This window comes from Hermetia illucens, chromosome 4, assembly GCF_905115235.1.
Source record: "Hermetia illucens chromosome 4, iHerIll2.2.curated.20191125, whole genome shotgun sequence".
Taxonomy (NCBI): domain Eukaryota; kingdom Metazoa; phylum Arthropoda; class Insecta; order Diptera; family Stratiomyidae; genus Hermetia; species Hermetia illucens.
Genome location: NC_051852.1, coordinates 169,150,464 through 169,294,642, shown reverse-complemented (window position 1 = coordinate 169,294,642; position 144,179 = coordinate 169,150,464). Strand labels below are relative to the sequence as shown.

Here is a 144,179-nt window from a genome sequence, read left to right as displayed (position 1 = left end):
ATACGCGATGACACATAGATGTGGTTGACGCGCTCTACCGCACCGAGGGGTGAAAGGCAACCATATAAGGAGGAAGTATGGCACTGATCTTGCGAAAAGCCAAGAGCTTGCATCATTTCGAAACGTAATTTAAAATATATATGTCTTTCAGAGTTCCAGACCGAAGGCCGACTGTCCAAGTCTCACTAGAAGCAGAATGCCAGATAGCTTTTTTTTTTTTGTGCGTACACGGAGGTGGAAAATCTTAGAAAGACGCGCCCGCTGTAGTTCCGCCGTTCGGGCGGCGTGTGGGATTCACACCCACTAAAAACCACCCCCGGTCTCTCCAGCCCCAGCCCCGCGGGACCACCATTGAGGTATTACTTCGCGGGGTAGGTTTGCTCTTAGGCACTCATCCTTCTCTTATTTGCGGCTTTCCTCCTTTGTTCTTTCAGCAACTCCTCCTGCATTTGGATGATTGCAAAGCTAACCGCAAGCCACTTCTCCTCGGACTCCAGCATCTCAGTAACCAAGCTCTCCGGGGTCCCGCTCCTGCCCAGCACTTGGTTTAAGCTCCTGCTCTCCATCGCAAATCGTGGGCAGTGAAACATCACATGCTCTGGATCCTCCGGTATGCCATCGCATCTGGGACAGTTCGGAAAATCATCCAACCCAAAGCGGTGCAGATACTGCCTGTAGCAACCACCGTGTCCCGTGAGGAACTGGGTAATGTGGTAGTTGGTATCCCCATGTTTTCGCTCAAGCCACACCCTAATGTTGGGAATGAGCCTGTGCGTCCACCGACCTTTCGCAGACTCGTCCCATCTGCGTTGCCAGAGATCAAGCGACTCTGACCTTGCCGCATTTCTACGCTGTGCATGCCCCTCCATATGTCTTGCATTGTACAGGACACTCATTTCTTTGGCCAGAATGTCAACCGGGATCATGCCTGCCACCACCAATACTGCCTCATCTGATGTGGTTCTAAAAGCACTGCAAACCCTCAAAGCTATCCGCCGGTAAACCGAGTTCACCTGCTTCCGTCTCTGAGAGTTTGCAAGCGCCTCTGCCCACACAGGCGACGAGTAGAGCAGGATGGAGCGCATCACTCCGGCTAGCACCAACCTCCGGCAATGTTTCGGCCCACCAATATTTGGCAACATTTTTGCAAGTGCCGTGGTGGCACTGGCTGCCTTTTGGCATGCATACTCTAGGTGCTCCCTAAAACTCAATTTGGTATCAATTATTACCCCCAGGTATTTGATAGCCGGCTTTGATACGACCGTATGTCCACCGACCTCCACTTTTACAGTATTATATTTCCTGCGTTTCGTTATCAAAACCGCTTCCGTTTTCGCGTCCGCCAAGGTCAGCCCGGCCTTTTCTAGCCAGGACTTTACCGCTCTCACTGTTTCCGTTGCGTAAACCTCTACATCTTCTGGGTGTTTTGCTGCAACAACCACAGCTAGGTCATCAGCAAAGCCGACAATCGTAGTCCCCTCTGGTACGGGAAGAGCAAGCACGCCATTATACATGATATTCCACAACAGGGGACCAAGTACCGATCCCTGTGGTACCCCGGCTGTGACAATGTACTCTTTGGGGCCCTCATCCGTCCCGTACCAGAGAGTCCTCTCTGAGAGGTAGTTTTCCACCAAATTCGCTAAGTATCCGGGGACACCTATGTCAGCCAACGCCCGTTTAATTCTATTCCAGTTGGCCGAGTTGAATGCGTTTTTGACATCCAACGCCACCACGGCACAGCAGCCGCCAGAAATCAGTGCACCTTTTGCCAGGTTTACCACCATGCCAATTGCGTCCACCGTAGATTGGGCGCGTCGGAAACCAAACTGGCGTTCCGACAAACCATTGCTGGCTTCGACGATGGGCAGGAGTCTGTTGTAGATGACTCTCTCCATCATCTTCTCCATTGTATCCAACAGGCAGATAGGACGATACGACGCTGGGTTTCCAGGTTGCTTGCCAGGCTTCGGAAGCAACACCAACTTTTGCTTTTTCCACTGGGCAGGGAATATTCCTTCTTTTAGGCACGCCTCGAAGGTGTTAGCGAAAAGGTCGGGCCTAGTCTTCACTGCCAGTTTCAAAGCTCGGTTGGGGATGCCATCCAAACCTGGGGCCTTGTTATCACCGAACCTACCACATATCTCCCGCAGCTCCTCCACAGTTACAGGCGGTATTATGACGTCATTTGGCTGGACAAAAACTTGCCTTCCCCTATTTTCGTGGTGAGGGAACAGAGTGGTAACAATCTGTTTCAGGAGGCGCGGACAGGTCACCTGGGGTGATTTCCGCAGCCTTTTCATCACCACTCTGTAAGCCTCACCCCAAGGGTTTATGTCGGCATGGTCGCACAGCTGTTTGAAGCAGTTCTTTTTGCTCCTCCGAATGGCTTCCTTTAGGCGGCCACGCAATTGCTTGTGTGCCTCCTCTCGACCGTCGCCACCGGGTTTTCCCCTGAGCCTCTGGCAAAGCCTCCTTGCCCGAAAACATGCGGCTCGCAAACTTGCGATTTCATTGTTCCACCAGTAGTTGGGTTGCCTACTGGGGAGCAATCGCCTTCTGGGCATAGTAGCATCGCATGCTTCCGTCACCCATCGAGTGATCTGGGTGGCTTTCTCTCCAGCCGTACCATTCAGGGATATGTCGGATTTGAGCACCGCGGAAAACGTGTCCCCCTCGAAAGCTTTCACTGTCCAGCCAAGCATACCACCCGGCATTTTGCGAAAACTCTTTTTCGAGCTCGATCCGCCCTTGATCTCTATGCAGATTGCCTGGTGGTCGCTGTGAGTATAGTCCTCACTGACATGCCAAGCGATTCTACTGGCTAAAGTGGCACTCACGTATGTCAGGTCCACTATAGACCCCAGGTCCCTTCCCCGGAAAGTGTACGAAGACCCAACATTCGCCAGTACCACGTCTAGCTCCGCGAATGCTTCGAGGAGAACACGTCCCCTCACATTAGTTATCCGGCTGCCCCATTCAAGAGCCCACGCATTGAAATCGCCTCCTATTATGATCGGCCAACATCCTCTCGCATCCAAAACAAGAGCAGCAAGCATCCGCTCATACTCGACGAGTGTAGCGCTGGGTGGAGCATAGCAGCTGTAGATGTGGATGCCCTTCACCTTCGCTCTGATGAAGCCCTCCTTCGGGTGCTCCATTATTTCCTGGAAGGCTTGTTCTCCACAAGTCCACAGCGCTGCTTGGCCCGTTTGGTCTTTGACCCAAACGCTACCACCGCGATTTCGGTATGGTTCACTTAGTATGGCCACATCGTCGTTTTTCTCGCGGATGGTTTGCGCGAGTTGATCCTGCGCCGCCTCGCAGTGGTTGAGGTTGATTTGTATTAACCTCATCTGCGATTTGTGCTAAGGGCTCTCCTGTATTCCGGGCACTTGCTGCTGCCTGCAATGTGCCGATGGTCCACACCCTCCTTTCCTTTGCACAGTAGACAATTTGAGTCAGCTCCGCAGTCCTTGCTGATGTGGCCTTCCACTCCGCATCTCCTGCATTGCTTTGACCTATCATTTGGGTTAGTGCATGACTTCGCAATGCGGCGATGTGATAGGAAGACGAAATTGGCAGTGTATAGATCACACATTCAGGAAGGACGACAATTGCATTGCGGGCTATGCCATGCAGTGGAATCCATTCTCCCAAAATGGCCGAAGAGTGAGTCGCCCCAAAGGCACTTGGCGCAAAACAGTAGATGGCGACTGCGAGCATCTTGGGAAGTCGTAGAGGGAGCGGAAGCGCATTTCAGGTAATCATACGCGATGGCACGTAGATGTGGTTGACGCGCTCTACCGCACCGAGGGGTGAAAGGCAACCATATAAGGAGGAAGTATGGCACTGATCTTGCGAAAAGCCAAGAGCTTGCATCATTTCTAAACGTAATTTAAAATATATATGTCTTTCAGAGTTCTAGACCGGAGACCGACTGACCAAGTCTGACTAGCAGCAGAATGCCAGAGAGCTACGAAGGCTCTAATGACTTGTAGGTCCGTAGCAGGAAAAAAAATGTGGTTGCACCCTAAAAATGCTGCAATGGACATACACTGCAACGGCGGATAGAACTGAACTCAGCACAAACGCAAGGAAATTGCAAATTTCAAAGACTGCCTTGCGTGTGTATCAGTGAAGTAATGAGGACATGCCTAACGGAGTGCCTGGAGATCCTTCTAGGGTTAACCCCTCTCAACCTGCACATACGAATACGGAAGGGTGAACTTCAGAATGGCCTGGAGTATCAGTGAGGCAGGGAGCTGCCTACATCGAAGGAAAATTGATGATGATTACTGCTAACAAGGAATATTATGACAGCAAGGTTTCATTTCGATAAGAAGTTCCTCCACATTGGAGTAGCAGCGCAAAGTGGGAGAGCGAGGCTGATACCGAGAGATAGCATGGCAACGAAGGTGGTCAAAGGGTAGTATAGGTCCCAGGGCGAAACGTGGATTGGTACCCACGATGGAGCATAAAACCTGGGAAATGCCTGCTGAACCAACACCAACAGCTCTACTACCAAAGCCTATCTCCACCTCCATGTGGTGACCGCTGGGAGCTCTTTCTTGACGAAAAGCTGCAGACGGAGAAGACGGATGAAGGCGAGTCTCCCGCGCCTAAAAACGGGACAAATTGTACCAACTGGTCCTCCAGGCTGGGGGTTGGGTAGGGCTGACAACCCTACACGGAAAACAATATGTTACGAAGCCGCAACAGGAGCCTCGGATAGGACGGATTTTAAAACGACGGACCCGGCAACGACAAAGGAACAACGATTTGCGCATTTTCTCATGGAACGTGCGCTCCCTGTACAGAGATGAAGCTGATAAGCAGCTAGCCGATACCCTGCCCCAATATAGGGCTGATGTAACAGCGTTGCAAGAGATGCGATGGACTGGGACCGGTTTCCTGGAGAAGAGCCACTACACCATATATTATAGCGGTCATCCAGTAAACCATGTGCTCGGAGTAGGTTTCTTAGTCAGCCAAAAAATGAAACCTGCTGTTATCGGCTTTGAAAGCATAAGCGAACGGCTATGCACTCTGCACTTGTGAGGCAAGTTTAGAAATATAAGCCTCATAAACGTTCACGCCCCTACAGAGGAGACTGCAGAGTCGGAGAAGGATACCTTCTACGAGGCAGTAGAAAGAACCCTCGAAGCCTGTCCCAGATATGATATCAAAATCATACTTGGGGATTTTAACAGCCAAGTAGGGAAGGAGCCCGTATTCAGGCGATACGTTGGCTCCCATAGCTTACACGAAAAAACAAATGATAACGGACTGCGGACTATTCAATTAGCAGGGTCACACGAAATGGTTGTTGGAAGTACCTGGTTTGCGCGGAAAGCGGTCGACAAACATACGTGGGCCTCTCCAGACGGACCACTTTCAACCAAATTGACCACGTGTTGATCGAACGCCGCCACCTCTCAGCCTTGATGAATGTCAGAACATATAGGGGGCCAATATAGACTCGGATCACTATCTCGTTGGCATGGTGCTCCGAGCTCGAATAACAATACCACCTAGAATCCCCTCTGACAATCAGATGAGAGTGAACACTGAAGCCATCCACAACACAACCCTCCGCGACACCTATAAGAGGGAAATGGATGCCGCAATAACCGCAGTCAACAGAGGACCTGGAGATGAAGCATCAACTAATGATCTTCACAACCACCTGAAGAACGTTATCATGGATATGGCCACAAATATACTTGGCCCCAGCCGCAAAAGGAGTCGGAACAGCTGGTTTGATGATGAATGTAAACTAGCAACGGAACGGAAAAATGCCGCATACCGAGTAATGTTGCATTCCCAAAGAACGCGGGCACGCGCAGAGAGTTATCACGAACTCCGTCGAGCGGAGAAGCGACGTCACAGACGGAAAAATGAAGCCTGTGAGAACCTACAAGTCTGTGAACTAGAAAAGTACAGGGAGCAACCGCACCAGGCGCGGAAGTTTTACCAACAAGTCAGCAGGATGAAGCCTTATACACCTCGATGCTCATCCTGCCGAGACAAAGAGGGAAATTTGATTTCCGACAGAATGGGCATATTAGAGCGATGGGTTGAGTACTTTGATGAGCTACTGAACAACCAGAACATCGGCGAGTTGGAGGTCCCGCCAACTGAAGACGACGGACAAATACTGCCACCACTAAGTTTAGGAGAAACAGTCCGTGCAATTCATCGACTAAAAAATCATAAGTCGCCAGGAGCCGATGGAATTACAGCCGAATTGGTTAAATATGGAGGCGACCAGTTACACCAAGTGGTTCATCAACTTGTGCTCAAGGTATGGGACAGCGAATCAATGCCTGACGATTGGCAACGAGGCATAATCTGTCTCATACATAAAAAGGGAGATATCACACAGTGCAGCAATTATAGAGGTATCACGTTGCTGAGTACCATCTATAAGATCAGAGTGAAATTAGAAGGTTAGAACGTAGTAATCTTACTACACTCTATAGCCAACAATCAACCTCAACTGCTCAGAAAAGATCAAGTGTCACCTTCTCAAACTTGTCCAAACACATACAAAGGACATTGAAAAGGTTTGACATACAGCTGGTAGGATCAAGCCGTATCTACCAGCTAAAAACCCAGCTGGCGGGGGAAAAAGATCCGAAAACGGTGGAAGAGATGAGCGGCATCTATAAAATCGCCTGCTCGGATTGCCCGAAGGTATATATCGGGCAGACAAAAAGATTAGCAACCACTAGATTTAGGGAGCACATGAAGGAGGCAGAGCTGGCTGTAAAGCACTCCCGAAAACCCACTAAATCTATGGTGGCAAAACATATGGTCGAATGCGGCCATAAAGTAAGCGCTGATGACTTGAAAGTCCTAAAGCAAGTAAGAAAGACTAACCAACTGGATGCTTACGAAAGCTGGTTCATCAACAAACAACCGATTGACACTAGGTTGAACTCAGATTTGGGTAACTGCTATTCCCCTTTGTTTAGAAAACTCTTAAAGTAAAATAATCTCGTCTTGTTTTAGGATTGATAAATTAGCTATTAGGAAGTGAATTAAATATTCTTTTTCAGGACCTAGATATAAGTTTTAAGATACATTAGCTATTAGGTAGTTAAATTAAATATTTATTTTCTTTTTCAGGACCTAGATATAAGTTTTTAGTCGTAATTATAATATCATAGTATAGAGTAGTATAAATAGAACATAATGTCTATAGATGAGCAAACTTGTTTGCACTGATGAAGGGAACAAGTGGTTCCCGAAATATCGGTATTTGCAAGAATAAATACCCACACCAACGAAAAAGAAACAACAAGTTTTATTATTTCAATCTATAAGATATTCTCCACTATCTTGCTAGGCCGGATAGCCCCATACGCCCAGAACATCATTGGCCCATACCAAAGAGGCTTCACTCCAGGCAAATCAGCAACAGATCAGATTTTCTCTCTGCGGCAGGCGATGGAAAAACTGTTGGAATATGGACAACAGTTGCACCACCTGTTCATCGACTTTAAAGCCGCCTATGATAGCATAGCCAGGGTAAAACTGTACACGGCCATGAGAGAATTCGGTATCCCGACGAAATTAATAAGACTGACTAGGCTGACCCTGACCAATGTGCGAGGCCAGATAAAAGCAGCAGGATCACTCTCAAGACCATTCGACATCAACAACGGTCTACGACAAGGGGATGCGCTATCATGCGTCCTCTTTAACCTGGCCCCCTCGAGAAAGTGATCCGTGATGCTGAGGTGAATGCAAGAGGTACGATCCTCTTCAAGTCCACCCAACTACTGGCCTATGCTGACGATATCGACATCATGGGAAGAACCACCCGAGGCGTACAAACTGCCTTCATCCAGATCGAGCAGGCGACAATTGGCGCGAGATCTTGGGCTGCACATCAATGAAGGCAAGACAAAATATATGGTGGCAACGTCAGCACCGAAGACGAATCAACCAACAACATCAAACCGCACTGGTCAAACACAAACACGAACAAGAATAAGGATAGGAGAATACAACTTTGAGACCGTTGACAATTTCTCCTATCTAGGGTCGAAAGTCACAATCGATAACAACTACGATGATGAAATCTGCGCACGGTTGTTGTCAGCCAACAGAGCCTATTTCAGCTTACAAAGACTGTTCCGCTCGAAACGTCTCACCATAGGGTCAAAGCTCTTACTGTACAAGAGAATGAACTTGGCAGTCCTCATGTATTCCTCGGAAACTTGGGTTCTTAGCAAGAAAAATTGCGAACTCTTGGCCGCGTTCGAGAGAAGAATCCTCCGAAGAATTTTTGGCCCCCTACATGAGGATGGACGATTCCGTAGCCTACATAACGACGGAATCTATGAGCAATACCATGACCGTCAAGCTGTGAATAAAATCCGGCTCAATAGGTTACGGTGCGCGGGTCACTTAATCCGTATGGATGATGATGATCCAGCCCGGAAAGTCTATAAGGGCAATATCTATGGTAGGAAAAGAAGACGAGGCAGACCCTGCCTAAGATGGAGCGATGGCGTGGGCCAGGACGCCAGACAGCTTTTAGGGATATCGAATTGGTGGACCTCGGCGCAACACCGGGATGTCTGTAGTTCCTTATTAAGGCAGGCCTAGACCGGATACCGGTTGTTGCGCCGTTGCTGATGATGATGATGAACGAAGTTTAATTTCGAAAAGAAATTTGAAAAACGATTGGAAAGTAGCACTGGAAGCAGACTGGAAGAGTATAGAGAGAGAGAGTATGCTTAAACCAGCAGCTGATATTTCGACGAGTCCCTCACAGTAGAGTGAGCGACTCCAGGGATCATTGGTCCAAGGAAAACTATTTTATACCAAGGGGTAATAATATTCTCTAAATAGCGTCTAGGCGCCATCGTTGCCGGTTCGCCAAAAGGTGCCTTAGCTCCCACAGGTCTTCCCGAGAAGCCTACAAACCTTCTTAACTGCTTTGCGCCATGTAGTTTTAAGGCATTCCATTTGCCCAGTGGGATAGTGGATGGATGCATGGCATAGCGTGCAATGAAGTTGCTGCCCCGGCACACCGAAGGCCTTGGAAATAGTGACAGTGGCGGTACTTTCCATGTACTGCTCCTATATAACAACGAAGAGAGAACCTTGTCGCGGAACAACCTCAACTTAATGTTGGCATATTCAGATTCTAGATAAAACGCGAGAGAAATAAAAATCAAACTCTGCTCACTGCTCTAAAATGATCCAAGCTATGTTGATATGGCCAGTGCCGGAGGATCCAGCCTACTCCTTGTCGATCAAGCTTTCGAGATATTCTTTGATGTGTTTCAGGAAAATTTTAGCTATTAGCTTTGCCACGGCAACCTTAACATTCAAAGAAACAGAGTGTGTGAGTTTGGTTTGTCCCTCCGATCTGAAAAGACTCTGAGTGGACTGATGGCTAGGACTGGGCCTATATTGCCAGCGTACTCGATAGATGAAGGACGACTCTTTGCGATTAGTAGTGAAGAGTGTGTTAGTTACTGGTTGACACCCAAATCTGAGAAGACCCCAAGAGCAGTGCCGAGCAGCAAAAGAAAACAAAAAGAATTATGAATTGTCCAGTTTCATGTATGAGTGTAGAAAGGAAACGTTACTAAGTCTTCTAAGAAGTTGAAGCCAAACGAAGAAAAAAAGAAATTAAATCGCAAGTTTTAGAGGCTTATCTTTGCTTCCGTTAGAAAATTGATTAATTCTTTATGCTGCTGTTGTCCCCCGTTTTTCAGGAGCATGTGAAGGGATGAAAAAGACTCACTTCAGCGATATTTGGCCGTGGTCATGGGCATATTTCAGGCAACGAAAGACTAAATGCTCACTGGATTCAGCAACTCTGCATTCATCACAGAGACCCAACTCTATAATTTTCATGAGCTTTAGGAAAGGTTTGTTGTACGTGTGACCAGACCTAACTAAGGGTTTTTTCTTTCAGTTTCAGAGAGGTTACCTGAAACTGTTCCAGTTCTCAAACATATATTTCTTGTAGGCATATGGAACATTCAGCGTGGTGCTTTGGACGTTTGGATTAGTGGGAAGTCGATGAACGATTTCAATGAGGGTGCCCCCACAGTGCGCAGGGCACCACAGAAGGCTTACTTGCTCAAAATTCACACATCATAAGGCTTGGTAAATATTTTGGTATATATTTTTTGGCTTGGTAGATAGGAAGTGAACCGGGGTTTTGAAGGCATGAAGAGCAACAGTGATTATAGAAAGCTTACTTTCTTCTCTTTGCTGTGCTAAGGTGATGGCTTGAAGAATGACAAATAATTCGGCTGTGATGGTGGAGACATTGTTGAGGATGAAGAAGTGCAGGCACATGAGGTTTGAAGGGAGCGGGTGCGTTGATAAATTAAATAAGCTTGACTGTGGACTCTAGGCCACATTAAGAAGGCGATAAGGCAGAAGATAAACTAGTCAGGGAAGGAGCAGAGACGCCGCTTTGGGGACCAGAATCCCTACGTGGAATCGGGAAGGGGTTAGATCATAACGCTTTGGGTGAGGAAACTGTTCTGGGTCAAACTCACCAGGAATAGAACAGTCCAAGGAGCTTACGGCAACATATGAAGGAAAGTATAGGATTATTTAGACGTCACCAAGAAGACATTTTGGCAAACATTTTGTGCTGAACTGAAAGTAATCAACCGACTATTCAGTTCGCATTGGTTGGTCGATGAAAGTTGCATAATTTCAGCTCTACTGCTGATATTCACTTTCCCTCTTAATCTCAAGAAACAATCAATTGGTTGCCTTATTATCAGGTTCTCGGGAAGAATTTTTTCCACTAAACTACTCACCTCTTGGTCTCCAAAATTCCTTTTTCCTTTGTTATTGTCTTCATTTCGCCTTCCAGGAACTTGCGTAATGGCTGTGTGAAGCAAATTCCCACTGATCCGATGAAATCTCGCTCGCAAGAACCCAGCTTTTGCTCCGTATGGCCAACCTTTATCAGGGCACTCCCGTACGGGCTGTCCTGCCCGAATTCCCCACCGGCTTCAATCATATCCAAGCCAAGGTACTCCAAGTTGCTGAGTCGCGTTGGCTTTTTCTTCTCAATTTTCTCGAAGATGTAGTCTTCCATGCGATTTCCTGGATTCGGAACCATCACGGCCTCTGCATTGCGGACGATCTTCTCGGTCCAGTTTCGGGTGCATTCTGCTCGCTCGGCGAGATGCTCGAAGTGCGAATCGAGTTCGGTTTTCTCGGCCGTTCCAAGTTTTTCCTCGGTTAACTGAAATCAACGAGGATTTTTCAATTATGAATCATGTGAATGACGAGGTGCACTGCATAACAACAGACAGGAATGCAACTAGGGCGTGGATATGAAAGGAGTGAGGTGCCAGGGCATGTGAAGGGTTTCCTTCAAGCGATTACACATTACCTGCACGACGCGCGACAGAGTGCTGCCCGCTTCCTTCACGAACTTCTTCACGTTGATGTCGGGTAGTTTCATATTCATCTTGGCGTCCGGGTTTTCTCCTGCTGCAGCTCAAAGACCCTCGCTTCAAACACTATCGCGACACTGGAATTTTTCGATGATTGTGAGTGCAACTAGGTCACCCGGGGAACAAGTGCACTTTGGTCGCACGGAACGCACTCCTTCCTTCAAAGTGACTCTTTCTGATTTTTATCAGTTCCTCAGCAATTTGTCATAGACCCCGCACTGGAAAATGTTTGCATCACACAAGACCCAATTGACAGATTCGTTGTTGAGACAAATTTTTTTATTAATCAATTTTTTCACAAAAACAACATCAATCTGTTCTCTTTCTCTCCCTTCGACTGCAGTGAGAAGTTTTACTACGGAATTGACAGCAGTGTTCGGCATTGCCAGATAATTCTGGTTTTAGGTATTGTTGTTGTGTAGTAGAGAGAAAGTTCGTTTCATACGTTCATTATTAATCAGGGATATCCTGCGCAAGTATATTTTTCTTTGGTCATCGCACAAGAGTTTTTCGAGGTTGTGGGGATAGCCGATTTTTCAGTTTCCACAGTCTTTTTCTTTTTACTTAATTTTTTTTTCCTTCTGCAAATATACATATCTCGGAAACTATTTCCCGTCTTTTCCAGGCTAGAATTCGAATGGGGAATGAAATCTAAGATCATCCTTTTTAGGTTTGTTGCCCCACAGATTCATGTGGATAATTTAATTCTCATTAAACCATAGAGGCTGAAACGACGGGATCGAACGGGCAAGTGCACCTGCTACCCACAGAAGAGGAGAAATTGTACGACCTTGCGAAAAGCCATGTCGAAGAAGGAGGACAATACTTCGACAATGGAGAAGAGCTTTAAGCACTAACTAAGATAGCCCAGGAAAAACTCCATCATGAAAAAGCTGTATTTGCATCAATTGCAACAGCAAGTTTCAAGGATAACATTGGAGTAGTGCTGGTTTGAAATCCTGGATGTACGGGGTGCAGATTTGTGAAAAACCAAAAGCTTGCATCATTTTCAAAAGAAACTTAAAGTACATTTGCCTTTGAGATTTTCTAATTGGAGACTTCGTGCTGTCCAAATCTCATTGCAATACGGGTGAAGAACTCGAGAGGCAGTCATGGCATCAGGATACTTTCCAGGAGGCTACACCTGGATCCCATCGGAATTAGTTGTTAAACTAGCGAAGTTCTGTGAGAGGCTGCCACTTCACCTCGGCTGCGATGCCAAGGAGAAGCAGCGACATTAATCGTAATTGTCGCCCCTCCTTAATGTGTGACCTGTCCATTGCCACTTCCGTCTTCCAATCACAGTGCGTACAAGCGGTTGCGCACTCCGATGACATGACGCAGACAAGCATTGACAAAAACTTGGGAGTTTTTGGGTAAAATTGGAGCTCACTTTCCTTGTGCTACTCCCATGAAGCAGCAGGCAAAGGACAAGCACAGACCACTTGACCTTGGTGGTGAGATAACTGCATTTCCAAGTTTTGGACAGGGCAGTGAAAGCGGATCAAGCACTGTTAATGCATCGGGTGACATCCAGCTCGATGCCACCGTCCGCAGAAACTACGCCTAGATATACAAATTGATTGATGCTTTCGATGCTCTGCCCATTAATACAGATAGGGAGAGGGCGTTAACCTGTCAGACTGGGAACCTTGGTTTTGTTGATGTTTATTTTCAGTCCAACTTTACTAGCCCCTCTTTCCAAATCCAGAGCCATTTGACCAAGGTCTATGACCCGGTGAGAGGGCAAGCAGACGTCATCAGCGTTGTCGAGGTGTTTGAGGAAAGATATCATTGTCCATTGACCTCCTCCACATTCTTCGAACAAGGCCGCAAGAGGTTTTACCTCGGTGTAGCACGTGACATTTTGCGTCATCATATGTCGCTGTGATAATAACTATTAGTTCCTCTGGAATGCTATGAGTTCCTCTGGAATGCCCCTCCTACGTAAATCACTCCAGAACACACCTGTTCACTCTATCGAAAGCTTTCTCGAAATCGATGAAATGCAGTAGATCTAAACTCTGTGCACTGTTTCAAAATGATCCCTAGGGTGTTGATGTGGTCAATACATGAGGATTTCGAGCGGAAACCAGCCCCTCTGTCGATCAAGCTTTCAAGATGTTCCTTGATGCGTTCCAGAATGGCGGGGAGCGCACAGATACTCCTCCAATTGTGACACTCAAAACGGGTCCCCTTCTTTGGGATTTTGACGATCATCTCCTTCCTTCATTCCCTGGGAAAGGTTTCGGATTCCCAAGATTTCTGTACGAGTGGAAGCAGCAGATCTGCAGTAATTGGAGGTGCAGCGATAATAACTCGGCGGGGAGATCGTCAATCCCAGCGGCTTCAATCCGTTAGAGTGCATTGATGGCCGAAATGATTTATCTTCTGCTTGGAAGAACAGTCCGTTTTCGTATGTTACGGTGATTGACAATTTCATCCACAAGAGGAGGAACTTCATCGGATGTGATAAGGTTAAGAGCCAGATGGGAAGAGGTAGAAATGCACGAAATTTCCATCATTACTGTTGCGGTCGCCAAGATTGGTCTTTCTCATCACATGCCCGAACAAGGTGTTGTCAGATCCCCACTTGGCATTCTGATCACCCCTCACGGTCACAATTTCACTTTTAGGAAGTTTCCCCTGAACTGCGTTTAATTGATTGTAGAAAGCACCCTTCTCCACTATATCGGAAATTTCCGTTGGTGAGTAGCATTGTACAATTGTGATGCTCTTTAACGTGGATCGGAATCTTGCAGTTAGAAGATAGGATTAAAATAAAAAGTAAAAATGTTCGATATCTCAATCCGTTTTCGAAATATTGAAGTTTGAAATTTTCGAATTGGTCTCTAGCCAAAACATGTACTTCGTCACGGTTCCGGTAGCCAGGGGTTATGATGATGGATTTTCTTAAAATAAAACAAAATGAAACGAAAATAAAATAAAATGCTTCGACTTCTCGGTTAGCTTTTTGAATATTGAAAACTTTTCAATATCTCGCTTAGTTTCTCGTCAAATTGAATTTCAGTTCTTTCACTGCCATTTTATTGTATTTAGTTATTCGATTTTAATTAAACAAACAACTTAATAACTTCTTTTGTTGAAAATATAGCTTCCAAAACTTGAAGGTAGCTTTAGATTTTGTTGAAAATCCTACTTGTTCTTATTCATTTTCGTGCGAATTAACTGTACTCCCACGACTTCATAGTATATAAGTATCACTTTTCCCCAAAACATTTAGACAAATTTGGCTATAAAAGAACATTTATTGCCATTTTATACTCGAAATGCACCACGGGAAGGTATTGTCTAACCCATTTCATCCCCACCGAAGAGGTGACCCCTTGGTTCGCCAATCCCGAAGTATTTAATGACCCCAAACCCCTCTTGGTGTGTTGTAACTCGGAAGAGTCTTATAATACTTCCGAGTTGGATTTTACCTACGGAGTCACCTTGATGATGACGCAAAGATAGCAGATGTCTATAGGCATCAGGAACCTGCATCTTGGTGACGAAACAAATTATTATTGTAACCACGTCACGTACTTCAATGCGGCAAGAAGTGCCTTCGATGAACGTGCCGATGGCTTTGTTTAGTATCTTGCGGCGGCAAACAGAACCATTCTTCTTCGATTCTTTTGATGAACATCTCCATACCCATTTAAATTTCAATAGTTGATTATTACAACTATTGTCGAGAAATAGTTGAAGTAATCCCTTCGCATAGTAACGGTACCAGGTGGCGAAGGTAAAATTGTCCAGATTGATAAGACCTCTCTCAAAGAAAATATAATAGGGGCAAATGAGTATAACCGTGCTGGGTTTATATTGTAAGGAAGATAAACTTATTTTGGTTTATTTTTAAGAGTAAACTCAAAAAGCAAGCGGGAACTGTGGCCATACATTCAGAAGTATGGGGATTCTTCAACATCGAAGATATGCACCAACATCGCAAAACAGAATGAAGGTATTGAACAAATGTTCGGCCCTAGTGCTGTTCATTTACGAACAAATTACAGCAAAGGTGAATACGTTGAAAAATCCAATTCAATCAATACTATCAATGATTTAGAGAACCAAAACCGACTTTTGAAAAATTCAGTCAAATATCGCACCAATATATGGCGCTGTTCTTTTACAGAAAGGTGTATCTTTAGAAGTACAGACATGATCTTGGTTTTCAGATCATGTAGCTTCTGCTTGATATAAGCCATCAAGGGGTGGTAAGTCCTTGAGGGTTTTACATGAGCACCTGTCTTGAGACTTAATCCCACGGTCTTCTTAAGACACGGATTGATTTTGTGACCACAATTAGAGCCCCGCTGAGACAAGCAACAACGGTACCAGTCTATACCAAGTGCATGGCTTAGCATTCATACTGGTGGATGCAAGACACACCTAAATCTCTACCGAACTAAGGAGTACGGCACCCGTGTTAAAACGCAACACCACGCCGAGGCCCGAAGGTCTCTTCTCGCTTGAGCATAACCACAACCCCCATGAAACTCCCACTAGGGGGCCTATCGCAAATAACCGAGCTGTACTCACATACAACGGGAAACTCCGCCATGCTATTAACATAGTATGCTGGTCCCAAGCCCAGGTAAAGGAGGAGGGTTTGAGGCAACGTACTCTGTAGTATCCTCGGTAAAACAAAAATAAAATGCTGAGATCTGCGACATTGAACGCGAACGCGGTAAAAATGGCTACAAACTTCTCTATTTTGGTAACCCACACACACAATATGGTGTTGGCATTGCCATCTCAGAGGGTTTCCGTGATGCCATTAAAGAAGTCGAACGATTTGATGATCGGCTGATGAAGCTCACCATTATATCAGCTGATCGCGAATTAAGCCACCGATAAAACAGCGTGAGGAACGCACTGGCCCGCCGCACATTAAATGGTGGCGATTTGTTGAGAAGAAAGAAGAAACGGTCTCACTCATACGATTGCCGACCATTACGAATGTGGAAGAATCATGGAACCAAATGAAAGACACGATCCACAAAGCGGCCTTTGCAACCCTTGGGGTCACCAAGCCGGGTAAGCGGTACATCAACCGAGATACTTGGCTTTGGAATGATGATGTTGAAATGAAGGTCCGTGAAAAGAAACGCCTCTACCACAAATTTCTCGACGATAAATCGCCTGCTAATTGGCAAATTTATAAGAATGCCAACCAGGAAGCAAAGAAAGCGGTCGCTGTCACCCGAGCGAACCATTTCAAAAATCTTTACGATAAACTGGACACTCGGGATGGCGAGAGAGATCTGTATCGACTTGCTTAAAGCCGTAATGAACACTTCTTATCAAACACTTCTGTTGCATTAATGACAAGAACGGTACTTTGCTTACCAACCGTCGAGCCGCAACGGATAGATGGCGAGAATACTTCGATCATCCTCCATTTCCACAATCATTGCCGACATTTGGAGCAGTTCCACCAGTCAGCGCAACTGAAGTCGAGGAGGCAATAAAACAAATGAAATCGGGGAAAGCAAGAGGACTTGACGACATTGCATCTGAGCTCTGGAAAGCGAAGAGCTGGGACCCAACACCGTGGCTCAGTGAATTCTTTAACTGGGTTATTCAGGAAGGAAGGACACCATTTGACTGGCAAGAAAGTACCACTGTTCCAATATGGAAAAAGAAAGGTAGTCCAGCAGAATGTTCAAATTACCGTCCGATCCGGTTACTTTCCCATACCATGAAGATTTTTGAACGCATTCTTGACAACCGTATTCGCGAAATTGTTGAAATAACCGTGAATCAAGCCAGATTTGTCAAGAACCGCGGAACTACTGACGCAATACACGCTGCGCGGTTACTTATGGAGAAACACCGTTAGAAGCATCGCCCTCTCTACATTGCCTTTCTGAATCTAGAGAAAGCGTTTGACCGTGTACCACACGAACTCATCTGGTATGCTTTACGACAACACTTCGTGCCAGAAGAACTTGTGCGCAGGGTTCAATTGCTCTACCACGATCCGAAAAGTAAAGTTCGAAGTATGGCGGGTGTATCAAAACCGCTTCGTGTCTCTGTTGGAGTTCATCAAGGAAGTGCCCTCTCACCACTCCTCTTTGTCCTTGTTATGGACACCGTCACACGGGATATCCAACGTCCAGCGCCCTACACACTGCTTTATGCAGATGATGTTTTCCTAGCATCTGATAGCAAAAATGATCTCGAGCAACTTGTCCAAAAATGGAATGATCGCCTCATGCAACAAGGTCTCAGATTGAATTTAAACAAAACTGAATTTTTGACGACCGATCCCCATGAAACAGGCACAATCACTGTCAGCGGCAGTGATCTGCCCAGAACTGAGCGATTTAAATACCTCGGGTCAACGCTATCAGCCAATGTAGAGCTGCGTTATGAAATTGCTTCACGCATTAACGCAACCTGGATGAAGTGGCGTTCCACAACTGGTGTCCTTTGTGATCGACGTATCAACGAACGTCTCAAATCTAAAATTTACCGCAATGTCGTCCGTCCAGTCGCTCTCTATGGTTCTGAGTGTTGGCCGACCATAAAAGACAATGAACGGCGTCTTGCGGTAATGGAGACGAAGATGCTACGTTGGACTAGTGGCGTCACACGTTTAGATCACATCCGAAATGAGGATATCCGCGATCGTTATGGGGTTGCACCGATCGTGGAAAAGTTGCGAGAGAGGCGTCTTCGATGGTATGGTCACGCAATTCGTGCAAATGAGCATTCACTTGCAAAGATTGGTCTGAACATCGAAGTCGATGGTAAACGACCAAAAGGCAGACCTAAGCAACGGTGGCTTGATACGCTGGATGGGGATTTAAAAGCCTCGAGGTTGCACCCAGATCAGGCATTCGATAGAGCCAAATGGCGAAGCCGATCACGACGAGCCGACCCCGCTTGTGAACGGGACAAAGGCTGAAGAAAAAGAAGAAGTGAGCTCTCTCCAGACAACATTGCCAGAAATGTGCTGAAAAGCGCTGGCAGCTGGAGTAATGTTCCGCATTATGTTCGGGCTCTTCTTATTGCGAAGAAGATTGAATTCGACCGGCCGAGGGATCGGCTGACAAGGGGTTCCCTGGATTAATAACTCCCTTCTTCAAATTCCGTTGGTGAAAGGGACTGCCTGACTTGAAGGCTCCCAAAGCCGGGAGAGCGGGAGGTCTAGCCCGATTCCAGGCTAGTTCTCTGATGACAGGGAGGACAGCGTACTACTGCGGGAGTCCACCACTGTGCGTAATCGCATTAAACTTTTCTACTCCCCCAATAATACTGAATCCCAACTGACATTATGGCAGGCTCTGTGCTCGAACAATGTGCTACCAATGACGAGGCGGTGGAAGTTACAGAAATCCAATCCGTCAAGTCCGAGCTTCCCCTTCACATGTCCAAGCAAGGTGTTGTCAGATCACCCATCACGATCACAATTTCCCTTTTAGGAAGACTCTCCTGAACTGTGTTTAATTGCTCGTAGAAAGTACCCTTCTCCACTATATCGGAAGCCTCCGTTAGTGCGTATGTAGTATTGTGATACTCCTTGCCGGTGCAGTTAGAAGTCTGTCAGAAACCGGCTCCCAGATCAAGAGAGCATGCCTTGCGGTAAAGTCAGCACCAACCCAACCTTGGATTCACCTCTTTCCAAAGTACAAAAGCACATTTCTGCTAGAGGGAGAGGAGTGCTCTTCAGAATCCCACCATCTTACTTTGCTTGGGCCCAGAATGTCAAGGTTACATTACTGGAATTCTCGCTCAACATTCTGAGGACCCTTGCTACTGTTGTCGAGGAGCGTGTGCCCATTACAGAAACCAATCATAGTCCGTTTTCGATAGGCAAAGATAGCCCACAAATTGTTATTCCTTTTACCGCCTTACGACAAGCAGGGAAGACTTTCGAGCGTAATCTTAAGCCCCAACTCACAGGGCAGGATACGAACCCAAGATTGTTTAAATCTCACCAAGAACAGCCTCCGGATCATAGTGGGAATGCTTACTGGTCACTGCATCACTTGGGGAAGCTAGGGATAGTTACGGATTGTCTGTAGATTATCTGAGTGTGATTAGAGCTCCACATATGTTCTGGGAGGGTGCCGGCATTAGTGCAAAGCAGGTTCAGGCACTTGGGAGAATACACAGTACCAGATGCCAGGTTGGAACACTTGGAAGTAGGGAACGTAATTGACATACTCCACATCACTTCAAAAAACCGGGAGAACTGACCACATAAAGCCGCAAAGGGACAATTATGACTGAATGTCCCACGTGCGTCTGGCGTAAACTGAAACTTCCGTCCATTTGGCAGGAAAGCCCTATGAAAACTGCCCCCGATCTGTTACATTAAGACCAAACTGCTTTCTTTGATCTCTAAACAACTTTGCCAGCCAACTTAGAAACACAACGGAAGGTCGGTCAGTCGGTAACGCGTTGTTTTGGGTGTTGCACAACTAAAATCACAAACCATGACCCATTTTAGGACACTTCAGTGAGACAATGTCGCAACCTCTTCTTCTGAACTTGACAAGGCGACACTTTCGAACGGAAACAACACCATTTTCACTTTTCCTCTTTATTTTATTAAAATTAATAAATCCACCAACGCGACATTGTGCTCGACAAAGGACGCATTTTACTTCTTCTTGGACACACCAACAGTGCGACCACGACGGCCGGTTGTTTTCGTGTGTTGACCACGGACACGGAGACCCCAGTAGTGGCGCATACCCCTATGGGCGCGGATCTTCTTCAATCGTTCCAAATCCTCACGGAGCTTTGAGTCCAAGTTGGATGAGGTGAGCTGTGTGTACTTGCCATCGATGATGTCCTTTTGTCTGTTCAAGAACCAGTTGGGGATCTTGTACTGACGTGGGTTCAGGATGATTGTGACGATTTTCTCGACCTGTGGGTGGGAAAAATCCAGCATTAGAGGGATCACTGCTATCTGACGTGACTTTGTGGTTACTCACCTCCTCCTCGGTGCACTCACCAGCGCGCTTGGTCAAGTCGACATCAGCCTTCTTGAGGACGATGTTGGCGTAGCGGCGACCGACACCCTTGATGGCTGTCATGGCGATTGGCACCTTGCGTTTACCATCGATATTCGTACCCATGATACGGAGAATGTGTTGAAACTTGTCTGGGATCACCAACGACTGTAAATATCAAGAAAAGATAGAACCCGATGAGAACCATTGTTGTGTTCTGGACTGCGGCGTTTATATGGTGACATTTCGCCGTAGTTGATATGTTTTCGACAAAAATTAATATGATATCGATGCAAAACTGGATAAGCGATTATTTGGGACTTTAATAACTCCATTTCCGACATCGATGCACAGAAATTTTCGCGATTATTGAACCACTCACCATTTTGACGTCTTTTTACTTCACGAAAGTAAACCGAAAAGAACTCTACACGGAAACTGGAGAACTGTCAAAGATCGGTGTCCCTCCGCCGATCAGGGCGACCCCTAGTCAATGAGGTGAAATCGAATATTTGAATATTGAAAAGTGACGATTTTGCTGTAATACAAAAAGAAGAAATATTTCACTTTCCTTGCCATCAATAAATTTGAAGTCTAAATGGTTCCTCAGCAATAAATGCAAGTAAAATGCGCAGAAACAGTGTAAAAGGATTAGTTTTATCAACCGCCACTCACCATAAATAAATCCAGCAATAGCAGCAGCCGCTGTATTTGTAATGGAAATCGTCCAATTGGAAACTTGACAAATTAACATAGAAACTTATATGTTTTGACGTTTATATGTAATTTTTCTTTCTCGTCCAGCTGTGGTTTTTTCTTTTTTCTCGAAAGTGTTGTTCTAACAGAAAAATCATTCGGAAACTACGCGTATATAATGCAACGTTCGATTGTTCAATACTACGGTGAACAAAACCGTTCACGATGTGGCTACTGCCGAAATTCCAATACAAGCAATTCCCATGGTGAGTAGAAAAACGTCCTCAATTTTATCAATGAGCCGCCTACGATTTAGAAAGAAAGAATATAATCTTGCCTGCCAGAGGGCATACTGATGGAAATTATCCCGTCTGATTTCATCATGCAGGTATGCACGCCTACACTATGACTCCCCATGACTACCAGGACCTCATAGACCGAGGGTGGAGACGTTCAGGGAATTACTGTTATAAACCAAACAACCCCGCGACTTGCTGTCCGAGCTACACGATCCGGTAGAGTCTACGTTGTTATCTTTGCTTTAGCAGTGGCACAGCACATGTAAATAATAAACAATTTTTCAGATGTGACGTTCACGACTTCAAGCTGTCGAAGTCACAGAAAAAGGTGCTGAAGCGGATCAATCGGTTCCTGCTGACAGGGATAAAGGAAAAAGGCGAGTCCCAGGAGAGTGATTATAGCAGGGAGGTCGATCAGACGACCGCTGCGGGGGAATCTGATGGATTGTCAAGGGAGGAACCTGATATTCCACAGATCGCACTGAAAGACATCGAAGTGACGAAAGCAAAGGAGGAATTCCTGGGAGTCGCGACAACCTCGAATGCGGTGAATGTAGAATCGACAGCGGCGGATCTGAACCTGGTGCGAAGCGCGCAAGGTGAAAAGCGGCGGGACGATGCCAACAGTAAGTATAGTTTGCCGATATTAGCGAAATACTTTTGACTTTTTCAACGTCTAGAGCTGCAGATTGCGGATCACGAAACCAACTCTCGAGCTCCCAAGGCTCACCCTCATATCTCATTACCAACAAAACTCAGTTGATAGCGGTATTTCCGAAAGCCGTAGGTGCTTTCTCCCCTTACACATAAAGTTCCCTCTCAACTGGGACAATTAGAATAATCTTCGTTGCATTTTCAGGTGGTTTATCTCTATCGTCTACCGCTTATCTACCCTACATTACTCTGCAGAAAAGAGTCGAAACAGGCCCCAATAGATAGGTTTATGGCTTCCAATTTCCTTATCTCGCATGGCTGATATGGAGGAAAATCTCATCAACGCCTTCTTATCTTAATCGATTTCTTTTTATTGCTTTGAATTTTTATTATTTTAGATTTGATTTGAACTAGGTCGCAATCTATCTTTTTTATTTTCGCTGATTGTAACTGTGCGAAGAAGATTTGCTGTGTCTGGGCGGGTCAAATGTTTTTCGCGGGGTTCCAAAGTAGCTTTCGATTTGGTCTGGTCAGTTTCGCTCGCACGAATTCAATTCAGGTCGGGAGATGATGTACTAGTAAACGAGGAGATGAAGGTTTTAACACATCGTTCAATAAGTCCCGGGACTAGCGTAGAGATGGCGCTAATAACGCCATTTACATACCAAGGATCAAAAGTACCAACCTTCAGATAAGATGTGTCGAAATTTGATGTAATTCGAAACATAACTAAGAAAGCTATAGTGGTTAAAGTGACGCTACCTTTGCAATCGTGAAAAAAATGGAACAAAACGAGTTTCGTGTGTTGATAAAACATTGTTTTCTAATGGGAAAAACACTGTTCAAGCTTGAAAAACGTTATCCGGACTCTACTCCGTCGAAAACAACCATTTGTCGGTGGTATGCTGACTTGAAACGCGGTCGTGCTGATACAAATGATGCGGAACGTTCGGGTCGGCCAAATGAGGTAGTAACTCCCGAAAACACCAAGCAAATATTGAAAATCGTGAGGGGTGACCGCAAAATGAAAGTGCGCGAGATAGCTAAGATGGTGAACATATCAACTGGTAGTGCATTTACTATTTTGCACCAAAAATTGGCTATGAAAAAGGTTTTTTTCCAAATGGCTGCCGGGTTTGCTCACAATGGAACAAAAGCAACAACGTATCAATGATTCGGAGAGCTGTTTGGCACTGTTTACCCGCAATAAACAGGATTTTTTGCATCGATATGTGACAGTGGACGAAACATGGATTCACCATTTCACTCCGGAGTCAAGTCGGCAGTCAGCTGAATGGCGTACGACCGGTAAAAGCCGCCCGAAGCGTGCAAAAACACAACAGTCGGCCACCAAAGTGATGGCGTCCGTATTCTGGGATGCGAATGGTATAATTTTCATTGACTACCTCGAAAAAGGAAAAACCATCAATAGCGACTACTACATAGTGTTATTGGATCGTTTGAAGGCAAATAGCGAAAAAACGCCCACACATGAAGAAGAACAAAGTCATCCTTCATCAAGGCAACGCACCGTGCCACAAGCCAATCTAAACGATGACCAAATTCAACGAATTAGGCTGCCAACTGCTTCCTCATCCTCCGTACTCGCCGGATGTGGCCCCCAGTGACTATTTACTCTTTGCGGATCTCAAAAAGATGCTCCAGGGAAAAAGATTTGTCTCAAATGAGGAGGTGATCGCTGCTACTGAGGCTCATTTTGAGTCAAAAGACAAATCGTTCTACAAACATGGCATTGAAAAGTTAGAGAAGCGTTGGAATGATTGTATTACCCTTGAAGGAGATTATGTTGATGAATAATAAAGAATTTTGCCGATAAAATGTTGTTTTCATAGTTAGTTCCGGGACTTATTGAACGATGTGTTAAGGCAACGGTGGACGGGAATGAGCGGACGGTTTAAATTAAAGCGCAGTTCTTCCTCGTTGGTGATAGTCACTTGAGAAAGGGCTACCTTTTAGTCGATTTAGGCTTGTGCAAGGACAGTGACCAAAGACGGGAGGGATGGCGAAGAGCCTAATTGTTAGAAGGAGGGACCTTAATTCAGGGGAGAAGTTAGTGGCTACATAGATCTTATATTATACAAGCTAATTGTGTGATGTTGATAGGTGATCGACACCTGCGCGAGGATTGACTGTTGGAGCATTGGCTCGGCGCGGTTAGTCTCTGTGAAAGTCCGGGCAAGAGCTTTGATAAAAGGAAGGGATAAAAGAGGGAGGGGACGGGTGAAGATTGAGATGAGAATCACTATCCGAGAGGAACCCGTGGCCGGGGGTTTGTTGCGCCGACAGGGTGCAGAATCACTGGCGCCTTTCCTTTTTGTTTGTCCGTTCCGGTGTTCCGCCTCTGCTCCGCTTTCTGCTTAATCTTTCATATCGTGGGAGGAGAAATCCGCGGAAAGCGCGATTCTCCTGTCGGCAGCTGTAGCGGTTCGGGTGCTCCCTTTTTGGAGGCGCAATCCGGCGGGGTCATAAGGGACGCCACGCGTTTTAATCATGGTCCCCTCGGTCTCTACAAGGAGGCCATCGGACTAGTTTCGGACGTGCTGGAAGACTGCTCCTACGTCCGTCTAAAGGAGCAGCTGTTACGGCGACTTTCAGTAAGTGAGGAAGCGAAGCTGATGGTAGGCAACCGTGCCCCCCACCAGTTGATTCGAGAAATAAGTTAGCTAGGTGGGGACAAGGTCGGCTCTGAGTTGCTGGAATCCCTCTGGCTGTAACAGCTCCCGGAGAGCACACCTGCTCTTTTGGCCTGTGCGGATTCGGGGTTGCTGGAGGTGTTGTCCGCCAAGGCTGACAAGGTGCACGAAGTGTAAATACGCTACGTTTCCCAAGACGCGGCTCGGAAGGTTGACGAACTCAAAGCAATGGTGACGACACATGCGGACGCAGTCATCAAGTTCACAGCAACGGTAGGTACTTTGCGTTCGGGGGTTAGATCTTGATCGCAATCACGGCCGAGATTTGCTTGCCGAAAAATGCGCTCGGGTAGTCGCACCCCGGGTATCTCACCTACCCCAACGATTTGCTGGTATCACCGTAAATATGGAGCTCAAGCGACTAAAAGTTCCACGGGATGCGATTTCAACGCGACAAAAAACTAAGCTCGCTGGATGCCTCGGCGACGGTTACCCGTAGCGCAGTACTACGTCGCATACCACCTTCGACCTTCTGAGCAGGCGTTGTCCTGGTCGACTTGGGCGCTGAGGTGTCGGCTCTCCCGGTATTCCGTCCGAACACATTAATACCGCAGAACCTACGCCTGGCTGCCGCGAATTTTTCTCCCATCTGCACCTACGGCTGTGGGCAGGTGCACGTGAGTCTTGGACTGCACCGAACGTGGCGATTCGTTCTAGCGGATATTAGCATCTCTCATTTTAAACGCAGACGGTGTCAGGGTCAGGGAAAATTTCTACCTACGCAGACGACACCCTTTCTATTATTTTCGAGGACGTGGCCGATCATCGTCTACTCTGTCCTGCGAAACTTAAACTTTTGTTTCGTAGATTAGAATGATGTTTTGGTCCCTTCTTCCTCCGAATCTGAGCACTTGGATCATCTCGAGTGCATTTTTCAAAGCCTTCTTCAAGCCGGGCTTGTTCTAAACGTTGAACAATGCAGATTTCTACAGAAGCAGGTGGATTTCTCGGCCATATGATAACCCCTGACGGAATGCAACCTGCTCCAGACAAGATCGAAGCGATTAACAACTTTCCCCTGCCAACCACGGTGAAAGATGTGCGAATGTTCTTGACCATGTTAAACTTCTATCGTCGTTTCTTGCTCAAGACCGCTCTTCATCAAGTGATCCTTAATGCTTACTTATCTGGGCTAAAAACCAAAGACTCTCACGAGGTTGCGTGGTCTACTGAGGCCGTCCATGCGTTTGAAACTGTCAAACAACAACTTGTTGATGTAACACTGCTGGAATTTCCTCAGCCAGATGCCCCTCTAGCTGTATTCGTCGATGCTTCAGACATAGATTGACCAATGAGTGCATCAAACCTGGGAACCGTTGAGCTTCTTTTCGGAGCAACGCAATCCAGCTCAACGTAACTATAGGGTTTACGATCGTGAGCTACTCGCCGCGTGCATCTCTTTTTCAGAGTCTGAAGGCAAACTCCAAATACAAAGTCAAGGAGTTTCCTATCTTCGTCTCAAACTCCTATTTACTGTGCGAGACCTCAGACAAGGAACCTAGGACATTCATTTCGGCCGATTTTCGTAGGCAAGTATTTAAGACAATACGCGATCTTGCACACCAAGCTATCAGGACGACGAACCGGCTAATCACTGGAAAATACTTCTGGCCGTCCATGAACAAGGACGTAAACTCTCGGGGAAGACAGTGTATCGTGTGCCAGACGTGCAAAGTTAACTAGCACGTAAGAAAGGAAGTAGGCGTATTCCCTAGGTCGGTTAAGCGCTTCCGTACCATCCATCTTGACATTATAGGTTTTTTGCGAGACTCACGCAATTATTGACAGGTTTATGCGGCGCCCTGAAGCAATAACTCTGACTGACATTACGACACAATCATGTGCCGAGGCACTCTGTCGAGAGCGGATTTCGCAGTTTGGTGTACCAACCGCAATCATCACGGGCCAGGGAATGTAGTTTGCGTCTACCCTTTTCTCGGAGTTGGGCTTCAAACGGCATAGGACTACTGCATACCATCCACAGTCCAATGGGATGCTGGAACGTTGGCACCGGACGCTGAGGGCCGCCTTAATGGCTCACGGCGATCCGTCATGTACGGAGAGAATTTGCGCCTCCCCGCTGACCCTGTGCTGGACATTAGGGCAGGGTTAAGTGACTCTGGCATGTTACGTCTGCTCAGAGACGCGGTTTCGAGGTTGTGGCCGACTCCAGCTTCCCGACACACGACAACGGAGGTCGATACTCCCAGGAACCTCGAGACATGCGCACAGGTTCTCATTCGGGTGGACGCTCCTCGGAGGCCGCTGCAACCACTATACGAGGGCCTCTTTAGAGTTCTGGGGCGAGGTGAGCACCCTTTCAAGCTCGATGTTCGAGGCTGGCCCAAGCGGGTCTCCTTATCGAGATTGAAACCGTTCGATGAGCCGGCGGACGCTTCGTCCAGTAACCCCATGGCGGGATCACGTGGTCGAGTTGTTCCATTGAACCCACACGGTTTCAACTGGAGTGATATGGCGGCAGATCAGAGGCACGAACCGCGAGCGCATCGCCATGGTGAGTTCGCCTCTGAACGGCCGTGAATACATCTGACCGCCTCACAGGAGGCTGGTGTGGGAAATGACAGACTCATACTGACTCTCTGAATATTCTCTATTTGTGAACTTATACCGACGTGAATAATTACATAAAACAAATACCTAAAGAAAGGGAAGATAAAAGTCGAAAAAATACCATCTTTTATTCAAACGGTAAATACACAAAAGCGCAATTGTATGTTTTTACTTTTTGGCGCTGTGCATCAGTGGCACTTCCCTTTGGGGTTTCTGAAGCAAATAACCTCAGACTTGCGACAATTAACGGTGAAGGCCCACCGGCTGAAATAAGCAATGATCGAAAGGCTGGTGTGGGCCTGGACCCACTCGCGTGCAGTATAGTGTCGTCCACGAAGAGGATCCTTCTTGATGCGGGATGGGAGAAAGGACGGGCGAGGAGAAGTTTGGGGGGGGGGGCAGGGGAATATCGTGGGGGAAGATGGAGGGATTCCTGAGTCTACGGGTAAGTCGATGGAGCGAAGTTCGTCGAAGCGCACTTGACAAGTTCTGTTGGAGATGAAGTCTACAAGTATTCTAAATGCCCCTCATTTAGATTAGCTTGAAAAGTAAGGCTTTTTTCCAGACTGAATCGAATGCCTTTTCACCATGTGGTCTTCCAGGTAAAGGACTGCCTGTTCGTTGGATTTTGGGTTTTCGAAGCCGAATTGATTAAGTAGAATAATAGAGGATACGTTCGAAAATTTTCCCTATATTGAATAGAAGAGAGATAGGCCTCATATCTTGGAGATCGCCAGTGCAACCCTTCTTAGGAATAGGTTTTAGGAGAGCTGATTTCCAGGATACAGGGAAGTGCCCTTTTTCAGGTAGTTATTGAAGAGGATGGCTAGATGTTCACTGATGGTGGGCGCATGTTTCCGCAGAATGAAGTTGGAGATATCGTCAGGACCCGATGATTTTTTATTGTTGGACCGGATGATTACAAGTTCAACTTCTTTTTGGGAGGTAAAGAAAGGGGTGACCGGGCCGAATTTATGTCAGTCGGGCGGGTGGGGGAAAAGGGCCAAAGGTAAGAACCTTCTAAACTCAACCTTTTATCGTCGACAGCAGTGGGGGGAGGGGCGATTTGGCTCTGAATAAATGCTGAAGTAGTCTACGCAGGCAGGTATTGTTTAGCCAAGGGAGTGGAACTGGAAGTCTCCTATTCGTATTGGGGAGTAGTTGACGTTGAGAGAATATTTTTTCTTTCCAGCCAGTCGGTTAATTATTCACAAAACTTGGGGGCCAGGTTTGAGGGATTTCATAAGTTTCTTGTAGAAGGCGTTCAGTTCTGATCTGATAACTGCTGGATTGGTTTTTGATGATCTCGGAGAGGAGATGGTAGTCAGGGTTGCATCTGTTACGTAGTCGGTGAAATAATCGTAGTCTTTTTCTGTCGCGGACTAAAAGGAGGGTTGAGGGGGAAAGGCAGCCGTATTTGTAGTATCCAAGCTCTCTGCGCGAAAGCGTGTGGTTTCGAAGGCAGAGTGGAATTTCCTAATGTAAGTCGCCAGCTTTTCATTGGAGTAAATACGGGATTTGTTCAGAGGAGAACTAAGCCCACTGGGAAAGTTGCGTTGAAAATCCTCCCAGTGTCAGATTAAAGGATCTGCATTTGTGCAGACGGGGGAGAGAGGGGGCAATTCGCTGTAAATGCATAGAGAGGCTGAAGGCATGATGGTCGGAGTGAGTTGCCAGTGAGGAGCACAGTGACACATGCTGAGAGATTGGATGAAATTATAAAGCCGTCTAGGAAGTAGGACCCTCGTGGAAAGGTTGGTACCGCCGCGTTAATGATGTTCGCTCTAATGGGCCTCACTGGAACCAATCGAAGAGAACTTTGCCATTTTCGTTGTTAACTGATTCACCGAAAGTAATGTTTGGCGTTGAGGTTAACGCCGACGAAGGAAGCGCCAAAACTGGCCGCGATTTCCCATAGTTCGGACAGAATGGGAAGTAGGGGGCGCCGATTAGAAATCGAAGGACGCCGTCGCCTCTGGCAGGTAGTCTGCATCCGATGCGATGGTATTTGTTCTTAGTCTCCATCTGACTAGGATGGCTGTACCTCCGCCTACGTTATTGCCGAATATGATATAATCGGGAACGTGTAGTTTAACGTTTGGGCTTCCCCAAATCTGGTTTCGTTTAGGAGAACGAGATTGGGGTCAGGTGGGAACTTGTGAAGAGCGAAACGTTTGCCATTTGAAATGAGCAAATGAGTGTTGAGTGTGAGCACCCAGCAATTTAAAGAGGAGTTGTAAGTACGCTTCGAGTCTATCTTTAGGGGGGAAAGAGGTAATTGTGATAGAAGTTTGTGAAATAATGTTCCAGAGGGAAAAGAATGACATGTTGAAAACGGACCTGGCTTCCATGAAGAAGGCCACAGTTTACGCGTTTGACGTGCGCTGCCGACCCCTTATCAGCATTTTTCTGGACAGTCGAACGAGGACAATCCCTAGAGGCGTGCGGGCCCGCGCATTTGACACATCTGAAGTCGTAATCGCAATTCGAAGAATTATGGTCAACTTGTTGGCAGTTAAAGCACTGAATGACATCCCCTTTCCTGGATTTCTTTTAGCTGGTCTGCTGGTGTAATAAGGTTTTTAGTCTAGAGACTATGGTGGCATCTGCATCGGCGTTGAGGGTCACGCGAAAGGCTTAAGTTGGTTTCGTTAGGCCGTAACCACGGGGTGGGGATCCTTGAGACGCGAGTCGGAAATTCCTCTGAGAATGAGAGTGGACTTTCTCTCCTCGTTAATGGTGAAGGAATGAGCTTCCAGTTTCGAAGCCTTGATTAGTTGGAAGAGTATCTTGTGAGTGTTAGGACGATAGGAGCCGGACTTTAAGTCTGTTGGCCGCAGATAAGTAATCTTGTATTTACTGGTTTAGTCTATTTTCTTAATAACTAGACCCAGTGCCCTGGCAGCCAAACCGAAATTCCGAGGCATGTATGACTACGTGACAAATTAATTTGCTTCACGTTTGCCTTTCTAGCAAATTCTCTCTCTAAGATAATGCGTTAGACAAAAAGGAACAATCCCAAGCACTGCTTAACTTTGTTTATTGCTTGCCTTTAAGAACTTCCAGTAAAACCGTCTTTTCTACCGCCAGGTGCAGATTCACAAGAACCCGTCCGGCCACCTTGCAAGAAAGCAAAGCAAATGCGTCTTGAGCGGCGTCAAGCCAAATTAGCGGCGAAAGGTATTACAGAGGATACAAGTAAGCTGCCAAAAGCACCTGCCAATCAAGAAAAGAGTCTGAGCGACTACATCGAAGAAGTTCACGAGAATCCTCGTCATAAGCTAACTGTAAGTATGTTTATTTTGCATAGTTTTGAGAATATTAATTTACATCCATTCCTTGCTAATTCGAATCATGATTGTCTAAAAGTAATGAATTTTGTTGACCCCCTCATTGTAGGTTGTGATAGTGCCATCCAATAAGGGGGTCACCAAGCCTGTACTTGAGCTGTATCGTAAATATCAATGCATTGTACATAAAGATCCGCCACAGAAGATAACACAGAAATCATATGAACGTTTTTTAGTGAGAACGCCATTAGAGGTTAATATAATTTTCTATTTTTCAATTTATTTTATATATTTTTCTGGTCGAATATTGGTTGGACGATACACACTATGAAACTATGACTGGTTCACCGATAAAAGCTGAAACTTGTCGAAGTGAACAGTAAGGAATTTGAAGATACTCAGGATGAGTCGTATCGTTTGTATAAAAAATATCAAACTTTTATTCATCGAGATCCTCCAGAAGGTACTGAAGATTATTTATACTTTCTAGGAAACTCTCCGTTGCAGGTATATTTCATAGAAAGTAGTATTCATTATTTCGTCTATTAGTAAAACAATAAAGGAATTATTTCAGATGTTATTGCGATTAACTGTTGACTACCGTCTATGCTTATTATTTTTAGTACTTTTTATAATAAGCCTTGGAATTGTCAGAATATATTTTCACTTTTCTATTATTCCAATTATTACATACTTTATAGTATCAAAGGACTCATGACGGGCCTGAACAAGGGTACGGTTCTTTCCATCAACAGTATTGGCTTGATGATCGTTTGATTGCTGTTGGTGTTATCGATATTTTGCCGTACTGTGTTAGTTCGGTGTATTTCTTTTATGACCCCGACTTCAACTTCTTATCGCTGGGAACGTACGGATCTCTAAGGTAGACTATATGCAGTTGTTAAAAGCTTGATTTTGCATTTAGCACAATTTTTTTTCCATAGGGAAGTGTACTTAACAGATCAGCTCTCACAACGGACTCCTGCGCTTAAGTATTATTACATGGGCTTCTATATTCACACCTGCCCGAAAATGATTTACAAAGGACGTTTATCCGCATCGTATCTATTATGCCCTGAAGTGTATTCATGGCATTTGCTAAATGACGGTATTTTTTTCTGTTGTTTAAACATTTGAAAAATTTTGTTGTTCCATTTATTTTTGAGGTGCTATCATCCTATACAGAGATGAAGCTGCTGAGCCTGCTATGCACTCTGCGCTTGCGGGGCAAATTTAGGAATATAAGCCTCATTAACGTCCACGCCCCTATAGAGGAGACTGCAAAGTCGGAGAAGAATACCTTCTACGAGGCAGTAGAAAGAACCCTCGAAGCCTGTCCCAGATATGATATCAAAATCATACTTGGGGATTTTAACAGCCAAGTAGGGAAGGAGCCCGTATTCAGGCGATACGTTGGCTCTCATAGCTTACACGAAAATACAAATGATAACGGACTGCGGATTGTTCAATTAGCAGTGTCACACGAAATGGTTGTTGGAAGTACCTGGTTTGCGCGGAAAGCGGTCCCCAAACATACATGGGCCTCCCCAGACGGGACCACTTTCAACCAAATTGACCACGTGTTGATAGAACGCCGCCACCACACAGCCTTGATGAATGTCAGAACATATAGAGGGGCCAACATAGACTCGGATCACTATCTCGTTGGCATGGTGCTCCGAGCTGTTATTCGAGCTACCACACCACCTACAATCCCCTCTGACAATCAGGTGAGAGTGAACACTGAAGCCATCCACAACACAGCCTTCCGCAACACCTATAAGAGGGAAATATATCCCGCAATAACCGCAGTCAACAGAGGACCTAGAGATGAAGCATCAACAAATGATCTTCACAACCACCTGAAGAACGTTATCATTGATACGGCCACAAACATACTTGGCCCCAGCCGCAAAAGAAGTCGGAAAGGCTAGTTTGACGATGAATGTAAGCTAGCAATGGAACGGAAGAATACCGCATACCGAGTAATGTTACATTCTCAAAGAACGCGGGCACGCGCAGAGACTTATCACGAACTCCGTCGAGCGGAGAAGCGACTTCACAGACGGAAAAAGGAAGCCTGAGAGAACCAACAAGTCTGTGAACTCGAAAAGTACAGCGAGCAACCGCACCAGGGGCGGAAGTTTTACCAACAGAATGGGCATATTGGAGCTATGGGTTGAGTACTTTGATGAACTACTGAACAACCAGAACATCGGCGAGTTGGAGGTCCCGCCAACTGAAGACGACGGACAAATACTGTCACCACCAAGTGCAGAAGAAACAGTCCTTGCAATTCATTGGCTTAAAAATCAATAAAAATCATCGTCAGGAACCGATGGAATTACAGCCGAATTGGTTAAACATGGGAGCGACCAGTTACACCAAGGGGTTTATCAACTTGTGCTCAAAGTATGGGACAGCGAATCAATGCCTGACGATTGGCAAGGAGGCATTATCTGTCTCATACATAAAAAGGGAGATATCACGTTGTGCAGCAATTATGGAGGTATCACGTTGCTGAGTACCATCTATAAGATATTCTCCTCTATCTTGCTAGGCCGGATAGCCCCATGCGCCCAGAATATCACTGGCCTATACCAAAGAGGCTTCACTCCAGGCAAATCAGCAACAGATCAGATTTTCTCTCTGCGGCAGGCGATGGAAAAACTGTTGGAATATGGACAACAGTTACACCATCTATTCATCGACTTTAAAGGCGCCTATGATAGCATAGCCAGGGTAAAACTGTACACGGCCATGAGAGAATTCGATATCCCGGCGAAATTGATAAGACTGACTAGGCTGACCCTGACTAATGTGCCAGGCCAGATAAAAGCAGCAGGATCACTCTCAAGACCATTCGACATCAACAACGGTCTACGATAAGGGGATGCCCTATTATCTTCTTTTTCTTCAGCCTTTGTCCCGTTCTGAAGCGGAGTCGGCTCGTCGTGATCTCAATCTCAAGGCTTTCAAATCCCCATCTAGCATATCAAGCCACCGTTGTTTCGGTCTGCCTTTTGGTCGTTTACCATCGACTTCGATGTTCAGACCACTCTTGGCAAGTGAATTCTCGTTTGCACGAATTGTGTGACCATACCATCGAAGACGCCTCTCTCGCAACTTTTCCACGATCAGTGCTAGCCCATAACGATCGCGGATATCCACATTTTGGATGTGATCTAAACGTGTGATACCACTAGTCCAACGTAACATCTTCGTCTCCATTACCGCAAGACGCCGTTCATTGTCTTTTATGGTCGGCCAACACTCAGAACCATAGAGAGCGACTGGACGGATGACATTGCTGTAAATTTTAGATTTGAGACATTCGTTGATACGTCGATCACAAAGAATACCAGTTTTGGAACGCCACTTCATCCAGGTTGCGTTAATGCGTAAAGCAATTTCATAACGCAGTTCTCCATTGGCTGATAGCTTTGACCCGAGGTATTTAATTCGCTCAGTTCTGCGCAGATCACTGCTGCTGACAGTGATTGTGCCTGTTTCATGGGATTCGAGATCATTTTTGCTATCAGATGCTAGGAAAACATCATCTGTATAAAGCAGTGTGGCGCTGGACGTTGGATATCCCGCGTGATGGAGTCCATAACAAGAACAAAGAGGAGTGGTGAGAGGGCGCTTCCTTGATGAACACCAACAGAGACACGAAGCGGTTTTGATATACCTGCCATACTTCGAACTTTACTTTTCGCATCGTGCTAGAGCAATTGAACCCAGCGCACGAGTTCTTCTGGCACGAAGTGTTGTCGTAAAGCATACCAGATGAGTTCGTGTGGTACACGGTCAAACGCTTTCTCTAGATCCAGAAAGGCAATGTAAAGAGGGCGATGCTTCTCACGGTGTTTCTCCATGAGTAACCGCGTAGCGTGTATTGCGTCAGTAGTTCCGCAGTTTTTGACAAATCCGGCTTGATTCACCGTTATTTCAACGATTTCGCGAATACGGTTGTCAAGAATGCGTTGAAAAATCTTCATGGTATGGGAAAGTAACCGGATCGGATGGTAATTTGAACATTCTGCTGGGCTACCTTTCTTTTTCCATATTGGAACAGTGGTACTTTCTTGCCAGTCAGATGGTGTTCTTCCTTCCTGAATAACCCGATTAAAGAATTCACTGAGCCACAGTGTTGGGTCCTAGCTCTTCGCTTTCTAGAGTTCAGATGCGATGTCGTCAGGTCCTGTTGCTTTTCCCGATTTCATTGTCATTAACGCAACAGAAGTGTTCGATATCCTGTGTGCCTTCATTACGGCTTTTGGCAAGTCGATACAGATCTCTCTCGCCATCCCGAGTGTCCAGTTTATCGTAAAGATTTTTGTAATGGTTCGCTCGGGTGACAGTGACCGCTTTCTTTGCTTCCCGGTTGGCATTCTTATAAATTTGCCAATTAGCAGGCGTCGAGAAATTTGTGGTAGAGGCGTTTCTTTTCACGGACCTTCATTTCAACATCATCATTCCAAAGCCAAGTATCTCGGTTCCACATTCGTAATGGTTGGCAATCGTATGAGTGAGACCGTTTTATTGGTGGCTTAATTCGCAGGACGGCAATCAACGGTCGATGTTGAGGTGCGATGGTCTCAAAGGGAACGACTTTGCAATCAGTGACAGTGGTAAAATGTTGGCGTCTTATGAGAATATAATCGATTTGCGTTTTACTGTTCCCATTATAAAATCGTTTGATGAAGCATGTATTCATAAGTACAAGGTCATGGGCCGCCACCCTCATTGCGCGCTCCGAACCCCTTTCCCCCATGGCACCTGTTACCGTCTGCCTTTTCACCCACATGACCATTAAGGTCGCCGGCAATGATTATATAATCGTCAGCAGGGACGTGGCAAGTCTTTTAATCGAGAAGTTGCCAGTTCTCGGCATCAGGTCGTCCTGTCTGTGGTGCGTACGCGGTGAAGAAGTGAATAGTGCGATCAGCTGATATGATGGTGAGCTTCATCAGCCGATCATCAAATCGTTCGACTTCTTTAATGGCATCACGGAAACCCTCTGAGATGGCAATGCCAACACCATATTGGGTGTGTCGGCTACCAAAATAGAGAAGTTTATAGCCATTTTTACCGCGTTCGCGTTCAGTGTCGCAGCTTTTGGCATCAGACTATCGGGTTTCTTGCAGAGCGCAGATATCAATGCGCCTTTTCCGAAGAGCTCTTGCGAGTTCCTCGGTCTTTCCAGTTAGGGTACCAACATTTAGCGTGCAGACATGTATTTGTTTTGCTTGTTTTGTTCGGAATAACTTGCTTACGTCCTGACGCCGTCCATGCGTCAAGAATCCTTGCCCATTTCTCGACAGGACCGGGGCCCGCCCTGCCGCGTCGACTGAGGTGGACGCCCTTACATTTCTCCGAGGCTTGTGACTCAATCCGATCATCATGTTTGTACGACATTGTATGCATTTTCTTGGTCGACCTGTCGCGGGTCCTGTCACCAAGAGAGATCAGGTAGGATTTAGCATAGTAGAATAACTCCAATTATACTCTATTTATCTCTTTCCCTGATCTCAGCATTTTAGTTTTGTTTTACTGAGGATAGTACAGAGTACGTTGCCTCAAACCCTCCTTTACCTGGGTTGGGGCCAGCATACTATGTTAATAGCATGGCGGAGTTAAGGGGATGCCCTATCATGCATCCTCTTTAATCTGGCCCTCGAGAAAGTGATTCGTGATGCTGAGGAAAATGCAAGAAGTACGATCCTCTTTAAGTCCACGCAACTACTGGCCTATGCTGACGATATCGACATCATGGGAAGAAACACCCGAGACGTACAAACTGCCTTCATCCAGATCGAGCGACAATTGGCGGGAGATCTTGGGCTGCACATCAATAAAGGCAAGACAAAATATATGGTGGCAACGTCAGCACCGAAAACTAACCAACCAACAACATCAAACCGCACTGGTCAAACAGGAAGAACAAAGATAGGAGACTACAACTTTGAGACCGTTGATAATTTCTCCTATCTAGGGTCGAAAAACACAACTGATAACAGCTACGATGATGAAATCCGCGCACGGTTGTTGTCAGCCGACAGAACCTATTTCAGCTTACAAACCTGTTCCGCTCGAAACGTCTCACCGTAGGGTCAAAGCTCTTACTGTACAAGACAATGATCTTGCCAGTCCTCATGTATTCCTCGGAGACTTGGGTTCTTAGCAAGAAGAATTGCGAACTCTTGGCCACGTTCGAGAGAAGAATCCTCCGAAGAATTTTTGGCCCCCTACATGAGGATGGACGATTCCGTAGCCTATATAACGACGAAATCTATGAGCGTTACCATGACCGTCAGGTTGTGGTTAAAATCCGGCTCAATAGGTTACGGTGGGCGGGTCACTTAATCCGTATGGATGAGGATGATCCAGCCCGAAAATTCTATAAGGGCAGTATCTATGATAGACGAGGCAGACCCTGCCTAAGATGGAACGATGGCATAGACCAGGACGCCAGACAGCTTTTGGGGATATCGAATTGGTGGACCTCGGCGCAAAACCGGGATGTCTGGAGTTCCTTATTAAGGCAGGCCTAGACGGGATACCGGTTGTTGCGCCGTTGATGATGATGATAACTCCTATTTGTTGTTTGAGTAAACTTCCTTTGTTATAAGTTTTGATTTTTGACTCTTTATTCCTATATCTGTTCTAGAGTCCTCTCCATGATTGAATGATTGTGATTTCAACTATTTCCTTGCAGAAATTCGCAAGAAACTTGATGAATCGAAATATCAACGTCTCAATGCAGATCCCGATGCAAGAGATGCAAATGAATTTCGAGAAGAGGATCTGGACGCGGTTTTGGTATTAATTAATCAAAACTCGTACATGACGTATAGAAATTATGCGCAGGTAAATATTTTATTGAGACTTGGATTTGTTGTTTTCTTTTTCTCTGGCTTTAATTCTACAAAAACTCCACATGCTCTACTAACAGTAACAGAAAGATACGTAGATGTTTCTCACAAATGTGAATTTAGTAATGAAATATGTTAAAATGAGTGTATGATTGGAAGAAACACTGCTGGGTGCAAACAATGAAAACAACAAAGCTTTCGTTCTCGTTTTCATTCGACGAATATTATTTATTGCTTATATTACAGTCATTTTGCGTAGAGAGTGTAGATCAAGTTTTGGATTTTCTCAGAAGGACATTGAATATCGAGGTAAACACATGCATATTGAAATTGAAATAATTAATTTTAAAGTGTTGAAAGATTGTTATCGTTGTGCAGTTTTGGAATGCATACTCGATTTCGAGAAATCTTAGTATGCGTCACAACCGAAATAATTGATAAAGAATGTTCCATTAAATCTCTGTACACGAACAGGCGGAGAAAGTAGATGCTTTCATTTCAATAAAATTTTAAAACAACTTATGAAAGATTTTCTCCAGAATAGTTAACGAATATTTTGCACCCAAAAGTTTGAATACCAAAATTAATCCTGTAACGAAGTCCATTTCGTCTATTTATTTTATAGAATTAATCTGTCTTTGTCTTTTGATTTCTGCAGGCTCTTGGTCCGGATGAAACACGAGCGGAATTATTGGAGTACGGACGATTTGTGGGACGACAATGTGCACACCGAATGCTCTTTGTGAAACTGTAATTGCCTTTGTGATCGATCAACTGTTTGGATTGCCCTTTTGCTTCTTGTGTTCGTCCCTTTTCAATTCGCGAATCAAACCAGTATTATATCCGGTCCAAGGACGTAAAGCTGGAATGAAATACGGAAAGATTAGATCTCGTTTGCATTGAGCATATTCTTGCGTTGATTATAAGTATAGATAAAGTGTTTGAATTTGTTAAAAATATTATAATAGCATAATAATGAATACACTATTTTAATTATACTCAATTCTGTTTTTCCTTTTTCTCGCCTGCATAGATTATTTTTATCCATCCAGCAACCTTTAATCGAAGCTTTGTGCTGTCGTTATTGTACGATACCACACTGAAATCACAAACAGATTTGTACACAATTCCCGCCTACAACCAACTATTTCAGTCTGAAATTTGCCGAAAACTTTTATACGCTTACATTTATTTCTTTTCTAATTGTTTAATAAGTCCCGGAATACCGGATTTGGCTATATCATCGTGAAAGACACAATAACAAGCCAGGAAAAAATTGCATATGCCTCTCATGTTCGTGTACAATGATTGGTTGTTTAGAAACGGAAAAACACCATGGAAGATAATGACTTCTGAAATGATGAGGCGACATGAAGTCAAGCTCAAGATCAAGCAAATGTTCGAGTACGAAAAGAACATTAATGAGAATCATTGTTTTGGATAAATATGCGGTGTTAAGAAAAAAATTTGCAGAATATCTGCCACAGAATGGCTGATGGCACAGTTCAAGTTGAATTGCATTTATTTTTCCTGATGTAGTGTTTTTTCCGTAGTAGTGAGTTTGATTAATTCAGAACCTGCGTCCCTAGCTCTTTGTCGTGATTTGTCGGGTGCTCAGTAACCCAAACTGAAGAACCTACCTAATGAATCTGTAATTAAAATCATTTGTAATTCAAAATCAGTCACCTGTCATGGTATAATTCAAACTACGGTAAAACTTCTCGCCTGCCGACACAGGAGGGGTATTAAATTTTGTCTGCTGGTGAGAAACTGAGGACGGGGGAAAACACTGAAATAATGTAAAAGGTGGCTTACATTATTTAAAACTAAAGATAATGTGGAATTGTGTCCTGATATGAACAAAGAAATAATAATTTCAACAAACAATAACTCTCTCCCTTTATAACTCGCGACTTAATCCCGGTCATCATCAGGGAGCGTTTTCGACTTGAGGTCATCGGGGAAACCACGCCGCGCTGCAGGCAACAGTCTCAGTGCTCGCCAAAACACTCTTTTCCAGCGTCCAGCTGAGGTTCGGGACGAATTCCAAAGAGCGTGAATAGAATTCTCGACAATGATCCTTTGCATAGACCAGATATTCCCAGGCTCTATGCATCTCTGGCAACACCGAAAATTCTATCTCAAGTCAATGATGAGATTGCATCTCTGGATGGACGCAGATTCGAGCCTGCTCATCAGGATTGCGGAGCTCGAACAAGAGAAGGCCGACATGACCCAGCAGTTGGAGTGCCAGTTGGCGCTCATCAAGCAGCTGCAGCAGGAGATGGCTGAAATGAAAGCAGCCAACATGGCCGGGAAGCAGCCGGTCCATCAGCAGCAGGAACAACAGCAGCAGCAACGACAGCAGCAGCAAAGCGAGGAAGATGACGGCATGTGCCTGGAGGTAATCATCGAGGAGGAGGAAGGAGACCCCTTCAACTTCGTCGTCCGGAAAAAAAAGGCAGCGAATAGGACTAAGGTTAGTGCCACCATTGTTAGTGCCCCACCAACCACCCCAAAATCCTCTCCCCAAGCAGCCACCCCTAAGAAACTGAGAATTCCCCCGATAACTGGGTACAGACTAAATGTACCGCAGTTCCTAAAACTACTGAAAGAAAAAGGGTTGAAAGCAACCCTGACGAACACGAGGGCTGACAAGACCCTCATCTTCGCCGAGACGGTTGAAGACCATGCTGCGATTTTCGCTCTCATAAGAGAGAAAGGGCTTCACGCCACCACCAGCACCCTACCGACCCTAAGAACCAAGTCGCTGGTTATTCGCGGTCTCCACAGGGAGACAGATCCAGCAGACATATTGCGGGAACTCAATGAAGATTACCCGCAATTAAAATTGAAAACCGTGGCCAACTTAGTCACGCGTGCAGATAAGCTTCTGCACAACCAGAACCCGGCACTCCCGATGAGGTCACAATCGGGACTTTTCATAGCCACCTTCGAGCCCTCCCAAGAGCTCAGTGAAGTACTAAAAATTAAATATATACTTCACCAGAAGATTTCAAGCCAATTGAAGAAGTGCAGTGCTACAACTGCCAGAACTTCGGCCACATTGCCCCTAACTGTTCGATTGTGCACAGGTGCGTGAAGTGCGCAAAAAAACACGTCCGCGGGGAATGCCCCACACCATCGGCGGAGGCGCCGCATTGCTGCAATTGCGGCCAGACCGGACATCCTGCCAACTACCGCGGATGCCCGGCATACAAAGATATGCCTGCCAGAAGGGAAGCTGGCAGGGCGAGAAAAAATGCAGAAACGGCGAGGACCAAGCAAACGGTGACACAGATGTCACAAAGCTTGTCCCGGCCAGGTGTTTCGTACGCCCAAGCAGCTAGGAATACTCTTCCTAGAGCTGCACCTCAAGCTCCACAAGGCAACCAACTGGCCTTCAAGAACTTGGTCGAAAGCCTCGCTTCCGCCCAAACAAATGAGCAGCGGCAGATTGCCGCAATACAATTACTGATGAACTTATGGAGTTAAATATAGTCACATTTAACTCTGCGTCCCTGGTCTCACACGCCCAACGTGCCACTGCCCAAGCGTTGGTTGATACTCTGAAAGCAGACATATTTTGCGTTTCGGAGACCCACCTAAACCACAGACACAATGTCAATTTCACCGGATAAACCACTATTCGGCACAACAGCAACACGGGCGCTGCCCTTCTAGTCAAAAAAGACTACCATTTTGAGGAAGTCGTCATTGAGGGTCTACTAGTCTGTTCCGCTGCAGCGGCAATAGTTAAAACTATCGATAATAAACGGATTTTGGTAGTTTCCGTTTATTTCAAATACAATTCCCCAAGTGAGCAACTGGGCCATGACTTAAAAGTCTTGGGCGATCTCCAGTTAAAATCAAAATATCTTATCTTCGGTGGCGACTTTAACTCACGGCACAAATCCTGGGGCGATAAGGCAGAAAATTTAAATGGGAAAACCCTGTATAACTGAATCCACGACCCTTTCATGCCAGCCAACCTTGAGGTGGTCTCGCCGGATTCGCCGACAAGACCCGCTAGTCAATCCATCATTGACTTTTTCCTGCTGTCTGATGAAACCAAGCAAAGTTTCCAGGTAACTTCCTGTAAAACCTTGCCAGGCATGTCCGACCATTTTGCAGTTGAACTCAAAATGGCCTCAACTTCACAACTGCAGAAGCGAGTTAAGATAACCATCAGGTCATTCGCCCACACTGATTGGGACAAATTCAAGTCAGATTTAGCACCAAGACTGAACTTGAAGAAACTCGCTACAGATCGCAATCTGTCGGACAAAGAAATCGACGAAGCAATCATTTTGGCCACGGACGCCATCAATACTGCTACACGCAGAAATACCAGGCTGATTAAAGTCGGCGAGTTTGTATACAACAAACTCCCGCATGACATCATGCTACATATGAAGGTCAGACAGATTTGGCGCAGGAACCTCAAGCGCAACTTCCATAAAAATGGAAATAAAGTTAATGCTGAATACAAAGCATTGCTCTCCCGGATTAATTGCCTGAGTACAATTATCCGGGAAATGGTGGCGCAATTCCGCAATAAAGAATTAATCCGTAATCTCGCAGATATTAAGCCCGGGCCAGATATGTTTCAACATATAAATAGGCTAGCGGGGAAAAATAGGTCCCGTAATTTCGTTCTTACCAGGAACAAGGAACCAATCTGCGGAGACGCCAGAAAGGCGCAAGTCCTTGCGGAATCATTTGAGTCTCAGCTCAATACCCCTCCGCCTCAAAGTAACCCGACAATAGTGTCGATGGTTAAAACAACTATCGCCGACTTTGTCTCTAGACATTCAAATAAATTAACCACATTCTCCCAAACGAACTCCTCGGTAAAACCAACGGATTCGCAACAATTCCTGAGTTTATCACAACTCACCGCGCCTTGACCTCAAACCTAAACGGTAAAAAATCAGCCGGACCTGACGAAATTCCTAATTACGTAATTAGGCAACTCCCCCGAGTCTCCATCAAATTTTTGCTGGCAGTATTTAATAACTGCATAAATAATGGCTACTTTCCCACCACCTGGAAAGTAGCTAAAATAATTGCGATCCGGAAAAAAGGTGGCTCTACTGAGCCTAAAAACTTTAGACCCGTTTCATTACTATCCAATTTAGGCAAACTCTTTGAGAGAGCATGGACAATCGGGCTAGTCCAATATTGCAATCTCAAAGAGATTATACCGAACCATCAGTTCGGGTTCCGCAGCAAACACGGAACTCAACATGCACTTAGCTACCTTCACGACACCGTCGTAGCAAGACTTAACGTCAATAATAAACCGACCGTAGCATGTGCATTAGACTTAGAAAAGGCCTTTGACTCCGTATGGGTAAACGGACTAATCTACAAACTGATAGATCTTGAGTTCCGAATTCCGATCATTAGAATTGCACTAAGCTTCTTCGAAGATAGGTATTTCTACGTCAGCGTGGGGAATGAATTCTCCGATCTCTTGTCGGTAACATCGGGAGTGCCGCAAGGATCCATTTCTGGACCCACATTTCATAATATCTTCACGGCTGACGTCCCAACTCCCGAGCCCGGCACCGAACTTGTTCAATATGCCGATGATACTCTCATCTTCGCTTCAAGCCTCCACCCCAACAGGGCAGCCAAAGCGGTCGAGAGATACTTGAAAGACCTTGGCAAATATTACCTGGCATGGGGCATTAAGATTAATGAGGCCAAAACGCAATTCTACACCTTCCGGAGGAAAGCTAGATACCTAGGTTCTAGAGGAATCCATAGAAAAGCTAAACGCTTGAAAATGAAGATCGGAAACACTATAGTGAGCAATTCCCAGACCATCAAGTACTTAGGAGTTAAACTTCACGAACTCCTTAAGTTCAAGCCACATCTTGAGCTCGCTATCGGTAAGGCACGCGGTGCATTCAGTAGGATCTACTTTCTTCTTCGAAAGAAGGTAGGACTCAGCACCAAGGCCAAACTGACTCTCTACAAGACCCTGATCAGACTCATTATCTGCTATGGAGCGCCCACGTGGATCACTTGCTCCACGCGAACCATGTCCAAATGTGAGGCATTCGAACGCCGGATATTAAGGTACTGCACTGGTCTTTCCTATAATTGGAAAACCAAGAAGGTTGGAAAAAACGCCGAAGTATATCGGCGCGTCAAGGTACAACCTCTTCGAGAATTCGTTCTCAACTTGGTGGAACGGTTCTTCGAAAGAACGGAGAATCATCCAAATCCACTAATCCGGCAACTCTACCAACAGGGTAGCACCTTCCCATTGGCCAACTTCCTAAGGCTCTGCCAAATAGTGAGCGAAGCTCTTAAACCCGCCATCCTTTCCCTATATGATTCTCCCTGCTTGGTAGGGGTACATCGAGGCTAAGCAGAAGTCATATAAGTATATAGTAGGTTAAGTATTTATTGTTAGATTAAGTTAGATTAAGTTTAGACTTAGTTAGTTTTAAGTATTTTAAATAAGTAAGTGATGCCTTCTGGCGCTTTTAGTGCAAGCGCAGTCTTTAAAAAGTTCAGTTGCATACAAAATAATTGTGAAGATTTATGTATTAAAATTAATACAATTAAAGTAATAAATTACACAGAAGGTCGGGTAGGCCAAACAATTGTAATAGCCACCCATTGAAATAAAGTTAAGTTAGTTAAGCTTAATATTTAAGCTAGAATTAATCAATTATGTATTAGCGTAAGACACTATCATGAATAAAAAACTTAAACTTAAAACTTGCATCTCTGGTGTGTGCCGCTGCTGCAACTATTATACAATCACTTGTATATTGTGGTGCAGTTGCGGCTATCAGATTGCACGGTCAGAAGATTTGCTTGCGTGTTATTGGTTTGAGTGACAAAAAGGATCCACCATGGAAAATTCGTCTGGAACGTCGGCGGGACTCACTAAGGCAGGACATTGCTAGGCTGATTCAAATTAGTTCTGGCAATGCCAGCAGACAGGTGAAGAATAAAGTGCAGGGGGTGTACGGGAACTATGCCATCCCCAGTGAAACACTCGTAGTTGAAATTCTGGACACACTAAAGCAGAAACTTTCTGTCGTATGCCAATATGAGCCACAAGCAGTACTTGATAGTTCTGCTTAGAGCATATATTGGGACGTGGAGAAGAAGATGAACTATGAGCCGCTGGCTCGATAAATCGAAGAAATTTGGCGCCTCGAACGGGTGGTTCCCATAATATTGTCAGCTACAGGCATTGCATCTAAATCCCTCACGGCTTCCCTTGATGTCCTGGGACTCTCACCCAGTCTGGTTCAAACCATGCGAAGTACACCATTCTGCATACGTGCTCGATGTTGCGGGGAGTTAACGACAGATTCTCCCATTGACCTACCATCAGCTACCACCACCAGCGCGCCTTTAGTTTTTAAGTGGGTAGGATTGTCCGAGCCTAAATGCTTAGCACTTCGTGCTAGTATTAGGTAAAATCCGGCATCTGCCGAGATTCTGACAAATCGAAACTAATAATAAACATAAAAGATCTACATATTTAAAAAAATAATCAGTAATGTTTTTCGGGAATTTTTTTTCCTGATTTTTTTGTGTCCAAATTGACTTTTAAATCCATGACTGCTTCCACTAGAGAAGGATCATGTAGAAATGTAGCAATAACTCAAGATGAGACACTTTACTGGTGATTTACTCAACTAAAATATTATCAAATTTTGAAAATTAATGAGAATAAGTACGTACTTGAGCTTTTTCCACACGGTTGGTTCCTCATCATCATCTCCCTCTTGGTTTTCAGCAAGTGTGTTCAAATTCGTAATAATTTCATCAATTTGAAATGATTTTTCTTCTGTTGATGTTGATCATCAATAGGTACATAGGATTCACTAGGTGCGGCTCCGAATTGAAGTGTTTCCATGAGTGGAGCTAATTTCTGTTCTTCAATTTCAGTTTGAGAGTTTTTTGCGTTGTAAGAATTAGTTGAAAACTCGCATTTAATGAAATAGTTCGTGACTGTTTCTTTTTAAGATTTTGTGTGAAACAAAACCTTATTAGAATCGAGTTGATGTCTGTCTGTCTTTTTTTTATGCGTTGGAAGATGGAAAGGTTCAAAACCTACCGCAGGATCAGTTACGAACTACGCCTCGTGTCTTTATTTGCCACCTTCCTCAGCAGATTGTGGATCACCTTCCTTAATTTTTCCAATGCCCTCCAAGATGTTTCAGAGGCTAGAATGTGGTCCACGATATTTTCGCGTGTCAATTTCCGTTTCCGCGTTCAGTTAAAAACAACTCGGGTAAACTCGATATAAAGGTAGGCACGGTATCCTCCGTGTCCGCTTAGGAATTGAGTTAGGCCGTCACCGTGCCTTCGATTGATCCATTTTGAAAGATCTGGAATAACCCTGTGTGTCCCTTTGGGTAAATCATCCCATCTTTTTTGACATTCCAAAATAGATTCAGTTCGTGTTAATTGCCGAGGACTCACCGATCGCATACGATGGGTCATAGAGGCGTCGACCTTCGTTCGCCAAGATGTCGATGGGGACCATGCCTGCTATCACACATGATGTTGTAAGGTAAGCGCACGACGTTCGCAATGCACTAAATCGATGTGGGGCTTGCGATTTTCCTTCTATTTACTTCTAGCTTTAGTGCCGATGCCCAGACTGGAGCTGCATAAAGCAAGATGGAGCTGACAACTCTCGGGATAAGGAGTCGAAGCCTTTGCCTAGGACCACCATTTGGTAACATTCCTGCCAACAATTTAGCAGCCCCGGAAGACTTGGTTGCTAAATTCTCAAGATGAGGCTTGAATTTCAGCCTTTGATCCACCATGGCTCCCAGAAATTTGAGCGACTGTATGATGTGTTCGCCAATTCTGATATTTATCGACGTTTGCTTCCATCGCTTGGTGATCAAAACTATTTCGGTTTTATGCCCTGCGAGTGTCAGACCAGCGTCTTCTACCCAAGACCTAATTTCAAAAATTGCCTCGTTTGTGGGGACCTCGATTTCCTCAATATCTTATCTCAATGATTGTCACTCCTATGGGCACCTGCAACTTTAATATTCCGACATACATTATATCCACAAGAGAGGACTGAGGACTGATCCTTGTGGAACCCCGTCGGTTGTTCTATACGTCTTAGGTTCATCTTCCGAATGCCAACACAATAGCCTCTCCCAGAGAAATTCCATGACGCCCAATTTGGCGAAAGCCGTAATTATTCTGTTCCATTTTGTCACATTGAAGGCATCGAGAGTAACTACCACGCAAGTTTTTTTGGCCTCTATTGCTTTCTCCGCAATTTTCGTCACCGTGCGAATCATATTGACAGTAGATTTTGTCTTTCGGAATTCGAACTGCCTATTAGAAAGGCTACCCTGTACCCTTTCGGTACAAGCATATTAAGGAGAGTGACTCCGGCCGAAATGACTGCAGACTTCCGAAAGGTCACTAGGAAACAGCTAGACTGGAGATGGCAGCAATGGTGGGATAATTCCGAAAAAGGCCGTTGGACCCATATGCTGATCCCGTGTATTGAGAGATAGGTCGAGTGCAAAAAGGGAGTATTGAATTATAATCTAACGCAATTCCTTACGGAACACAGTGGATACAGGTAGTACTTGCATCGTTTCGGATTGGATGAGCCCCGACCCTAATGCGCCGTTACACCCGAGGACCCGCTCCTATTTGCTAGTGTTGATTTATTTGTCTTGCAAATACCGATTGATGAAGCGAAAGTGGTTCCCGAAATATCGGTATTCGCAAGACAAATAAGTCAACAAGTTTTTACTATTTCAAATAATTTAATTGCTAGAAATGCCCCCTCATTCCACTCAGATATATGCATCCTTCGCTGGGTGGGGGCATGGATTTGACCATACATTGGATATATTCTGCTGGAATTCCTCTCCATTATTCGAGAAGAGGTTCCGTCAAGTATTTTTTGATCGAATAGGGAACTCTGTGAAGCCTATCGTCGATATAATTGTGAAGATTCTCAATAATATTGCACTCTGAAGATTGTGGAGTAGTTTTGAGTAGCTTCGGACAGATGAACGCTACCAAATGTTTATTTTTCACGTTCTACGTTTCTGGTCACTGCTGTTGCATATCTTGAATATTTGACAAATAAAAAATTTCTCTGCGCTGGGATGCAGTTTTTTTTTTTAAATATACCCCTTCACGGATACCACATTATCCATGCCGTCCGCCCCGCTTTTATTGCTGGTAAACCGGCGTTCATTATCTCGGGAATGATGTCGGTTGACATCTTGGCAGACGAATAATTAACATACATGGTAACACCAGGTCCATCTCTCCTTCATCGCAGGTAAAAAAAGCCAAATGGGAAGGATCCATAAGTAGATGGTAACAGTGTTGGGATCAGTCAAGAAAGGGTCGTTGGACTTACAGGTTGATGCCTTCCATCGGGGAGTGGTTAGAGAGAAAGTATGGGGAGATCAATTATAATCACAAAACAAGTCGGGGAACCTGAAGCTGGGCGCTTCAGGTATGAAAGGTTTTGTTTGCTTCTCCTGTGAGTATATTTAAGTATAGAACTAACCCATTTGTACGTATCTCGTTACGTATATGTATTTAGCATGTCTGACTACCCACTTTAGTGTGATATTGATATTCAGTTGCAGTAAATTTACACGGTAAAGGTAACTTTGAGCTACTGTACCTTTGTTAGCAATAGTATGATTTTGATCAAACTTGGGGATAATATGCTTCATATTATATTTTATAGTAATAGCAACTTTTATAATTCTGCGATATACTTAAGGAGGTTTTACTCAATTTTCCCAAAAATATGGTAATATACTATTATTGACTTAATTTAAACGGATATCGATATGGCGAGTATTTTGAGGCCTGGGCAACATATAGAGGCAGCTTCATGATTCAGATTTTTTGGTTGAGTAGTTTCTGAGAATGGGACCGTTAAAGAAATCATCACTTTCGACTCCTCCCACTCCCCGTCTTGCTAATAAATCTCAAAACTAAGACTGGCGTCGAAAAGTACTAAAAAGCACACATGACTGTATTCGGTGAAACAAATTTTTACACCCCCCCCCTTTTAGATGTATGGAGACCCCCCTAAATCTCAATGTAGAAGGATATCACTCACTGAATGTCTGGGGGTTCGCAGTTCCACCTTCTCACCAAATTTCATTCGGTATAGCTGTTTATGAGAAAAGCGCTTATGACAGACAGACAGACAGACAAGGCAGCCCGTAAAACCTCAAGCTCGCCATCCAACGAAGCAAGAGGAAATGCTTTAAGGAGCTCTGCTCAGAAGCGGACGTAAACCCGTGGGGGAGTGCCTACAGAATCGTGATGGGACGATTCAGAGGCCGTTCATCTCTGCAGATAACGTGTCCTACCCTCTTGCTGAAAACCATCCAGGGGTTATTCCCCCAGCAAGAGGAGAGCACCGACACATTCCAACCACCTGTGAATGTGACGGCAATTCCGCAAGTCACCAGAGACAAGCTGCTGGATATCTGTGCAAGGATAGGAGACAGTAAAGCGCCGGGACTGAACGGAGTACCGAATAAGGCCCTTAAGCTTGCCGTGAAATCCAGACCGGACATGTTCGCTGAGTTGTTCGAAGCGTGCATGTCCGAGGGGATATTTCCAATGGCATGGGAGCGGCAGAAGTTGGTATTTCTGCCTAAGCCTGGTAACCATGAACCACCCTCATACCGACCCATATGTCTTTTGGACACTGTTGGGAAAATGTTAGAGCGGGTAATCTATAATAAAATACTCCCGGTTGTTGAGAGCCAAGGCGGCCTTTCAGATTGGCAGTATGGGTTCCGTAAAGCCAGATCAACCATTGATGCCATCAAATTGGTTACTGGCTTGGCAAATATTGCGTAGTAGTAACCCTGGATGTCAAAAAATGCATTGAATTCGGCCAATTGGAATCTAATACGGAAATCTCTAGTGAAGGTTGGTATTCCTACCTATCTCCCTGCTATCGTCGATAGTTATTTAACTGAAAGGAGGCTCTGGTATGACACCGATGACGGACCCCAGGAGTACGTTGTTTCCGCGGGTGTACCGCAGGGCTCCGTATTGGGTCCACTACTGTGGAACATCATGTACAACGATGTACTTAATCTTCCCCTTTCGGAGGAAGCCAAGTGGTGGGTTACGCTGACGACATAGCACTGGTTGTTGTCGCAAAGCATCTCGAAGATGCTGAGTTATACTCAAGCGAAGCAATCGGTGATGTTAAAAGTTGGCTAAAGAGCTCTGGTTTGACACTTGCGGAGGAAAAAACGGAAGCGGTCCTCATCACTAAGTGCCGGAAGAGAAATTATAATACGTCTGTATTAGAATCGGGAATCATATCACTTCCAAGCCGACCATCAGATATTTGGGGGTGGTGATAGATAGGAAGCTCAACTATAAGCAACAGGTACAGTATGTTTGTGATAAATCATCCACTGCTAGTATGGCCCTGGCGAGGATGATGCCGAACGTGGAAGGGCCACGGCATACCTCTAGGTTACTTATAGCCAGCAATCATGCTCTATGCAACCCAAGTTTGGAGGGAGGCGTTGCGGATGTCAGTTAACACTAGCAAACTCAAATGTAGTCTACAGGAGGACAGCCCTGAGGGTATGCTTTGCCTTCAGGACTGTCTCAGATGATGCAGCATTCGTCATCTCTGGAATGATGCCCATTGACATCTTGGCAAATGAGATGGCGAACATATACAATGCGAAACCAACCTCTTCCTCATCGCGGACGAAGAAGACTGAGAGGGAGAGATCCATAAATAGATGGCAAGGGCGGTGGGAACACTCGGGAAAGGGTCGGTGGACTCACAGACTCATTCCTGCCACCAAGGAGTGGTTGGAGAGACGACACGGTGAGATTAATTATAATCTCACCCAGTTTCTCATGGGCCATGGAGGATATCTCCAATACTTGCACAGGTTTAAATTGGAGACCTTACCCGATTGTCCAAATTGCGATGGAGTCCCAGAGGACCCAGGGCATGTATTCTTCCACTGTCCGAGATTTGCGGAAGGAAGGAGGAATTTAGAGGAGACTCTAGGAGAGGTGCCGGTACCAGAAAATATGGTGCCGAAAATGCTAGCACATCAAGAGAATTGGGATGCGGTCAACTGCATGATCGCATCTATTCAAGATAAATTGCGAAAGGCAGATCAAAGGAGAAAAACGCAGTCACGTGCGCCGCGTGTAGAAGAAATGGGATTAAGCTAGAGTGAGCTGACTCCGCCCCGTGATGTAATACCTTATGGTGGTTTCGCGGGGCAGGGAGGGAGTGGGGGTGGTTTTAGTGGGTAAAAATCCCCTACGCTGGTGTGTCCAGACCAGTGTCTTTTGAAGATTTCCACCTCCTGAAAAAAAAAGAGAGAAAGACAGACAAACAGACAGACAGACAGACAAACAGACAGACAGACAGACAGACACATAGCGACCACCAGGCCATCATTTTTGAAATCAGACATGGTAAACGAATGAAACGGTCTCGGACGAGAGCTGAAAGGTGGGCAGCTAATAGGTTTGACGAGGAGATTTTCGGAGAGGTTCTGCAGCAAAATACAGCGTTTGAAGGAAGCGCAGAAAATAAAGCTTTGCAGATTGGCGAGAAGTTGCGACGAGCATGTGACGCATCCATGCCAAGGTATGTTGTATCACACAAGCGAGTTCCGAACTTTTGGTGGAATTCTGAAATCGGAGACTGCCGGAATGCCTGCCTCAAGGCCAGAAGGCGCAGTCAGCGAAATAGAAACCGATCTGGATACGAGCAATTACATGAAGAATATAAAAACGCTCGGAAGAAACTACATGTGGGCATCATGAAAAGTAAAAGCGAACACTTTAAGCTACTGTGTAATGAAGCTGACACGAACCCCTGGGGTGGCGCCTATAAAACCGTAATATCGAAAGTTAAAGGCAAACGCTCCCCACCGATCTCTTCCCCTACTTTGCTTGATGAAATAGTAACGGATATTTTCCCATAGAATGTGATTACCGCTAACCTTCCCACTGTTGAAATAGACACCGCCGAAGTTCCCATGGTAAGCGAAAAGGAGGTCCTCGAAGCTGCGGATAAAATTGTTGGAAATAAAGCACCTGGCTTGGATAGCATCCTCAATAAAGCTCTGAAGGCAGCAGTCAAAATAGCTCCAAATATGTTTGCCGAGGCGTTCACCACATGCCTTAAAGAAGGAGCATTTCCTACACAATGGAAGAAGCATAAATTAATTCTAGTCCCCAAACCAAACAAACCTTTGGGTGAAGCTTCGTCCTACAGGCCGATATGCCTTCTAAACAATACTGGCAAACTATTCGAACGAGTAATCTATAACAGATTAATTCGAATTGCCGAAAAGGATGGTGGTCTCTTCGAAAATCAGTTCGGTTTTCGAAAGGGGAGGTCTACAACGGATGCACTTGCCCTAGTAGCGAACACAGCTAAGACCGCACTTGACGAGGGCAAATATTGTGCAGTGATTACACTTGATGTGAAGAATGCCTTCAATTCCGCTAGATGGAGCAAGATACTTGAGTCCCTAATTAACTTAGGCGTGGCGAAGTACCTGGTGCGTATTGTTGCCGACTTCCTAATCGATAGGATTCTGTGCTGCGAATCAGATGAAGGAATGAAATCATACCAAACGACATGCGGAGTTCCACAAAGGTCTGTCCTAGGGCCACTCTTGTGGGTTATTATGTATAACGAGGTACTGACCCTAGACCTTCCTACTGGTGTGGCCTCCATTGGTTTCGCGGACGATATTGGTGTGACGATTGTTGCACGCCTTCTCGAGGAAGTCGAGCTCTATGTAAATGAAGCAGTCTATGAGATTAAATCCTGGTTAGGGAATGCTGGTCTACAACTCGCAGAGCATAAGACGGAAGTAGTATTTATTACCAAACGGAGAAAGTGTACTTCCATGAAGATCAAAGATCAAAGTTGGAACGCAAACAATTTATTCCAAGCCTGCACATAAGTACTTAGGTGTAATGATTGACCAGAGGTTGAATTTCAGATTGCATGTGGAGGGTGCAGCAACCAAGGCATATAACATCGGAGCGCTGGTTGCGAGAATGCTACCAAATATAGGTGGCCCAAGGCCGAGCCGTCGACTCCTTATTTCAAGGGTGGTCAGTTCGATCGTACTGTATGCAGCCCCAGTATGGGCAGATGCACTGGAAAATATAATAAATAAGAAAAAGATTGGAGCTGCGTATCGCATAAGTGTACTCCGAACATGTTGCGCTTACAGAACAATTTCCAATGAAGCGGCTTGCGTGATAGCAGGAATGGTCCCAATTGATATTCTGGCGAAAGAAATACAAACGACTTTACGATCGAACGTACCTCACCGGAGAATCTCCTGCCCGTCGGCGACAGTTCGCACGAGCTGAAACTGTCGCGGAATGGCAAGAGAAGTGGTACGAGTCAGAAAAAGGCCGCTGAAATCACAAAATCATATGGGATATCCGGAAATGGATCGAGCGACCTCACGGCGAAGTAGGTTTCGACCTAACTCAATTCTTGAGCGGACACGGAGGCTATCGAGCATATCTGTATCGATTTGGGCGTGATGATTCGCCATATTGCCCACAGTGTGCAAACATTCCAGAGGACGCAGAACACGTCTTTTTTCACTGCCCCAGATTCGAAACCCAAAGGGCTACATTAGAAGCTACAACCGGGGAGCACTTTACACCCGAAAATATCATGGAGCTTATGGTGAAAGCCAAGAGGATATGGACCGAAGTTGAAAAAGTGATTACAACCATCGAAAAGAAGCTTAGGCAGGAGGAAGTCATTCGAAAGAATGAACGCGAGAGGAACACGAATGTTGACATGAGCGCAGAATAAATTCTGATCCAGCCCCCCGACGAAATACCAAATGGGAGTCCCGCGGGGAGAGTGGAAGGAGGAGGAGGTGGTTTTAGTGGGTAAGAGTCCCACATAACCGTGTGGCAGGAGCCTGCGGTAGCTTTTGAAGCTTTCCACTTTCCATCGGAAAAACAAAACAAGTCGGGAAACCGGAAGCTGGACGCTTCAGGTACGAAAGGTTTTGTGTATTTCTTAGTATGTAGCACGTAATACATCCATATATTATGTGAGAGTATCCACTTTCGGATGATATTGACATTCATAGTCTCCAATTTTCAAAGAAGCAACAAATTTGAGGTATTATAACTTTGTTAGTAATAGTGCGATTTCCACCAAACTTGGTAAGATCACGCTCTATATTATAGCCTATATCACTGCAAAATTTCATGGTACTAGGATGAACTTAAGGGGGGTTTCTAACCAATTACAAAAAATTGTAGTAATATACTATTATTAACTTTATTTAAACAGATATCGGTATGGAAGGTATTTCGGAGCCCAGACACCATATAGTGGCAGCCTCCTAATTTTTTTCAGATTTTTCGGTTTGGTAGTTTCCGAGAATGGCCCCCTTAAAGAAGTGATCACTTTCAACCCCCCGCGCTCCCCACCCTTCCAACGAATGTCAAAACTAAGATCGGCTTTGAAAAGTACTAATCGAGACCTTTAATTTGATACCCCACATGACTATATTTGATGAAAAAAAATTTTATACCCCTCTTTTGCATGTATGGGGACTCCCCCTTCAATTCGACGTAAAAGGATGTAATTCACTGTATGCGTGAGCGTTCACAGTTCCCACCTTTCTATCAAATTTGGTGTCAATCGCTATAACCGTTTCCGAGAAAAATGCGTGTGACGGACAGACAGACAGACGGAGTTGCCAAATCTCCCATCAGGCGCGTCCCTTCGTGCGGATAAGGGAATGCTCGGCGGATGCGTAGGAATATGCACATATACGCATTTGGAGGTGTGCGTGTATGGGCATGCTTATGCGCAGGCCGGGTAGGTGGGAAGTAAACGCCCGCCCGTGGATAAAAATTGGCTATGGGAAGGATACCCAGAAATAAAACCAAACATGGAGGAACAGAAGGAGAATAAAGTTACGGTGCAGGGCTTCGGAAACCCAGTACCGGCGGCTTTTGGGAGTGGGCAAGCAGGCTCCCGGCCCGATATCCCTCGACTGCAGTGCCTCGGTGGTGGATTACTTGGCCACCGTTGCATCAAATACTACAAGTAGCCTGGAGAAAGAGGCATTTAAAAGGAGTACATCACTCCCGAGAACGCCTGTTCAAAACGCAAGAAAAGATGGGGCACAAACTGGTCAGTTATTAGCCCATGGTCAGATGTGCGGGGTAACTACACCTGGTCGAAACATGTCGCAGGACTTAGTGGTTGATCCATTTAAGAGAAGCTCGACGATCGTGCGATCTCCTCCGAAATCAACCTTGATGAAGGAACGAAATCAGAAAAGCTCCCGGAAAGCTAATAAGTACATAAGCGCCCAATGTGAAAACCAAGCGGAGGAGCTATGTCAGAGTCCGGAAGAATCATCGTTTGCCCTACTCGGAGGTAAAATAGTAGAGTTGTCTGAATTTATTAAGGACAAACACAACGTGCACCAGGCCATCAAAAACATGGTCCGAACCATTCGGGTACTATACAATGGTGCGAAGGAAGAAAAAAACGCCTCGAAGAAATCAAGTGTCACCCAGGCAACACAAGTGACACCCCCTCAAAATCCAAAGGGCGGTAAACTTGAAAAGAGGAGTAGAGAGTACGCGCATGATTCTTTCGGATCCTCACAGGACGCGAAAAGGCAAAAAGGCCTCTCACCGGCAAAAGGCAAGGGAAACAAAGTTACCAACATCGTGCAAACTGCGGCGCCGGCTCCGATTGACCCAAGGGAGGCAAAGCCCCAAAAAGGGACCAAGGAAGCATGGACCAAGGTTGGCGGAAGGAAAAATACGACGCAGAAAAGAAGATTACGGCCCGAATTAATCATCATCTCCAAAAAAGGGGATATGACTTACGCCGATATCCTTAGGAAGGTCAAATCCGATCCTGAGCTGATGGACCTTGGAGAAAACGTCAGCCGAATCAGACGCTCCCAGAAAGGAGACTTGATGCTGGAGCTGAAGAAGTCTCCGGGCAAAACGGTGGAAAATTTCCTCGGCAAGGTGGAGAAGTCCTTAGGAGAAGAAGCTTAAGTACGGGCCAGAAAGCAGGAGCTTGTCATAGAATGTAAGGACATTGACGAAATCACGACCAAGGAGGATATCCGTGATGCCTTAGAAAAGCAGTTCGGACCACTTGGCTTGCAAGATTCCGCAATCAGGGGACTGAGGAAGGCATACGGAGGCACGCAAACGGCAACCATAAGCTTACCAACTGAAGCAGCGTTCAAACTGCTGGCGGCTGGGAAAGTAAAAATAGGTTGGGTCGTTTGCCGACTCAGGGAGCAGGTATCCCTTAAGCGCTGCTTTAGATGCCTGGGATTCGGCCACATAGCGGCGAAATGCACCGGTGACTGTGACAGGTCAAAATATTGCAGAAAATGTGGGGGAGAAGGCCATATGTTCAGGGAGTGCAAGGCTGAGCCTGAATGCATGCTCTGCAAGGAAAACAAGGGCGTCGACTGTCGGCACGCTGCAGGCAGCAGCAGATGCCCAGTGTTGAGGCGAGCCTTGAATGCAGTAAAAAAATGAGGTTGATACAAATCAACCTCAACCACTGCGAGGCAGCGCAAGACCTTCTCTCGCAGACTATCTATGAGAAGGGAATCGAAGCTGCCATAATCAGCGAGCCCTATCGCAACAATAAGAGCGGTGCCTGGACTGCAGATGAAACTGGCAAGGCGGCAATATGGGCGTGTGGAAATCAGGCCATTCAAGAAGTGATGGAGTTTCCAGAAGTTGGATTCGTCAGGGCAAAAATAGCTGGTATCTATATATATAGTTGCTATGCTCCACCAAGCGCGACGATAACAGAATTCGAAGGAATGCTAGGTATGCTAGTCTCGGATGCAAGAAGTTGAAACCCCAAGATCATAGCTGGTGATTTCAACGCGTGGGCCGTGGATTGAGGCAGTCGCACTACGAACACCAGGGGCCGTGTCCTGCTCGAGGCTTTCGCGAAGCTAGATTTGGTGCTTGCCAACGCGGGAAACGTTTCCACTTTTCGTGGGACGGGGTCGGGCTCAATAGTCGATCTGACATATGTGAGTACCACATTGGCGAGGAGAATGACATGGTTTGTCAGTGAGCATTATACTCACAGCGACCACCAGGCGATTTTCCTCCAGATCGAGTATGGGCCATGCGTCGATGCGTGCTCCCGTGAGGCTGGAAACCGGGGCTGGTCCGTGAAGGGGCTTGAGGAGGATGCATTCATAGAGATGCTATTGGGAGGCCAAAGTCCCGGTGGTGCGGCTACGGAAAAGGTAGAGCAAATGATGGGACGCATAACAAGAGCATGCGACGCTGCTATGCCGAGGCGACGAGTTCTCGCAAAAAGGCGCTCAAACTATTGGTGGAATGAAGAGATCGCGGTGTTACGGGATGCATGTTTTCGTGCTAGAAGGATCTGCCAACGAGCTAGAGCAAGACCAGACTTCGACGAGAAACGGCTAGCATATGTGAACCTTCGAGGTAGGCTTAAGCAGTCTATACGGACCAGCAAGCGAGAATGCTTCAAGGAGCTTTGCACAGAGGCAGACCAAAGCCCCTGGGGAACAGCGTACAGGATAGTTATGAAGAAGATGAGAGGGCGAACACCACAATTGACCTGCCCGCATCTTCTTCTCGATATCGTGACGGCGCTCTTCCCCCCGGATAAAGGGCAGCGCAAACAACACAAGCGAGCACTGGACGTCTACACCATACCTGCAGTAACTGAGGAGGAACTCACGCAAATTTGCCGGAGAATTGGTGATAACAAAGCACCCGGTCTGGATGCTGTTACCAATAGAGCCCTTAAAGTCGCCGTTAAGACCAGACCCGACTGGTTTATCGGCGTGTTTGAAACATGCATGATAGAAGGTGTTTTCCCCGACCGGTGGAAGAGGGAAAAACTAGTTTTGCTCCCGAAGCCAAATAAACACCCAGGACACCCATCATCATACCGACCGATTTGCCTTATCGACACGGCAGGAAAGATGCTCGAAAGGGTCATCTACAACAGACTGCTCCCTATCATCGAATATAAGGATGGACTATCGGAGCGACAATTTGGATTTCGTCAAGCCCACTCAACGATCGACGCCGTAGACGTTGTTTTGAAGCTGGCTCGAGACGCGATGTCATCTAAAAAATGCTGTGCCGTAGTGACATTGGACATCAAAAATGCGTTCAATTCCGCAAGCTGGGAGTGGATAAAAAGTTCACTGGCGAAAACGGGTGTCCCTAGTTACTTGACTAAGCTCCTCAACAGTTACCTTTCGGAGAGGATACTGTGGTACGACACGGATGAGGGATCCAAGCAGTACATCGTCACCGCAGGAGTACCACAGGGCTCAGTGTTGGGTCCTCTCCTGTGGAACGTCATGTACAATGGGGTCCTTGTCCTTCCCGTGCCAAAGGAGGCCACGATAATCGGTTTCGCAGATGATCTAGCTGTAGTTGTCGTCGCGAAAGAACCTAAAGACGTTGAAATGTACGCTAACGAAACCATTAGCGCCATAAAAGCGTGGCTGGAGATGGTTCAGCTTGACCTTGCGAAACAAAAGACGTAGGCGGTCTTGATTATCAATCGTAGGAAAAGGAACACGATTAATATTCGCGTTGGTGGTCACGTCATCACTTCGAAGCCGGTTATCAAATACCTAGGGGTGATGATTGACGCTAAAATCAATTTCAAGGGACATCTGGACTATGCCTGTGAGAAAGCGGCAAATACCAGCGTATCATTAGCGCGGATGATGCCTAACATTGGAGGTCCAAGGTACAGTCGAAGATTACTTGTGGCCGGAGTGGTTCGCTCCACACTATTATACGCGGCACCAGTTTGGGAGGAAGCATTAGCGTGTGAGAGTAATCGTAGGAGAGTGAATATGACTTACCGCTTAGTGGCGCTAAGGGTGTGCAGCGCCTTCAGAACAATATCAGGCGAGGCAGCGTGTGTTATTGCGGGAATGATCCCGATAGACATTCTGGCAAGTGAGACACGCTGCCTGTACGAGACAAGGAAAATGAATCCTCTTGAAAAGGATGCAGAATCCCGAAAGGCGGCAAGGCGAGAGTCGCTGCAGAAGTGGCAGAAACGGTGGGATGACTCGCAGAGGGGTCGCTGGACCCACACTTTGATTCCCCGTATTGAGGAGTGGATCCAGCGACGACACGGTGAGATTAACTACCATCTGACACAATTCCTGTCAGGACATGGCGGTTACAGGAAGTACCTGCACCAATTCAGGCTGGATGATTCTCCCTTGTGTCCTGAATGTAGTTGCACACCTGAGGACCCGGAGCATGTTATGTTCCATTGTCCACGATTTCTCTCAGAAAGGAGGAGTCTGGAAGACTCCCTGAAAACCACTCTAAGCCCGCAGAACATCGTCGGGGAAATGTTGAAATCGGAGGGAAACTGGTGTGCGGTGAAAACCGCCATCAAACGAATACAAGAGGAACTGGCAAGAGCGGAGCGCGTAAGGAGGACGCGAAGAACGGAAGGCGTGGACATTGAACCGATGTAATAAGGTTTTGTTTTGCAAACAAAACCTTAAAAAGGTAGATTACTTTTGGAGCGTAGTGAAATTGTATTCAAAAGATACTTTTTTCCAGGCCAAAATGCTATTTCATTATATCTGATTATTGGTCAGTGATTAATGAAAAACTACGAAACCAGTATTGGCAGAATTGTGGCACGGGACAATCAACAGCTTTCCTCAAAAATGTTCACCTTTTATTTGCATAATAAACCCATATGTAGACGAAAACATAACTGCTATGGTGTTCCCTGGTACCGGCTACCGGCATCAAGTATCTTACCGTCTTCACCAATCTCCAATCTTCAGAGCTACTAGATAAAGTGGCGAAAGCTCTGAAAGGAATGCACAGGGGGGCCAAAGCCCGATCACCTGTTGGATCTGCTGATTGCTCTTCTACAAGTAGCGGTACTGTCGCGTCTGCGATCGCGCCGTGTGCCCAACTTGCTCTTAACTACACAAACCGTAGGTGGGGGTTGAGATGGCTAAAGAAAATCCAAAACGGTGTACAAATAGATCATTCCGGCGCTCGACAGATGCGTGACTGCCATGTTCGGGGGCATTTTTACATAAAACTTGGCTATGGCTGGGTCTTCTTCGCTTTATAGGTGCTCCATGCAAGCTTATCTGGCTGTGAGTATAGCGAATTCATAGAGGGAAATGTTACTATTTTGCACATTTTCGTGAGGCGAGACTGTTAACTCGCTGTTTATACTTTTATTGTTGTAGCTGTTGCTGCTACTGCTTTATTTGTTGTCCATCCAGGTTAACTACATAGTCTGGTAATTGTGATCGCGAAATTCAGTCTTAGATCAGACCTGAGGATCAGTCGTTGTCACTCAATTGCAATTAAGGTTTCCTATTATTTGAAAGATAGTTCTTCCTAAGATCGGTACTGGTACTTCTGAGGAGACTCTGGACTAGTGGACGTGCAACAACGGTGTGTAGTTTTTTTTTATTGATATTCGAAGAATTTGCAACGTTTGGTTAGTAACAGTGTCGTTCATGAGGAATATTTGCACTGCCATATCGAAACCTCCAGAAACTTCATATATAGTGTTCGTGGATTGGAGAGGAGGGTAGTGCACTATCGATTTTGAAGCAATTATTCAAATATTAAGGATAGTGTTTGTGGATTCCTTCCAATACGTTTATGCGAATTTTACTTTTTTGTGCTTTTAATTCTGATGAAATTATGGGGTTTGCATTAGCCAGTTTGCAGTGCAGTTACTGGGGAAAATGGTCAGTTTCCGTAGTGGAACAATTTCAAGTTATTTGATGTTTCATTTCCGCAATGGATCCGGTTCAGTTGTTGTTCAGTTGGGAATGATACAATACTAGGCTTGCAATAGATAGTTTCAGTTTTTCGTAAGGAAGTTTCTAATCCCAAGGTCTTGAGTTTTTTGCCGAATCTATTCTCAAAGAAACTTTTGGGACATCATTGATAGCAACCCCCTCTTGGAAGCTTGACCTGCATGTTCAGGGTAGCGAAAATGCACGCAAAATATTTAATTTCGATTGTTGCTTCTAAAGCATTTATCTGTGAGAGTGCAACAGTGGGAAATTGCCTTACAAAAGTATTATTTTCCAACAAGTGGATGAATGCAAAAATATCAGATTTCAAAAAATACCCTCAGTTTTGCTGGAATAATTTAAGAACTTTTTCAATGCCATAAGCTAACTATCACACTTAAGCATTTTGATAGCGCATCTAATCTCTGCTATCACACAGAAACCTAAAAAGATACATTTCCAGTGTTTCATACAGAACTATGGATATAGATTTTATCACCATAACTTTCGCTGTCTGGACTTTTCCACTTACTTTACATTTACAAATTCGCTTGCATATTGCACAAGAATAAAAAGCTTGAAAAAGATATTCCACATAAAAAAATCTGGTCAACATCTGTTTCGATATTAAATATATTGAAAAATGGAAAACAATTTATATCTGAGTTTATATTTCGTTTTGTTTTAATTCTGTGAATTTTATCTTCAGGTTTGAGATCTAGGATGTATAAAGATTTGTTCCCCGCAGTGAATTCCTTATTTTATTTAATATCTAATTAAGAGCGGATATTAATTTTTTTATTGAATCTTAGTTTGAACAGTGTTGTTACGAGTTCGTTTCAATGGGTATGTTGCGCATTATGTTTATTGTTTATTGCAATATGCAACATGTTTATTATTTAATGCAGGCAAAGCGACTTTGATATGGAAAGTGTAAATGTTTTGATGAAATTTACTTTAGATGCACTTTAGTAAAGGTTCTTGCGCTCGGATAAACTCTTCAATACATTCGCAAATTCGGGACCATTGAGTGTGGATACTATCTGTTAGATATGGTAGGTAGGTAGGTATCAGTGGCCGCTCCGAGGGGCCCAATTAGCGCTTTGGTGCGCCGTTTTGATGCCACAAACTCCTAAGACCGTGACTGTTGTTATGGGAGCAGGGAAGCAGAGTCCAGCCGGATCGGATCTTCAGAGCCAGCCCGTAGCATTCACGAAGGAAAGCAGCTCTCCCACCCTGCAGTTGGAAATCTAGCTGAGGTCCCCAAAGAATAGTTTACCCAGTGTCCGCAGCCTGACTCGAGCCAGAGCTGGGCAATCGCAGAGAAAGTGCATGAGGGTTTCCCTTCCTTCTACGCAGCTTCGGCAATGCGAGTTGTAGGGTAAGCCGAGCCTAGCGGCATGGTCCCCTATGGGCCAGTGCCCCGTGCAGACCGCCGTAATCTTGAATGCATTTGCACGCGTCTGGCACAGGAGCTCTCGTGATCGGGCTATGTTATAAGCGGGCCAAATTCTTCTTGACTTGGCACAGCTTGTAACCCTTCGCCATTTCAGGCCCGCGGCTGCTAGGTAGTGCGAGTAGACTCGGCTCCCGACAGCCGCCAGCGGAACACCGACTGTAATCGCCGAGGGACTGCCAAGAGCAGAGCCTTGCCTGGCCAATTCGTCAGCCGGTTCATTCCCCTCTATGTTCCTATTTTTTTTTTTTTTGTTGAGGAGGTGAAAATCTTCAAAAAGACACTGGTTTGGACACACCAGCGTGTGGGATTTTTACCCACTAAAACCACCCCCGACTCCCTCCCTGCCCCGCGGAACCACCATAAGGTATTACATCACGGGGCGGAGTCAGCTCCCTCTAGCTTTGTCACCTTTCTTCTATACGCGGCGCACGTGACCGCGTTTTTCTCCTCTCCTCTGCTTTTCGCAGTTTATTTTGGATAGATGCGATCATGAAGTTTACCGCATTCCAATTCTCTTGATGTGCTAGCATTTTCGGCACCAGATTTTCTGGTACCAGCACCTCCCCTAGAGTCTCCTCTAGATTCCTCCTTTCTTCCACAAATCTCGGACAGTGGAAGAATACATGCTCTGGGTCCTCTGGGACTCCATTGCAATCTGGACAGTCGGATGAGGTCTCCAATTTAAACCTATGAAGGTATTGGAGATATCCTCCGTGCCCCGTGAGAAACTGGGTGAGATTATAATTAATCTCACCATGTCGTCTCTCCAACCACTCCTTGATGGTAGGAATGAGCCTGTGCGTCCACCGGCCCTTTCCCGAGCGTTCCCACCGCTCTTGCCATCTATTTATGGATCTCTCCCTTTCAGTCTTCTTCGTCCGCGATGAGGAAGAGGTTGGCTTTGCATTGTATATGTTCGCCATCTTATCTGCCAAGATGTCAATCGGCATCATTCCAGAGATGACGAATGCTGCATCATCTGAGACAGTCCTGAAGGCAGAGCATACCCTCAGGGCTGTCCTCCTGTAGACTGAACTCAGTTTGGTAGCGTTCCCTGACATCCACAACGCCTCCCTCCAAACTGGGGTTGCATAGAACATGATCGAGGTCACTACCCTGGCTATAAGGAACCTAGAGGTATGCCGTGGCCCTCTAACGTTCGGCATCATCCTTGCCAGGGCCATACTTGCAGTGGATGATTTGTCGCAAACATACCGCACATGTTGCTTATAGCTAAGCTTCTTGTCTATCACCACTCCCAAGTATTTGATGGTCGGCTTGGAAGTGATAATATGATTCCCGATTCTAATGCAGGCGTAATTTCTCTTCCGGCGCTTAGTGATGAGCACCGCTTCCGTTTTTTCCTCCGCAAGTGTCAGACCAGAGCTCTTTAACCAACTTTTAACAGCACCGATTGCTTCACTTGAGTATAACTCAGCATCTTCGAGATGCTTTGCGACAACAACCAGTGCTATGTCGTCAGCGTAACCCACCACTGTGGCTTCCCCCGGAAGGGGAAGATTAAATACATCGTTGTACATGATGTTCCACAGTAGTGGGCCCAATACGGAGTCCTGCGGGACACCCGCGGAAACAACGTACAACGTACTACTACCAGAGCCTCCTTTCAGTTAAATAGCTATTGACGATAGCAGCGAGATAGGCGGGAATACCAACCTTCGCTAAAGATTTCCGTATTAGATTCCAATTGGCCGAATTCAATGCATTTTTCACATCCAGGGTTACCACCACGCAATATTTGCTGGTACTACCCTTTCCGTAAATTGCATCTTCGGCCAAGCCAGTAACTAATTTGATGGCATCAATGGTTGATCTGGCTTTACGGAACCCATATTGCCTGTCTGAAAGGCCACCTTGACTCTCAACAACCGGGAGTAATCCATTATAGATTACCCGCTCTAACATCTTCCCCACCGTGTCCAAAAGACATATGGGTCGATATGAGGATGGTTCACCTGGAGGTTTACCTGGTTTAGGCAGAAGTACCAACTTCTGCCGCTTCCATGCCACTGGAAATATTCCCTCGGACATGCACGCTTCGAACAAGTCAGCAAACATGTCCGGTCTGGATTTCACGGCAAGCTTAAGGGCTTTATTCGGTACTCCGTCCAGGCCCGGCGCTTTATTGTCTCCTATTCTACCGCAGATATCCAACAGCTCGTCTCTGGTGACTGGCGGAATTGCCGCCACATTCAGAGGTGGTTGGAATGTTTCGGTGCTCTCCTCTTGCGGGGGGAATAACCCCTGGATGATTTTTAGCAAGAGGGTGGGGCACGTGATCTGCGGAGATGAAGGGCCTCTCAATCGTCCCATCACGATTCTGTAGGCATTCCCCCACGGGTTTATGTTCGCTTCTGAGCAGAGCTCCTTAAAGCACTCCCTCTTGCTTCGCTGGATGGCGAGCTTGAGGTTTTTGCGGGCTGCCTTATAGACACGCTCTTTTTGCCCTTGTTCGACTCTACCTACCGCCCTCTGAGCCACTCTTCTGGCTCGGTGGCAGGCCGATCGAAGGCCGGTCAGTTCATCATTCGACCAGTAGTTTGGTCTTCTACTGGGGAATGGACACCTTCTAGGCATGAACGCGTCACACGCTTTGGCAATGCATTGAGCCAAATGGACGGCTCTTTCCGTAGAGGTGCCTGCTTTATCAGGCTGATCTAACCACACCTCTATGAAGGTCTCCTCATCCAAAGATTTTGCAGACCAGCCTGAAATCTTTCTCGGTTTCGGGCATGATAGCACTTTGGCCTGTGGCCATATGTCTCAAAGAAGATTGCCTGGTGATCGCTGTGGGTGTAGCGTTCACTGACGCACTAGGACATACCACGCGCCAGCGAAGGGCTGACAAAGGTCAGGTCTACAATTGAGGCTGACCCCCCTTTCTGGAAGGTGTTTACAGCACCTTCGTTAGCCAAAACTATGTCCATCTGCGCAAAAGCTTCTAACAAACTGCGCCCCCTAGCAGTCGACTCCCTACTACCCCACTCTAGGGCCCAAGCATTGAAATCACCAGCAATCACCTTTGGACTTCGTCCCTTCGCGTCGAGAACAAGATTATCAAGAACAAGACAGTGTCAAACTTGGCGGGGCGTAGCAGCTGTATACATATACACCACTTATTTTCGCCCACACGAAGCCACTGCCTGCCTGACTTGCAGTACATTGTATGGCCTGTCGACCGCAAGCCCATATCGCCGCTCCACCAGTCGAATCTTTGACCCATATGCCACCGTGACGGTGTCTACACGGTTCGCTTATGATGGCGATTTCCATCTTAGATTCGAACGTGGCCTGCTCAAGTAAATCCTGAGCGACCCTGCAATGATTCAGGTTTATTTGAATAAACCTCATTTTCTCATTGCAGTGAGCGCCTTCCTAAATTCTGGACATTTACCACTCCCGGCAATATGCCGGTTATCCTGTCCCTCTTTTACTTCGCACAATAGGCACTTGGGGTCCCTATTGCACTCTCTGGCAATATGGCCTTTCTCCCCACACCTTCTGCATCGATCGGATCGATCAATGCTGCTGGTGCAAGCCTTCGCGAAGTGTCCAAACATGAGGCATTTAAAGCACCTCTTCAGTGAAATTTGTTCCCTTAAACGGCAGACAACCCATCCAATCCGAACCCTTCCGGCAGCCAATAACATCTGTGCTGCCTCCGCTGGTACTCGTATTGTGGCTGTTTGAGTACCACCATAGGCTTTTCGTAAGCCCACAATAGACTCCTCGGTGAGTTCTTTCAACTTGAATTGCTCCTTCAGAGCAATACAAATTTCTTCTTTCGATGTTACTTCATCGAGATCCTTACATTGAAGGTAGATCTCATGTTTTTGGGCACGCACTGCGGCATTCTCCCCAAGTGAGTTTTTCACTTGAGTGCGAAAGTCATCAGTTTTGCCCACGCTGGATCTTTTCAGCTCGAACATGAGATCCCCTTTCTGGGTTCGTCGGATTCGGTTTACATTTCCGCTCAGATCTTTTAGGTCGGGATCCGCTTTGACCTTTTTGAGTATCTCCGCGTAGGACAGATTGCCCTTACTAGAGATAACAATTACATCTGGACGAGTTCGCACTTTTGCCTTTCGTTCCGCTTTTTTGTTGGTAACTTTAGTCCATCCATCGTTTTCGCTGGTCTTAGACTTCGCAACGCTGGTCGAGTTTCCTAGATTCGCTGTACGGTTTCTTCCTTCTGACCTGTTGGTGTTGGTTTTCCGGATGTCCTGTCCGGCTGTTTTTCTCTTAGGCGCCTGCTGATTACTTAAAGGATCCCCCTCTTTTTCACGTACTCGCTTGTTTCGCTGGGATTCGATGGTAGTACGGTTAGGCGTCACTTGGGTCGCTTGTGATACTGTTGGCACAGCGGGGTTCGGCGTGTTCTTATTATTCTTTTCCTCCATCTGTGATCTATTATAGAGAACTCTAATAGCCCTCACCATATTCTTTATGGCTTGGTGCACGTTGTGCTTGTCCTTGATAAACTCGGACAGCTCAACTATTTTTGCCCCAAGGTGGGTGAAGAGTAATTCCTCCGGATCGGGACTCTGGTCCCTATAAGTCCCGGCAGGGTTACTCCTTTTACATGGTCCTTCACTTTTGGCCTGTACTTTATCCTTCATTGTCTTTGGCATTGGTGGAGATCTCAAAGTTGATGAGCTTCTTTTGAATGGATCTCTTCCTTGTTCCTGGAGCACCTCCTGCTGTCGAGCATCTTGAACATGTGCGGTGGGTGTTGTCACGGTTTTTGTTGCCCAAAAAGCTGCTTTTATTTCATCTTTGTTTGGTCTTGTTATTGGTGTTCTCGGTAAAGTCGTACTTCGCTTGAATACTTCCTTCTCCAGATCCAAATCACTTGTAGCATTATATGCCAAGGTGGCCAAGTTGTCCACCACCGAGGCACTGCGGTCGAGGGATGTCGACGACCGGGAGCCCGCTTGCTCACTCCCAAAAGCCGCCGGTACTGGGGTTCCGAGCCCCTGCACCGTAAGTTTACTCCTTTTCTCGTCTTCCATGGTGGTTTTATGTTCTGGGTATCCTTCCCATAGCCATTTTGGTCCGCGCACCAGAGATGAGCAAACACTAGCCCATGCACAATCAAAAAAGAAAAGTGCATGAACACATATTTACACATCAATAGGTATGCCCCTATCCGCCAGCTGGGGTCGCGCCTGATGGGAGATCTGGCCACTCCTCACAGGCCTCTATGTTCCTATGCCCGGGAGGCCCCCCCCAGAGGAGAGTGACCTTGAGCGTGCCGCCCAGATAGTTGAGCGCGTTTCTGCACTGCCCCACCAGGAAAATGTCGTCGTTGAGTACAAGGCCTTGATGACCACTTGGCTGTCGGTAAGAATGGCTATGTTACGCTTGGGGCTCGAATCACGCTCCAGCCATCGACAGACTTCCAATATCGCCAGTACTTCCGCCTGGAATACACTGGTGAAACCTGGGAGACCATACGACTTGGATACACCGTATGTATTCGAGAAAACCCCCGCGCCGACTGCACCTGTTAGATATACTGTGATATGAACTTTTTGTATTGTCAAGTCAGTTTTGTCAAGCAACGTGAGTCTGCTGGGCAGCGAATCACTACGGCCGTAGAAACATTCTAGAGGAATTACCTCGGGAGCTCTGGGTATTCCCAGCCAAGCAGCCACTAAGGCTTTGTACTCAGTGGCGACATCCTGCTTCCTAAAGGGCACGGACTAGCTCTGAGGATTTAAGCCGGCTGGATTCTGACCCTCTCCATGGTCTAAGGAGTCTGTGGCATTGAAACGGTGCTCCACAGCAATAATTAGTCTGCTCCTACCTACCTACTCACTTCACGGTAACGGAGCTCCAGTGATATATAGATAGCAGGATCTTGCTGGCTGTTGCTGATCAGCGCGAGCCTCGCCACCTTCCAGCGACAAGGATAGATGTCCCCTTTAAGGAAGCGGTCAATACCTCTGGTCTGCCTGCTAGCAGCAAGCTTTGCTTTTATTTATCGCGCTGCAAGCCCTAATTTTAGCTTACTTCTACTTTGACATTCTGGTGCATGCTCCCTCCTGATCATTTGGACGTTTTGTTAAATGGCAACAGGGCTTGTTATGGCTGGGGGGAGGGACATCGACGGAAAATTCTTCTCTCGAATTCGCAATTTTTCTTGCTAAGAACCCAAGTCTCCGAGGAATACATGAGGACTGGCAAGATCATTGTCTTGTACAGTAAGAGCTTTGACCCTATGGTGAGACGTTTCGAGCGGAACAGTTTTTGTAAGCTGAAATAGGCTCTGTTGGCAGCCAACAACCGTGCGCAGATTTCATCGTCATAACTGTCATCGATTGTGACTCTCGACTCTAGATAAGAGAAATTTTCAACGGTCTCAAAGTTGTAGTCTCCTATCTCTATTCTTCCCGTTTGACCAGTGCGGTTTGATGTTGTTGGTTGGTTGGTTTTCGGTGCTGAGGTTGCCACCATATACTTTGACTTGCCTTCATTGATATGCACCCCAAGATCTCGCCCTAATCGCCGCCTGCTCGATTTGGATGAAGCCAGTTTGTACGTCTCGGGTCGATCTTCCCATGATGTCAATATCGTCAGCATAGGCCTGTAGTTGGGTGGACTTAAAGAGGATCGTACCTCTACCATTTACCCCAGCATCACGGATCACTTTCTCGAGGGCCAGGTTAAAGAGGACGCATGATAGGGCATCCCCTTATCGTAGACCGTTATTGATGTCGAATGGTCTTGAGAGTGATCCTGCTGCTTTTCTGCTGGTCACGGTCAGCCTAGTCAGTCTTATCAATTTCGTTGAGATACCGAATTCTCTCATGGCCGTGTACAGTTTTACCCTGGCTATGCTATCATAGGCGGCTTTAAAATCGATGAAAAGATAGTACAACTGATGGCCGTATTCCAACAGTTTTTCCATCGCTTGCCGCAGATAGAAAATCTGATCTGTTCCTGATTTGCCTGGAGTGAAGCCTCTTCGTATGGGCCAATGATACTCTGAGCGTATGGGGCTATCCGACCTAGCAAGATAGACGAGAATATCTTATAGATGTTACTCAGCAACGTGATACCATGGCGGGATCTCCAACTTGCCGATGTTCTGGTTGTTCAGTAGTTCATCAAAATACTCAACCCATCGCTCCAATATGCCCATTCTGTCGGAAATCACATTTCTCTCTTTGTCTCGGCAGGATGAACATCGAGGTGTGTAAGGCTTCATCCTGCTGGCTTGTTGGTAAAACTTCCGCCCCTGGAGCGATTGCTCCCTGTATTTTTCGAGTTCACAAACTTGTTGGTTCTCCCAGGCTTCCTTTTTCTGTCTGTGAAGTCGCTTCTCCGCTCGCCGGAGTTCGTGATAAGTCTCCGCGCGTGCCGGCATCCTTTGAGAATGCATCGTTACTCGGTATGTGGCATTATTTCGTTCCGTTCATTGTCGAACCAGACGTTCCGACTCCGGGCTGAGACCAAGTATGTTTGTGGTCGTATCAATGATAACGCTCTTCAGGTGATTGTGAAGATCATTTGTTCATACTTCATCTCCAGAATTTATGGTGACTGCGGTTATTGCGGCATCCATTTCCCTCTTATAGGTGTTACGGATGGCTTCAGTGTTATCTCTCATCTGATTTTCAGAGGGGATTGTAGGTTGTACTGTTATTCGGGCCAGGAGCACCATTCCAACGAGATAGTTTTCCGAGTCTATATTGGCCCCCCTATATGTTCTGACATTCATTAAGGCTGAGAGGTGGCGGCCTTCGTTCAACACGTGGTGAACTTGGAGGAAAGTGGTCCCGCTTTCCGCGCAAATCAAGTACTTTCAACAACCATTTCGTGTGACACTGCTAATTGAATAATCCGAAGTTCGTTATCATTTGTATTTTATTGTAAGCTATGGGAGTCAACGTATCGCCTGAATACGGGCTCCGTCCTTACTTGGCTGTTAAAATCCCCAAGTATGATTTTTATATCATACCTGGGGCAGACTTTAGTTCGAGGGTTCGTTCTATTGCCTCGTAGAAGGTATCCTTCTCCGACTCTGTGTAGGGGCGTGATCGTTAATGAGGCTTATATTTATAAATTTGCCTCGCAAACGCAGAGTGCATAGTCGTTCACTTATGTTTTGAAAGCTGATAACAACAAGTTTCATTTTGTGGCTGACTAAGAAACTTACTCCGAGCACATGATTTACTGAATGGCTACTATAATATATGGTGTAGTGGCTCTTCTCCAGGAAACCGGTACCTGTCCAACGCAACTCTTGCAAATGTTAAATCAGCCTTATATTGGGACAGGGTGTCGGATAACTGCTGAGCAGCATTCGTTCTGTACAGGAAGTGAACGTTCCATGAGAAAATGCGAAAATCGTTATTCCGTTTTCGTTGCCGGGTTTGTCATTTTAAAGTCCATCTTGTCCGAGGTTCCTTTTGAGGCTATGCAACGTCGGTTTTTCGTGTAGGGTTGTCAGCACTCAACCTGGAGGATCAGTTGGTACGATTTGTTTCGTTTTCAGGTGCGGACGACTCGCCTTCATCCTTCTCCGTCTGAAGTTTTTCATTAAGAAAGAACTCCCAGGGATCACCACGTGAAGATAGAGTTTGGTAGTAGAGTTGTTGGTTGTTGGTTCAGCAGGTGTCCTGGGTACCAATTCACGTTTTGCCCTGGGACCTAAACTACGCTTTGCCCGCGCGGATATTGTTGAGGATTTATGAAAAAGTCTTACTTTCCGTTGGCGGGAGCATCACTTTGCAAGGCTTCTTTTGTATTTGGACGTGAGTACTCTAGAATTTTGTCGGAAATTTCAGCTATTGGCAAGTCCTTCGCTGTGCATTGGGGTAAGCGACGTATTTCCGTACTACGATCAACAAAGCTAGATTTTCCGCGTTCCCCACTATTTTTGCGGTTGTGTCTGTAAAGGCGGAAGCCGTAATAATCATGGACAAGTGTACTGCCGAAAGCAGCTAAGGCCTGACCTACGCATAGCTGATTTGGGAACCTACGGAGGGATTAGCGCTTGCTCAGAGTGACACGATCCACTATTACCGGTTTAATGGACACTACCCGATCAGCGTATTGGAGGGTGTGGGTTCTGATATAGGTCTCAACTAAAAACTTGGTAGGGCCAGGTTCACAACATCGTGTCGACGTCGGCAGAAAGATATGTCGGGAATGCCCGTTGGTAACAGCTCGGCAGTGTAAACATTGGTAGAATTAATACCGGGATAATCTGGTAAACTAAATGGAACTGCTGTGCATCCATATATTCCTACATAAGAAATACATAAATCTTTTATATCTCAAGCATGTAGCTTCTTTTTTTTTGTTTAAGAAATGAGGGATCTTAAATATTGTTTGCCTCTGTTTCGTCTCCGTTGGACTGTGCTCTCTTACAGTCCAACCTTGATAATTTAGCCCGTTGGTGTTCGGTCAACAAGCTAACACTGAATGTCAACAAATGCCACTGGATGCGCTATTTACTTAAACCCTCCCCAACATCCTTTTCCTCAGAGTGAAATTATGCGGTGTTTCCAACGATTAATTAATTGAAATAATAAAAACTTGTTGTTTCTTTTTCGTTGGTGTGGGTATTTATTCTTGCAAATACCGATATTTCGGGAACCACTTGTTCCCTTCATCAGTGCAAACAAGTTCTCCTTTTCCTATTCTCTCAGTGGACAGCCCCTTTCACTACTGACCTCCTTCAAAGACCTGGGTGTAATATTCGACGATAAACTTCGTTTCAATTCCCACTTCGTTGAAATCATCAATAGAGCTTCCAAAATGTCTGGTTTTATCCTACGTTCCTCCTCCGACTTTACCTCAATCCAGCCCTCCTTAACACTCTTCAATTCCCTTGTCAGAAATATCCTTGAATATTGCTGTGTAGTCTGTTCCCTCTGCCGTATCCGTGACTGCCGCGCTCTTGAAGCTGTACAACGCAAATTCACCCGGAACCTCTTTTACAAAAAGAACCTTCCACGGGTTCATTATCCGTCATGACTCCACACCCTCAATCTCTCCTCCCTACAGCAACGCCGTATCTTTCTTGATATGTGTACTCTTTTCGAACTCTGCAATGGTCTGACGGACTGCTCCGCCAACTCGGACATTACTTTCCGTATCGCCTCGTCTCATAACACACGTAATGCGGACATTTTTGATGTACCCTTCGCGGAGCTCGAGATTTACTTTCACTCTCCGATCCCGAGGTTTTGCCGGTCCTACAATGCCCTACAGCTTGGGTCATTTGACTCTATGTCCTTCTCTAGCTTCAAACGTAAAATATGCCATTTACTCGGTCCTCCCTCTGAGGACAATATGTAATAAAAAATTTGCTTTCTGTGTATTGTCCTCATTAAATAAATAAATAAATAAATAGATGTACTGTGATATGATCTGTATTTAGTGCCCGGATGGGTTAGTAATTGGAGCACTAGTTCTTCGTAATTGAAAAAAAATCTCTACTGTTCTACGCTACGTAGTTCTAAAGGCATCCATTTGCCGGCCAGCCTGTCATGGTGGGTTCCATTTTGGGGTTTAACCCTCTATGGAGTTATCAACCTTTCTTAATGTGTGACCTATCTACTATCACTTGCCTGCCTTTCTATCAAAACGTCCATGATTATCTTTCTCTAAATAGAGAATCCTTTTATTAAGGTTGATAACTCGGTGAAAGAATAAATAGATGCCATCAGCGTAGTGGAGATGTTTGAGGAAAGATGTCATGGACCGTTGAAAAGCTGGTGTGGTCAATAGTATGCCCTTTGAAAATATGAAAAACCAACAAATTTCGCGGGGAACAAAACGGATCCTGACCGTGCATTCCAAACCATCGGCATCCAGACTTCCATCAGTTCAAAACACGGCTAAACCGATTCGAACGAAATTTGGTGGACCGATGCGAACTATGAAATCCCACGCATAAATTTAGGTGGAGTTTAAAGGGGGGCTCCCCATACATCCAAAGGGGGGATTCAAAATTTTTTTTAGAGGATGTAGTCATGTGGGGTATCAAATGAAAGGTCTCGATTTGTACTTTCCGAAACTGACATTAGTTTTGGCGTGAATTGCAAAGTGCGTGAGTAAGAAATCAAAATGTATGCACTTAAAGTGAGACAGGACTCATTTTCAGAAACTACCCAAACTAAAAATCTGAAAAAAATCAGGGTGGTGCTCAAAATATGTCCCATTCCGATATCTGCTCAAATAAACTTACTAATAGTATGTTACTAACTTTTAGAAATTTACTGAAGAACCCCCCTTAAATTCATCCTAGGACTTCCGAATTTTAGCCAATGTAGAACTACGTTATGCTTCTCACATAGGGAACCCCAAAACCATTTATACCTGAAGCGTCAAGCTTCCGGTTTCCCGACTTGTTTTCTTATAGCTGGTGGTCGTCATTTTCACCTTATTTGCACCCTTCTCATTAACGCTATGATTTGGGGGCATGTCAGAGATAGCGTCGACCACTTTGAACGAGATATATTGATGACCACTTGTTAAGAAGTCTACCCGAACTCGACAATACCAGTGACTCCGGTGTGAAAGTTAAGCAACCTAGGCGGCAAGTTGGCTTAGATTCAGTATTTGAAACAACGAGCCCCGCTCTCGTCGCCATTTCGAGTTTGGATGAAGTATGTTCCATTCAAATACCCCAGGGTAAAGTCACCCCCAAATCAATATCCGCCAGTGTTGTAAGTTGATGTGCTTCCTACTTTCCTTCGGTCCTTCTCTGTTTCCTCGTTTTTCCTCTGTCGTAACACCTTTCGTATCTGGTTTCATTTCAGACAGGCGGTCTTCTATCGACGCGGGGTCCTTCCTTTTTGTCCTTTTTCGCCCTTTTTGTGCCCTGAAGATTACCTGGATGAAGCCTGCTTTAGATGCGTTTTAAGACTATCTGCGGTATTTTTAGTGGAAAGCGCGGTTATTTCTGCTTTAGGGCGTCTTCTGTTACTGTACATGCCTGCCTGTGTAAAGAAATGGAGACAAGAAACTTTTCCCATTCCATCAGCCTGTTTTCCATGCATTCGCTGACGATTTCCATGGGATTTTTTCTAGAGCATCGTATGCAAAGGAACAGGTCGCAATAATCAGTAACAGATGTACCCTTGAAAACATAGTTCTTACTCATCAGCTACAAATTCCTTAAGGCCAGACATACGCTTAGTTGAACCTAGAAGTCACGTAGAGATCAGTGTTCGCTCGGAATGTGCGCGATCTACTGATGCCGTTTCAATGGATACTACCCGACTATGCTCTCGAAGGGGCTAGCTTCTGATGCAGGCTCCAACTACCAACTTGGCAGAGCTAGGTTCACAACACCATGTCGAGATGTTGAGAGCACTCGCGCTATCTTGTCCTGCACGGACTCGGGGTCGCTGGAGGTGTTGTCCGTTACGGGTAACAAAATCCACGAGGTGTACGCACGCCCGGTGGTCGTGGAAGGGTCTAAAGACACATGTCGGGAGTTCAAACCTTAGGTCAATGGTAACTACACTTGCGGACGCGGTCTCCAAACTGACGGCGATTGCAGGTATTTTGCATTCGGGAGGTAGATATCGATCTCAATCACGGTTGAGGTCTGTTTCCCGAAAAGGGCTGGGAAGAATAAAGCCTTGATAGACCCAGCGACCTCTTTAAAGTCATCAGGAAATACTTCTACCTGCGCAAACGACAGCCTTTCCATTGTTTTCGAGGACATTGTCGACCATCGCATTCACGAACTCCTCCGAAAATATGGGAACATTATTACTGAAAGTAGTTTTCCTAGTTGGTGAAGCACGAAGCTAGCTGTTGCAAAGAAAGAATTCGACAATCTCATGAAACAGGATATTTGCAGACTTTTCAATAGATACTGGTCATTTTCACTGCATACGGTACCTAAGCCAAACGGTGAATTGAGGCCTTGCGGAGATTACAGGCGTTTGAAAGCTCAGACAATTCCCGACCGATACATTATTCCACTCATCCACAATTTTGCACATTCATTCACGACCTTGGATCTGACCAAGGCGTGTCACCAGACCCCTATAGCTCCCGAAGGCATACCGAAAACGGCTATTTGCACACCTTTCGGACTCTTTGGCCTGTGCAACACTGCGCAGACATTTCAGAGATTCATCCACTCTGTTCTATGAAACTTTGGGTCGCCTCTTCTTCCGAATCTAAGCATTTGAATCATATCGAGACCATTTTTCAATGTCTTCTTGAGGCTGGGCTCGTTCTAAACGTTGAAAAATGAAAATTCCTACAGCCGCAGGTGAAATTTTTCGGCCACATGATCACTTCTCTCGGAATTCAACCAGACCCAAACAAGATTGAAGCGATCAAAAACATTTCCCTGCCAACCACGGTGAAGGATCTTTGAAGGTTCTTGGGCATGTTAAACTTCTATCGTTGTTTTCTGCCCAAGGCCAGTTTACTTCCCACATCCAACACGTGTCTGGGAAAGACAATGTCGTTAGGGATGCTTTGTCACGAATCTCGGAGGTCACAGTCCCGTCGTGGTCGATTATACGAAAATCGTCGAGGTGCAGAAAGACGACGCAGAAGTTCGAGCCTGAGGACAAACTCCAAATACAAATTCAAGGAGCTTCATATGTTTGGCTCAAGCTGCTACTCACTCTGCGAGACCTCAGACAAGAGACCCAGACCATTGACTCCGACCGATTTTCACAAGGAAGTATTTCTTGCAGTACAAGATCTTACACACCCAGGCATCAGAATGACGAACTGACTAGTCCATCGGTAAATGCTTCTGGCCGTCCGTGGACCAGAATTTAAACTCTTGGGTTAGACAGTGCATCACGTACCAGAAATGTAAGATCAACAAGCACGTAAAAAAGGAAGCAGGCATATTCCCTCGGTTGACCAAGCGCTTCCACATTATCCACCTCGATATCATTGGCCCTATGTGAGGCTCGTACGGATTGGTATTTTCTCACAATTATCGACAGGTTAACGCGGTGGCCTGAAGCAATACCTTTGACTGACATTACGGAACAATTATGTGCCGAGGCCCCTTGTCGAGAATGGATCACGCTCTTTGGTGTTCCAGCCGTAATCATCACGGACCAGGGAATGCAGTTTCAGTCTATTCTCTTTTTGGAATTAGGTAAGCTCCTGGGTTTCAAACGCCACAGAACCACTGCATATTATCCGCAGTCCAATGGAATGCTAGAACGTTGGCACGGGCTGCCTTAGTAGATCGCGACGATTCGTCGTTGTTGCCTCCCTTGGCTTTCGTTCCCCTCAGCCTTCGCACAGCCCATCGAGAGAAGTTTACGACCAACTCCGCGGAGATGGTGTATGGGAAGAATTTGCAACTCACCGCCGACCCTGTCCTGGATATCTGAGTAGCGTTTAGCGACTCCAGCATGCTCCATTTGCTCAGGGAGGTGGGGGGGGGACTGTGGCCGGCTCAACCTTCACGACACACGACGCCGGAGGTGGGCACCCTCAGAGTCCTCGAGACATGCTCGCAGGTCCTCATTGGGGTGGACACTTCTCGGAGGCCGTTGCACTCACCATGTGAGGGTCCCTTTAACGTCCTGCAGTGACGGGAGCACTCTTTCTAGCTTGATGTCCGGGACGGGGGGTTTCCTTGTTGGGACTGAAAGTTTCCGTGGAACGGGGGGGGGGGGGGGAAGGGGGGCGTTCCAAAAAAAGCGTCCGCGAGGCGTTAGGTTTTCTCGGTAACAACATTGACGGGATCACGGACCGGGTTCCTTTGCTGAACTTGCCGGTTTCAGCTGGGGGCGCAGGGATGTGGCGGGAATAGTAATAATAGTGCTCCTAAAGGTAAGTGATGCAACAATTTATCATTGTGTTTCGGATAAGACTAAATCTTTCCTAATATTTTTCAATATATTTTAATAAAGGAATTAAGATAGGTTTGATTGCTATTATCTTGTTTACCACAATTATAGATACCTTGAATGAAGTTTACTCAGTTGAATAAGTGAAGACCTTGGGCCAATACATTTTTGGGGTTTTCATTGATTATTTACTTAACATTTTAAATATCTCGCTTAATTAATAGTTATGTAAAGTGTTGATTACTACTACCCATTGGGGTTTTTAGAGTTTTCAGTAATCACCTTATTTTGGCAACGATTTGCTTCATCAAGGCGGTTTGGTGTTCGATTTCAAGTGCACGCACTGATATTGGGGCTCAATGTTTTGTATGTTAATTTCTTCTAAATTAGGTTGATTTATTTAGATTTCAAAACCGGTAATTTTGTCTGACAGATTATGTTACTGCACAAGGGGTCGTGTTACAAAAATGGATTTAAAAATGTTCTACTGGAATAGAATTTGAATTGAAATGAAAATAATAAACGAATAATCGAAAGGAATTATTTCTGCTACATTAAGATGGAAATTTAGGATTCTGTATCTCCCAGACGTGGTTCTTTTAAAAATTATATGATTATAGAAAATTATTATATCATTAATGGAGGACAATTCGTAAATTATAAATCTAACTAAACAAATCTTCCTTCCAAGAATTCAAGTCCATTCTCTAAGGAATAAAAAACTAAATACGTTGAATTCAAAATCATCCCCGGAGATAATTTATCATTTATAATTGCCCAAAATGCCTGAGAAAACCTGATAAACTTCTTGGATTGACGCATCACAAATATCTTTTTTTATCCCCAATTACGGATAGTTTTGAATTATTCGCATTTATTATAATTTTTTGTGATGTAAATGCTATATTTATGTAACAAGTCAAAAGATCAAAACTATTATATTACATATGAGGATAGGTATATGATAATGAGGGGATCCCATCTCTTATTGGGTCTTTACCCCATCGAACCGAGGTGTGTCTTGGAGAGGTGAATGATATGCGGTGGATGATGGGCAAACTGGCATGAAGTTATTAAGATTCAAGATTTTTTTATGAGAGTAGGTCAAGATTTTTCTTATGGTGTATTTAGAGGACTTTTTGTTTGCGTACGTGAGCAGGTGCTATTTATCTGGTGGTTTATGGGTAATTTGCCGGTTCTGAACAAAGGTTAATTCATAATAAATGACGGCGTGAAGGCGCCAAAAATGGTAGACACAAATGACGATAAAATAAACAATGTTAAGATTTATATTCGAAATTTGTAAAGGAGATATATGTATATATTGGGAATTGATAATTCGGGGGTGTGTTGCAATTATTATTGTCACATATAGTTGTAGGCAAAAATATGATTTACAGAAAAATAGCCCAAGTTTAACAAGTTATTCCTGGTATTATTCAACCTATTCATGATTGTGTTTCTTTGCAAAGTCTAGATTCCAAATTGTGTTGCTGCGCTATCAATTATTATTATAATATTTCATGATTTTTAAGGTTTTGAATATAACAAAACCTTATTAAAATCATTATTTCAGAAACTTTTGCTTCTATTGATAAGAAATTTGGTAAACAAGTGGGTATTATGAATTCCCTTGTATGCAGTAAGGAGCATCGTTCTACGTTGAGTTTAAACGGGGGTCCCCATACAAGCAGAAGGGGGGGGGGGGCAATTTTTTGTTCATCGGATATATTCATGTGGGGTATCAAATAAAAGGTCTCGATTAGTATCTTCCGAAGCCGGTGTTTATTTTGACATCAGCTGGGGAAAGGAGGGGGGATTGCGCGCTGGGACCGAAAGTGATCATTTCTTTCACGGACCAATTCTCAAGTGAAAAATCTGCACTACATGGTATCTAGGCCTCAAAATACTCTCCACACCGATATCTGTTTAAATAAAGTTAATAATAGTATACAGCTATATTTTTCGGGAATTGACTAGGAACTCCCCTTAAGTTTATCCTAGAATCATAAAATACTGCAGTAATATAGGCTATAGCATAAAGCATGATTATACCAATCGCACTATTACTAAAATAGTTTTAACAGGTCAAAGTTGCCTCTTTTGCCAAATTTGCTGCAATTTAATATTTCAGATATATATAATGGGGTAAATGTGCACTCAAATATATAAGAAATACACTAAACCTTTCATATCTGAAGCGTCCGGCTTTTGGTTTCCTGAGCTCTTTACTTAGGAGGAAGGAATTGCCGGAAGTTTTGCGAGAGCATACACCAAATAAAGGTAACAAAGTAACGACAATTTCTCCTTTCATTGACTAAATTTTTTTGGTACAGATCGGCGGAGGGATGAGGAGCTTATGGGGGGGGGGGGGGGAGGGGAGGCCCCTCTCTTCAACCCCGATGGGAAATCGTTGCAACCACTTTCCCCCTTAGAAAGTTTTCAAAGTTTGAATTTTCAACCCTACCTCGGGAGTAGGGTTGCCGCGATCACACCAAGCCCCCATTTAAAAAGTTATGGTTCCTCATGAGTGGATTGGATGTGCAAAAAGTTATAAAAGTTACAGAGAGGAGAGCTCTTTTCTCTCTCCCCCTGGGGCAGCGATACTTGCTCTAATAACAAGCTTATTGATGATAGAAAATATCCCCGGCACGGTAATGTTTTAAGGAGTAGTGACCGCCACGGGCTTTTAGCAGGGATGAAGAAGGAATTTCTCCTGTTCCGTCCACACACCCTCTTCACCTCTTTACCTTCCTTCACACCTCAACCCTCCGTAGGGGGGTTAGCAAATCAAACTTTACCATGATGTTATCAAAATGCTTTCCATTCGAAACGCCATAACTTTTTGGAGACCGCCGCAATTTTTCAACGGAGCTTGAGAGACGCACTATTTTTCCCTGATGTTAAGGGTTTTAAAATTAGATTTGACTGTTATGATATTGTAAAGCAATTCATTAACCCCCTTTACGGGGTGGTGTTGAAAATTAGTAACATGATATAAAAAGGACCGCTTTGAGGAGCCATAGCTTCGTAAAAAAGGGGGGGGGGTGATGCCCGTCACGAATTTTCATCGTGGGAACTTTTCCTTTCATTTCCATAAACTCTCCACTCCTTCCGGGGATGGGGTAGAAAATTTAACCTTTCCCAATTGTTTTTTAAAACCAACCAACTGTTCTTCATCAGTGTGCTCTTTTCTGCTAAAGAACAGACAGTTGGTTTGCCAAATATGGTGCGATTGTGACCTAAAAAGATTTATCAATTGCAGTGATAGATACATATCGGTGATTGGTGATATTTCCACAATGTACACTGAAGCTCTCTGCCTTTTGTTTTATTATGATATTATTGTCCCCAGCACAACTACCCTTGAGGGAGGCCTTGTAAAACACTTCACTAACTTGATATCTTAATTGTTGTGATTCAGCATTCATGTTTGTACTTCTTGATTAAAATATACTTTAAATGGCCGAAAGAAGCTCCTATTCAATGGCTGGAGAGTATATGTACAGTGACTAGATAGGCACGTGAAAATCATGTCGTCTGCAACTTTGAGCATTTCAACATTGGTCCAGTCTCTTCCGGTTTATTCGGAAACTGAACATCCTCCCGTCTATAGTAAATACGTGGGGTGCTCTTTTTAATAGACTGTTTTAAGTCACAGCTTTTCTGAACAACCCCAAAAGTTTTGGACATCATGCCTTTGGCTCTGGAGAGTAAGTCCAAAAGTTCTTGATAGGGGTTGAGATTTAAGGACAAATGAGGCACCTCTCCTGATGTGGCAACTAATCCGCATTGGCCCTACTAGTAATATCTAGATTCTCCAATTTTTGGAGAATGCTTTGTATGGTTTTCTTGCTGGAATCCTATATTTTAGTTGTCATTTGTCCTAATACTACTATGGTAATTTTGCAAAGGAGGAAGGCTAGAAAGTATAAACTTCAAATCAAATCAAATTATTATGTACTACCCCCATGTTGTGCCACAGAGATAATACTGGCGCGAAGCAATCTTAACTTGATGTTGGTGTTGAGATATTTGCATTTCCAGATTTATGGCAGCGAAAGCGGATTTAACATTGTTAATGTTTTTTTTTTTTGAGAATTGTGGGGTCCTAAGTCCGCATCAACCTAATGCCAGACCGGACCAAGTGGGGAGCAACTTACTCCCTCTTTTTTTTTTGGTCGACGGACCCCTCGTTTAGGGCTTAGCACCCAAACTTTACAAAAATGTCAGGCGATGACGGCTTTACGATTTTTTACGATGGCAGAGGCAAATCGTCAGACATTGCTTCACCTCTGCCCTGGGAGCAGCGTGACCGAAGCGGCTCGCAGATGGTAAATACTCCTTTATATAATTCGCAGAGCACGGCATGCCTACGAATTATATTGAGCGCAAATCTGCCTTATTGACCAGAGTTCGGCCAGAGCTGAAAATATTTTTTTGAGAATTGTGGGGTCCTAAGTCCGCATCAACTTAATGCTGGACCCCATGGTCTTCTTGAGACATGGATTGAGTTTGTGATCGCAATCAAATCCGGTACTAGTTTATACTGAGAGCATGGCTCAGCATTCATACTGGTGGATTCAAGACCTACCTAAATTTCTACCGAAATATGGAGTTAAAACGAAATTCAACGTTTGAGACTCGATGGTCTCTTGTTTGTTTGGGCGTCAACTACAACCTTATGAAACTCCCACTAAGGGGCCCACCTGACCCCGCTGAAACTACATAACCCAGGATTTCTCCTGAGATATATAACTTCAGAGGACTATCTCGGTTCGTATGGTACCAGTACACATCTAGAGAGGTTTCGTGATCAAAGCCTTATGCAGTCTCATGTCTGATCGCAGCAGTCCAGTGAGTGCAGCGTCTCTCAGTGGAGGTTCTCCTGGGCCAGTTGGCTTTGGTTCGGCCGACAGGGTTGGTGCCTCGTTTCCCTCTCCGCTAGTTCAGAGTACCAGCTATCGTTGCTATTTTTCTTTTTTTACATTTTTTTACAATAGAATTTCTATATGACATGCTAACTGCTGGTTGTACATCAAAAGAAGAATTTTCAAATCTGTGCACAACGATGTCCATTTGATGCTGACGGAGACATCTTAACATTTTTATGTAAGGTCGTGTATCTTTCCGACAGATTTTCTTGCACACTTTTTATTCGAACCGAGTGCCTAAAGTGATAAAATATTTATGCAATCAGTCACAGAAGAGCGCCTTAATGGCAGTAGTGAAGTGTTGAATACAAATTGGAGAGTCATTTAATTTCATAGTCGAATTGAATTGATTGAATTTTATTGGGATACAATATTGAAACAACGTGCTCACAATTGCACATCTTTCATTACGGAGATGAGAGTGAATATCGAAAGTTCGAGAAGCTGACATATATTCTATGGTCACTATCCTCAAATCCTCTACATTTTTGATTGGGACATGATAATGTATTCTTCCTTATTGACAGTCTAATTTTCTACAAAGAAAAATAAACTTCTTTTCCATTCACTGAGGATACTACATATTTGGCAAAAAATTTCATTAAGCGAATTTACCATATAGTGGGACTTTGAGGCAACTGAATCCAGCAGCTAGAAATAAAGTTTAATTCAAGTTAAACTATTCAATCTTATCCCGACTCCACATGACTCCTGATGAAAAAGTTTTAACTAACCATCTCTCACTCAAACCCATTATATACATATTTAATCATGTTAATATGTTTTTAATAGTTAATATCACAATGCTATGGGCATTCCCATAACAGCGTGCAATTAGGTGGCTTTTGCCTAGCAGATGGAAAAATCTGTATTGCTGCGAGGCTACGAATATGCGACTCGCAATATTCTTTGTTTTGATTGACGACCTGACAGAACTCAGTCGACTAGTGATGAAACTGAGGACTAACGGGATTTGCTTCGCTTTGGGTGTTTTGGATTTCGCAAAGATCGGGCGGCTCAGTGGTAAACTGCAGAATTTCTAAGTGAAGGAAAGTGATTTCAGTTGTTGGAGTTATTAGGAGGGCAGAGATAAATCGTTGCGGAAATAAATCTTAAAGATGAGAGAAAGTGTGTGTGTGCCGTTTTTTTATGTCGGGTTGTTTTTCCCATAATGTCAATGTTGGCAGCGTAGGACACTAGTTGGGTGGACTTAATGAGGATGCTGCCTCTCATATTTACATCAGCATCGCGGATCACTTTTTTCTAGGGCCAGGTTATGGAGGGCGTATGATAGTGCATCGCCTTGTCTTGGATCGCTGTTTGAATGGTCTCGAGAGGGATCGTACTGTTTTTTATCCCTCATATTGGTCAGGGTGAGCCTAGTGAGTCTCATTAGTTATGTCCAACAGTTTTTTCATCGCTTACCGCAGAGAGAAAGTCTGATCTGTTACTAATTTTTTGGTATGTATGTATGTATGATGTTCTGGGCGTATCAGACCTAGCAAGATAGCGGAGAGTATGTTATAGATGGTACTCAGTGACGTGATACTTATATAATTGCCAGATAATGCCTCGTTGCCAATCGTCAGGCATTGATTCGCTGTCTCATAGCTTGAGCATAAGTCGATGGATCGGTTGATGTAGTTCGCCCGTCGCCTCCGTATATAACCAGTTTCCTGGCTACTTATGATTTTAAGGTGATGGATTGCATGGACTATTTCTTCCATGCTTGGTGCATTTCTTCGTCATCGTTAGTTGGCGGGACAACTCGTTTATATTTTGATTGTTGAGGAGTTCATCAAAGTACTCCATTCATCGCTTCAATATGCCAATACGGTCTGATTTTAATCAGATCTCCCTCTTTGTCTCAGCCCGAAACGGCGTTCTCCAGAACATCAAGCCGACGCCGAAAGTCCGGCTTCGTCTCGTCCGGCGTCAGGTAAACGCTAAAAAACGTTATCCCTAAAACCTGAATCCAGACAAGTTCATTCCCTCGACCTTGGCCAAAACACGATGTCGAACGCCGTCCCGAACCCAGATGGCAGCGGTACCCGATAAGTCGGTATTGCTCGCTGATCAGCACTAGATCAGCCTTTACGTCTGCAGCGAACTGCGCTAGCAACGGGTGACCGGTTGCACTACGGCACATGTTAATTTGTAGGATGCGGATCATGCTAGTCCCGCCCTAGTCCTTTGTTGTTCCGCCCTAAAGATTGGACATCGTCCTGAACCACAGTGTGTGCAGCGCTCTCACCAGACACCAGGTCTTCGCTTGGTGACTTACTTGACCGCATCCGCGACATATTGTCCTCTTATCAGGTCCCATACAAGTTGCTGACGTGTGTTCATAATCCAGACACCTGTAGCACTTGATGGGGATTATCCGGTTTTGTACCCCGAATACTACCCATCTAATTTTGATTTTCTTGCTGTTAGGGATATTGCGCGAGGACTTCCACCACAGCGAGTTTTCGGCCTCGAGTATTTACAGAGGTGATGTCTGTCGGACATTCACGCCTCCTCCACTTCGACCTTTTCTGTGAGACAGTCAAGTTCTTAGATTTCTAGAGAGCAGGTCCTAAGCTAGAAATGAGAGTCTTCTCCTTCATTAGCCCCTTGATCGCTTCGTAGAACGTACTCTTGCTAGTCGTCTTTGGGCCTAGTTCCAAGAGGACTTCGCCACTCTTAGTTTTCCGTATGGAAGACACTTCTGCTCTGTTGTCTTCGGATTTCAACCTGTAGCGGATTTCACTAAGGACTTCCGCAAATGTCTTCCGTCGGCTTAATGAGCAGAGCCGACGGTCTAGTCCTTCTGCATTTTCTCGGTACCAGTATTAGGTCCTTTGCTTTCTTCCGCTTTTCCCGGTCTGAGAAGGTTTTCACAGACAGGATTTAGTCTGTAGCAGCCATCACGAAAGTTGGTGTCCAAGTGGAGACAGTGGTGTTACTCACAAATTTCATTTTTTAATGATTCCAAATTTTGCTGTACTTCCGTTCTATCTTTAAACAGACGCGTTAAGCACTAGCATAAAATGAATATGAATTGGTTAGCGCAGAGCTAAAGTGGTACTAAACATTTGTAGCTGGGGCTAAAATTTTGAAAATGTTCCGGAAGCGTTGAAGCATGTTGCTCTCGTTCCTTCCCTCCTTCCTCTGGTGTTCCCCAAGGCTCTATACTTGGCCCGCTACTCTTCCTGTTTTTTATCAATGACCTCGCCTCCATCCTCACCTGTCCGTATTTGCTTTACGCAGACGACCTTAAATTGTTTGCCTCTGTTTCCTCTCCATTGGACTGTGCTCTCTTACAATCCAACCTTGATAATTTAGCCCGTTGGTGTTCGGTCAACAAGCTAACACTGAATGTCAACAAATGCCACTGGATGCGCTATTCCCTGAAACCCTCCCCATCATCCTTTCCCTATTCTCTCAGTGGTCAACCCCTTTCACTACTGACCTCCTTCAAAGACCTGGGTGTAATAGTGGACGATAAACTTCGTTTCAATTCCCACTTCGTTGACATCATCAATAGAGCTTCCAAAATGTCTGGTTTTATCCTACGTTCCTCGTCCGACTTTACCTCAATCCAGCCCTCCTTAACACTCTGCAATTCCCTTGTCAAAAACATCCTTGAATATTGCTGTGTAGTCTGGTCCCCCTACCGCATCCGTGACGGCCGTGCTTTTGAAGCTGTACAACGCAAATTCACCCGGACCCTCTTTTACAAAAAGAACCTTCCACGGGTTGATTATCCGTCACGACTCCGCACCCTCAATCTCCCCTCCCTACAGCAACGCCGTATTTTCCTTGATATGTGTACTCTTTTCAAACTCTGCAATGGTCTGATGGACTGCTCCGCCAACTCGGATATTACTCCCCGTATCGCCTCGTCTCATGACACACGTAATGCGGACATTTTTGATGTGCCCTTCGCCGAGCTCGAGATTTACTTTCACTCTCCGATCCCGAGGTTTTGCCGGTCCTACAATGCCCTACAGCTTGGTTCATTTGACTCTATGTCCCTCTCTAGCTTTAAGCGCAAAATATGCCATTTACTTGCTCCTCCCTCTGAGGTCAATATGTAATAAGAAATTTGCTTTCTGTGTATTGTCCTCATTAAATAAATAAATAAATAAATAAATAAGAATATCGAGGGATGCTTATAAATGTCGTTAGTGTGCTATGCTGAGGTATTACTTCGCGGGGTAGGTTTGCTCTTAGGCACTCATCCTTCTCCTATTTGCAGCTTTCCTCCATCTTTGTTCCTTCAGCAGCTCGTCCTGCATTTGGATGATTGCGGAGCCAACCGCAGGCCACTTCTCCTCGGACTCCAGCATCTCAGTAACCAAGCTCTCCGGGGTCCCGCTCCTGCCCAGCACCTGGTTTAACCTCCTTCTCTCCATCGCAAATCGTGGGCAGTGAAACATCACATGCTCTGGATCCTCCGGTATGCCATCGCATCTGGGACAGTTCGGAGAATCATTCAACCCAAAGCGGTGCAAATACTGCTTGTAGCAACCACCGTGTCCCGTGAGGAACTGGGTAATGTGGTAGTTGGTCTCCCCATGTTTTCGCTCAAGCTAACCCCCCATATTGGGAATGAGCCCGTGCGTCCACCGACCTTTCGAAGACTCGTCCCATCTGCGTTGCCAGAGATCAAGCGACTCTGACCTTGCCGCATGTCTACGCTGTGAATGCCCCTTTATACGTCTTGCATTGTACAGGACACTCATTTCTTTGGCCAGAATGTCAACCGGGATCAGGCCTGCCACCACCAATACTGCCACATCTGATGTGGTTCTAAAAGCACTGCAAACCCTCAAAGCCATCCGCCGGTAAACCGAGTTCACTTGCTTCCGTCTCTGAGAGTTTGCAAGCGCCTCTGCCCACACAGGCGACGAGTAGAGCAGGATGGAGTGCACCACTCCGGCTAGCACCAACCTCCGGCAATGTTTCGGTCCACCAATATTTGGCAACATTTTTGCAAGTGTCGTGGTGGCACTGGGTGCCTTTTGGCATGCATACTCTAGGTGTTCCCTAAAACTCAATTTGGCGTCAATTATTACCCCCAGGTATTTGATAGCCCGCTTTGATGCGACCATATGTCCACCGACCTCCACTTTTACAGTGTTATTTTTCCTGCTTCCGTTTTCTCGTCCGCCAAGGTCAGCCCGGCCTTTTCTAGCCAGGACTTTACCGCTCCCACTGTTTCTGTTGCGTAAACCTCCACATCTACTGGGTGTTTTGCTGCAACAACCACAGCTAGGTCATCAGCAAAGCCGACAATCGTAGTCCCCTCTGGGACGGGAAGAGCAAGCACCCCATTATACATGATATTCCACAACAGGGGACCAAGTACCGATCCCTGTGGTACCCCGGCTGTGACAATGTACTCTTTGGGGCCCTCATCCGTCCCGTACCAGAGAGTCCTCTCTGAGAGGTAGTTTTCCACCAAATTCGCTAAGTATCCGGGGACACCTATGTCAGCCAACGCCCCTTTAATTCTATTCCAGTTGGCCGAGTTGAATGCGTTTTTGACATTCAACGCCACCACGGTACAGCAGCCGCCAGAAATCAGTGCACTTTTTGCCAGGTTTACCAGCATGCCAATTGCGTCCACCGTAGAGTGGGCGCGTCGGAAACCAAACTGGCGTTCCGACAAACCATTGCTGGCTTCGACGATGGGCAGGAGTCTGTTGTAGATGACTCTCTCCATCATCTTTCCCATTGTATCCAACAGGCAGATAGGACGATACGACGCTGGGTTTCCAGGTGGCTTGCCAGGCTTCGGAAGCAACACCAACTTTTGCTTTTTCTACTGGGCAGGGAATATTCCTTCTTTTAGGCACTCCTCGAAGGTGTTGGCGAAAAGGTCGGGCCTAGTCTTCACTGCCAGTTTCAAAGCTCGGTTGGGGATGCCATCCAAACCTGGGGCCTATATTTAAAATATAGATGAATATATCTAAATTGCTGTCTCATTATGGGAATAGTGCTACTTAAAAGTCCCAAGACCGTTATGCCTTAGAATACTGATTTGAACGGATTTGAACTAACTTAAATGCTCTTCATCAGATACATTACTCAGCAACAAATACTTTAACCGCCTTCTTCGGTTGTTTACATCTAACTATCCACGGTGCCAATATTATGGGTCGACAGACAACCATTTGAATGCTTTTAAGATTACAGGTTTAACTCTCATTCATCTTAATCATTTTTGTTGCCAATATTTTCACTATATCATTGTTACTTTTGTATAGATGGAATGCCAAATCGGTCGGAATAGAGATCAACGATTTCAGCAGTAATTTTCCATAACAACTCGAAACTTGTCGCGATTTTTAAATATGAAAAAATTGCATCATGAAATTCACCATCCGGTTGCTGCTGCTTCATATTTAGTTGATATCTAGTCAGCTAAGATGACTTTAGATTCAGATAAAGATTTATCTAAATACGTGCCTACATTTTGTCAGCTATAGTATCATAGATTTCTATTAACTTCATTAAAAATCGATTGATGACGTTCTTGTTGGTTTGGTAGATTAGCCAAAGTAGTCATGATGACTTGGATTCAGAGGAATTAGAGGTCAAATTAAGATATTAGAACTCTGGATAGAAATGGCTTATTAACGCGCTTGGCATTTTCTGCAAGGTTGAATATGCCATTAGCGTCTGAATTCTTTCGACTTCTGAAGAATGTTAATAGTTTAGATAAAAGAAATTGAGTTGTAGTCGGGTGCGAATTTTCTAGAAACAAGAGGTGTCTCCAATGTTATGGTTAGACTAAGTTGTACTGAAAATAAACTAGTGTGTTTTTTTTTGTTTAGGAATTGAGCAATCCTAAGTCCGCATGTCCTAATGTCGGACCGGACTAAATGGAGAGCAACTTGTTCCCATCCTTCATGGTCCAGGGACTCCCCTTTTTGGGTTTAATACCCAAAGTTCAAAAATTAAAAGCGGGATGATGAACTTTGGGTGTTAAACTCAAAAAGAGAAGTTTGTGGACTATGAACAGTGAGAACAAGTTGCTCTCCATTTGGTCCGGTCCGAGATTAAGTGGATGCAGATTAAGGACTCCTCAATTCCTCAACAGAAATTGTCTAGCTCCGGCCAAGCTTTGGACCAAACTGTGTTGGAAATAATTCACACCCTTGTCGTGTTTTGTGAATTATAAAAGGGAGCGTAAACATCTGCGAACCGCTTTTGTATTTCCTCCGCCCAATAGCTTCAAATCTATTGAGGTCACTCTTATTTCCTTTGAAACCCAATCTTCCTTGGTCTTCGTAGCTGCTGTCTATTGCCCCGATCAATCCTTTGATACCCATAACATCCGTTTTATCCTATCCTACTGTGACGCGCAACCGAGAGCAAACAAGTCCTGGTTCATAATTATAGGGGGAGACCTCAACGCCAGGCACCCGTCATGGTTCGATGTACGGTCGAACAAGAACGGGAAAACCCTCCACCACTTCCTAACCACCTCTAATCTCAATATCAACCTCTCCCACCTCAGACCTTCCCTCCCGTCATTTAATAAAGAATATTACTATTCCTACCTTGACCACTTCCTAAGCAGCAGCAGTCTAACCCTCAAACCCAATACTTATCCCTTCCTAGAAACAGTCCCTGGTATCAGCGACCACGATGCCGTGGTCTTAGAGATTTCACTCTCCGACAGAGCTACCTGGCCCTCTCCTACTTTAGTCCCTGACTTCCAGATGGCGAACTGGAAACTCATTAATCGGACACTTACATCCAAACTTGAACCTCTCCCCCTCCTTACCAATGAAACAGTTTCCAACGATACTATAGACTGTTCGTCAATATTCTTAAGAAATTCAGCAAGTATGCGACGAACTGATACCTTCTCGTTCCCTTAACCACCGCAACCTTATTTCCCTCCCAAACGATATCCTCGAGGATATTAAATACAAACGTACCCTAAGGCGGAGGCTATTTAGGAATAGATACTCTCCGCAATCCTCTCCTCTCCGTGACAAAATTGACGAAAGAAAGAACCACCTCCACAAACGCCTCTCCAACATAGAACTGAACCCTGATACCTTCAGGGAACTCAGAAAAACTTGTCCTCGCCTAGGCAAGTCCTTCCAACAAACCATCATTCTCCCACAAAATATCTCAACTCCCGAAAAGGTGAACATTCTAGCCGACCACTTCCTTCAAGCGCACCACTGCACCCTCCACATTCGTGATCAACACATCGAAAGTGTTGTGAGCGAAACCATAGAACAACTCCAATCCGCACCAATTTTTTACCAGCCCAGTCCCAACCTAAACCTTTTCGCTCAACCTCTTATACATCCCGATCAACATGATGATGTTTCTCCCATCCACTTTGCCAGCCCAGGTTCAGTGGAAGCTGTAATCGCAGCCTCCAAGAACAAAAAATTAGTGGGTCTCGACAAAATCCTGTCCATAGTGTTGAAAAAGTGCGCTCCCAACATTTCCACCACAATCTCCTCTATCATTAACCACTGCCTCCTCAACGCTCACTTCCCCACCGATTGGAAAAGTGCTCGCATAGTTCCCATCCCAAAGAAGAACCTTAATCCACTTAATTCTGATGGCTACAGGGCTATCTCCATCCTATCTTCCTTCACCGAAATTTTAGAGCGGGCCATCAAATCCCTCATAGACGAGCACTGTACTTCCAATAACACCCTACCAGAGTTCCAATTCGCCAACCGAACTAAAAATTCGGTTGGGCACGCACTGCTTGACCTCAAGACTGATATCCTCCTAGGTATCAATCGGAGGACACCCACCATAGCCTGCCTCCTTGACCTAAGAAAAGCTTTCGACTCCGTATGGCAATACGGACTCACGTACAAGCTTTCCGAAATCCTCAATTTCCATCCGCATCTCTGTAAGTTAATTCTCAGCTTTCTAGATGGGCGGAAATCCTCAGTCAACATCCAGCACCACCTTTCCTCGTCCTATACTTGCCCTGCCGGCATTCCTCAGGGTTCAGTCCTGTCTGCAACCCTTTTCTCCCTGTTCACCGCAGACATCCCCAAACCAAATCCACATCCGTGTCCCATCCGGATCCTCCAATACGCGGATGACCTAATCATCTATACGGTCACCAAAGACATCTCCCGTGGTAAAGCGCGTCTGAATGCTTATTTAGACGAACTTTATCATTATTTAACCAGTTGGAAACTTTCCTTAAATACCGACAAGTGCGAGACCATTGTCGACGATCCCATTCCTACTGTTAAAGAAGTCACTTACCTCGGAGTGACAATGAAGTTTCACCGACAAGTCAGCAGGATGAAGCCTTATACACCTCGATGCTCATCCTGCCGAGACAAAGAGGGAAATCTGATTTCTGACAGAATGGGCATATTGGATCGATGGGTTGAGTACTTTGATGAGCTACTGAACAACCAGAACATCGGCGAGTTAGAGGTCCCGCCAACTGAAGACGACGGACAAATACTGTCACCACCAAGTATGGGATAAACAGTCCGTGCAACTCACGGACTCAAAAAGGATTAAGCTGTTATGTTATAAGCAGCTTATCCGCCCTCTTCTCATTTTCGGCTTTATTTTCTGGTCTGATTGCTCCCCATCTCAAATAGAACGACTCCGCCTCAAGGAGCGCAGGATCTTTCGCCACTGCGCCAACATCTTTAAAAACGAAGATCGCACCAAGTACATTTCCTACCAGATCCTCTACGAGTCCTGTCAAACTCCACGCATCGATGTTTTCCTTGCCCGTCATGCCCTCAACTTCCTGGTCAAGTGTCAATCCCATCCCAATCCTCTTGTCCCCAAAGGCATGCAGATCGAGATCGTTGAAGATAACCTTCTTCGGACTCATCTGTTATCCCTCCAGTCACAGAACCGTCTGTTCGATCCCCTAGGTAGAGTAGTCTTCTACACAGGCAACTTCTCCGTCTCCCAATTTTTTAAACCTACCCATCACTAGCGCCCCTCCCAGCTGTTAAGTTCCATCCCTCTCCTACCCCAGTCCCTTTTCCCTCCCATGTTTTTATATATGCTCAACGAGTGGAGGTTTTTTTTTGGCTTTCCCTCCAAAATGACATGTATATATTTTTTCACATAACCTTTTTAGTAATAAGTTAGGTTAAGCTTTATGTTATACCTTAGATTAAGCCCTTAGCACAAATTGCCGATGAGGTTGATACAACCACTGCGAGGCGGCGCAGGATCTACTCATTGATGTGGCCATACTAAGTGAACCATACCGAAACCGCGGTGGTAGCGTTTGGGTCAAAGACCAAACGGGCCAAGCAGCGCTGTGGACTTGTGGAGAACAAGCCTTCCAGGAAATAATGGAGCACCCGGAGGAGGGCTTCATCAGAGCGAAGGTGAAGGGCATCCACATCTACAGCTGCTATGCTCCACCCAGCGCTACACTCGTCGAGTATGAGCGGATGCTTGCTGCTCTTGTTTTCGATGCAAGAGGACGTTGGCCGATCATAATAGGAGGCGATTTCAATGCGTGGGCTCTTGAATGGGGCAGCCGGATAACTAATGTCAGGGGACGTGTTCTCCTCGAGGCATTCGCGGAGCTGGACGTGGTACTGGCGAATGTTGGGTCTTCGTACACTTTCCGGGGAAGGGGCCTGGGGTCTATAGTGGACCTGACATACGTGAGTGCCACTTTAGCCAGTAGAATCGCTTGGCATGTCAGTGAGGACTATACTCACAGCGACCACGAGACAATCTGCATAGAGATCAAGGGCGGATCGAGCTCGAAAAAGAGTTTTCGCAGAATGCCGGGTGTTATGCTTGGCTGGATAGTGAAAGCTTTCGAGGGGGACACGTTTTCCGCTGTGCTCAAATCCGATATATCCATGAATGGTACGGCTGGAGAGAAAGCCACCCAGATCACTTGATGGGTGACGGAAGCATGCGATGCTACTATGCCCAGAAGGCGATTGCTCCCCAGTAGGCAACCCAACTACTGGTGGAACAACGAAATCGCAAGTTTGCGAGCCGCATGTTTTCGGGCAAGGAGGCTTTGTCAGAGGCTCAGGGAAAACCCGGTGGCGACGGTCGAGAGGAGGCACAGAAGCAATTGCGTGGCCGCCTAAAGGAAGCCATTCGGAGGAGCAAAAAGAACTGCTTCAAACAGCTGTGCGACCATGCCGACATAAACCCTTGGGGCAAGGCTTACTGAGTGGTGATGAAAAGGCTGCGGAAATCACCCCAGGTGACCTGTCCGCGCCTCCAGATTGTTACCACTCTGTTTCCTCACCACGAAAATAGGGGAAGGCAAATTTTTGTCCAGCTAAATGACGGCATAATACCGCTTGTAACTGTGGAGAGCTGCGGGAAATATGTGGTAGGTTCGATGACAACAAGGCCCCAGGTTTGGATGGCATCCCCAACCGAGCTTTGAAACTGGCAGTGAAGACTAGGCCCGAACTTTTCGCCAACACCTTCGAGGCGTGCCATCGTCGAAGCCAGCAATGGTTTGTCGGAACGCCAGTTTGGTTTCCGACGCGCCCACTCTACGGTGGACGCAATTGGCATGGTGGTAAACCTGGCAAAAGGTGCACTGATTTCAGGCGGCTGCTGTGCCGTGGTGGCGTTGGATGTGAAAAACGCATTCAATTCGGCCAACTGGAATAGAATTAAACGGGCGTTGGCTGACATAGGTGTCCCCGGATACTTAGCGAATTTGGTGGAAAACTACCTCTCAGAGAGGACTCTCTGGTACGGGACAGATGAGGGCCCCAAAGAGTACATTGTCACATTGTTGTTTTTTTGCGAACCGCTTTTGTCACGCTGCTTCTAAGGCAGAGGGGAGGCAGCATCTGATGAGTTGTTTCTGTCCTGGTACGAAGCTGTCCGCGTCCCTCTTTTAATAGTGTTTTGTTCCTAAGTTCGCCATTTGATGACGGACTGGACCAGTTTTTGCAGTATGTACAGTGACTCAAAGTCAAAATGATCCACCCGGTATAAAGTAGTTAAAATGTGTTGTACTGATTGAAAATAAGTAAATCATGAACTACTATAAATAAAAAAATGTTGCTTAAGATGAACTCGTTTACTTTTAAGTTTGTAAAAAATAAAAAAATTATTTCATTTATAAATATAATAACATAAACATAAAAATGCATAATTCCTAGTCAAAGTGAAAATGATCCATTAAAATAAAAAAGGCAAAAACAAAGTAAATTCAAAATTTTTTTTAGCTAATTAATATTTAGTATGAAGCCCTTTAGCCACCCTAACAGCTAACAGTCTTCTTGGCATTGACTCAACATGTTTTTTTGTGAATTCTGATGGAATTTTTGCCCATTCCTCCAAAATAACCTGCTTTAAGTGATTTCGGCTAGATATTCTATGTTGCCTGATTCGATCGTCTAGAAAGTCCCACAAATGCTCAATAACATTCAGATCTGGTGATTGTGGTGGAGTTTCGATAACCTTAGGACAATTGTAGAGCATCCATTCGCGAATGAGAAACGATTTGTGTTTGGGGTCGTTATCTTGGTAAAACTGGAAATTCCCTTCAAGACCCAAATTTCTGGCACTGGCATGTAAATTGTCCTTTAGAATTTGAAGGTACATAAATTTGTCCATATTGCCGTCTATGACATAAATATTCCCGACCCCATTGGCTGCCATGCAACCCCAAACCATTACTGAACCGCCCCCATGTTTTACGCTCGCTTGTAAATTTTTCAAATTTAACTCTTCATTCTTCTTTCTCCATACTCAAACTTTTCCGTCGGATCCAAAAACATTAAATTTGCTCTCATCTGCAAAGATAATGTTGTTCCAGAATTCTGGACCGTGTGAATAGTAACGATTTGCAAATTCTAGCCGGCGTTGCTTATTTTTTGGACTAATTAACGGCTTTATTCGAGGGGCTCTGTTGTTAAATCCATGATTTCTCAAAACGATTCGGATTGTTTCGTCGCAGACCTTGATACCTAAATGCTTTTCAACTTCTACACGTATTTTTGGTGCACTTATTTTAGAATTGTCTCGAACCAAATTTAAAATCCATCGTTCGTCACGCTCGGAAAAAGCCTTTTTAGGACTTATACGAACTTTATTACCGATGCGATTTTCTCTAAATCGCTCAATTATATGTTGTACAGTTGAAGGACTTTTATTAACAATATTCGCTATCGCTCTTTTACTTTTTCCAAGCATAAAATGATGGATCACTACCTCCCGCTCTTCGTGTGTCGTGTGTCGACCCATTTCACTAGAAAAACTTGCCGAAATAGAAATGTAACTGATGACTGCACTCAGCGAAGGGCTATAGTCAACTGCACAGTTGCACAGCTACGCATTTTAACAGTACATTACAAAAGTTTAGTACCAAGTTCATTGGAATAAGTTGCCTGGATCATTTTCACTTTGGCCCCATATTCGGACCAATGACAAATATTAACAAGTAACTGCAAAGAAAATACACTAATTTCAAATATATCTTGAGTATTTATTACTAACATATCAAGAATTATTATTACGTTGACATAAATTCATTTGTATTAACTATACTTTAATCTAACTCGACTAAAGTCATTTTCAATGGGTGGATCATTTTCACTTTGAGTGACTGTATTTCCTCTACAAAAATGTTCTTATGAATCAAATAATGGAAATCTATCGCTGAGTTAGATTAAGTAAGGGAAACTTGACAATATTGTAATGCTCAGTAGACATTCGGAAGGAATTTGAAATTGGCTTCCTCCAAAAATGTCAATATGGTCGCCTAATTTTTGACAGATTTTATTATTTTTATATTTTCAGGCGGGAATTAATGTTTCTTAAATGAACAAAAAACGAAACGACTGCGCAGCTCTGGAAAACTTGTCATCAAAATAATATATGCATATATAACCGTTTATCTAAAATTTTTTTCAAACTTATGTTTAATTTTCGGGTTTTTTGTTAATTATTAATAATCAAACCAAATAAATTAAAAACCAATAAATTTTAATCTATTGCAAAAAAAAATGTGGTAATAGCCAAGTAATCAATAACTTATGAATGTGTTGTGGACGTCCTTTGTAAAAATCGCAGCATTTTGTTAATTTAAAGAATTTGGTGACGGAAAGTGTTGTGAATTTAAAAGGAAGAAAATCAGTTAAATACGATGACGAACATTGCGCTTGTGAAATTCTGGGAAAAATGCAGTAAGTATTTATTTTTAGTAAAAATATTTAATTTTTTGTTTGTCATATTTATTATTATTCTGTTAAGGGAAAGTCGCACCGCGTCCTTAAAGAGCCATTGTGCCTTTTTTACTGGTTATAGTGTACCTATTGATCACAGTATCTCAAGCAGGCCTATGACCGTTAGGAACTTTAGTATGTTCCCTACTTCCAGATCTTTCAGCTTTGCATCTGGTATTAAGTGTTCTCCCAGATGCCTCGACCTACTTTGCAAAAGTGCCGGACATTGTCCCAGGACGTGTATAGAGATTTCGTCCTCCTCCTCACAAAACCTGCATCCCTAGCTTCCCTAGGTGATAGTTCAGCCGACAATAGCCAGTGAGAATTCCCTCTATGATTCGGAGGTTCTTTTTGGTGAGGTTTAAGGAATCCTTTGTGCGTATGGGTTCGTATCCCCCAATAAGCACCCTGGACTGCTCCATCCCTGGTAGGCCCGCCCAGTATAGTTCCCTCAACTGTTCCTCTTCATTTCTTAGATTTGTAATGATATAAGTGGAGATAGGAGATCAGGTCGATCATCCTGAGTGGCCGATAACGACCTAGAGGGCAGAGCTATCCCAAAAATCTAAACAAATTGGCTAAATTGACCGTGAAGGTCCGCTCACAAAGATTGAAGCTCCATCAAAGTGCTCGGTTGACACGTTTTTGCACGCCTCTGTGCTAGCCAGGCTCGGAAATGTGGGGGGGTCCTTCACGGTCAATTTAGCCAATTTGTTTAGATTTTTGGGATAGCTCTGCCCTCTAGGTCGTTAACGGCCACTTAGGATGATCGACCTGATCTCCTATCTCCACTTATATCATTACAAATGGCGCCCAACGTGGGGCACGAACCCATGGTCCTGAGATTAAAAGTCTCATGCTCTACCGACTGAGCTAGCCGGACCTGAGGATGTCGAGGTAGGGTGGGAACCTCAGAGGCCGTGCCTCATACCAGATCTGAGGCGGAAGAGATGATCATTGAGACAGTGAACCGTCGTGGATCTTCCCCTCCTTGATCGCGGCAGTCGGGTCCGGAGATTTACGGCTCCACGCGCGCGGTCGAGCCGTTTTTTTTTTCTTTTAATTTCCGACTTAGTTCGCGTTCTGTTTGTCCTTCGATAGGCCGTCGCGAAATCCGTACTAAGGTCGAGTTTAAAATCCGGTGCGGACCCACGCATCGGAAAAGGCACGTTGTTTTGAGTAATGAAGCGTGAAGGATCAAAGCGCTCAAAGGACCCCCCCACATTCCCGAGCCTGGCTAGCACAGAGGCGTGCAAGAACGTGTCAACCGAGCACTTTGATGGAGCTTCAATCCTTGTAGGCGGACCTTCACGGTCAATTTAGCCAATTTGTTTAGATTTCTGGGATAGCTCTGCCCTCTAGGTCGTTATCGGCCACTCAGGATGACCGACCTGATCTCCTATTTCCACTTTTATCATTACAGATTCATAGCCATGAAACCGTTTCCGATTCCACAGAAGGGTTCTGGCCAGTGTAAAGGCGTTCCCGCTCCCTTCTTGGCTAGTTCGTCCGCTGCCTCGTTGCCTTCCAACCCGGCATGTCCTGCAACCCAAAGTATCCAGACCTTGTTGGACGAGCCGAGTGTATTCAGTCTCTCAAGGCATTCCCATACCAGTTTAGAGTTCACCTGGTTGGACCTAAGTGCCTTGATCGCTGCTTGGCTATCAGTGAGAATAGCTATGTTCTGCCCCCTGTAGTACTTTTGCAGATTAGTCTATGGCGTATATTTCCGCCTGGAATATGCTAGTGTACCTGCCCATTGGCTCAAAGTACATTTTCCTTGGACCAATGACACCGGCACCCGCTCCCTCTGCTGTGAGGGATCCGTCAGTGTACCAAGTAATCAGTTGCTGGTTTAAGCCGTATGTCGCAGCCACGCTCTCCCAGTTTGCCTTGTTACTCCAACGTCTTTCAAACTTCTTATCGAAGTGAAACCTCGTTGTCATGTTATCCATTGGTATCAATAATTCGGGATACCGCCTAGAAAGATTATCAATCTTCCTTCGATTTAGGCAGCTCCCCGCCTCACTCATACTACTGGCCATCCTGAATATTGATCTCCTTGCCTGCATCTGCATGTGCAGATGGAGAGGGGTTAATCCCAGAAGTACTTCCAGGGATGCCGTTGGGCATGTCCTCATTGCCCCACTGATACACACGCAAGCCAGCCTTTGGAGCTTATGTAATTCCCTGACTTGTGTGCTGAGTTGGGTTCTTTCTGCCCAGATTACCGCTCCATAGGTAATCATTGGCCTCACTATTGCAGTATATATCCAAAGTATTAGGTTGTTGCAAATGAAATGGCCGTTTTTGTACTAAAATTTGAAACGACTGTAAAGCTTGCAAAAATTTATTTATTTAATCAAGATAGTTGCCAGTCGATTGAAGACACTTCTCCCAGTGAGATTCAAGAGCATGTATGCCAGTTTCGTAGAAGTCAAACTGTCAGGTGTTGATAAATTCGTCGAAGCCAATTTTGACAGCCTCTTCGTTCCTAAATGGATTTTCCGCCAAAAAATGATCCAAATGCTTAAAAAAGTGGTAGTCGGTTGGCGAAAGGTCCAGTGAATATGGTGGACGAGGCAAAGTCTTATACTGCAATTCGTTCAACTTTTGAACCGTTGTTCTGGAAACATGAGGTCGTGCATTGTCGTGAAGGAGTATCACACCATCTCTGTTGAGCAATCTCGGGTGTTGAATACTCAATTTTTGGTGCATTTCCTCGAGCTGGGCACAGTATTTTTGTGCATTTATCGTTTCTTCAGGTGCCAAAAAAGAATAGTGGATAACTCCAGCTGTAGACCACCAAACAGTCACCAATTTCTTCTTCGGATAGAGGCTCGGTTTCGGTATATGCATCGGTGACTCATCAGCATCTAGCCATTGTGCTGATTGGCGACGATTGTCGTATAATATCCACCTTTTATCACATGTCACTATTCTGTGCAAAAAGGGATCGGTTCTGTTGCGAGTGAGTAGAGAACTGCAAATTTCCATTCGAAGAGCCATATTTTGCTCCGTAAGGACATGCGGAAGCTATTTGTCGAGATTTTCACCTTTCCAAGTTGTTGCAAGTGCCGGGAAACTGTCGAATAGTGTACACCCAGTTTCTCTGCAATGTCCCTCACAATCTGACGTGTGTCGGATTCGACTAGCAAACGCAGCTCGTCCTTGTCAATCGATGGTCCTGGATGTCCACGTGGCTCACTTTGAAGGTTTACGTCGCCTGACCGGAATTTTTCGAACCACCGCCGTGTGGTTCGTTCGTTTACCGTATCAACTCCAAATGCACTGTTAATGTTCCTGGTCGCCTCCGCTGCTTTATGACCGAGTTTGAACTCATACAGGAAAAGCATAGGTTCTTGGCTCTTTTCCATCCTTTTTTTCCTTTCTATTCCCTGTTATCCCAACGATGGTCAAAACTGAAATCACTCCTTGATTAAATGTAGGAGTATTTATACTTCATTATCCGACACCAACAGCGCCGACTGGTGGCGGTTTGATGTATCAAAATCGCAACTAACTTCACTTGATTGCCAAAACGGCCATTTCATGTGCAACAACCTAATAGTATCTTCGGGCTGCAAACCCATGTTTTTCCTGCTATGGATCTGCAAGCCATCAGAGCCCTCGTGGCTTTCCGACAAGTGTTTCCCACATGTGTCTTCCAGAGTAATTTTTGGTCTAGCGTGATTCCCAAATATTTGACCTCTGTTTCTTGTTTCACCTCCATATCATGTAATGTCATGGCTCTCAGGTGATCAAGCTTACGCCTCCTAGTGAATGGTACTATGGTGGTTTTGGTTGGGTTGATCCGCAGTCCCACCTTCTTGCACCAGGCACTAGTAACCCTTAATCCAGTTTGGATTCCATCACATAGGGTATCTTCATATTTGCCCCTACAGATTAAAACAATGTCGTCCGTGTAACCCTGGACTTGTATTCCAGTATTTGTTAACAGGTCCAGGAGTTCATCCACTACCATACTCCACATCAGCGGCGATAGTACCCCACCCTGTGGACAGCCTTGAGTGGTGTTCATGATAATAGAATTGGTACCTGTTTGTACCTCTATTTGCCTGCTTTCTAGCATTTTGCCCATCCAGAATGCCAGGGTGTTTCCCACTTCTTTGTTTATCATGTTATTCTTTATTATCATTTTATCCTTTGTGTTATATGTTTGTCCTCGACAGGAGGAACTAGAATGTGGTTTCGGATGGGGTGCATGGGGGAGAAATTTGGGAAAAGGGAGGTAGGATTGGGGCTGGGAATGGGTGGGTTTTTGAAAATTGGGGTGAGGAGTAGTTACCGGTATAGAAGACTATTCTATCGCCGGAGTTAAAAAGGAGGTTTGGGGTATGGAGAGATAAGAGGATTTGAGGGAACAGATGAGTTCGTGAAAGATTCTCTTCGACGATCTGGATCAGCATGACCTCGGAGATAAGGGTATTAGGAAGGGTTTGGCACTTAGTGAGAACGCTGAGGGCATAACAGGCTAGGACGGCGTCGATGCATATATAGTCGATGCATATATAGTAGAGGATCTGGTTGAAGATGTATTCCGAGCGATCCTCGTTTTTGTAGGTGGTGGGATTCCATGTCGTTCGATTTAGTTAGGAGAGCTGTCGAACCAGAAAATGAAACCGAAAATAAGGAGGGGACGGATAATCTGTTTGCAGCAAAACAGATTGACTTTCAGAGGTGTTGAGATGTTGTATTTCACGATTGGGTAACGGGATTGGAGGCCTTAGTGCCCTTGTGATATGTGGGCGGTGGGATTAGCGGGCATTCATAGCTACCCCAAGGTAGGTAACTTCATTTACGGTTGGGATTGGGGAGTTGCAGATTTTAAGCGATAGGGTTGATATGTCACATCTCATTTTCGGCGTCAGCCTTATATTACCGCAAAATACGATAGTTTCGTATTTCTGTGTGTTTAGGGAGAATTTCCAACGGGAGAAGTACCGGTAAAGTTCGTCCAAATACGAATTGAGGAGAGCTTCGCCCGGCAGGATATTTTTGGTGGAGGTGTAAAGGATGAGGTCATCCACGTATTGGATGATTCGAATTGGTTGTGAATGTGGGTTGGGTACGTCTGCGGTGAACAGGAAAATAGGTAGCGGAGAGGACTGATCCTTGAGGAACACTAGTCGGACTAGGAGTAAGGAGAAGAAAGGTGCTGTTGAAATTGAACTTGGGATTTCCGCCCGTCAAGAAAGCTAGGAACTAGCTTGCAGATGTGCGGATGGAAATGGAGGACTTTGGAGAGCTTATAAACTATTCCGTATTGCGATACGGAGTCGAAAGCCTTCTTTATGTCGAGAAGGCAGGCTATGGTCGGCGCCTTCCGGTTGAAGCCCAAGTGAACGTCCGTTTTGAGCACGGTTGGTGAATTGAAAGTCGAAACGTGTGTGACTGGAGTCATGGTGCTCGTCAATGATTGTTTTTATGGTCCGCTCGAAGATCTTGGCGTAGGACGATAAGATCGAGGTAGGCCTGAGGGATTTAGAGGATTCTGGTTATTTTTTGGGATGGGAACTATCCGAGCACTCTTCCAATTTGATGGGAAGTGGGCATTGATTAGGCAGTGGTTTATCATAGAGGACATGATGGAAGCAATGCTAGGAGTGCATTTCTTTAGGACGGTGGAGGGGATTTTGTCAAGGTCAACTGATTTTGGAGAAAGCGATGAATACCATGACTGAGTCTGGACTGACAAAGTGGATGGGGAAGGTACTTTCACGCTGACTTGGATCGTTTGAAGGGATTTTGGGTAGCTTGAGAGATGTGGAAGAAAGGGAGAGAATGAAGTTGGAAGATTTGTTCGCTTACTTCGTTGTTAAAACGTGGTTCACGGAAGTGGAGGGTGCCGTGGTGTGTTTGAAGGAAGTGGTTTGCGAGGACGTTCTCCTTTTCTGTGGGGGGAGAGGGGGGGATGTTTCGTGTTTTGTTGGACTGTATCCGTTCAGAGTTCGATTCAGTGTTGGAAAGGCAGTTGTGGAGATATTTGGTGTAGAGGGTCAGGACTCTTTCGCGGATGGATTTGTCCAGTTCACGAATTTCGGTAAGTAGGTAAGAGGATTGTGGAGAGTATCTATTTCTAAATAGTCTCCGCCTAAGGGTCTTATTGTATTTGATGTCGTTTAGAATATCATCAGGGAGGGTAATGAAGTTGTGGTAGTTTAAAGGACGGGATGGGATCAGATCGTCACATACTTGTGGAATTTCGGTTGACGAATTGTTCGGTTCATGATGTCGTTGGAAACTGTACTGATGGATGGGAGTAGGAGCGGTTAAAACTTAGATTTGAGGGCCAGGTTGATTCGTTTCCAGTTTGCGCGCTGGAAGTTAGGGACTGGGGGTGGGGTGGGACAAATGACTCTGTACGGGAGCTTGATGTCTAGAATTAGGGTATCTTCGTCACTGATGCCAAGGACTATTTCGAGGAAGGGAAAGGTGTTTGGGTTGGGAATAACAGTGAGGTTACTGCCAATTAGGAAGTAGTCAAGGTGGGAATGTTAGTAGCCTTTGTTGAAGGTTGGAAGGGTTGGGTTGAAATGGGCGAAGTTATAAGAATACGGTGGAGTTATTCCCCGTTCTGGTTTGACCGTGTATCGAACCAGGACGGATGTCTGGCTTTGAGGTTTCCACCGATAATTAAGAACCACTGCTTTCCGGGAGGGCGGGGTTGAGAGGCGCAGAGGGTCTTGATACATGTGAAGTCGTGTGTGTCGAGGGATTGGTTAGGGCATCAGACAGAGGTGACCAAGACCGAGGTTGATCGGGATTCGAAGGACATGAGGGTGGCTTCAATTGAGTTGACGGTGCTGAGAGGTGGCTGTATTTGTGTAGCTATGAATTTTTTGGAGAGGAGGTCAGTCCGGAAGAGGTTGAAATTGGGAAAGGACGGTGTGCATCTATATTTGAATTTAGTTCCTCACAGGAGAACTATGTGGGGTTTGTGCTCATCAAGAAATAAAACGAACTCGTGTCTTGTAGCTTGGCCGATAATTGAGTTTTTTAAAACACTCTTGTTTCGAAAAGAAATATTCGCACTCGAAATCGTTTGCACTTGTACTAAACTATCACTGACTTGAACAAGTTTTGAGTTGTGATAACACGTCCTACTGGCTGTGATGACAGTGTCCAACTGAAATGGAGAAGGTGACAACAGGTGGAAAACGCTCCTTTATATAGTCGTAAAAACACGGCAAGGGTGCGAATTACATCCAAATTTAAACCCCCATTAGTTGGAGCGTAAGCTAGGCCAATTTCATCTGTTGTCACTTTCGGTCACGCTGCTCCCAGGGCAGAGGTGAGGCAAACAAGGGGTTCGTGGACCAAAAAACGTGGGAGTAAGTAGCTCTTCATTTGGTCCGGTACAACATCTAGTGTATGTGGACTTAGGATCATTCATATTCTAAACAAAAACTGCTCAGCTTATTTCATGAATTCAACAATTTTAGTACAGATCTCACTATTATTGTTGAAACGATTATTTTAAATTTTATTTTCATGAAAATTTACTGGGTTTGCATGAATGTAGATATTTAGGAGATGATAAACAACAGCCCTCTGGTTAGAAAAAGAGGTTACAACTCCTCCCTCTGGATCAATCCACTTAAACTCGGACTTAAAATTTCCACAGCAGTGGGATTTGTATCGTAATTTGACGTCGGATACCAGTCGACTCAGCTGTGAATGAGTACCTGAGTCAAATCGGGGTAATAATCTCGGGCGACCACATTGCCTCCTACAGTATATTGTAGTGTACCATTTCGGTCTTGAATGAAGTGCTCTAACACACTTCAAGGCCCTGATCCAATATGGATTGTTGCGCCAACGATTATTATTATTAAAATTTCCACGAAAGGAGTTCTTCTTGTTCTTAAGCCTTTGTCCTGTTCGTTAGAGGAATTGGCCGTCAAATCACCATCGAGCATTTCAAGCCATTGATATTTCAGTCGGTTTTTTGGTCGCTCCAATTTGCTTAAATGGCCAGGCCGATCTTAGCTAGTGAGGCCTCATCACAATATTTGCACGTTAAGTGCTATCCCATATCGATCGCATATGTTCTCAACTCAAACGTCACCACAGCGTGCTGCGACACTGATACCATAAAGATGGCTTAAGTCTACTCTGATCCTTCTTAAGGGCCTCTTTTTGTTTTAGGCTTTCCTTCAGATAACGCAGGTAACATTTAGCACCTGCGCCACTGAGGTATGGCTCCTTTCTGACGTCTGATATATGTATTGATCTCAAACGTGCTTTCGTTTGTCCCTGCTTCTCGAGTAGTAGTCTTTGTTGGTTGTTGTCCTCTCAGGATACCAATATTGACCTTGGATCCACTGTTTGACGTCCCAACTTAGTATTTCGGAGATGTGGCTCCGCCTGGTTGGCCAGTTTGTGAGTCCCGCTTGTTTGGTTGTAGTTTTATTTGTTTTGTGTGTACTCATTTGATTCTCACTGGCATGGGGTTAGGAAGTCCGCTGTGCCATAGCCCTCCGTAGCACAGTAAGGTCAAACTGACTCACTGAGGCGACCAGGTATCAGTGAGGCTCTGTTCGAATACAGTCCGTTACCCTCGACTACAAACTATCAAATGGGCATGGTTCGCATGACACACTGGATTGTGGGAGGTGTTTTTCGGCTCCCCAGTCGCACCGTTTTGCAAATAGTAGGGTCACCTCGTACAGGGTGTGGGTTTCACCACTCAGTAACGGCCTTGGTAGACGAGAGGCTTGGTCTCTGGAAAGCCACACATCGCCCTAGAAGAGAGACAGCTTACTCTCAGAGAGAGGTAGGTGGACCCCAGGGAGCTATATTCCGCGTTAGTCTATCCTGCAGTGCACTGCTTGACCCCAGGGTGAAGGTAGGCATAATTGTGATATTATTTTGCAATATCGCGCTCAAAAAGTGGTGTGATTACATCATCCTATTTTCCGCATCTTTATTTGACACGCTAGACAATGGGAACTTCGGAAAGAAGTGGCGAACCTGACTTAGTCGAGCAAAAATGAGGCAAATACTAATGAAGAAACCAATTTAATTCATGAGTAAAGGCTAATATTCATATAATGTTTCTTATTGTGATTAGGGAACCGGAGTAGAATTAAACTGACATCACTGCCGCCCCAGATTATTATTGTAATCGAAAAAGAATAACCATCAAATTATCAAAAAAATGTCTGATTCATCAAAATATATCAAATTTAAATATTTATAAATTGCGAGCGTATAAAATCACAAAGAAAAGTCTGGTTTTGGGAAATGCACGAAGCGTGTTAATTTGTTTGGTAAACAAACTTTTAGTCCTCGTTTAAGCGGCCACACACTCATAACCACTATTGAAGGTGAGGGTAACGATACGCGTCACCTTCATGGCTGTCCGTGGAGAAGAGGCTCCGGTGTTACATACAGAGCATTGTCTTTTAGAAGGTGACGTTTATTCCATTGGAACTTGAATGCCTTCTTCAATCCGGAGTACCGCTGAGGAGAGAGGTTTTTGACTTTTAGGATCCCCTTCAGGAAACCGCTGTCTCACGTCTCTTTGGAAACAACCTGAATTCAATGAGATGTGATCGCCCCTTTTTTATTCATTCTCAAACACCTGCCTCGGGATTAATCGGACCCAAATGGAATGACTATCTTTTGTCATAGAAGGGGTCCTGAGTCTGTATCAAGTTGATGTTGAAATACATATGAATGAAAAACCATAGCACCCATTGGAACCTAGTAATAGCTGTGCCGCTCCCAAAGCGAACAAGGGTCAATGTTTGACGAGTGGGTATCAACCGCTAGTCTAACTATTGGGGACTTCTTTAACATATTTCACAGTCAAAAGATATTTAATTATAGCTGCCAAGGTATGCATGGTTTTTTGTTTTCTTATGCAGGGGATTTCCACGGTGTTGGTTTGCTTTTCTGATGGCCATGGTTCATACATGTGCGACCCATTTACCACCAAGTCTTGCAATCTATAGCAATATCTGCAGTATCCATTGTCAACGCTTTTATGAATGATTTCTTCGAAGAGCCCTGTTCAGGGGATTTTTCTATTTCCTCGAAACCGGGAGTCTGCCAAAAGTCACGTATGCCTTACCAACGTCTGCATTTTCAACCATCCATGGTTAGGTATATATGGATGTGCATAAAATGTAAATATGTAAATTTCACTAGCATAGCGCAACACATTCCAATTCCAAGCAAACGTGACCTGCTTTCCAAAATCTTAAATTACACTAAGTTTCTTAAACGGATTATATGCATCTACTATATATGCATGTATGTCGATACGTTCTCCTAGTAACGGTTAATTAAAAATAAATAAGGTAATAAACAAGGTATTGATGGAAAAGAGTAAATTCTGTTAGCGGATTTTATTATCAACCGACTTAATGAAAATTGGTAAATATGTATGAGTGGAAAACCAATGAAAACTTGTGACTGACATCAAGAGATAATTTTAACGCCACTCAAATTATCCAGTTTAATAGTTACATAGAGGTCTCCTTCTTAATACCATAAATGCATATATTAAAATAAAATAAATAAAAACTTAGCATTTCACTTTGTCTGAAAATTTATTCAAAAAATTGAAAATTCACTCATTGGGGATAATCGATTGTGAGAACGTTCCATTTCACACATTATTTGGCAACAGAACTGATTTTGTGCGACGAATATGTGAACATCTGATTATCGTTAATTTACAAATTACGAAAAATTTGAATTGGTTATAGTGAAAAATGCGTCGAAGAGCAATCCGGATGAACATGTGGGGTAGTGAATTTAGATCGAGACTCTATTTACTTTCGGTATTAAGATTATTACGATTTGGATATGTGAAGCGGTCACTAACACGGCAACCCAGGACGAAGGGGATCGACTTAATCTTTGATTTGAGCAATAGAAAGGAATATCTATCTATTATCATCACAGAATAATAAAGTGTTGCGGTGAGATAGACCATAATATAGAGTACGATATTGGAAAGTTTGGTAAAAAGCTTATCATTATTAATAAAATTATAGTAGGTCAATTTGATCTGTTTCATGTTAGTTTATTGTGATCGTAGACATGAAATGCCAATACCACACTAAATTGAATGATGTGACATGCATATGCAGAATGCAGATACATTACAGGTATTTTGCTAAAGGAGCTGTCGTGCAGCCAAATATTGGCACAAAAGGACAGTTCTTTCAATATAGTTTACACTAAGAATGTGCTTCGTTCGAGGCAAGCTTTGTGAGGTATAATATAAAAGACCCACAACAGCAATATGTGCAAGTCATAACGATGGTACCACCGCGATATGTTCCTGAAGTCTGCTACGTAATTATAGAGACTCTGACAAACGCTTACACAAGGAAATAATAAAGCGGTTGTGTGTTAGCCAGGAGGAGAAAATGAGACTGCTCATGGAGGACACATATATAGGTGACGAGAAACCCTCCATTTTCCTCCGCCGCCTGCAGTGTCTCGGCGGTACTACAGTTCTGCAGCCGCTTATGAGAAGTCTATGGTTAAGACTCCTGCCATTCGTAGCAATTATCAAGTCAGCTTGTAGAAGTGCGAACGAAGCTATACACGGTCAAACAGGAGTCCCAACCCCCCCATTCTTTCAGATGTAAACGTCGATGCTCTCATTCTCGCTCGCATTCATAGCCCAGATCCGAAAGTTTTCTTCCCCAATCTATATTCTGGTACCACTGAAGACTTAATGTCCTTAATGCCACCAAATGCGGGAAACGCCATCGAGAGTCGTTAAAGATAAAAATTCCAATGACTCTGTAGAAAGACACGGTTCGAGTTTCTAGCTGCTAACGGAATATCAATTGCCACATACGAAATCGTTAACCTCGATTCTTTTGTTCTAGCCCTCCCCAGGAAGGCGTCAGGCAACCTGATTATTTTGGGTTTTCCGCATTATATTTGAAGTGGCAGGGTGTGAGCGTCTAGTTTGGGGTGGGCCGCCGCAGCCCCACCATGTCATGTTTTCTTCTCCCTTATTAGGTCGTTTGGCAGTTTAGCTCCAAAGAAAATTTGGGTGGTATGAATCCGCCTCGAGACTTTACATCTCTACTAGAGTAGTTTATCCCAGTTGGGTTTGGTTTTTTAAGGTTTTGTTTGCAAAACAAAACCTTATTAAAATCGATTAAATGTCTGTCTGTCTATCTTTTTTTCCGATGGAAGGTGGAAAGCTTCAAAAGCTACCGCAGACTCCTGCCACACGGTTATGTGGGACTCTTACCCACAAAAGCCACCTCCTTCTCCTTCCACTCTCCCCGCGGGACTCCCATTTCGTATTACGTCGCGGGGCTGGATCAGAATTTATTCTGCGCTCTTGTTAATATTCGCGTTCCTCTCGCGTTCATTCTTTCGGGTGACTTCTTCCTGCCTAAGCCTCTTTCCGATGGCTGCAATCATTTTTTCAACTTTGGTCCACATCCCCTTTGCTTTCACCATGAGGTTCAGTATATTTTCAGGTGTAAAGTGCTCCTCGGTTGTAGCTTCTAATGTAGCCCTTTGGGCTTCGAATCTGGGGCAATGAAAAAATACGTGTTCTGTGTCCTCTGCAATATTTGGGCACTTTGGGCAATATGGCGAATCATCACGCCCAAATCGATACAGCTATGCTCGATAGCCTCCGTGTCCGCTCAAGAATTGAGTTAGGTCGAAACCTACATCGCTGTGGGGCCGCTCGATCCATTTCCGGATATCCCATATGATTTTGTGAGTCCGGCGGCCTTTTTCTGACTCATCGCACTTCTCTTGTCATTCCGCGACAGTTTCAGTTCGTGCGAACTGTCGCCGACGGGCAGGAGATTCTCCGGTGAGGTACGTTCGATCATAAAGTCTGTCTGTCTGTCTGCCACATGCACTTTTCTCAGAAACGGCTATACCGATTGACACAAAATTCGATGAAAAGGTGGGAACTGTGAACGCTCAGACATGCAGTGAGTGATATCCTTCTACATTGAGATTTGGGGGGGGGGGGGTCCCTATACATGCAAACGGGGGGTTTACATTTTTTTTTACCGAATATAGTCATGTTGGGTATCAAATGAAAGGTCTCGATTAGCACTTTTCGAAGCCGGTTTTAGTTTTAACATTTGCTAGAAAGCCGGGGAGTGGGAGGGGTGGAAAGTGATGATTTCTTTAACCGACCCATTCTCAGAAACTAGCCAACCGAAAAATCTGAAAAAAATCATGAAGCCTTTATATAGTATCTTGGCCTCAAAATATTCTCCATATCGATATCTGCTCAAATTAATTTAATAATAGTATATTACCATATTTTTGGGAAAATTGAGTAAAAACCCCTCTTTAGTATATCCCATAGTTATAAAAGTTCGTAGTAGTATAGAATATAATATGAAGTATGTTATCTCCAAGTTTGATCAAAATCATACTATTACTAACATAGTTACAGCAGCTCAAAGTTGACTAAACGCTGTAAATTTACTGCATCTAAATATAAATATCACACTGAAGTGCAAAATGCATATCCATAATGGGGTACGTACAAATGGGACAGTTCTGTACTCAAATATACTCACAGAAGAAGCAAACAAAACCCTTCATATCTGATGCGTCGAGCGTCCGGTTTCCCGACTTGTTTACTATTGAGTCTAGGCATGTGGGTAAAATCTGTGTGTCCTGACAGGGAGATAATATTTGTGAACCAAGACCTTCGGCCCTCATCTCGCCGAACTATTAACACTCGGGTTAGCTCCAGCGTGTGCCGCCAGGTTCCATATATTATCTAGCGCAGTCGTTGTTCATGACAGGCAAACTTGTTAGAGGAGTTTGGTTGGTTGACAGTCTTGGTGACCGCGTTGGCGCCAAGGTGATGCAACACCGTACTCCCTTCGTAACAGATATTTGCTGAGACAATTCTAACATTAACGTGATTTCTTAAAGGGCCCAGAACCGCTTCCAGTTGCTCCATTTGGGGATTCGCTGAAGACAGATTAGTCGCATATCAGATCCGTTACCAGCATTAAGAAAGCACGAAGGTACGAATGCATCTACGCTACGCGGCGCGGCCACAAGTTCCACTAAATGTCAAAATATGTTCATATGATTTTCTAGGCAGCAATACACACTTGGGAGACGCTACGCGTGGCGATACACAGCTAAGTGACGTGACGCGGCCAAGTTGCCTGGCAGAGAATATTTTACAGCGTCCCGTGGTATTTCCACATAGTTGATTGCTGTGATTTTGTCAATTTTGGTTCGTATCCACCTGTTAAAATATCAGAACTTGTAATTGTTTGCAGTTGGTTGTCGTGGAGTATTGCGGTATTTGCATTGAATGCAGTGTGGCGTCGTATAGCTTAAATGTGGTACCATTACATTCTCAAGTACGCTCCTTCCAAATTCTTAATTCCCACATTCACTTATATATAAAAAAATTGTTAGAATGATCATTTTTATTTTCTTTTTCATACTTTTATTTACGAAACCTTATCACATTTTAACTTCCCAACTTTTAATGGTTGCTTTCACAAAGGCACCATGTTGCATATTATTGAATTTATTTCCAATGCTTATTCCTGGCTGAGGAAAAGTGCATGCGAATTGAAATTGTGTGGGGATTTTGTGCGACGTCGGGCAGCCTGTACAGTCCAAAATAATAGGCTAGTCGGAACGTATGTGGGTTCCGTGCGGTTTACTGTGGACTGATCAGTTGTAATTGACGCCCGGGAGGGTCGTGTATGGTAGGCTTAAGAGAGTAGGCTTTGGGTCACTTTGCAATGGCTCAGGTTTAGTTGGAACCAGCGCAAAGTGTTGATGGCCTTCCTAAGTATCGGCCTTTGGCTGCTGCCAGCTCGGAGATCTTATGCTTTCCCAACCGAACTTGGTATTCCGGTGAGTTTCTCTTATGCCTTTTCCGATCTCTCTTCAGCCGTTTCTGAGTAGTTATCCCTCTTCTAAGGTACATACATATATATGTATAAGATTTACTTACTACACTTTTCCTACTTTATTTTTAATGATTTCGTTTGTGATTTTGTTTACTTATTTTCCTGAAAAACAAAACTAAGTTCATAATACCAAATAGATCGACTAAAATTATCAAGTGGCGACGGTGCTGTACGGCTAAAGACCTGTGAAAGATTCACATAGCTCCACCGCACATTAATGCTACTTGATAAAATACATTCGTAATGCAATGAAATAACAACTATCTTACAACATCAAATTACTACTTAATTAAAAATGTAAGATTACGAAAATAGCTCATAAAGTGTAATCTAGCTATGCACGGGAATGTGCAGGACGGGAAAGAACTACTGGGAAACCTGTTTGGATGCAATACGAGCCTGGTTCGAGCCGCAGGGTACGCATAGTGTGTTGATACCCAGGTTGGTGAACATATAGTAGCGTTCTCATAAAATAATCGGTCGACGGCTGGAATAGAAGAAAACCAACATTCAGTTACGGTCACTAAAAGCTTGACGCGCATGAATCTGATATCAATGGTATATCGATGACCACTGTCGACCTTGATTGGAATCTCGAATATGGCGTTCCAATGGATGGGCTGGGTATGCTGTCCACGATTTTATTACATCAATGTCACGGTCGCATGATTTGAATTACATGTGGTACAATTTTATAATTTGGGATTGTTGTGCTGGAAATTGGTTGAATCATGTGTTTTTGATGTTACTGCATATTAAGAATGTCAGTTGTTGTTTGAGAAAATTAGGATCCCGGGAATTGATGAATGACGCTGAACTCAATGAATGCAAACAGTATTTAATTCTATTTAGGTATGTGGTAGCCTGGCATGTTCCTTTGAAAATGATTCAAACATCAGATCGAGCCGTCCAATGAGTTATTTTCCAGGATTTTGACTCCCTAAAGCATTACTCCTTTCCTTTGAAGGGGCATATTTAATAAAAATTTTTAAAATTTCGATCTACTGATCGACTTGTCTGTCTTTAAGTAAAACCGCTCTCGTTTCTCCCCACCCCTGCTCCATGGAGTTATCATCAGGTATTACATCATATTTTTAGTCTGCGATGAGAGAGAGAGAGAGAGAGAAACTTCACATGTCAATTAACATCAGATCCGATATGATCAATTCTGCATCATCTGGGACCGCGTTGAAGGTCGTGCAACCTGCAAGCATATCGCGGCCACCCACGTGCAGCACTATCTTTGCCAGAACTACGCTCAAGTGTAATCTCCCTTACAGTGCTTGGCAGTCCCCAGTCTCAGTCGGTGTTCATCACATAATATTTGCTGGTGCTATCCTTATGAATTGCATCCTTGGCTAAGCCAATAATTAACGGTATCAATGGTTGATCTGACTTAACAATATCCATATAGCCGATCTGAACGGGCTACTTGGGTGTCAATACAGTGTGAGTTTACAGAAGGATGCTTGGCTTGGAGGTTTACCAGCTTTAGGCAACATAACCAGCGTCTACTGTTCATTTTCAACATGTCCGGTCAACTCAGGTGAATGCAGGAAGATACCGATACCGTTCTCTCACTGGGGTAATAATCCCTAGATAATTTTAGCATCATCATAATTCTGTATATGCTTCCCCACGGATTTGCTTTCGTTTTTTTTGTTTTTTTCTTCAAAGCATTCATTCTTCTCCTCTCCACCTTCTCCACTCTTCCTTTTTTTGGCCCTGGTCCACCCTACCTATCGTCCTCGAAGCCGGTGGTCTCTATAGTTCAAACGTGGCTGATTAATGATTATTGTGGGTCCAGCCTTCAGTAACACGCAAAAGGGTGTATTGTATTGCAGTGAAAAGCTAACAAAAGCCAGCTTTACGACTGAACCAGATCTTCCTTTCCGATAGGTGTACTATCATTTGTCGATAATATGTCTAACAGGGTAGAAGCTTCTAGTAAACTTGGGCCGAAAACCCCATTGTCAAATATGTCCTCAAATTCAAATAGTGTGAGATTTGATGGGGTACACATATTTTTTTTTTTTTTTTTTTTTTATGGATGGAGGTGGAAATCTTAGAAAGACGCTGCTGCACCAGGTTGCAGCAGTGTGTGGGATTGACACCCACTAAAACCATCCCCACTCTTCCGCCCCTCCCCGCGGGACCACCGAGAAGTATTACTTCGCAGGGGAGGCTCTGGCTCGCTGTACCAGCTCGTCCATGTCACGTCTCCGTCGCGCCGCCTTCCGAGCTCGATCCAACTCCAGGAGTTTTGTCTGCACCACGGCTACTGCCTCATTTACCGCCATCCAGTTTTCCTCCGACTTCAACATCTCTTCCACCAGGTTGGAGGGCTCGATGTCCGCCCCTAAGATGCTGGTCAACCTCCTTTTCTGCTGCAGAAATCTGGGACAATGGAACATAATATGCTCCGGGTCCTCGAGTGTAGCACCGCATTCAGGACAGTTGGGAGACTCGTCCAACTTGAACCGATGCAAGTACTTCCTATAGCCACCGTGTCCCGTAAGGAACTGTGTCAGGTGGTAATTCAATTCTCTGTCCTTTCGGTTGACCCATTTCTCGATGCAAGGGATCAATGTATGGGTCCACCTGCCCTTGTCGGAGTTATCCCATCGTTGTTGCCACTTGCCACACAACTCTCTCCTGATGGCTTTTCGGAAATCCGCATTCACCTCGGCTGGATTTGCCTTCCGTTTTTCGTAGAGCCAGTGTGCTTCGCTCGCTAGAAGATATATAGGGATCATTCCTGCGATAACACACACTGCCTCCGTCGACGCCGTCCTAAATGCGCTACACACCCTTAGCGCAATTGGCCGGTATGCCGAACATATCTTCCTTCGGTTGACAGCGTGGTTCAACGCTCCCGCCCAGACAGGGGCCGCGTATAGCAGGATCGACCTCACCACTCCCGCGATGAGTAGCCTGCGACTATACTTCGGCTCTCCCACGTTAGGCATCATCCTTGCAAGGGATGAGCTGGCATTTGCTGCCTTCTCTCGCGCATAATCCAAGTGTCCCTTGAAACTCAGCTTGGCATCGATCATCATCCCCAGGTATTTGACAACCGATTTTGAGACGACCTCACGATTACCAACCTGGATGGTAACCGTGTTGTTCTTCCTACGGTTGGTAATGAGGACCGCCTCCGTCTTTTCGTCCGCCAGGTCCAGCTTGACCATTCGTAACCATGACTTGATGGTATGAATGGCTTCATTTGCATAAAGCTCCACGTCCTCGGGATGCTTTGCAATTGCAACTACCGCCAAGTCGTCCGCAAAACCAATCAGCGTTGTCTCCTCCGGCACGCGAAGGCCAAGCACTCTGTCGTACATTATGTTCCACAGCAGCGGTCCCAATACAGAACCTTGAGGCACACCTGCTGTCACAATGTACTCCTTCGGCCCATCGTCCTTCTCGTACCAGAGAAGTCTGTCCGAAAAGTAACTCTCGATGAGCCGAGCCAAGTAGCTAGGAACACCCAGTTTGGCCAAAGCGCCCTTAATCCAGCCCCAGTTGGCTGAGTTAAAAGCATTTTTGACGTCCAGCGTCACCAGAGCACAGCATTTGCCCATGGCCATTGCATTTCGAGCCAATTCCACGACCTTTGCTACTGCATCGACCGTAGAACGGGCTCGCCGAAACCCATATTGCCGCTCTGAAACGCAAACCATTCGAGAGTCGAATGTCGATGTCGCGGTTATTTGCGAGCCGTACAGAAACTACGGCGGTGCGACTTGGGCGGTGGATGCGTCTGGCAACGCGGCAATCTGAGCGTGCGGAAGACAGGCCATTCAGGAAGTCATGGCCCCCCCGGCAGCCGGTTTTATAAGGACGAAGGTGAACAGTGTTCATATTTACAGCTGCCAACGTTGGATGCGTGCCCACCTTTCGAGGAAGAGGGTCGGGTTCGATCGTTGACCTGACATTTGTTGGCACTTCACTGGTGAGGGGGATGGCTTGGCAAGTGAGTGAGCACTACACCCACAGTGATCACCAGGCCATCTTCCTCCACATTGGGAACCGGGGAAGCAGTCAACGACGCTCTGGAGGTGGAAAGGCTAAGGCGGTTGGCTGGTCTATCGGAGCTTTCGACGAGGAGACATTCCTGGCCGCATTGGAGGGAGCCCATGATCCGGATGGAACAGCGGTGGAAAGGGTCACACAGCTGTCTCAGCGTGTAACCGAAGCATGCGACGCTACGATGCCACGACGACGTTTGCACCACGGCAAGAGGCCAAACTACTGGTGGAACACGGAGATCGCTGCCTTGAGATCCTCTTGTCTCCGAGCGAGGAGACTTTCCCACAGGACAAGGGGAAGACCAGAGCACCAGGAGCGTGAGGAGGAATACAGGGATATGCGAAGCAACCTTAAGAAGGGCATTCGGAGAAGCAAGCGGGAATGCTACCAGAAGCTCTGCATGGAGGCTAATACGAATCCGTGGGGTACAGCCTACCAAGTTGTAATGAAGAAGATCCGCGGGCGAAAATCACCTCAGGTGACATGCCCACGGCTCTTGTTGCAAATAATTACAACTCTTTTCCCGCAGCAGGAGCAGGACGAAAGAGAACCCCAACTGGCAGCTCAGCAGGACGTCTTCTCGATTCTTGATGTTACCGAAGAGGAACTTTGGGAAATCTGCAGACGTATTGGGGACAGCAAGGCTCCGGGATTTGACGGAATTCCGAACAGGGCTCTGAAGGTGGCGGTCAAGGCCAGACCAAGGTGGTTCGCAAGCACATTCGAATCGTGCATAGCGGAAAGAGTGTTTCCCGGCCAGTGGAAGAGGCAGAAGCTAGTCTTGCTACCGAAGCCTCGAAAACCACCCGGCGTGCCCTCTTCATATCGCCCTATTTGTCTCTTAGACACCATGGGGAAGATGTTGGAGAGGGTGATATACAACAGGCTGCTCCCGTTCATCGAGCTTGCGGGTGGTCTTTCAGAGCGGGGTACACATATATTGCTTCCAATGTTTTTGTAGGGTTCATTTGTAATGGCATTTTCAACTCATTTGAGTTTCATTTGGATAGACATCACTTTCTCTTCTTCATCTTCGCAGTTAACTTTCCTAAATTCCGGGATGCCTTCCTGAAACGTAACTTTTGATTAACCAAGCTGAGTAATCAGAGACACTTAGTTTAGCCAACATGCCCTTAATCCAACCCTATTTAGCCGAATCAAAGGCATTTCTGAATGTGAGTCACTGCAACGTAGCACTACCAACGGTCAAGGCTTCTCGAGCGGGATCCACACGGGAGGAACATCCGTTCCTTAGGGAGGAACATTCGTTCCGCCAATTGCAATTTAAAAGTGTTTATGAACTATTTGAGCTTGACTTTGGTAGCAGACTTGATGGTTTTGTTCGGAATACCGTCCAATCCTGTAATGTGATTATACCCAAGATGTCACCGCATCTCTCGTAGTTCTTCCTTGGTAATGTCGAGATCGATAAGACTTCTTCTTTTCTCCTTTTGCGGAAAAAGGATTGTAATTATTTCGAACAAAAGGCACAGGCACGCCACTAGGGGTTAATTTCGCTGATGTGCCTTATTCATTACATCCTTGTAGGCAACACTCCATTGGTTTAAATCTGCTTCAAGGAACAGTAACCAGTTGATATTTTTAAGGGTACTATGAAGATGTCGGTATTTCTCCAACAGCTCCTGGTGCTCCGACTCTTCCCTTGTTCTCTCAACGTTGAGATTTGCTGGTAGCTTAGCTTCCTACCGTGATGGAAACGCGTTGTGGCATCGTACCGTTGCATGTCTCAGTTACCTATCGGCACAACTAACTCACCTTCTCTGTCACTATTTTTTTCGTGACATCCTTCTTAAGCCGCCAGAAATGTCGTCGTCTCAAAAGTCCCAGTAGACTAGCAAACCATCCTTGTTTTTCTATTTCCAGTGTGCATTCGGTTATCGCTCAAGTCTAACCCCTCTCCCTCGGAATGTGGGCACGCATCCAACGTTGGTTAGTACAATATCAAACTGGACAAAGGTTTTAAGTAGGATTTGGCTGTTGATGTTCCTCACTAGGCTTGCCCACTCTAGGCCACACGTGCTGACATTGCTGGTAATTGTTCTTGGATTGTGGTCTCCAGCGTTCTAGATTAGACTGTTTATCCCCTCATATTGTGTTGTTGATTTTTGCCTTTACAGAGTCGGCTTATTCTTCACCCATTTAGCGGTACCGCAATTCCGGCAAGGTCCGCAGGGTACTGCCACGTCTACATTCGACTCTTGAGAGCATTTTCTTTGTTGCTTTGCAATAGCTGATGTAGATTTGTGTTAATCTAATTTGGCTATGTGATTCAGCTCCTTCTTATATGCATGTCGAATATCTGCGACTATATGCAACGTGCCGGTCCTTCGCTCCATCCTTTCCTTTGTACAACAGGCATCGTCGATCTCCAGTACAATCTTTGACCAGAAACTTCCTGCACTTTTTCGATTTATCGTATTTACTAGGAAATGCTTCTGCAAAATTACCATAGTCGAGGCATCTGAAGTATCTTTTTAGAGATACTTGCTTCCTGAGTCGATACACAACCAAACCGATCCTTGTCCATGTTAACCAGTTTAACCGCTGATTCCACCGGTAAGCTGGTACTTAATAAGAGTTTGCGTACCTCCCATATGCCTCCCCCATTCTTTTTGTGGCACCCTCTAAGACTAGATTGTTCTTTTAGCGCAACACATATATCTTCTCGCAAATTAAGCTCTTTTAGATCCTTGCTTCCGGTCGTTATCGCCCGATTTCGGGCTTCAACCTCTACGTGCACAGTTAACAAATTTTCCACCGCAAACTTCTCACTGGATTTATTTGTTCCAACACCAGATCGCCTTTTGTGTCCGCCTAATGTGGCTCACATTATCACTCAAGTCTGTCAATCCCGGATGCGCTTCATTTTTCTAAGGATACCGACGTCGGACAAACCTTTTCTCTTGGAAATAATTATTTCCGACCAGCTTTGACCATTTCCGTTTTTGCTGTTCACCTTTCCCCATTTGAGTTTACGACCTTTCAGTTCTTCTTCTTTTACAGCAGCTGAGCCGCACTCGAGGTATTACCATTTTTCGATCTTAATTTCTGAGCATCCTTTCCAAAACGTATTTGTATACGCAGGCGGGCGTTTTATTTACGCTTATGCGGCCAACACGTAAACCTGCATTTCAGTTAATCCTAGATTCATAAAATTGAAGTAATATCATCATCAACAACGACGCAACAACTGGTATCCGGTCTAGGCCTGCCTTAGTAAGGAACTCCAGACATCCCAGTTTTGCGCCAAGGTCCAACAATTCGATATCCTTAAAAGCCGTCCTGGCTTACGTTATCGCTCCATCTGAGGCAGGGTCTGCCACGTCTTCTTTTTCACCCATACGAGTTAGATGATCCGCCCACCGCAACCTCTTGAGCCGGATTTTATCGCTCATAAATTTCATTGTTATGTAGGCTACGGAATCGGGCATTCTCATGTAATGGGGCCAAAAATTCTTCGGAGAATTCTTTTCCCAAACGCGGCTAAAAGTTTGCAAGAGAATGTGGCCACTCTGTTTCCTCACTGCCAAAACAATGGAAGGTAAACGGTGGTTCAACGCAACGTGTGCGTGATACTTCCATAACTCGAGGAGGAACTGCGGGATATATGCGGTAAGATCAGCGATAACAAACCCCAGCTTTGAATATCATCCTTAGTAGAGCTTTGAAACTAGCCGTGAAGATTAGGCCGTACCTCTTCACTAACACCTAGGCGTGTCAAAAAGAAGAAATATTTCTTGTTCAGTGGAAAAAGCAGAGTATGGTGTTGCTTTTCAAATCCATGAATGGAGATGCAGCATGATATCGTCCGATCTGTCTGTTGGATATTGTGAGGAAGATGATGGAGAGAACCATTTACAGCCGACTCTTTTCCATCGTCGAAAGCAGCAATGGATTGCCGGAGCGCCGGTGGTGAATCTAGCTCTGAGTTCATTGGATGTTAAGAATGCATTTAACTCCGTCAACTGGATGCAAATTAAAGGGGCGTTTGCCGACACAGGTGTTCCTAGATATTCGGCGAGTCTGATAAGACTCTCTGGTATATCGCCAGAGCGAAGGTACCAAGGCTCGGTCTTGGGTCCCCTGCTGTGTAATGCCACGTACAATGGTTAACCTGGCTGTAGTTGTTAGAGTAAAGCAACCACAGCACACGGAGGTCTGCACGGCGGAGCCAGTAAGAGCGATGAAGTCCTCACCACAAAGAGTTAAGGAAAACAGAAGTGGTCTTGATGACGAACCGTAAAAAAAAGGACATAGTGAAAGTGGAACTCAGTGGTCATAAGGTTGTCTTGAAGCCGGGAGTGATGATTGATGCATTTTAAAAGACAACTAATGCCACCGCGGTACTTGCAAAAATATTGCCGATTGTTGGTGGGCCGAAACACTGTTGTAGGTTACTTCTCGTCGGAATGGTGTGATCCTTTCAACTTTGCGTGTCACCTGTGTGGACGCAGGCGCTTGCAAACTCTCCGAGATGGAAGCAGAGAAATTCAGTTTAGCGGCAGATGGCTTTGAGGGTTTACGGCGCTTTGAGAACTACATCGGAGGAGTCTGTACTGGCAGTAGCGAACATGATCCCAGTCGATATTTTGGCAAAGGACATGAGTTTGCTATATTATGTAACCCGGTGCTCAGAGGTGGCGGTGAGGAAGATGGACCAGCAACCCTGTCGGCTAAACAAAACCAACTGGCCGAGGAGAACCTCCATAGTGGTGGCACCGAGAAACTCTCTATTCACTGTTGTTTGGTGACCGTGATGCAGTAGACGAATGTTCCAAAAACCTAAAAGGACATTCAGACCCAAGTCTGCACGGGGACTCATCTGAAGTGGCAGTAGGTCACCAAACCTTGCCACGGGTATACTGGTATCATGGGAACCGGGATAGTTTCTGATGACCTTGAGCTCGGTTGTTGCGGTTGGCTCCCTAGTGGGAGTTTCATAGCGGTTGTGCGGTTTGTGGCGTTGAACTTTTTGGTTGTCTTGTCTTTCAATGAAACGAAAAGATTGTCTTTTGATTAGGGACAATCCTATTGTTTTTATTTGCAGACATCGGTATTTCGGGAGCCAGTTGTTCTATTCCTCGGTGCATGCAACCTCCTGATAAGTGTTGTCCGTAATTGAAAAACAATCTTTTCATTTTATGGGGGTTGTGGTTACGTTAAAGCGAACAAAGACCGTACTCCATAGTTAGGTAAAGATTTAGGTAGATCTTGCATCAACCAGTATGAATAAATTGAGCCATACGCTTAGTATAGACTGATATCATTGTGCTTGTCTCAGCGGGGCGCTGATTATGGTCGAAAAATCAATCCGTGCTTTAAAAAGACTGCGGGATTAAGTCTACCAGACAGGTACTCACATAAACTACAGAGACGTAATTGTATCATGCAAGCTATATGGACGCACAAAGTAATTCCCAACATTAGAATACGGGTTGAGCAGAATCACGGGGAGACAAACACCCACATTACTTAGTTCCTTACGGGACGGTGGCTACTACGGGTAGCATCTGCATCGCTTTGGGTTGGATAATTCAGCATGTTGTCCTGGATATGTTGGCACACTGGAGCATGCAGAGCATTTGATGTTTCATTACCCAATTTTCGCGTTGGAGAGAAAGAATCTAGACTAACTGCTGGGAAGGAGGGTGAACCAGGAGGATATAGTTCCGGAAGTAAGAAGGAGGAAAGCGGAGAAGAGCAGGAGTACGAGTCCCTAAACTCTTAAATGATGATTCCGCGGAGATAGGGCGGGAGATACTAGAAGTTAGACCTCTGGTTTTCGACTTGTTTATAACTTTTTTGTGGTGGTCATGTGTAGTTTTGTTGAAATTTTTCCCATTTTTGGGGCGAATGTCTTTTCTCCAGACTGGTAGCTGCCAGTTCACCCCGAAAAACTTTTCACCTTATTGACCTTTAATCTCACTACCTTTTGGTTTGGTGTGTTTATCAGAATTAAGGCTCGGCCACTTGTCATTATGAGAAGCTTGTTCCCAGTTTTTGATAGCATCATTCGCCAATGCTACTGGTTCGAGCATGGAGGAAATTGAACCATATTTTGGTAAAGCATCCGAGATTTCATTTCTCTCTACACCACAATGACGGGGTACCCAGAGTAGTTCCACCGTATTGAATCTAGAAACAGAGTTCAATCGATTTCTACATTCTTGAACGATTTTGGAAGTGATTAAAAGACTGCTCACTGCCCTCAATGCAGCTTGATTGCGATGCGCCTGCCCTTCAACTGCTCATCAATCATCCAGGTTACCGTCCTTAGGATCGGATGCACTTCAGCCTGAAACACCATTGTGTATTTTCCCATGCGAAAATCCACTTTTAATTTTTATTCGAGAGGTAGACTCCTCCTCCAGAACCCTGTTTTTTTTCCATCGGTGTAGAAGACGTCAGTATATCCTGACACGCATTTCTCCGGTTCGTCCTAGTTTCCTCTTCGTTTCGGGATTCCCTATGTCCATTGTTTCCTCTTAGATCGAAGATCTTTCATTGAAGAAGATTCTAGTCCCCTTGACTGATCAAATACTACAGATTTTGTTAAAATGAACCCATGGCTCTTGGACCAGAAATATATAAGGACAGTCCTGCAACTTTGCTAGCCTTGTCGCCGATTTTTCTGGATATTGTCAAACTTGGTGGTGTAGCAAAGTCCATGTCGTCATTCCCAAGAAACTTTGCCTTCTTTCTTTCTTTCGTTGTCGTCGGCTGGAAGCCCTCCCAGTTTCACGCTGTCCAGGCTGCATGGACTTGTTTTCACGTACCGGAATTAAACCAGGTGCGTCCACATCACTAGCTTCCCTTTCTTCCGCTTTTCCTGATAGAAGCGGAGGAGAAGGTTCTAACAGGCAAGCTTGTAATTACTTCTCTTTTACGGCTGAAGTTTCCTTCTCCCGTTTTTTGGAAGTGTTAGGCAACAGTGTCATCGACAGGCTGGCCGTAGTCAGGTTTCCAGTTCCTCTCATTAAGGGACTTGCTGTACTATTGTTTCTGGCTGACCGCGCTGCAGACACCGGGCAGGTTTTTCACTGAAGTGGAGAGCCTGTCTTCCACAGATTTCTCCGTGGGGGAACATGAATCTGGTGAGACCTCCAAAATCGTAAAGTCACGGGTGGATTCGAAGTGTGGGGAGACATGTGTAATTAATTCCTTTCGGATTAGGATATTTTCAGTGGATTTTCCGAATGTCTATCTATGTAACGTTATAACATGTTATAAAAGCATTCAAAACTTATCGTCAACCGCTAATTAGATGTATACATTTGGAGATACTATTTATAGTAATCTCCATGATTCGTAGTTACATTTAAACTTGTTAATTGAAATCCAATAAAACGTGGAATCAATCATTGCTTTGGAGTAGAAAATGCCTCGAGGTCATTGTTGCATCGAAATATTCCGGTCAATGTGTTGGCATCGTATCCAGTTGATAATGTGATATCATCATCGTATCACATCGATTGATTGATTATGATTTCATCATTTCTATAGGAATCAGGCAAGTAGGCGATGGCATGGGGCAGCAGTTTTAGGTTCTTTCTCAAATTTTTCATAAAATATAACATTTGGGAAATACTTTAATGTGAAATTCCTTTGACTAATTTTGAAATATGTTTTAATTTTGTGGTTTTGATTTCAATTTATATAAAAAACAAATGGTGATATTTACACCATGCGGAACATTCCTCACCTCAGATTTAAGTAATTTAATTAATTTTATTTATGTACGCATGCAAGCATGAAAACACCCTTTCTATTAGATGTCGTTATTTTTCCATGCATTGTACCATGTTGTTTTGCCGTTTATATACTAACAATGATATGAAAAAGGCTAATAGATATCAATTAATTAAGGTGGAATCTGATGAATGATAAAATTGTGTCGGGTTTCTCTCGCTGCCAGGGGTAATTACAATGGATAATGGTTACACAAATGTGCACAAGTTAATTTCAAACTCACGTGAGTTGTCTTTTTCATGTCGGTATTATGCAACCAATACCTTCATGTTTAAATAAATATAAATGGTCTGGAGAAGATAAGGGTTTTTAATAATTGTATTACGTTTATGGGAATGGGAATGAATAATACTAAATGTAATAAGACACCAAACATCGTAAGATACATGTTATTTTTAAGGTTTTGTGTAAAACAAAACATTATTAAAATCGGTTTACTGTCTGTCTGTCTGTCTTTTTTTTTTTGAGGAATTTTAAATCTTCAAAAGGCACTGGTCTGGACACACCAGCGTGTGGGATTTTTATCCACTAAAACCACCCCTGACTCCCTCCTTGCCCCGCGGAACTACCATAACCTATTATATCACGGGGCGGAGTCAGCTCACTCCAGCTTAGTCACCTTCCTTCTATACGCGGCGCACGTGCCGGCGCTTTTCTTTTCTCCTCTACTCTTCGCAGTTTGGTTTGGATAGATTTGATCATGAAATTGACCGCATCCCAATTCTCTTGATGTGCTACCATTTTCGGCACCAGATTTTCTGGTACCAGCACCTCTCCTAGAGTCTCCTTTAGATTCCTTTTTTCTTCCACAAATCTCGGACAGTGGAAGAATACATGCTCTGGGTCCTCTGGGTCTCCATCGCAATTTGGACAGTCGGGTGAGGTCTCCAATTTAAACCTGTGCATGTATTGGCGATATCCTCCGTGCCTCGTGAGAAATTAGGTGAGATTATAATTAAGATGTCAATGGGCATCATTTCAGAGATGCCGAATGCTGCATCATTTGAGACAGTCCTGAAGGCAGAGTATACCCTCAGGGCTGTCCTTCTGTAGACTGCACTCAGTTTGTTAGTGTTAACTGACATCCGCAATGCCTCTCTCCAAACTGGGGTCGCATAGAGCATGATTGGGGCCACCACCCTGGCTATAAGCAACCTAGAGGTATGCCGTGGTACTCCCACGTTCGATATTATCCTTACCAGGGCTATACTGGCAGTTGTCGATTTGTTGCAAACATACTCCACGTGTTGCTTATAGCTGAGCTTCCTGTCTATCACGACCCCCAAGTATTTGATGGTCGGCTTGGAAGTGATGATATGATTCCCGATTCTAATACAGGCGTCATTTCTCTTCCGGCGCTTATTGATGAGGCGCCTGCTTTATCAGGTTGATCTAAACACACCTGAAATCGCCTGAAATCTTTCTCGGTTTCGGGCATGATGGATCTCTGCTCTGTGGCTGGATACATGCCTCAAAGAAGATTGCCTGGTGATCGCTGTGAGTGTAGCGTTCGCTGACGCACCAGGGCATATCACGTGCCAGTGCAGGGCTGACAAAGATCATATCTACAACTGAACCTGACTCCCCTTTCTGAAAAGTGTTCACAGCACCTTCGTTAGCCAAAATTATGTCCATCTGCGCAAAAGCTTCTAATAAACTTCGCCCCTTGGCCCCTTGATTCTCTGCTACCCACCACTCAAGGGCCCAAGCGTTGAAATCACCAGCAATCATCTTTGGACTTCGTCCCCTTGCGTCGAGAACAAGATTATCAAGCATTTCCTCGAATTCAGACAGTGTCAGACTTGGTAAGACGTAGCAGTTGTATCATATACACCACTTATTTTTGCCTATACAAGGCAACTGGCTGCCTGACTTGCAGTACATTGTATGGCCTGTCGACCGCAAGCCCATAGCGCTCCGCCGCCATATGCTACCGTAACGGTTTCTATACGCTTAACTAATGATGGCAATTTCCATCTCAGATTCGAGCGTAGTCTGCTCAAATAAATCCTGAGCGACTCTGGAATGATTGAGGTTTACAGATTTCTCCTTTCGATGTCACTTCATTGAGATCGTTTTTGGGGATGCACTGTGGCATTTTCCCCAGTTTTGCCTACGCTGGATCTTTTCAGCTCGAACATGAGATCTCCTTTCTGGGTTCTTCGGATTCTGTTCACATTTCCGCTAAGATCTTTCAGGTTGGGATCTGCTTTGACCTTTCTGAGTATCTCCGCGTAGGACAGATTGCCCTTACTGGAGATAACAATCGCATCTGGACGGGTTCGCACTTTTGCTTTTCCTTTCGCTTTTTTGCTCGTAACCTTAGTCTATTCATCGTTTCCATTCGTCTTGGGCTTCGCAACGCTGGTCGACTTTCCTACCTTTGCGGTATGCTTTCCTCCTTCTGAACTACTGGTGCTGGTTTTCCTGTCCTGTCCGCCTTTTTTTCTCTTAGGCGACTGCTGCTTATTTAAAGGATCCCCCTCTTTTTCAAGTACTCGTTTATTTCGCCCGGATTCGGTGGTTGTACGGTTAGGGTTGCTTGTGACACTGTGGCACAGCGGGGTTCGGCGTATTCTTAGTATTCTTTTCCTCCAGCTGTTATCTATTATAGAGGACTCTAATAGCCCTCACCATATTCTTTATGGCTCGGTGCACGATGTGCTTGCCCTTGATAAACTCGGACAGCTCAATTATTTTTGCCCCAAGTTGGGTGAAGGGTAATTCGTCCGGATCGGGACTCTGTTCTCGATAAGTCCCGGCAGGGTTACTTCTTTTACATGGTCCTTCACTTTTGGCGTTTATTGCCCTTGGCTGTACTTTATCCTTCATCGTCTTTGGCATTGGTGGAGATCTCAAAGTTGATGAGCTTCTTTTGAATGGATCCCTTCCTTGTTCCTGGAGCACCTCCTGCTGTCGAGCATCTTGAACATATGCGGTGGGTGTTGTCACGGTTTTTGTCTGTCTGTCTGTCTGACTCCATCGCAGTTTGGACAATCGGGTGAGGTATGGAGTTCGAACCTGAACAGGTACTGGCGATATCCTCCATGCCTCGTGAGAAACTGAGTAAGATTATAATTAATCTCACCGTGTCGTCTCTCCAACCACTCGCTGATGGCAGGGATGAGCCTGTGTGTCCACCGACCATTTCCCGAACGTTCCCAACGCTCTTGTCATCTATTTAGAGATCTATCCCTTTCGGCGTTCTTCGTCTGCGATAAAGGATAGATAGACTTCGCATTATATATATTCGTCATCTCATCTGCCAAGATGTCAATGGGCATCATTCCAGAGATGACGAATGCTGCATCATCTGAGACAGTCCTGAATGCCGAGCACACCCTTAGGGCTGTTCTTCTGTATACTGAACTCAATTTGTTAGCGTTAAATGCAACCTGCAATGCCTTTCCTCAAACTGGAGCTGCATAGAGCAGAATCGAACACACTACCCTAGCTATAAGCAACCTGGAAGCATGCCGTGGCCCTCTCACGTTCGGTATCATCCTTGCCAGGGCCACACTTGCAGTGGTTGCTTTATCATAAACATACTGCACGTGTTGCTTATGGCTAAGCTTCCCGTCTATCATCACTCCCAAGTATTTGATGGCAGGCTTAGAAGTGATATGATTGATGACTATTTACACCGCTTGGTGATGAGGACCGCTTCCGTTTTTTTCCTCTGCAAGTGTCAGACCAGAACTCTCTAGCCAACCCTTAACAGCACTGATCGCTTCGCATGAGTATAACTCAGCATCTTCGAGATGCTTTGCGACCACGACCAGCCCTATTTCGTCGGCGTAACCCACCACGTTGGCTTCCTCCGGAAGGAGAAGATTAAGTACATCGTTGTACATGATGTTCCACAGCAGTGGGCCCAGTACGGAGCCCTGTGGGACACCCGCGGAGACAACGTACTCCTGGGGTCCGTCATCGGTGTCATACCAGAGCCTCCTTTCAGTTAAATAACTATTGACGATAGCAGCGAGATAGGCGGGAATACCAACCTTCGCCAAAGATTTCCGTATTAGATTCCAATTGGCCGAATTGAATGCATCCAGGGTTACTACCACGCAATATTTGCTGGTACTACCTTTTCCGTAAATTGCATCCATAACCAATTTGATGACATCAATGGTTGATCTGGCTTTTCGGAACCCATACTGCCGATTTGAAAGGCCGTCTTGGCTCTCAACAACCCGGAGTAATCTATTATAGATTACCCGCTCTAACATTTTCCCCACCGTGTCCAAAACATATATGGGTCGGTATGCCGATGGTTCACCTGGAGGTTCACCAGGCTTAGGCAGAAGTACCAACTTTTGTCGTTTCCATGATGCAGGAAATATCCCCTCGGACATGCACGCTTCGAAAAACTCAGCAAACATGTCCGGTCTGGATTTCACGGCAAGCTTAAGGGTCCTATTCGGAACGCCATCCAGACACGGAGCTTTGTTATCTCCTATCCTAGCGCAGATCTCTAGCAGCTCGTCACTGGTGACTGGCGGTATTGCCGTTCCATTCAGATGTCGCTGGAAGCTGTCTATGCCCTTCTCCTGCTGTGGGAATAGCCCCTGGATAATTTTTAACAAGAGTGAAGGGCATGTGATCTGCGGAGATGATCGGCCTCTGAATCGCCCCATCAAGATTCTATAAGCGCTCCCCCACGGGTTTACGTCCGCTTCCAAACAGAGCTCCTTAAAGCTTTCCCTCTTGCTCCGTTGGATGGCGAACTTGAGGGTTTTGCGCACTTCCTTATAGGCGCCCTCTTTTTGCCCTTGTTCCATTCTGTCCACCGTTCTTTGAGCCGCTCTTCTGGCTCGGTGACAGGCTGATCGAAGGCTGGCCAGTTCAGTATTCCACCAGTAGTTTGGTCTTCTATTGGGGAATGAGCACCTCCTAGGCATGGATGCGTCACATGCTTTGGGGATGCATTGGGCCACATAGGCAACACTTTCCGTAGAGGTATCTGCTTTATTAGGTTGGTCTAACCACACCTCAATGAAGGTCTGCTTATCCAGCGCTTTAGCAGACCAGCCTGACATCTTTCTCGGTTTCGGGCATGATGGTCCTCTGCCCGGTGACCCCACCCATAGCCCAAAGAAGATTGCCTGGTGATCGCTGTGGGTGTAGTGCCTGCTGACGCACCAGGACATATCACGTGCTAGTGCAGGGCTGACAAAAGTTAGATCTACGATTGAGGCAGACCCCCCTTTCTGAAAGGTGTTTACATATCCTTCGTTGGCCAGAATGATAGCCAACTGTGCAAAAGTGTCTAATAGACTGCGGCCCTTTACATTTGTCTCTCTGCTACCCCACTCATGGGCCCAAGCATTGAAGTCACCAGCAATCACCCTTGGACTACGACAACTCATTTTTCCATTGAAGTTAGTGCCTTCTTAAATTCTGGGCATTGACCACTGCCGGCAATATGCCGGTAATTCCGTCCCTCACTTCCTTCGCATAATAAGTACGTCCCTTTTGCACGTTTTGGCAATATGGCCTTTCTCCCCACACCTTCTGCATCGATCGGACCGATCAATACTGCTGGTGCATGCCTTCGCGAAATGACCAAACGCGAGGCACTTGAAGTACCTCTTTAGAGAAATTTACTCTCTCAGACGGCAAACAACCCATCGAACCTTCCCGGCTGCCAATAATTTCTGCGCTGCATCTACTGGTAACCGCAATGTGGCCGTTTGAGTACTGCCATAGGCTTTCCGCGAACTCACAATGGACTTTTCGGCAAGTTCCTCCAATTTGAACTGTTCCATCAAGGCAGTGCAAATTTCTTCGTTGGATGTTACTTCATCGAGATCCTTGCACTATATATAGACCTTATGTTTTTGGGTCCGTACTGTGACATTCTCCCCAAGTGAGTTCTTAACCTGAGTTCGGAAGCCATCAGTTTTCCCCAAGCTGGTTTTTTTCAACTCAAACATGAGGTCACTCTTTTGGGTCCTTCACATCTTGCTGACATTTCCGCCTAGATTTTTTGGGCCGGGGTCAGCTTTGACCTTTTTCAGTATCTCCGCGTAGGACAAACTTCCATTGCTGGAGATTAAAATCGCTTCTGGGCGAATTCTCACTTTTGCCTTTTTTTTTGCCTTTTTCTTAACTATTTTGTTCCATCCACCGTTTTCATTCCCCTTGTGTTTTGTCGAGTCGATTGTCGGACCTCGCACTTGAGGGACCCACTTTCTCTCTTCGGTGCTTTTAGTTGCGTTTTTCGGAGCTGTTTGTATTCCCTTTTTCCTCTTAGGAGCCTGCTGATTTCCCAGAGGATCCACATGTCTTTCCCGCACTCTCTTGTTTGGTGGCAGGTTGATTGCATTACGATTAGGTATCACTTGAGTCGCCTGTGACATCGTTGGGGCAACAGATTTCGACTTGCCCTTGGAATTTTGTTTCTCCTGCTGCGATTTGTTGTAAAGCATTCTCATTGCTCCGACCATATTTTTTATGGCTTGGTTGACGTTGTGCTTGTCCTTGATGAAGTCAGATAGCTCCACTATTTTTGCACCAAGCTGTGTGAAGGGTAATTCCTCTGCTTCAGGGCTCTGCTCTCCATGAGTCCTAACCGGATTACTACTTTTAAATAGTCCTTCACATTTGGCATTCGTTGACCTTCCCTCCGTTTTATCTTTTTAAGGTTTTGTGTTTACATTAAAATCGGTTTACCGTCTGTCTGTCTGTCTGTCTGTCTGTCCGTCACACGCATTTTTCTCGGAGACGGTTATAGCGATTGACACCAAATTTGGTAAAAAGTTGGGAACTGTGAACGCTCTCACATACAGTGAGTTACATCCTTTTACGTTGAATTTAAGGGGGGGTCCCCATACATGCAAAAGGGGGGTGTAAAATTTTTTTTCATCAAATATAGTCATGTGGGATATCAAATTAAAGGTCTCGATTAGTACTTTTCGAAGCCGGTCTTAGTTTTGACATTTCTTGGAAACGTGGGGAGTGCGGGGGGTTGAAAGTGATCATTTCTTTAAGGGGGCCATTATCAAAAAATCAGGGGGCTGCCACTATATGGTGCCTTGGCTCCGAAATACCTTTCATACCGATATCTGTTCAAAGAAAGTTAATAATAGTATATTACTATAATTTTATGTAATTAGCTGGAAACCCCCCTTAAATTCATCCTAGCGGCACGAAATTCTGCAGTAATGTAGGCTATAATGTAGAGCATGATCACAACAAGTTTGATGGAAATCGCACTGTTACTAACAAATTTATAATACGTCGAAGTTGTTGCTTCTTTGAAAATTGAAGACTATCAATGTCAATATCACCCGAAAGTGGACATATGCATATATTACGTGCTACGCACTAAGAAATACACAAAACCTTTCGTACCTGAAGCGTCCAGCTTCCGGTTTCCCGACTTGTTTGATGTTTGGCATTGGAGGAAATCTCAAAGTTGACGAACTTCTTTTGAATGGGTCCTTTTCCTGGTCCTGGAGTACCTCCTGCTGCTGCTCCTCTTGAATATGTGGGGTCGGTGTTGTTGCTGTTTTTGTCGTCCAGCGATCTGCTTTCCATTCAGCCTTCTTCGATTTTGTTACTGGTGTTCTTGGTAGAGTGGTACTTCGCTTGAACGCTTCCTTTTTCAAATCTAAAACACTTGTAGCATTAGATGTCAAGGTCGCCAAGTTGTCCACCATCGAGGCACTGCGGTCGAGGGATATCGACGACCGGGGGCCTGCTTGCTCACTCTCAAAAGCCGCCGGTACTGGGGTTCCGAGCCCCTGCACCGTAAGTTTTCTTTTTCCCACGTCTTCCGTAGTGGTTTTATGTTCTGGGTATCCTTCCCATAGCCATTTTGGTCCGCGCACCAGAGATGAGCAAATACTAGCCCATGCACAGCCAGAAAAGAAAAGTGCATGAACACATATTTACACATCAATAGGTATGCCCCAATCCGCCAGCTGTCTGTTTTTTTTGAGGAGGTGGAAATCTTCAAAAGACTCTGGCCTGGGCACGCCAGTGTGGGATTTTTACCCACTAAAACCATCCCCGACTCCCCCCCCTACCCCGTGGGACCACCTTTAGGTATTACATCACGGGGCGGAGTTAGCTTACTTTAGCTAGGTCTCCTTCCGACTACCCGCGGGGTTCGTAACCGTGTCTTCCTCACTTCTTCTGTTTTTCGCAGTTTTTCCTGGATTACAGCGATCAAGGAATTGATCGCATCCCAGCCTTCTTGACAGGCTACCATTCTTCGGACAAAATTTTCCGGTGATAACACTTCACCTAGAGTTTCCTCCAGGTTCGTCCTTTCTTCCACGAACCTAGGACACTGGAAGAAAACGTGCGCCGGGTCCTCTGGGACCCCGCAGTTTGGACAATTCGGCGAGGTGTTCAATTTAAACCTGTACAGGTATTGACGGTATCCTCCATGGCCGGTGAGAAACTGGGTGAGATTATAATTGATCTCCCCATGCTTTCTCTCCAGCCACTCCCCGATGGAAGGGATCAACCTGTAAGTCCAACGACCCTTTTCTGACTGGTCCTATCGCTGTTGCCACCTGCTTATGGATCTCTCCCTTTCGGCTTTTTTCATCTGAGATAAGGGAGAAATGGACCTGGTGTTATAAATGTTCATCATTTCGGTTGCCAGGATGTCAATCGGCATCATTCCCGAGATGACGAACGCTGCATCGTCTGAGACGGTCCTGAAGGCAGAACACACTCTTAGGGATGTTCTTCTGTAGACCGCACTCAGTTTATGTGTATTGCCTAAAACCTGCAGTGCTTTTCCCCAAACTGGGACTGCATACAGCATGATAGAGCTCACCACCCTGGCTATGAGCAGCCTGCAAGTATGCCGCGGGCCTCCTACGTTTGGCATCATCCTTGCCAGAGAAATACTCGTGGTGGATGCTCGTTTACAAGTATGCTCTACGTGCTGCTTAAAATTAAGTCCTCCGTCTATCATCACCCCCAAGTATTTGATGGCCGGGTTGGAAGTGATGATACGATTCCCGATTCTAATGCAGGCGTAATTTCTTTTGCGGCGCTTAGTGATGAGGACCGCTTCCGTCTTTTTCTCGGCGAGTGCCAGTCCAGCACTCTCTAACCAAGCCTTAATAACACTGATTGCTTCGCTTGAGTACAACTCAGCATCCTCGAGATGCTTTGCAACCACAACCAGTGCTATATCATCGGCGTAACCCACCACCGTAGCCTCCTCCGGAATCGGAAGGTTGAGCACATCATTATACACGATGTTCCACAGTAGTGGGCCCAGTACAGAACCCTGTGGGACACCCGCGGAGACAACGTACTCTTTGGATCCGTCATCGGTATCATACCAGAGTGTCCACTTTTTCAAGTAGCTATCGATAATAGCGGCGAGGTAGGTGGGAACACCAATCGTCGCCAGAGACTTTCGTATAAGGTTCCAATTGGCCGAGTTAAATGCATTCATCACATCTAGGGTCACCACCACGCAATATTTGCTGGTACAACCCCTTCCGTGAATTGCATTTTCGGCCAAGCCAGTAACCATTCTGATGGCATCGATGGTTGATCTGGCTTTCCGGAACCCATACTGCCTATCTGAAAGGCCCCCTTGGCTCTCGACGACTGGAAGTAATCTATTATAAATGGCCCGCTCCAACATTTTCCCCATAGTGTCTAGAAGGCATATGGGTCTATAGGAGGACGGTTCACCTGGAGGTTTGCTAGCCTTAGGTAACAGTACCAGCTTCTGCCGCTTCCATGGTGCAGGAAAAATACCCTCCGACATGCACGTTTCAAACAGCTCCGCGAACATATCCGGTCTACTTTTGACGGCAAGTTTGAGAACCTTATTCGGTATGCCGTCAAGACCCGGGGCTTTACTGTCGCCTATTCGACTGCAGATCTCTAGCAGCTCGTCCCTGGTGACTGGTGGAATCGGCGTCATATTCAGGGGGCGCTGGAAGGTGTCAGCACCCCCCTCTTGCTGGGGAAATAACCCCTGGATTATTTTCAACAAGAGCATAGGGCACGTGATCTGCGGAGACGATCGGCCTCTGAATCGTCCTGTCACGATTTTATAGGCGCTACCCCACGGATTTATGTCCGCTTCCGAACAGAGCCCCTTAAAACATTCCCTCTTACTTCGCTGGATGGCGAGCTTGAGGTTCTTGCGAGCTTCCCTATAGGCATGCTCCTTTTGCCCCTGATCGATCCTACCTATTGCCCTCTGAGCCGTTCGTCTGGCTCTGTGGCAAATCGATCGAAGATTGGCAAGTTCACTATTCCACCAATAATTGGGTCTTCTAGTGGGGAATGAACATCTCCTAGGCATCGACGCGTCACATGCTTTAGAGATGCTCTGTGTGACATGGAGAGCTCTATCCGTGGAGGTGCCTGCTTTGCTAGGCAAGTCTAGCCACACCTCCATGAATGTCTGCTCATCCATCGCTTTGGCAGACCATCCTGGTGTTCCTCTGGATTTCGGCTTCCGGGGTGCGGGTCTCCTGCCTTGTGGCTCCATCGGGTTTTTGGTCATGCTCAAGGGCAAAACAATTTGAAATCGTGTGTACTCGCACTGATTTCCCCCCTTGAGGGGCAAGGGGGAGTGAGGTAGCTGTCTAGTATCTAACTGTGGTCTGTCCGTCACACACATTTTTCTCGGAGACGGTTGTAGCGATTGACACCAAATTTGGTAGAAAGGTGGGAACTGTGAACGTTCACGCATACAGTTAGTTACATCCCTGTACGTTGAATTTAAGGGGGGTCCCCACACATGCAAAAGGGGGGTGTAAAATTTTTTTTCATTAAATATAGTCATGTGGGGTATCAAATTAAAGGTCTCAGTTAGTACTTTCCGAAGCCGGTCTTAGTTTTGACATTTGCTGGATAGGTGGGGTATGTGGGGGGTTGAAAGTGATGATTTCTTTGAGGGGGCCATTCTCCCTTACCTTTCGTATGTAAAGCGTCCAGCTTCCGGTTTCCCGACTTGTTTAAATATAATCTGCTTCAGTATTGAAGGTTTAATAACGAATAAATAGAGCACTGAGTCAGTCCAGGGCTCGTAAACAATAACAGGATATACATGTTATTCTTTCATGAAAATCAAGTGCAATGAGGATGACTAGCTCTCTTAAGAATAAGCTCATTTAAGCTCACGGAACATCTGACTTGCTGATAATTCGACAGTCATATTTTCTCATGGATATCTCAGTTTCTTATCTTTGCTGATAAGAGAGGAATAATAGGAGACTTCGTCAAAGTTGGCAATTTATTTAAAAATTATGCAAATTCAGTAGCTGATTGTAGTACGAGTATAATTGCTGTTTTCTTTGTTTAAATACCAAAAGCAAATTTTAATATCATTCGAGTAAATATTCTCCGTGGATGGTCTGAAGATAGAGAAATAAACTTTTATGATTTGAATTTTCCATTATCAATTGTCTTAGCAACTCCTCGTACTAAATGTGTGAAATTGGCGAGCAATCTAAGATAGACGTCCATATAATAATCAAAAGACCTACCAGATGCCGTAGACCTGATTATATTGGCTGAGGTAAACTTTGTTAATTGGACTATTTTTTCCTTCCCTTATTCTAAGTCGCAGCATCATTGCTTCTTCTGTAGAATCTTTTCCAGAATTTAGATTCATTGAGGCAAGATATTTTAGGAATTAGGACTTGGTCTTCCGAACTCTGTGTTCCCGTCTCCGGGGCATCAAAAGTGCTGAACCTAGGATGTGGGTTGGGATGGGATGCACGCGGGAGAGGTTTGGGAAAAGGAAGCTAGGATTGGTGCTGGGGAGAGGTGGGTTTTGAAAATTGGGATAAGGAGTAGTTATCGATGTAGAGAAGTCACTCTACCGTGGGGACCAAAAAGGAGGCTTGGGGTATGGAGAGATAAGAAGCTTTGAGGGAACAGATGAGTTCGTAGAAGATTTTCTTCGACGATCTCGATTTGCATAGCCTGGGAGATAAGGGGATTAGGATGGGTCTGACATTTAGTGAGGAAGTTGAGGGCATGGCGGACTAGGACGGCGTCGATGCGGGGCGTTTGGTAGGCGTCGTAGAGGATCTGGTTGGAGATGTATTTGGAACGGTCTTCGTTTTTATAGGTGGGCTCTTTGAATCGGAGTCGTTTGATTTGGTAGGGAAGCTGTCGGACCAAAAATGAAGCCAAAATGAGGAGGGGACGAATAAGCTATTTGTAGTAAAACGGCTTGACTTTCAAAGGTATTGGGATTATGTATTTCAGGATAGGGTAAAGGGATTTGAAGGTACCAGTTGCATAGCTTAGTACTTTCTTGATATGGGGGAGGTGGGATAAGTGGGAATTCATAGTCACCCCAAGGTAGCTGACTTCATTTACGGTGGGGATTGGGGCATTGTGAATTTTGAGGGATAGGGTTGATATGTCATTCCTTATTTTCGGCGTCATCCTTGCGTTACCGCAGAATCCGATAGTTTCGCATTTCTGTTAGTTTAGGGAAGGGGGGGGGGATGAAGTACCGGTAAAGCTCGTCCAAATAGGAATTCAGGAGGGCTTCATCGACCGGGCTGTTTTTGATGGAGGTATAAAGGATGAGGTTATTCGCGTATTGGAGGATTCGTATTGGGTTTTTGTGTGGGCTTGGTTTGGGTGCGTCTGCGGTGAACAGGGAAAAGAGAGTAGCGGAGAGGACTGATGCTGGAGGGATGTCATCCGGACTTAAGTAGGGAGAAGAAAGGTGCTGTTGGAGTTGAACTTGGGATTTCCGTCCGGCAACAAAGCTAAGAATTAGCTTGCAGAGGTGCGGATGCAAATGGAGGACTTCGGAAAGCTTATAAACGAGTTCGTCTTGTCATACGGAGTCGAAAGCCCTCTTTATGTCGAGGAGACAGGGTATGATCGGCGCTTTCCAGTTGAGGCCCAGGAAAACGTCCGATTTGAGCACGAGGAGTGCATTCTCAACCGAGTGTTTTAGGTCGGTTAGTGAATCGAAAGTTGGTTAGAGTGTGGTTGGGGTCACAGTGCTCACCAATGATTGCTTTTATGATCCGTTTGAAGATCTTGGCGGAGGATAGGCCTGTAGCTGTCGGAATTTTAAAGATTCTGGTTCTTTTTTGGGATGGGAACTATCCGAGCACTCTTCCAATCTGATGGAAAGTGGGCATTGATTAGGCAGTGGTTGATCATAGAGGACATGATGGGAGCAATGCTAGGAGCGCATTTCTTTAGGACGATGGAGGGGATTTTGCCAATTCTAACTGATTTTCTATTTTTGGAGGAGACAAAAAACGCCATGACGAAGTCTGGATTGACAAAGTGGATGGAGAAGGTGCTTTCACGGTGACTTGGGTCGGCGAGTGTTTGACAGAAGGGATTTTGGGTGGATTGAGAGATATGGAAGGAAGGAAGGGAAAGAAGCTGAGAGATTTTTCCGCTTACCTCGTTATCAAAACGTGGTTCACGGAAGTGTAGGGGACAGTGGTGTGTTTGAAGAAAGCGGTCTGCGAGGACGTTCACCCTTTCTGTGGGGGGGGGGGGGATGTTTTGTGGTAGGATTGCGTTTTGTTGGACTGATTTGCCTAAACGCGGCAAAGGTGAGAATGAATTCCCTGTATGTACCAGGGTTCAGTGTGTAGCGGGTCAGGATTTTTTTGCGGATGGACCTGTTCAGTTCGCAGATTTCGGAAAGTAGGTGAAACGATTGCGGGGAGTATCTATTCCTAAATAGGCTCCGTCTGAGGGTCTTTTTGTAATTGATATCGTTTAGGATATCATCAGGGAGGGTAACGTCAGTTTGTTACATAATTGCTGAGTTGCTTCAGTGTATTGACAAACTGTTTTATCGATGATGTCCTTGGAAACTGTATATCTGAACGGGAATAGGAGGGGTTGAAGCTTAGATTTGAGGACCAGGTGGGATGGAACTAATGACTCTGTCCGGGAGCTTGATGTCCAGGATTATGGCATCATTGTTACTAATGCCGGGGACTGTTTCGAAGAAGGGAAAGGTGTTTGGGTTGGGAATAACAGTTAGGTTACAGCTAATCAGGAAGTGGTCAAGGTAGGATTGGTAGTAGCTTTAGTTGAAGGTTGGCAGGGTTGGGCTGAAATGGGCTAGGTTGATGGTGGGATAGGTGGTTGTGAGGGAATCATGGAGTTGTTCCCAGTTCTGTTTTGACCGTGCATCGAACCAGGACGAGTGTCTGGCGTTGAGGTCTCCACCGATAATTAAGAACCACTGTTTTCAGGGATGACGGGGTTGAGATGCGCAGAGGGACTTGATACCGATGAAGTTGTGTATGTAGAGGGGTTGGTTAGGGCAGTAGACAGAGGTGAAGAAGATCGAGGTTGATTGGGATTCGAAGGAGATGGGGTGGCTTCAATTGATTCGGTAGGTGTATTTGTCTGGATAGTAATTTGTCGGAGATGAGAAATGGCCGTACCACCGCAGGAAGAGGTTGAAATTAGGAAAGAAAGTCATCAGAGTCCCAGAGTTTAACGATGACGTCTTCTAGCTTCTTTGTTGTACGGATGCCACAGGTTGCATTGATAAGTTGAAAGTCTTTGAGGCTTTCTGCTATTATCCACCCCAGCGCTGAATTTTGAAGCTCCGGCAGGCCATCTGATCATTTTATGTGGCCTTCCCTTAGAAGATCGAAAAAAATTTCAGCATCCAACAATTCGCCTTGGTCTATTAAAATTGGAATTTGCTAATTTGATATTTTTTGGAATATTCCAGTTATCGAACTGCAAATATTGTCCTGGTTGATTTGAAACAATTTTTGGAATGACGTGTGATTGAAGTTTGATTGTAGCGCGGTGTAAAACTTTAGTTTCATTATTGCCCACTAGAGATGGGTACGTGATGTATGTAATCTTATAAAAGTGATATCACCTTAAAGTATGATATTATACTACCATCACCGAGCGCGATGCAAACACTACAACATAACCTAATATTAGCGCATCACGAATCATCACCGCATTACCAAGCGTCACTGCATTACTAAGCATCATCGCATTACCTAGCACTAGCCATTACCAGGCATCATCCCATTACGTAGTATCATCCCATTACCAAGCATCATCTCATTACAAAAGTGATGTTGTAATATAGCATCACCTAATATTAGCGCTCTTCGTAGTACAAGTCGGGGCGGCAGTTGTCGATGCCTACGCCGAGTACTGGGGGCTGGCTTTGGGCTGGCATCGGGCTGTTTTCGGGCTTGCTTTGGACGTGATTTAGGTTGGCTTCGCGTTGGTTTATTCCTGGCTTTTGGATTCTTTTCGGATTGGCTTTGGGCTTGCTTTAGGTTGGCTTCGAGCTGGTTTTTGGATTGATTTAGGGCTGACTTAGGGCTAGAAAATATTTTTGGGTGCATGTGCATATGGGGATGCACATTCTTGGCTTTAAGTTCGACTATTGATTGCGAATCTGTTCCCTCGGCCAGCTTTGATGTGGAAAGGTGATTTTGATTTTGGTTTTGTGGGTGATAGGCAAACTTTGATAATGCCAAGAAATGAAAGGTGATGTTTGATATATTACTTGGTAATATCACTTTTTTCAAAGTGATATGATACTACATTACCTTGGCAAGGTCCTTGAAAAGATTACGGTCCAGCGACTGGTGGTGAAAACATCCCATCTGGTGTCTGACAGGCAGTATGGCTTCTGTACTGGGAGGTCCACCGACAGCGCCTTAATGTATGTGAAAATTTTTTTTGTCCGTTGTCATTGTAAATACTCCCTTGGAATGTATTATGTAGATTTAAAAGGCATATTTGGTTTAGCTAAGTTGGTTCTCCGTGTTGTCGAAACTTCGTGAGTGTGACTGCCGGAATTAGCTGGCTTCTTTTCATGGTAGGGAAGCAATAGATAGATAATTTTAAATATGTTAATGTGTTTTAGTGCCTTATTCTTTTGTTCTTTCTTTTCGTTTCAGAAAATCCGCCGACACGGCTGTTCATCGCAGTCATGTTGTTTCTCGCTTGCCTCGTTGCATACATGACAAGAGTCAATTTTTCCATACTTATTGTCGCCATGGTGAAATCGACGAATCCAAACATCACTGCACCGGACGTAGGTGTCCTAATTGTCTTTCGGAGTTCATGAAAATATGACCTGAGGTAAAATTGTTCTCATTTGTTTCTTTTTTCAGTATGGACCCCGTTTTGATTGGTCGCAGCAAGATCAAAGCCTTCTACTAGGAGCGTACTTTTGGGGTTACATGATTACATCACTAATGGGTGGAATCCTTGCCGCTGTTTTTGGGGGTCGAAATTTAGTTGCAGGCTGCTTGATTCTGAGTGGAATACTCACATCTTTTACACCGTACTTGGCAATATGGAACTTCTGGTCGGTGATTGTTGTACGGTTCATCTTAGGTCTTTTTGGGGTTTGTATGATTTTAGTTGTAATTTTAATATATGAGATTCTACTGTAAAGCAGGTCTTTTGCACGATTTTTGACATCGTTTAAATGGTTCGATCCCTCACGAGTCTTTTTTACTAAATTAACGTGTCTATACTGATGCGTGGGTCGACACCGGATCTAAAAATAACCAACGAACAAATGAATTTGTAGCGGCCTAACATGATAAACCAGAACGAGAGCTAAACTTGAAAAATAAAAAAAATGGCTCGACCGCGCGCGTGGAAATCGGAATAAGTATATTGGGAAAAGGAAGGGGTGTAAAAGTGTAGGAGAAGAAGTGAAGATTATGTATTGTCAAATGCGTACCTTTTTGTTGTTGTAACGAGAGAGGCGAAAGAAATAATGGACATATACCAGAAGGCGGTGCGCTACAAAGTCCTCTAGGGTTTCTACTAAATATCTCTGTTGCTATGACTACTAGTGTTGATGGACTTTGAACTTTGTGGACGTCTTTCATTTGGGTCGCCCTTAAAGCTCTATTCATACGATCTAGTAGTTAGCGTATCTAGCACGGAGTGTGCCCAGCACAACACGGACGAAAGTATTCATATGATCCAGCAGCTAGCGTGGGTAGCACCTAACGTGTCAGACATAAAAGAATTGTTCAATATATTTACTATGAGTAGAAGTAGCAGGCGTTCCGTGCCCAGTACGGAGCATGTCAGACACAGCATCGTAGAAGCCAAGAACACTCATTTACCGGCATGATTTTCTATGGCAACAGAAAATTATTACGCATCCACGTCGTACCGCGCATCTCAGCGGAAGTTTTTCGTCCTTGCGTCAATGATTTTATCAACACAAACTAATGAGAAATGAATGCAGGTAAAATTAGCTGCTTTACACGCTCCATGCTGGATACGAAACGGCTGCTGCTGGGTCGTATGAATACTCTGATATTAAATGTACGGAAAAATTCTTTTGTTCTTCAAAAGCTTATATTCTTAGGTTTTCCTTTTTGTTAGTAGGTCCTTTGGCTTTATTCTTTTCAGTCGTCTCGTCATAGCTGAGATATCTGTCAATTTTTGGACTCTGCTATTTTCATTTGATCGTAATCACTTGTTGCGCCTGATTGCAAGGTCTTTAATGACTTCACTAACCAATTGTATTCTCGGGTCAGGTGTAGATCCTCACGAGTGGACCAGGGAGCGTCTACTATGTTTCTAAGCATTTTATTTTGAAACGTTTGCGTGGCTTTTATATTTGTTTCTTTGGCATCGCCCCAGAACTGTATGCCGTATGTCCATACGGGCTTTAGGATCTGCTTGTAAATTAGCAACTTGTTGTCGATGATGAGCTGGGAATTCCTCCCCAACAGTCATCTGTCTGTATCTGGCATTTAACTAACACATCGTTCAATAAGTCCCGGGACTAACTATGAAAACAACATTTTATCGGCAAAATTCTTTATTATTCATCAACATAATCTCCTTCAAGGGAGCATCTTTTTGAGATCCGCAAAGAGCCAGCAGTCGCTGGGGGCCAGATTCGGCGAGTACGGAGGATGAGGAAGCAGTTGGAAGCCTAATTCGTTGAATTTGGTCATCGTTTTGATTGACTTGTGGCTCGGTGCGTTGTCTTGATGAAAGATGACTTTGTTCTTCTTCATGTGTGGGCGTTTTTTCGCTATTTTGGCCTTCAAACGATCCAATAACACCATGTAGTAGTCGCTATTGATGGTTTTTCCTTTTTCGAGGTAGTCAATGAAAATTATACCATTCGCATGCCAGAATACGGACGCCATCACTTTGCCGGCCGACTGTTGTGTTTTTGGACGCTTCGGGCGGCTTTTACCGGTCGTACGCCATTCAGCTGACTGCCGACTTGACTCCGGAGTGAAATGGTGAATCCATGTTTCGTCCACTGTCACATATCGACGCAAAAAAGCCTGTTTATTGCGAGTAAACAGTGCCAAACAGCTCTCCGAATCATTGATACGTTGTTGCTTTTGTTCCATTGTGAGCAAACGCGGCGGCCATTTGGAAAAAAACCTTTTTCATAGCCAATTTTTGGTGCAAAATAGTAAATGCACTACCAGTTGATATGTTCACCATCTTAGCTATCTCGCGCACTTTCATTTTGCGGTCACCCATCACGATTTTCAATACTTGCTTGGTGTTTTCGGGAGTTACTCCCTCATTTGGCCGACCCGAACGTTCCGCATCATTTGTATCAGCACGACCGCGTTTCACGTCGAAAACCACCGACAAATGGTTGTTTTCGGCGGAGTAGAGTCCGGATAACGTTTTTCAAGCCATTGCTCAGCTTGAATAGTGTTTTTTCCCCATTAGAAAACAATGTTTTATCAACACACGAAGCTCGTTTTGGTCCATTTTTTCACGATTGCAAAGCTAGCGTCAGTTTAACCACTATAGCTTTTTTGGTTATGTTTCGAATTACATCAAATTTTGACACATCTTATCTGAAGGTTGGTACTTCTGAACCTTGGTATATAAATGGCATTATTAGCGCCATTTCTACGCTAGTCCCGGGACTAATTGAACGATGTGTTATTCCATCTTTTTTAGAATGAATCTTTTCTAGTTGAGCTTAGCATCGAATGCCATACCATAATCTTATTCGCCTGTGACACCCCGTATTGTCTGTTGATGATGAATTTAGCTGGATTTTCTTTTTTGCTAGTGAAGTTAAAATACGTCGATTAAAAGTGCACTTTCTCTTTACTTTCTATAGGGTCCTCTCTATCCAGGCTTTCACGATTTAATTTCGAAATGGGCCCCGCCTGATGAGAAAGGAAAATTTGTGTCAGCGTTAATGGGTGGAACGTTTGGAACTGTTGTCACCTGGCCCTTGTGTGGTCTAATGACAGAGAGTCTGGGATATACATGGTCATTTCATATGACTGCCATCATTTGTGCAATTGTTGGAGTAATTTTCTTAATCGTGGTTGCCGATAGGCCAGAGAAACACAAGCACATTACAGAGACCGAACGCGAGTATATTGTCAATAGTTTGAAGGAAAATGTTACGAAACAATCGGTAAGTCGTTGATAATAGTTTTGAAGGAGGAGCACGAATTGATAACAAACCATATATTATTCCAGAAATTCCCACCTCTCAAACATGCTTTGATGTCACTACCATTTTGGGCCCTACTTGTTTTGCACTATGGTAACATGTGGGGGTTGTTCTTCTTGCTTACGGCTGCTCCCAAGTTTATGGCAGAGGTAAGATGCAAGGACTCTATGGACTAGCTGCATAGCTACTACACTACTATATTGCTTCCAGGTTTTAGGCTTCAAGCTTACACAGGCTGGTTTTCTTTCAAGTTTGCCGTATTTGGCCAGGTTAATTTCGGCCTTTATTTTCGGACAAATAGGTGACACTATAAGGCGGAAATCGTGGATGTCGGTTACTTTCATGAGGAAGTTCTTTTGTATTTTTTGTAAGTAGGAAATTATTTTTTTTTAGGGTAAAACGATCTACCCTTGATTTGTAGGGGCTTAAATTGTTTAACATTTGTCAGCCCTCTCGATATATGTATCTTATGTACTTTATTATAACATCCGCAGCACATATCATTCCTGGTGGATTACTAATGGTAATGGCATTCGGCGGACGAACTGCAGCTGTTTGCGTCGCACTCATGACACTATCCCTAGGTTTTAACGGGGCTGCTACCCTAACGAATCTAGCGAACTCGCAGGACCTTGCGCCAAACTATGCCGGCTCACTGTATGGAATCATAAATTTCGTTGGAACGACACCAGGATTCTTTTCTCCCATGATCGTTGCTTATTTCACACAGGACCAGGTATGGTTGAGCAGAATAAGTCAGGAACTGACTTAACAAAGATATTCTATTTGTTTGCATTTTTCCAGAATACGATAGATGAATGGATGTGGGTATTCATCACAGGAGCAGTGGTCTATGTGATACCGTCATTATTCTTCATGATATTTGGAAGTGGTATGGTGCAATATTGGAACGATATGCTTAAGAGCGAGGTGAAAAAAGAAGATCCTGAGAAGACCAGTTAGGATAAAAAAAAATTCAACTGGAATTTAGGTTTCATAAAAACACATAGACTTGGTTTTAACGCACTTTTAGATTGCACTGCGTTCTACTTAGAAAGTGCCTTGACTCCGATATATCTCATAAGTTTGTCAACATTTGGAAGTCTCAGTATTAGCCGCCAATACACCAAGAAGATAAAAAACGGTCCACCAGAAATTTAAATTTTAGACTACTTTAAATTGTTAATTTTAAGTCATGTTCTAATCGACAAGTACATCAAAAGCTTACCTTTATAGTTGTTATAATTACTATACTTGTATTTAATTATGCTACGTCATATGGAAACCACCCGTTATCATGTACATACATATTGGTCTCATTGAAAAAAAAAAGTTTGTATATTTCCTTTTATTTTTAGACACTGAATGAATGTTTAAAACTTCAGGTAACAGGCGTAAACTTATCTGTGTTTATAGCAATCCAAAAACAGACGACACATTAACAATCTATAATATATGTATATTTATTTAGATAAAATGTAAAACTATGTAAGTGTATTTGTAGACATAACTCGAATAAATGCCGGATGCTATGATTTTAAAACTAGTTTGTGATATTTCAACAAGTTCATAACCTTTCCCTCTTCCCTCCCAAACTATGGGTGGAGCATATATAAATATTAAGAAAGAAAATAAAATGAAAAAAGTAAGTATTCGAAATGAGCCTGATGTTATATATGTATATAGTTACAGAAAAGAAGGTGAATGTATTTACGCACAGAGTGTTGGACTCCCGCAAGGATACGCCGTCGGACTACCAACTAAACACCTCCCCATTGTCAGAGAGCTAGCCTGGAACCTTGTTGTTTAGGATCTGCGAGATCCTAAGTCCGCAACCACTTGATGGTGGACCGGACTAAATGAGGAGCAACTTACTCCCTCGTTTTTTAGTCCATGGATCCCTAGTTTGGAGCGTAGCACCCCAAGCATTAGGAATTGAAAAAATCAAAGATTTGACTGACGGTTTCGTCCAGGGCAGAGGCAACTCGTCAGACGCTGCCTCACCTCTGCCTTGGGAGCAGCGTGACCGAATATAACTCGCAACCTTGTCGTGTTTTTGCAATGATAAAAGGGAGCGTCTTTCCACCTGTTGGCACTTTCGGTCACGCTGCTCCCAGGGCAGAGGTGAGGCAGCGTCTGATGAGTTGCCTCTGCCCTGGACGAAACCG

The 144,179-nt window shown here is 45.0% G+C and overlaps 4 protein-coding genes, 1 long non-coding RNA gene and 1 other non-coding gene across 10 annotated transcripts in view; 2 read left to right on the top strand and 4 right to left on the bottom strand.

Moving 5' to 3' along the window:
* The window catches only part of LOC119654786 (endophilin-B1), a 47,567-nt gene extending 35,760 nt beyond the window's left edge, over nucleotides 1–11,807 (bottom strand). For all 3 annotated transcript variants that reach the window (XM_038060330.1, XM_038060332.1, XM_038060333.1), the window contains exons 1-2: nucleotides 11,396–11,807; nucleotides 10,812–11,245 (exon numbers count right to left, since the gene is read on the bottom strand). In XM_038060330.1, coding sequence (XP_037916258.1) covers nucleotides 10,812–11,245; nucleotides 11,396–11,473 — 512 coding nt within the window. In that variant the 5' untranslated portion in view covers nucleotides 11,474–11,807. The remainder of the gene's footprint in view (nucleotides 1–10,811; nucleotides 11,246–11,395) is intronic.
* Nucleotides 11,808–20,009: 8,202 nt separating this feature from the next.
* Nucleotides 20,010–20,972, bottom strand: LOC119654457 (40S ribosomal protein S18). Its single transcript, XM_038059870.1, has 3 exons — nucleotides 20,823–20,972; nucleotides 20,423–20,608; nucleotides 20,010–20,355 (listed from the first exon to the last, which is right to left on the bottom strand). The coding sequence occupies exons 1-3, from the start codon at nucleotides 20,823–20,825 to the stop codon at nucleotides 20,086–20,088; spliced, it is 459 nt and encodes a 152-aa protein (XP_037915798.1). The 5' UTR covers nucleotides 20,826–20,972; the 3' UTR covers nucleotides 20,010–20,085.
* Nucleotides 20,973–21,183: 211 nt separating this feature from the next.
* Nucleotides 21,184–38,545, top strand: LOC119654456 (arginyl-tRNA--protein transferase 1). Of its 3 annotated transcripts, none has more exons than XM_038059867.1 (10): nucleotides 21,184–21,402; nucleotides 21,525–21,651; nucleotides 21,721–22,061; nucleotides 30,465–30,661; nucleotides 31,022–31,171; nucleotides 31,366–31,547; nucleotides 31,609–31,772; nucleotides 37,386–37,537; nucleotides 37,789–37,851; nucleotides 38,201–38,545. In XM_038059867.1, the coding sequence occupies exons 1-10, from the start codon at nucleotides 21,315–21,317 to the stop codon at nucleotides 38,294–38,296; spliced, it is 1,560 nt and encodes a 519-aa protein (XP_037915795.1). In that variant the 5' UTR covers nucleotides 21,184–21,314; the 3' UTR covers nucleotides 38,297–38,545. The 3 variants fall into 3 exon arrangements, with proteins under 3 accessions (XP_037915795.1, XP_037915797.1, XP_037915796.1); XM_038059868.1 differs by lacking the exon at nucleotides 31,022–31,171 and adding an exon at nucleotides 30,774–30,917 and having other exon boundaries at nucleotides 21,185–21,402; XM_038059869.1 differs by lacking the exon at nucleotides 37,789–37,851.
* On the bottom strand, nucleotides 37,739–38,709 carry LOC119654458. Its single transcript, XR_005249822.1, has 2 exons — nucleotides 38,542–38,709; nucleotides 37,739–38,404 (listed from the first exon to the last, which is right to left on the bottom strand). It is a non-coding gene; the product is annotated as an uncharacterized LOC119654458 (long non-coding RNA).
* A 21,125-nt stretch (nucleotides 38,710–59,834) lies between these two features.
* LOC119655613 (sialin-like) lies at nucleotides 59,835–143,548 on the top strand. The gene is made up of 9 exons (XM_038061583.1): nucleotides 59,835–60,075; nucleotides 95,423–95,808; nucleotides 138,482–138,618; nucleotides 138,698–138,934; nucleotides 141,667–141,972; nucleotides 142,038–142,160; nucleotides 142,222–142,378; nucleotides 142,506–142,747; nucleotides 142,816–143,548. The coding sequence occupies exons 2-9, from the start codon at nucleotides 95,769–95,771 to the stop codon at nucleotides 142,972–142,974; spliced, it is 1,401 nt and encodes a 466-aa protein (XP_037917511.1). The 5' UTR covers nucleotides 59,835–60,075; nucleotides 95,423–95,768; the 3' UTR covers nucleotides 142,975–143,548.
* Nucleotides 96,658–96,730, bottom strand: Trnak-uuu. The gene has a single exon. It is a non-coding gene; the product is annotated as a tRNA-Lys (tRNA).
* Nucleotides 143,549–144,179: the final 631 nt, after the last annotated feature.

Excerpts from the sequence above, each read along its gene's own strand:
- LOC119655613 (XM_038061583.1), top strand. The coding sequence starts at position 95,769 with ATGACGAACATTGCGCTTGTGAAATTCTGGGAAAAATGCA. Across the intron at positions 141,973-142,037 it reads AAAATGTTACGAAACAATCG|AAATTCCCACCTCTCAAACA; the intron begins GTAAGTCGTTGA and ends ATATTATTCCAG. Across the intron at positions 142,379-142,505 it reads GAAGTTCTTTTGTATTTTTT|CACATATCATTCCTGGTGGA; the intron begins GTAAGTAGGAAA and ends TAACATCCGCAG.
- LOC119654457 (XM_038059870.1), bottom strand. Across the intron at positions 20,356-20,422 it reads GTGAGTGCACCGAGGAGGAG|GTCGAGAAAATCGTCACAAT; the intron begins GTGAGTAACCAC and ends TCCCACCCACAG.
- LOC119654456 (XM_038059867.1), top strand. The coding sequence starts at position 21,315 with ATGCAACGTTCGATTGTTCAATACTACGGTGAACAAAACCGTTCACGA. Across the intron at positions 21,403-21,524 it reads CAATACAAGCAATTCCCATG|GTATGCACGCCTACACTATG; the intron begins GTGAGTAGAAAA and ends TTCATCATGCAG. Across the intron at positions 31,773-37,385 it reads ATGGCATTTGCTAAATGACG|AAATTCGCAAGAAACTTGAT; the intron begins GTATTTTTTTCT and ends ATTTCCTTGCAG.